Source organism: Strix uralensis, chromosome 2 (assembly GCF_047716275.1).
Source record: "Strix uralensis isolate ZFMK-TIS-50842 chromosome 2, bStrUra1, whole genome shotgun sequence".
Lineage (NCBI taxonomy): Eukaryota > Metazoa > Chordata > Aves > Strigiformes > Strigidae > Strix > Strix uralensis.
The window spans coordinates 126,602,615-126,746,114 of record NC_133973.1 but is presented as its reverse complement, the minus strand read 5'-3'; the positions used below and the strand labels follow the sequence as shown (position 1 = coordinate 126,746,114).

At 46.3% G+C, this 143,500-nt stretch overlaps 2 protein-coding genes across 5 annotated transcripts in view; one reads left to right on the top strand and one right to left on the bottom strand.

Moving 5' to 3' along the window:
- Window positions 1-28,527: 28,527 nt before the first annotated feature.
- Window positions 28,528-110,451, top strand: AMOTL1 (angiomotin like 1). Of its 4 annotated transcripts, XM_074860247.1 has the most exons (15): window positions 28,529-28,764; window positions 35,481-35,616; window positions 38,155-38,205; window positions 60,741-60,887; window positions 63,312-64,194; window positions 76,718-77,000; window positions 82,340-82,484; window positions 83,560-83,649; window positions 91,307-91,452; window positions 97,850-97,999; window positions 101,624-101,814; window positions 103,138-103,263; window positions 104,892-105,118; window positions 105,841-106,110; window positions 107,451-110,451. In XM_074860247.1, exons 2-15 carry the CDS (start codon window positions 35,532-35,534, stop codon window positions 107,552-107,554), a joined length of 2,898 nt encoding a protein of 965 aa, XP_074716348.1. In that variant the 5' UTR covers window positions 28,529-28,764; window positions 35,481-35,531; the 3' UTR covers window positions 107,555-110,451. The 4 variants fall into 4 exon arrangements, with proteins under 4 accessions (XP_074716350.1, XP_074716348.1, XP_074716349.1 ...); XM_074860249.1 differs by lacking the exon at window positions 103,138-103,263 and having other exon boundaries at window positions 28,528-28,764; XM_074860248.1 differs by lacking the exons at window positions 28,529-28,764; window positions 35,481-35,616; window positions 38,155-38,205 and adding an exon at window positions 49,115-49,211.
- A 24,525-nt stretch (window positions 110,452-134,976) lies between these two features.
- CWC15 (CWC15 spliceosome associated protein homolog) overlaps window positions 134,977-143,500 on the bottom strand; it is an 18,914-nt gene continuing 10,390 nt past the window's right edge. Inside the window, exons 6-7 of the mRNA XM_074860245.1 lie at window positions 136,663-136,781; window positions 134,977-135,927 (exon numbers count right to left, since the gene is read on the bottom strand). Of these exons, the coding sequence (XP_074716346.1) occupies window positions 135,798-135,927; window positions 136,663-136,781 (249 nt within the window). The 3' untranslated portion in view covers window positions 134,977-135,797. The remainder of the gene's footprint in view (window positions 135,928-136,662; window positions 136,782-143,500) is intronic.

The following is a 143,500-nucleotide window of genomic DNA, read 5'->3' as shown; positions in this document are numbered from 1 at the left end:
GTTTTGCTGAGGAGATGGTGAACTGAACTTCTGCTTCTGTCACATTGACAAGTACCTGTTAATACAGGGGAAGTGTGGACTGGCCACATGCTGACAGAGAAGACAGCTCATAGTCCTCCCAGTGCCTGGAAATGGGTAATTTTCTATCCTTTGGAGTTAAATATAGGAACAGTTAAGCAACTGTTGCCAACTGCCAGATCTTTTTCTGAGGAAGTACAGCATTGTCTGCAATGCAGCTGTGTAAAATACAGAAAAAATAATTTTTTTTTCTTGCTACCTTCAGCTTGCTTGTTGACCGTTAGCTGGATGGTTATCTGCCAACAGCTACAGAACTGCCTGCCAAGTGCTCAGAAATTGTCGTTGATAACAACATGGGGAAATCCCCATCTAGTACATGGCAATATCATATTGATACTTCTTTCTAACAGGCAGAAGTTAATTTTTATCTAAAACTTCATGAGGCACTGGTGTTGATGCTCCTCCAGCTTTGTGTTTGTGGTAAAACAGAAGGTGGCACTCCCCAGTTGTACATATACTTGGACTCATACACACGAAGCTTCCAAAACTATCATGCCTGTTGCCATAAGCCATGACAAACATAAAGCAGACAATTCTGTGTGCATCTTCTCTGGCTTATCCTCCCCAGTGCTAAAAGACCATGTTCCTAGAGACATATAGTGAGTGTCAGAAAAAGAAATAGGATATAGATTACACGATAAAAGTCCTCCTGAGGATTCAAGTGCAAATCTAAGCAAATGCACTGGAGTGAGAGCATGAAATGAATGCTTTGTATTATTCAGGAGTGGTCCCTTCCAGCTATAATGTCTATGAAACAGACGGGCTTCAGCCTGCAGACCCCTAAGAAGCTGCTATGCAGGGAGACAGGTGTAGGGCAGGAAACTCCGGTCCCTGCCTTACTGCCCGTGACCAAAGTCATGTCATGGTGTCTAAAAATGCGAATTTCTACGTGAATGAAAAATAGATGTATAAATTGAAACAGTCTCCTGTATGTTGTGTTTCAAGAGTAATTTTTTATTTATAACATTCAAATGGTAATAATACATATTAATTTGTATGCACATGATACTGGATTTCAGGCTGCAGAGCTACTATGTGACTCTTGGCACGTGCCTCTGTAGGATTCCCTGATGTTTTTCCAGTAAGGGTTTGGTGCCTGTCAGGGAGATCAACCTATTTGGTCAGGATGTGGCAGTCACATTTTCTTCTTCCACAGAGCTACTTAAATATCAATGAGCATGTTGCTGTCATTGTTTATGCTCGTAAGGTATAGGCTCTATCTTAGGGACTCAGAAAGTAGAAGATACTGTTAAACTGCTTACAGGAAAGTGAGCTGTTACCTGCAGTCTATATACAAACTATTAAACTTCTAAAAATGAACCTCATGAGGTTCTACAAGGCCAAGTGCAAGGTCCTGCACCTGGTTTGGGGCAACCCCTGGTATCATTACAGGCTGGGGGATGAAGGGATGGAGAGCAGCCCTGCAGAGAAGGACTAGGGGATATTGGTGGATGAAAAATTAGACATGAGACGGCAACATGCGCTCACAGCCCAGAAAGCCAACTGTATCCTGCACTGCATCAAAAGAAGCATGGCCAGCAGGTTGAGGGATGTGATTGTCCCCCTCTGCTCTGTTGAGACCCCACCTGGGGTACTGTAACCATCTCTGGAGCCTTCAGTACAAGAAAGACATGGATCTGTTACACCAGGTCCGGAGGAGGGTCATGAAAATGATCAGAGGGCTGGAACACCTCTCCCATGAAGAAAGGCTGAGAGAATTGTGATTGTTCAGCCTGAGAAGAGAAGGTTCCAGGGAGATTTTCAGTGTTTAAAGGAAGCTTACAGGAAAGATGGAGAGAGACTTTTTACCAAAGCCTGTAGTCACAGAAGAAGAGGCAGTGGAAGAAGAGGCTTGAAAGAACATCGATTTAGATTGGATGTAAGGAGGAATTTTTCCTTCCCATCACTGAGGGTGGTGAGACACTGGGACAGGTTGCCCAGAGAAGTTGTGGCTGCCCTCTCCCTGGAAGTGTTCAAGGCCAGGCTGGACGGGGCTTTGAGCAACCTAGTCTAGTGGAAGGTGTCCCTGCCCATGGCAGGGGATTGGAACTTGATGATCTTTAAGGTCCCTTCCAACTCAAACCATTCCATGATTCTACTCTTTTCAGAAAGAGTAAGACCCAGAGTACCCATGCATCATACGAACTAAGGACTTTGGCTGCAACTGCACTCAGTATTCTGGGATGAACAGGAAGAAGAGGGAGATGCACCGTGCTCCTCAGTGATAATCTCGATGTGAACAGAAACTGGATGGTCATTTTCCAAAGTCAGGTTTGATTTTGCTTTTTCTTGTTGTAGCAAATTGTTCTGCATTCATGGGTTTACCTGCTTTTTAAAATAATTTTTGTTTCAGTTGTATTTAACCAGTCTAGTTCCCCTTAAAGTATTTGATTGTGTATAGCACATACTTAGGTTTGTATATAATCAGTACTTATTGGTGGCAACAGGCAGGGAAAATGAAGACTAGAGTAGCACAATACACGGTAAAATTAAATGAAAACTGGAAAAAAGGGTGAGAGAGATGTAGTGCAGGTAAAAACAGAAGGGTTTAAGAGCTGTGTGACAAATTAGTCATATGGAAAATGCAGGGAAACTGGGGGTTTGGGGCTGGAACAGTGCTATGTTATTTAAAAACAGTGACCTTCTCACCTAGTGCTGGGCTGCCAGCTGCACATGCCTCTGTCATGAGCTGAGATGTGACTAAGTCCCCTAGATGGTGTTATAGCACTATAATTCTTGGTTACCTCTTATTGCTTGTTCTGCACTGTCAGGGACTAGGTGGTAAAATAAGCAATATCCTAAGAAAGTCTTGTCTTCAGAGGGGTCACATCATGTTGGCAAATGTCACCCAATCTAATCAGCTAGTACGGGGTTGTTTTTCTAGAGTGATAGTGTGAAATTCAATCAGATACTTTGCAAACTAAAGTTTCCTTATTTGATAACTCTTTCTCAATTTTGTTAGTGTGTACTTAAATTCCTGTCTTTTATGTCAAATGAAATGCTTCTGCAGAAACAGAGGCTTGTTTATATTGGAGATCTGGCCATGCAGCTTCTATGCCAAATTTCTTTGAGTGGACAAGTTCTCTCAGCTGAGAAATCTTAATAGAAGAGCAGAGAGTAAGTTCACAAACCTAACTTTCACCATAAATTGCATATTTCTTTGTGTCTCCACAGTTTGGGACTGCCCATCAAGTGTTCCTTGTGGTAACACATCTGGGCTTTCAAACCCCGGGGACAAAAGCCTGCTACTGGACAAAGGCCAGATATGTCCTTGCTCAGTTATAAAGAAAAGACAGTCTTTGAACAGCCATAGGGGATTGCTATTTAATGTTACACAATTTGTATTTGCAGCATAGATTCTTATGAATAGAAGTTCCTTGGCTACAGGAGGTGACCTTTCCATGCAGGTGTTTCTCTATCAGCATCGTGCCTAGGGAGTACATCACTTTTCAATGTGAAATGATTGAACCGTATTGGGAAATTTCACTGTAAACTGTTGATGTGAAGGGGTCAGCTGTGTGCCTTCATAAGAAGAAAGGAGGAAAGGCTTGAACCTAAATTTTTGTAGTAACAGGTATCAGAGCCATAGCTGCTGAAATGCCACACTGAGCTGGCACAGGCTGTCAAATTTGGGTCTGAGGAAATCTTGTGGTCCCTGCAGGTGGAGGAGCTGAATGAACACTTCAAGGGAGGGGCCATCCACAACTTCTCTGGGCAATCTGTTCAGTGTCTCATCATCCTCATAGTAAATAATTTCTTCCTTATATCTAATCTAAATCTACCCTCTTGCAGTTTAAAACCATTACCCCTTGTCCCATCACGACACTCCCCATCTTTCCTGTAGCCCCCTTTTAAATACTGGAAGGCCACTATAAGGTCTGCCCAGAGCCTTCTCTTTTCTGAACTGAACAACCCCAACTCTCTCAGCCTTTCTTCATAGGGGAGGTGCTCCAGCCTCCTGATCATCTTCGTGGCCTCCTCTGGACCCGCTTGAGCAGGTCCACATCTGAACAAGGTGTGTATGTCTGCAGAGCCTCAGTTTCCAGTGTTGGAGTGGCCAAAGTGACCACTGTCACTTCAAGAAGCTGCTGTTGAGCACTCTACAGCATGCAGGTATTATCGCAGCATCTTTTATAGAGTCATTCTGGAAACAATTTATTCCTTTTAAAAGCTAGTTAGCCCCAAAAAATCAGGTATGAACCCCCCCCCCCCCAACTGGTAGGTTTCTGAGTGTTATGTTTGATAGATGTGGTATCACACTGGTGACTTGTCCTCAACTCATCCCGGAGGATGAGCAGCAAACTAATATTTGCAAAGTCAGTGCACAGCTGGATGGGTTTACTGCACCTGTTTTTGTTCAGATTACAAGAGCCCAAGCGCCGGGTGGCATTCCCACGGGCAAAGCAGCAGCATGTGAACTTTGATGCACAGCTGGGGTTACTGCCTTTTATTTACTCAGGCACTCATTTGTACTGCATTTGAAGAAGATGCAGCCTGACTTCTGGCCCTTAGGGAGGGGAGACGGATAAGGAAGTGAGTGTTGACAGCTCAGAGATTGGAAACTTTAAAGCAGTTAAGTTTGGATACTGGTACAGACATGAGTGCAAGGGAGGGGGGCTGCATTCTGCCCTGCAACCTGCACTGGAGGCTTTGTGCCCATGGCTAGGCTGTGACTGGCATTTGTAGTAGCTGGTTGAAAGCTGTATAAGGCATATGTGTGCAAGGCACAGTCATTTCTTTATTTTTTTAGAGTAGACATGAAGAGGCTGTGGAGGGAGTGGAGTGGAAGTACAGTCAGTAGGTGCAGGGGTGGCAGCTACAGTAACACCCTGTCCTGATACACTTCTTTTAATGAAGTATATTTGCTTTATTTTCTCCCCAGAACAGGGCTAAAGTGAGCATGTTGTGTTTGCTCTGTGGCCTGAAAATGTTGCCATCATGGGGGTCTCACCCTCCAGTGCTTCAGCTTGCTTGATCCTGGCAGGATTTGGCCTGGAGCTGAGTCATCAGTTTATTCAGCACGGTCCATTTAGGCAGATATCTTCAGCCCTGTTATACAGATCTCATTTTCCATGTATCATCTTGTATGAAAAAGAAGTTTGCAGGACAAACAGGTCAGTCAGACTTCATAAATTCTTCCCGTTTCATGGGAAAAACTATGTTTGAAAAAGTGAAAAAAACCTCAAGCATGAGGAGATGTGTGGAAGTGGAACGCGGCACTACCACCTCCATGTCTCCTGGGGAGGAATGTGGGAGTTGTGAAATTTATATGTGGATCTAACTATAATATTGCTTGAATAATAAAACTGAAGGCATTGGAGACTATCAGTGTAAAGAGTAGGAAGGGGCATGTGTCAGGGGGCAGAGCAGAGAGCAGGGAGTGTTTACCCCCAGGACTACCTGGCCAGGGACACTGTCCTCCTGTGCAAGTAGGAAGACCAAGTCAGAAACAACCTCTTCCTCTGCAAAGTGGGTGTTGGAAATATTTTAGCCTTTTCTTCATGTAGGACCCAGAGGCGTGGTGATCTGCCAAGCGATGTAGGAGGTTTTAGCAGGTAGACCGGACCCTGGTGCAGTACCAGAGCCAGTGCCAGGTGCCTGTCCCCTGGGGTCACCCCGTGTCCTGCTGCCACTTTGGTACTGCAGGGCTTGAAGCTAGAAGGGACTGCATGTGGGGTGTTTCAGCCAGGTCACGTGAAGTACCTGACATGAGAGAATACTATAAAAATAATTAGCTTTTTCCATTCATCAATAGATCAGAAATTAATTCTATCTCCTTTTCTAATTGGTCACTTGAGGGTGAATTAGCCATACATTAAAATGTTTCTTGGTCTTCAAAAATAAGCAGATTCTTAGTTAGAAAATTAGACAATTATTTATACAATATTGTACATTTATCAATGTATTAGTAATATGAAAAGCTTGCCCCTATGTTATTGACACATCAACAGTAAATCTGGCTTTCTTTACTGTTTTTCTCCCTATCTTAATTATTAAAGAAAGGTTTGTCAACACTGTAGAAGTCCAAACACCAGTATAAACTGGATCACACCATTTGATTTGAAGTGACCCATCACTCTTTATTAGCCTCATTATTGGAATCTGCCCATTTGGTTTGACTTCTGTGCATGGGGATGTCAGAGGCCCACTCCAGTACAGGCCAAATTTCCACCTTGGTTATAGCCATAAACCCAATAATTTTCTTCAAAGCCTCTAACAGCATGAAGGGGATTGTGTGCAAGGTGCAGGAAGTGGCATCAGGCATTATAAAAATCATAGTGTATAAAATGTAATAATGCAGTAGCAGCTCATCAAAACCAAATTAGCACTAAATCACTCCAAATTTAAATATGTTATTTCATAGTTCACATCACTCTTGGTAACCGATGCCAGTAAAGACCCCATCAACACAGAAAGCTGGGTAATGGGATTGGTGGCCCACCCTAATTCCGGCATCATGAGGTAAGGCTTTGCTAACACTGCTGCTATTATCGCAGTGTCTGCCTTCCTTATTAGGGCAGTCTGAGGTTTAATTTCTACTTGGACTGCCTCAAACAAATCAGATCATCACTGAACTGGAAGATGGCAAAATCCTTACTGGTAACACTTGCAGCTGACCCAAACTTCAGGAAATGGGTAAAAGAGGAGGGAGGACAGCCTGTGGATGCTGGGCAGCCCAGATTACCTCTGACCATGGCCAAATTCTCACTGAAGAACAAGAGACAGTGACTCATCTGGTGAGCCTGGTTATGCAGCATGGGGCTTTGCACCTGCCCGAAAGCGTGTGGCTTTGGGGGAACCCGAGGGCAACCCCAAGGCCTACGGGGAGGGCATAGAGGAGCCGGAGCTGGGCTCTGCACGGCAGTGCAGGGCAGGAGGACGAGAGGCAATGGGCACAAGCTAAAATGTGAGAGGTTTGGATGGGCATAAGGAGAAACTTTTTCCCCATGACGACACTCACCCAGCTGCTGAGAGAGGCTCTGCAGCCTCTCTTCCTGGAGACTTTCAAGACCCAACTGAGTAAAGCTCTGAGCATCTGGGGCTGATCTTGGAGCCAACCTCCAGCCTGATTTTTCCTCTCATGCTATGGAAAAGCCTAATGCTACCAGGGGAAATGCAGGCAGGCAGGAAAATATCAAGTAGGAGTAGATGAGTTATTGTACCTCCTAATTTGGCATTGTTGTGATAATCCTTGGGCCATGAAGGTTTCAGTAACAATTTAACACTGGGACAGTTTAGGGGTGAGTCACAGATTTAATGAAGTATTGGGAAAAGTACCTTCATTGTGAGACCCTTAATGAGCTCATCTACTTAGCTTAACAAAGTTAAAATTGAGAGTCAGCTTTGATCCCTGTAGCTGTTTATTTGAGGAACAAATTTGATTATGAACTTTTCAGTGTATCAGATAAAGTCACAGCAAAATCCAGTGGATGAATGAAGTCAAAGCTAGATGGATTCAGGAGAGAGGTCATTATTAATAATTAATAAATAATTTTAATAACATATTTGACTTTTTGAAAAAATTTGCTATGGGTCATGATCAGTCCTCCACTATGAGCTATCTTTAAATCAAATATATTTGACAGATGTGGTCTACCTTAAAGGAGAATGCATTCAAGTGAGTCCCTTGCCCCACATGATGCAAGCTGAGGTGGTCGAATGGTTGAACCTGAGCAGCTAGTTCTGGCCTCGTCCCCTGGACTGGTGCAACTCAGGGCAGGCACACAAAGCTGCGCTCGGGAGCCTGGCACAAAGCCACAGCTTTGTTTCTGATGCTTTATTTAGTCACTTGGACAGAGATTCAGCAAAATACTTAGTCTTGCTGTAAGAGTGTAAATACTTCCATCATCAAGAAACGGCTTAAATTACACTTAGTTCCCATGACTTGGTTGCACAGACAGTCTAGCTTTCTGCTCTTCACTTTCTGTAACTGTCAGATACAGATAATGACTCACTAAAATGCAGCATTACGTAATTCATCTCTTTGTAATTCACAAAATGTGAAGCACTTTTGATGAAAGCCACATATGAACATTACTGTGTTGCAACTAATTGGCAGTCACAGTCTTAATCTATGTTTCAAATAATGCAAATTTAATGTTGATCTCACAGTAGAAAATATACACGTTGTCCTTTCTATATTTAACCGGCACTCATGACATACTCCACTTTATAGAGCAGTTTTCATCAAGAGGTTTAAACACACTTAAATGTTAACTAATTGACTGCCCAGCATTTTTATGAGAAGGATGAGCAATAGTAAGGCCATGATTTGATTTTAAGAGCATGTGCTGAAGACCAGCAGTACACTGAACATAATTCCTCATGCTAACACTGATCTCTGTAGCCCTGGGCATCTTCTTTTCAAGAGTTTTTTTATTTAGAAAAGTGTATTTGCATTTTAATTGACCTAGTGTTGGGTATTGTCACAATAATTGTCAGCTAGCAGTTGTCAGGGTGCTGCCAGCTGAGGTGTGAATGGGTATTGAGAAGCACAGATGGTTAAACAGAACGATGAGATATGACTCATCTGGAAGTTGTGGGATCCAGGATTAGAGCCCTAACCAGGAATCAGATCTCCCAGGCCTCCCGGTCTGTATGTTACGTGTCATCGCCTTCCGTGCTGATGGAGAAATGTGAAGACATTTTCTTCTTTTTGTCCACAAACAACTCCCATCATTGTTGCTGAGCATGGAGAAGCAATTTTTAATAAACTGAGAGCATGGCATCACCTTAAATGATGAGAATGTTTTAAATGTCATATGTAACAGTGGATAATCTCACACACTTTATACAATCATTCTATTCTTTATCCCGATGGTAAAATCAGCCAGAGATGGCCATGGGTGTTGAGGTTCCCCAGATGCTAAATATCACTGCAGGATTCAGCACAAGGACAGATATATGAGATTTCTTCTTTTTCTTTTCGCAGTCTAGGAGCCTAAGCAGGTTCAGCGCTTACCTGCTCTGTGAGTTGTTTTTTTTCCCCAGAAAATATATAGACAAAACCTAAAGTTTTAATGTTTCTTATTTCTATAAGGAAATTGGATGTAGAGAGGCACTGCTTAGTTATATATCAGTGGATGTCTTTCTCCTCCCATGCTCAACAAATTGCTTAGATGCAGAGGCTGCATTTGCAATGAAGAGTCATGGTGTCACACACATCGGGTGCCTCTGTCTCTGCTGTTAGCTTCATGTTTACCTCCCCATCTCCTGACACATAGCTCAGGTACTTACATGAGCTGTGTGACTGCTGCAGGCTCCACCATTAGACAGTGAAGAAGATGATGCAGCTCCAGGAAGGACACCAGATCTTACAAGGACTGAGCCCATCTTCAGTGATGCTCAGCTCATTCAGTGACTGCATGGAGATCCTAGGGCAGGACTTCAAGTGCATCCTTAGGTGAGATAAATCTGAGCTTAAATTCACTTATATTTAGGAAATATGATATATGTAAGTACCTGGATATGTGTGCTTTTGTTTTCTCCATTGTTTCAAGACCCAAAGTGTCACAGCTGTGGTCTGGGAGAAATGCATCCCCTGGTTCCTTCCATGTACCCTGAATGGTAAACAGAGATTTACATCGTGCTGAGCAAATGTTTGGCATCTGCATATAGCCCAGTGAAGACAGCCAAGCTAAGGGGAAGTAAGGTTGTTCAGAGGGTTTCTGCCATCACTCAGCATTTTGAGAAAATATTCAATTCAAACCCACGCCATATACCTGGACTGAATGAACAAGTACATGACTATATTTAGCATTTCTTCATCTAATAAAATTTGCCTTGCCCTAACTATTTTACAGAAATTCTCATAGTTCTAAAATTACAGATATATATTAAATTCCAATATGGAACTTGCTGACAGAGTCATTAGTTACATTGCAAAGGCTGCATAGCAATCCATGTTAACTTTTTTATTGCTTTAGAACGACCACAGTTCATTAAAAATAGAAGACATTGCATATAGACCAATTTCACCCATGTAGTCTTAGATTTTAAAGGTAATTCCTAATACATATCCCTCCTGGAAGAGAAAAATACAACTGTAGAACTTCTCTTAAAGTAATTCACATAAATCTGATTCCACAGTTTCTCACAGTGGTTCTGTGTTGCTGCCAACACAATTTTAGAGTGAAGTGTAGTAATAACTTTAATGGCCAAGAAACTATATTAAATAGGTATTGCAACAGATAATATACTCTGAAATCATACACAGAAAAAGTCTGCATTTGGATATTTCATAACACTTGAAATCAGAATTGAAGGAGTCCCTGAGAAGAAAGACTTTCCCAGAATATAAACAAGAGGGTTGCCACACATCTCATATAGGTATCTGAGCTAGGAGTCAAGAGACAGGGTAGGTGAATGTGGAGCTAACAGCAGAGACAGAGGCACTTGATGTGTGTGACACTGTGACCATTCTCTGCATATGCAGCCACTGCATCTAAGCAATTCCATGCTCATGTACACGAAATGCTCTTCCACCTGCCACTGCGAGGATTCAGCGGGCACGGGCAGTGCTGCCTGTGTAGAAGCTCCTTTCTGGTGCCCAAGGGGAGCCCTGGGGGAGCTGAGCAAAATGCAACTTTCTCCATGCAGTTCCTGGTGAATAGGAGGGTTCACCTGGGGTATGGGACAGGATGTTCTGCCCACGCTGGCATTGGGCACAGGGAAGTCTTTCCCTTGCTGGAGTTGCCTGGAGGTCCTCAGGGGCATAGGGGACATTGCCAGGCATTGCAAAGTCTTCCCAGAAAGTTTGCAGATGCTGAAAAACTGCTAAGAGTGCTTGTGGTCTGAACATGTTGTTAGTGTGCCTGTGTCAGGGCTGCTGGCTGTGAAGAGCATCGCTGGTGGTTGCAGAAGAGGGTCTAACAGCTGATAGCTGCTCTTTCTCTGTTAACATTCAGGGGAGACTGAAATCCTTGGTGAGGGCTGGCTGGAAGCATGGCTTTGGAGCCTGGGCCGTCTGGGACCATTTCTTCTGGAACAAGACAGACCCTGTAAAAACAAATATTTAACTATGTTTGCATATCTTCACACAACACACACACATGTGCACTCTGTGAAAGAAAAAAGTTACAAAGATTTAAATGCTTGGTCTTACTTGTCTTGAAAGATGACTAAATGTAGAAGGCATCCCACCACGGTGTCCCTGCGCATCACCGCAGGCATCCCACCAGGTATCACCCCAGCAGGTAGCACAGCAGGCATCACCGCAGGCATCCCACCAGTGCATCTCAGCAGGCATGAGAGCAGGCGTCTCACCAGACATCACTCCACATCGTCTCACCGGGACACCACGACAGGAACCACAACAGGGTGGTGCTTTGCTGCCAGCCCTGATTTGGGCCTGGTGGGGGCAGACAGACGAGGAAGGCAGGTTAGCCTGAGTGGGACAAGGAAGAGCTCAGGAAGGGAGAAGCAACAGCCTCCAAGAGCATCCAATTATTGTGTTAGTGGAAAGAAGAGCCCTGAAGGTGCAATCTGCTCCTCAGCTGACTTTTAAGGAACTTTATGCATGTTTAGTCCAAAAATGGTAAAAAATGGCTTTCCTTCCACCAATTATATATCATGTCACCAACAATATAGTTTTCATAGTGAAATCCAGCCTCTGGCTGAACATGCATAATGTGACCTTGGGTGGCCTGTGCAATGGGGAGAGCAATCCTGCTACAGCACTGTGTACAGGAATGGTATGTCCCTGGGGCTTGTCTCTCTCAGAACAAAGGAAAAAAATAAGCAGTCATGCAGATAAGAAATGACCATTTACTTTTCTTAAATGTTTCTTTCACAGAGTCTAGTTGGCTTGTGAGCACCCCATGCCCACTAACAGGGGGCAGAGCAGCCATGGGGAGCCAAATCTGGAGCTGCCTGACTGGCTTCTCTGTTTAGCAAAGGGAATAATCTCACACCGTAAAAATGATTTTCAGAAATTTCACTGGATTCTCAAGGCTATCAATACAGTCTTGCTCCAACTCTCTCTTTCATTAGAGAGGGGAAAATATTTGGGTTTATATCTAAAATGAGGAATAATTTGTTCTCTGAATTAAGACAGCTAAGGTCTTTGTGTGCCTGGTGTAGCACAGCATCAGGAATTATAATATTTAAATTCACATCCTGGTGTTCAGGGGCAAACCCCTCACTAATGCCCTAAGATGTGGGGCATAAATAGACAATGTCTTACTCTGAAGGCACACACATTTAACTTCTGGGTTCCTTTTCAAGGTTGATTCTCCATTTACAGAATCTTTTTACTGTCTGTTTACAAGAGATCTCAAATGGTTCTTTAAGAAATAAAGTTTCATTGCATCATAGGAGTATTTCTGATACATAATATTCATGTTGGATTACTAAAAATATATCACATTGAATCTTTTTCTGAGCTCATTCTGTTGTTAATATTGATATTGAGGTAATCATGGTAAGGAAACAGGCATTGGCACAAATGTTTTGGAAAATGAACTCTAATGTCGACATAGTGCAGCGTAGGAACAGATGAATACATTAAAACACACTGACACGTGGGCTGGTGAAGTGCTAAGGCTTGGACCAAGCCAGAGTTGACCTATAGATGACTCCTGTATATTTTATAACTGATAACCATTGTGCTAGTAGGTATTGTACTAAGTTATAACAACCCACTTATGCTGATGTAAAAAGTGCTGAAGTGTTGAAGTACTGAAGTCTGAACAACAGGCCCCAAGCCGAAGCTGCTCACTTAGCATGTAGTCAGTAACAAAGTATGTAAGCTCACCAGTGAAAGATGCAGCTTAGACAGAATATAATCAGTAGTGAGGATGAAATGCTGAGAGAATGTATCCAACTTTCCTTTCGCAGCCTTGTTCAAGGCTGAGAACCCAAGTATTTGGCCTTGTTAGAAACTCCCTTGGTCTCCCCCACCCCGAGCCCTGGCCAGGCTTTGGGTGGAATCCAACAGGAGAATGAAACCAGAAATTTTCCACTCAAAACAAAGGTGCCAGCTATTCTGGCTTGCTGATTTTTGGGTATATAAAGCTGGACCCGCTCACAGCGACTTTGGGTGGACGCACCGCGTAGGATTTCCCACTTGCCGGGACAGGCTCTCCAAATCCTCGCTGTAACCAGGGCTCCCCAGTGCCTGCGGGTCTGGATGATGGTAACGGGTGCAAGTGGTGATGGATCTTTCTTAATCACTATTCTCTCTCTCGTGTAGTAATGATTTGGTGCATTACCCTGTATTTTCCTATTTGTTGCTTTAGGTGCATTATTCTGCCTTTTCTTAGTGCATGTTTTCTGTATTACTCTGTTACATTATTTAGTTATCACTAGTAAAATACACCTGCTCTTTTCACTCTGGTGTCCGAGTTTAACTGGTATCCTTAATCAGCAAAACAGCTGGAAATGGAGGAAATGCTCCAGGCCTTGCTCTGGGCTCAGTTTTAACAACTCAGGAGAGTATTCTTGCTGTCTCCCCACCATGGTTACTTGAAGGACAACTATGCTCAGGCAGTGACTACAGTGCAGATTTGGCTCCCAAAAGACATAATTTGTAATGGTGAACTAGGACTAAGCCTTTTTTGCATGGAGTTTATATATTTCCAGTCCATCCTTGCTGGACACCAGTGAGTTTCTGTCCAAACTGTTTCCACATTGAAAGCACAGCATTTGGCCGTGCAAATATGGCACCAAATAACGCTCCTACTGTGGTTTGAATTTTCTGTACGCTAAGCATTGCTATTCAGGTGATGAGTCCAAGGAGCTAAAAAGATCATGTCACACATTTCAAATGACAGTATTTTGTGGATTTCCTGTTTATATTTGAAATATTAGGAAGCTAACAAGTTGGTCATTTTATTTATAGATTGGCAGATGCTGGCATCCAGTATTTGTCTACTTCTGCTGTTTTTGCAGTAGCTGTTTTTGTATTCAACAATCTCCCTGTGTTTTATCCACATGCTGGGCCAAGCTCTTTCCCCAGCTCTTATCCACAAGGTGGTTATAGAAGAACTGAGCCATATGTGACTGTGAGTTTAAATACTGGCACATGAACAGCCAACATGCTCTTAAACAGTAAGAAAACTTTCTGGAAATTACATTCAAGAAGAAGTGAAGGGAAAAGTATCATATGAGTTTATTTTTTTGAGAGCAGGAAGAACTGTCAAGGCCAGGGAATACTTGTCTTTATTAATATATAAGAGATCTCTCAATATCCAAATTTATTTCAGTTCTTAGTGTCTTGCCATACCCAGTTGGATCAGAAGTTCTTTAAATCAATGTGATGGGGCTATTAAACATGTATACTTTATATAAAGGTGATACTTGAACTTGTGTTCTTTCTTTTCAAATTATTTTCAAAAGAATTCCTTTCAAAATAAGTAAATTCATTTCAAAATAAGAGTGAGTGGGAGTTTTAACAGGATAAAACTGGGTTTGACTCAATGTTTTCATTCCCTGATAACATTGCAGCATAATAATTTATGGATCAAGGAAAGCTATGGGATCTTCAAGCATCAGTATGCAATACTTTGTATTTTTTTTGAAAGAACCTACTTTTACAGTAAAAAGCTAACTCGCAGAGGTGGTGAGGACCAGGAGATGAAGGTCACCTTGCAATATCTCACCTTGCATTTTATCCATGGCCTGAAGGCCCATGTGGGGCTCTGGGCTCAGCCCTGGCAGTCCCAGGCCAAGACCTGGGTCCAGCAACATCTGACTTCTAGGGACCCTCACTCCTGCTGGGATCGAGCCCTTGAACACTGCTGCTGTTGCAGTTGCGTGCGGGCACGGGCATGGCAGCCACTCTTCTTCTGACAACAGGTTTCCCCATGCAGTAAACTGGTTAATAACAGTAAAATTTCAAAAGCCTTTTTTTTTTTTTTAACCACAGAGAATAAATAAAGTAAAAAACAGACTGTGGGGATGGTTTTATTCAGGACAGGTTTGAATCCAGTGTCTAATTTAGCCAATATACTTTGAATTATATATAGATTTAACATTTACTCTTCAGAAGCCTAAGGTTCCTTAAAAGGTCATATTTCATTTTGTATTAGAACATGCTGTGTTGGCTTTCTGCTCGTGTTTTTTTTGCACGTATGAGCGCTTAAGGTAAAATGTTTTCTAATTCCAAAAGCAGCAAGTGTACAGACACTTAATAAAAATATCTTTTCTTCATTCCCATTTCTGGTCAGTAGGAATTTTTCCTCTCTCTATCAAACAGCAGGGTAGAGGAATTAAGGCCAATTTCTTCAGGTTTCTGTCTCAGATTCTCCAGAGAGCAATGAATATCATAATAATGCAAAATTATTCTTCACATTCAGCACCATTCCCAAATGATTTGCCTGTCTAACTCATCATGCTGATCTCAGCTGCCCACTTTGTTTTTATGAGTTCTGGGAAATCAAAACACAAACCAATTTTGCTTTAGCAATTGTATCTTCAACCAGACAAGAAACAAAGCGTGTGCAAGTCCTCCTCCCTTCCCCATCATGTTTAGAAGAAGCATGACTGGAGTCAATGGAGTAACGCCTGCATTATAACTACCAGAGTAAACCAGAAGAGAATGAGCCCCACGATATTTACTCTAAATTTTACAAGAGTGATCTGGTTTTGACTCTGTTAAACCAAGTTAAACCAAGTATGGACCCAGCTGTGTCATGTCAAAGGTTCAGTACTACACTGAAAGATGTACGTACTTAAACATACAGCATTGCGCTGGTTTAATTAAACTGGTGCAACCCTGAGTGTGCATACCTCTGACAAAAGTGGCTGTAATATAATCTGAGGGTCCACAATAATTTTTAGTTTATTTAGATTTAGGTGGGTTGAATAGTAGAACTTTGCCAATCTGACCTGTTTTGGTTCAAGTAGCCGAGGACATCTGCATGCAGGTCCCAGCCAGCAGATGTAGGAGGCTGTGCTCAAAGCAGGGCACTTGCCCATGTGGTCTCTTCAGAGGAGGTCACCTGTTTGCAGCCAAGCTACAGATCTGCAGCTCCTGTGTTTGAAGCAGCCCTTAATTACGCTCCAAAGTAAAGGGCAGGAAAAAATGGTATGGTCCCTGCAGTCATGGAGCTGTAAAGAAAGTCAACTCTGAAGCTGAGAAACAGTGAAGTGTTTCTGAACTGAAACTGGTATCACTGCAAAGTGCAAAGAAAAGAATTGGAGAATGGAGAAAGAGGGCAAAATGCATGTGTGTGTGTGTGTGTGAGACTAGACACAGCTATGATACAGAAAGAAATGCTGTCTTCCACCCAAAAAATCAGCAGCAGATTACTTCAGATTTACTAAAATCACCTGCTAACTGCAGTCCAGTGAATAGCCACAGTCTCCTACTTGGTTCTTTAGAGGTTTGTGGATGACTCAACTGAATATGTGATAGTTTGGTTTAATGGCAGGCAAAGGAACATAATTTTTCTCACACCAGTCTGTAGGGAAGCATTTCTCTCTGGAGCCAACTGCTGCCTGGTGCAGATGGCTCTACCGCATGGAGCATCCCTCTGCCATGCTCAACCAACACATCAGTCTGCCTGAACACACCAGCAGTAAAAACAGACTGAGGAAATACCCAAAGGGAAAACACAGAGCATCTAAAATGCCAGGAGCAAATGAAGTTTGTAGAACACCATCTCTTCCTGAGAAAACCCTTATAGCTCATCAGCAAGCTTCACCTAGCAGACATGAGAGAGTGATTTGCATGCTTAATTTAGCTTTGCAAATATGTCAGTGGGCATAGGATGGAAATCTGCCTAAAGTTTAAGAAACTGAAAGAATTTAGAAGATGCCAACGTTTAAACACAAGAAATATCAACCAAAGCTGACTGTAGGTGCCCCAGCTCCAGCCCTCCTGGAGCACGGGGACTGCCGGGAGTGGCCTTCTTCTACCAGCTATGGCTCAGCTAAACTGGTCATCTGAGTGCTGGTGTCAGTGAAGTGAGAGAGGGACGCAGCTTTTGAGAGTGAAACAGCCCATCCCGAGTCAGGAATTTGGTGTGATTCATCTCATCCTGAAAGTAGGCACCTCCGTTCATGTGGGGTGAATTTTACATCTTAAATCAGGTGAAACTAATCTCATCCATGCAACCCTTCCAGATTAGAAAGCTTTGAAAGTGGTTTGCAGTTGTAGATCCATTTTGGGTGGGAATCATCTGCCTTCTTTAGGACATTCAGACATCAGATATCCAGGTCTGAAGTAATTGCTTTAGGCTTTCTTTGTCATCAGTGGAGAAGAATGGGTACCTCTGGAGGGAGATTCATCTGTTTTAGGAAAGCTGGTAGGCTGGTTGTCTGACTCATCCTCTGGAAATGCTCACTGTATTCTGTTAAAGCAGGTCACTGTTAACAAAAACTACTTAAAAAGAAGGGAAAATAAGGCCTTTTGGGAATACAGAAACTATTTTATGGGCTAGAAATGCAGGGATTTGCTAGCAGGTCGAGAACCTGGGACTGTTTCCGTAGTTGCAGGTGCACTGCTGAAAGCATTGGACAGAAGTGCAGGGGAAGTTAGCTCAAAGCTGACTTACACATGTGCCAAACAAATAAAAACCCAGAAGTTCTCTGATCTTGGATAAAATAAGGAGCGTGACTCCCAGAGTAGACTCTGAGGATGGGACTTCAAACACTGTTTGATCAGACTATTCGTGCAGTGTTGGTGCAGCTTCACAGGGCTGACACCTGAACCAGGGTGACTAACTGGGAACTGGCTGTCTAGCCCTGCATATATATATATATATATATATCTGTATGTATATACATACACACACAGAGAATTCAAATGGACTGACATGGAAGGAGATGAAGCTCACTTTATTTTCCAGAATACTTGCTAAAAGAGCAAAGAACTCAGAATGGTTGCACCAGACAGACTAATTTTCTCCACTGAAACCACTGGGTGGTTGATGGGAGAAGCTGCTGTGCTGCGCCATGTGTAATTCATATTGCCAGTTACTACAGGCTGAGTCTGTGCTTGTGTACTCAGAGCTAGGAATTTATGTTGGTAAAAATAGCAAAGCACTTTTATCTGAAAAAGGTATTTCTGTATTGAAAGTTTATTGGCATGTGGCATAACAATTTAGTTTTGTGCCCAGGTACTGTGCCAGTGAAGCTGGTGGGAGGTGTTGGTTGCTCTATCACTCAATAAATGCATTTTTGTTAGCTACACACTAATCCATGTGTAGGTAAAAATGGTGTACACTCTACTTTTATGGGTGATGTTATGTTAACTTGGCTAAAGTTTTCCTAGCTTTTTTATTAATAAATTGCATGTAAAATCCATATCTAGTAATCAGAAATGACAGAGCACTACATACTGAGCAATAAGGAACTGTATCCTTGGCTTTCTTCTACATCTTGTTGGATGAAGGGTTTTGCTGGATGAAAGGCGTTGGGTTTGCTTTTGTATTACTCCTAAGACAAGATTATTAAGACAGCACTACAGCTTTAGATATGCTTGTAACATCTTTTAAACCTAAGTAATTTTATTAATTTTTCATAGAGCTCTGTAATTTCATAATGAAAGAAGACAAATTAAAGGGTATTTGTTTCTGTTGACAGAAAATACATATTATAATCCTTTTGAAAAGCAGCACAGACAGATGCAGAATACATATCGATGCAGTTAATTACACAACCAATTTTCCTGCAGTTATGCTTCATTTATTTCTGAGTAGTCCCTTCAATTTTAATAGGGCTACATGCTAGAATAAAATTAAGCAAATGAATGTTTGTATGTCACAGCCTTAGGGGGCCACTATATACCAGCCAAAATGTATAATACAGCTCAGTGCTGTATATATGGGTTGTGACTGCTCTTTTAAAAATAGATTCCTAGGTTAGAAAAAGGGATGGAACTGAACTATTTAAACTAAAGGAGGACATAGGCTTAAGAACAAATGGACATCAACTGGCCATGAATATATTTAGGTTGGAAATGAGAAGAACATCTTTAACCATCAAAAGGTGAGAACATCCTTCTAATGGGAAAAATGGATACAGAGGATGAAACTAGCTGTGAGATATACCTTGGTTGGTTTAGCACAGTCTCATAATGTGATTTCTTGTTGCAGACGGCAATGGAGTATAATGGCCCAGGAGCTCTGCTCCAGCCATCTTCTGGTTCTAGTATAACTTAATGAGTACTTTTTATGTAAATAACCTCCATTGTTCTTCACGAGTGCTTGGATCCACACTAATCACCATCAACCTCATTAAGTTCAAGCACTTCAACATAAAAGCTGTGAGGTAGAATCAGGTCCTCTTCTGCAGAGGTAATTGGGCAAGTGAAAATGGCTGATGACCTCCAGTGACTGCAGTAGGAGGTAGGAAGATGAAGACACTTGCAATGTGTCCCTGAGCGTGAGCGGCATCAAAGAGAATACATTAATCAAAGGAGGAACAAAAGAGTGCAGAAGAATGACTGATCTGAGAACAACACTGCATCTTGCTCATTAGCTGGAGAGTCAAATTGCAGCAAATGTCCTCAGCGGTCACAGACTGTGAAAACCTGGGGGATGATGCACAGTAAAAGGTGGTTGTGAAATAGGTAAATTAATGTCTATATGCACAAATAGCAATGTTGGAAATAAAATGAGAGTGATGGTACCTGATCCTTGAAGATGTCAGGTGTTTGTACCCCAAAAGTGAAACATGGGCTTTTCTGTGAAAGGTATTTGAATTTTGCAGTGAAAACTATTCCAGATTTTTGAGAAACCCATCATGCCCTGATGTAGTGATCTTATTATTCCTCTGCACAGTGGTGATAAGGGCCCATTTGGGCTTGGCTGTGGAGGGAATACCCTGAACTTGAGCCCCCCACATCCCATGGACATGGAGGAGCTTCACAGGCTGAAGCTATGATGATGATTTTCCTCAAGACAGAGAAATTTGGAAATGCTGTCAGCAGCCCTTCCACACATCCAATAAATTTGATTAAGATATGAAGAAAATTTCATTACACTAATAACAAGCTCTACAACTTGTTGGCCAGTTTACCTTTAGTGTACTTTTAGGCATCACTAACGTCAGAAACAAGAGGCTGGACTTGAGGGCCGTCAGCCTGCTCGGCTCCACTGCCTTTTGGTGTTAATACAAGCTAGGGACAAGTACTGAGAAAGCAATTAAGGGTTATTTTGTTTCTCACAGTCTGGTTTGGAATTAGTTGCTTCCCGTGGCTGCTGTTTCACCGACTGTTTGGTGGCTGCAGAGCTATTCCTTCAGGAAAGCAAGCAGATGGCTCTTTCTTCACACCCGAAATGTCCTAGTCTCCATTATTCAGGTGCCACACGGCTGCAGCAAAACAAGGCAGTTGCTCATGCAAGATGGTACACTCAGAAAAAGAGAGCTGCTGCTTCTGGTCATGTCAAACGTGGGTGTCCCACGATCTTCATACAGAAGGTACATGAAAATTCAAAGGTTTTATTGAAATAGTATGTTCTTCACACAAAGATTAGGGAGTGCTTTGCAAGAATAAACAAAGAATCAAGAGAAAAGAATAAAATGTCCATGAAAGACACCATAAAGTGTAGAAGCCATCTTCTGTAAGTACTGAGGTTGCACAAACCAACCTAAACTACAATTACACAGCTTCAGCTTCCACTCACCTCTACAAACAGCAGACAGAGTTGGGATTCAGAGAGTCTTCTTGGATTTTAGAGTTTCCTCTTCATCTTTTGTGGGGACCTGCCTCTTTAGTGACTGTTTCCCATTCCTTTTCTTTGGAGGTACACTCCTCTCGGGGCTGGGCTGGTCGGTGAGAGCTGCAACATCTCCTGGGGAGGGGAAACAGTGGCTGCAGGAGGCTGTTGGGGGAGTCCATGGGCTGGGACTTGCTCGGTATCACCTCCCCTCTCACATCACTGCCACCTGGGGAGCATCTCTATCACCCCACAACCTTCCACCCTGACCAGCAGAGCAGGACCAGTGGCTCCATGAGGCTGTGTGATTTCAGGAGGGGTCCCCTCGGCCCTGTCATGGGCAATCCCAGAGAGACTATCTGCTTTTGTGCTGCAGCAAAGCACAGCACACCTTGCTGGGGGGTTATTTTTGAAGGGGTGACGTGGCATAGAAGTGGGACTGGCGCAGAAACTCCTGGCTCCATCCCCTGTTCTGTGCTTGGGTGGGAGGTGGTTGCAGGGTGCTGTCTCTCTCCTGTCAGCCTTGCAGTAACTTTCCTCCAGACCATTTTAGGACTGTGCCAATCCCCTAAATTTAACCAGTGATGTCAAAGGCTCATGTTAGCTCCCTGCACCGAGCCCTGTGCCCACACACACCGACGTGAGCCAGGAATAACTCCACCACCACATAGATTTGAATCCTGTCCCAAGCAATGCCGCCCAGTGTCTGTTTTCATAATGCAGACCCCTGAGCCATTGCTGTGCAGGTGGAGCAGTGCCACAGCTCAGGGGGAAGGAGACACTGGGGCTGGGCAACCTCACATCAGTGGAGCTGGATGCAGTCGACAGGTTAAGGAGACACCTCTCAAGGTAAGCTGGAAATGGAGCGGTGTTATTTATTGATCCAGTGGTGACTGGACAGCAGGCGTAAGGATGGCTATGTTTGGTTTGGCTGTTGAACTGTCACATTGGAGGAGGAAAGAAAACCCACTCCAGTGTGGATTTGAATGGATGTTACTTTTCTTGTTGTTGGTTTTGTCATTAAAACAGCAAAGGAGAGAAGAGAAAGTTCTGTTCAAAACAGAATGTTGGATGGGACTGGAGATGACTGTTTCTACTTTGGGTGCCAGTAAAGGAAAACAAGGGAAACAAAGGGCTCATTTCACAAAAATGCGGGAATGGTGGCACCCTCCCCCCCCACCCCCCCCTTTCCTGTCCACCCCCCTCCTTCCCTTCCTGCCCCAGAGAGTCAGTGGTGCAGCACCCCACCAGGGTTTGGGACATGGACAAGCTCCCAGCCAGCTCCTCCCTGAGCTGCTGTCTGTTTTCAGACAGAATTTGCCAACCACAGGGGGGGTGGCCTTTCTCATCCCGTTGCCTGGTGTCACCCTGTCTCACCACACTCTTCTGGAGGAGTGCAGTGCTTGCAGCTGGGCACATGTTTAGCAGAAGATAGACCCTGGTGTGAAGACCCTTCCCCCACCAGTTCAGAAGAACAAGCGAACACAACCAGCTGAGAGGAATAGGAGTTTTGACATGAACATGTTTCAGTGGGGTATTGCTGTTTGTGAGGATAGACTTGTCTGGTGCTATCACAGTCACAGCCACACGTAGTGTTTTGCTGCCTGGGCAAGACATGAGTGAGCAGAAGGCTTGAGCCACATTAGCACAGGACAACCATCACCTCTGCATTTCAGTCTGGCCGCAGGCTGTTAAACACCTGCTGAAGCCTGTAGCAGTTCTTGTTTCCTGGAGCCGAGTGGCAGAGAGCAGCAGCAGCATGGATGGTGCAATCTTGGCTCAGGACATGCAGACATCGTGGGAAACATGTGGAGAACATTCCCTAGGAGTAAAACGGCCTGAGCTATGGCTGGGAAGAAACACTCTTCTAGCTTTATCCTTTTCCCCCAACTTTGCAGGAGAACCAAACCTCATCTTTATATTTTTTGATTTATTGATTCTGTTGGGGAAAGAGTTAGAGCCCAAGACCATAACCAAATGGTTAAGGATGTAGGAAGCTCAGGTCTGAGATCTGCATTTGAAATAGGCCATCTGAGGTGCCACAGTTGCCCTGCCCTAACTGCTGGCTGCTGGTGCCTCCAAGGTGGCTTTTCCACATGTGGACTAAGAAACTTTTCCTGGCAGAAGTTTTGTTGAAAGTGGTATATTCCCAAAATGAAAAAAAAAAAAAAAGGATTAATTGACATTTTTCAGGGAAATATCCATTTCCCTGGCAATTGAGAGGCAGCAGTGTGGGTGCAGGGGCTGCGGGAGCTGCTGCTGACCCTCTTGTGTGCAAGTGTTGGGTGGACGAGGCTCTTCCATGGGTGGGCAGCAGCCCTGCGACCTTCATGTATCATGGCCACTGCTGACACAAATGACAGCCCTTCAGAAAACTGTGGAGGCTGGTGTGCAGGCTCCAGTGCCTGGGAAAAAAACCAGCAGTGGAAACCCCACTGGCACAGCCCAAGTGGCAGACAGCCAAGAATGAGCTGTCACAACTTGCTCATAGGGGGAAAGAGGTAGATTTCGTCTCCTTCAGTTCCCATCCAGGACACATATGCAATGAAAAAACCTTGGAAGAAAAGCCTAATTCTTGGCTTCTCAGATAACCCAAGCTGTACATCCGATGTGGTTCACTGTCCCCATAGGGGAGTAGAAGGTGGGTTTGCAGGGCACCCTGCCTGCTTGGTGGGGAGAGAAGGGACTGAGATATGGAGGGAATCAAGGAGTGCCATCATTTTGCGGGGGGTGGAACTTGGGATAAGTGGCTACTGGAAGGAGGGAAAAGGGCAGCCTCTGTCACACCATCTTTTGGGGAAGAGCCATGGGATTGTTCCATGCCCTAGAAAAAGGTGCCGCCAACTTGCTCAGACCTACCAGGCACGCTTCCAGCATGTGGCTTGCAGCAAGAACAGAAAAAGGCTCGAGAGCAGTTGCTTTCTTCAGGGGAGAGGGAGTCAGACAAAAATTAATGCATTTAATAGAATTGAAAGCTTATTCTTTGTTTATGAGTGATAGCAAAAAAACCCTAAACAACCCTCTGAAAAGAGTTCATATCTATGATATCTCTGATTAGAGAATCATAGTGACAAACATGGGTAGGACTGACTGTTATGGTAGACTGCCTGGTTAAGCCGCAGAAAGGTTTTTTAGTTTATTGGCAGCATCACAAACATGTCAGTGTTAAAGCAGGTGTCATCTTGGCTTTTACAAAGTGTAGGGCAGTTCCTGTGTATCATACAGTAAAAAGATAGAGCTATCTCCATCCATTCACTTTGTTTCAACTGGGGGGTCTGGTCTGTCATCTCTTGATGTCAACAGGGAGAAAAGAACATCGCTGACCTGAGAAGGTCTCTCTTTGCCCCAGACACGGAGCTGCTTCTATTAGAGAAGTGCTACCCACCAATGTCAGATTGGTGATGAATTTTTCAGTAATGCGCATGTGAAAGTAGTAACCGGCTGTGTATTACCTCAAGAGATAATTAAATCACCTGGTGTCTCAGTCTCCAGGATGCATCTGGACACATCCTGTTAGATGCTGTTCTTCCATAATTGACCCGAGCAGATGTTCTTTATGGTTGTTCCTCACCGATAGCTCATACTAGTTACATGGCATCACTGTGTTCATCAGAGTCTCTCATGAATCACCAGACCGTGGGGTGGATAATTGTTACTTTGGTTCCTTGCTGAGATTTTCAATAACATGCACAAATCAAAAGCCCCTTAATGCTACAAAACACAAGTCTAAGGAATACTCAAGCAGTAATGTGAAAGGAGAAGAGGAGCTGGCGTGCTTTACATTTCAGCTGGAACAAATGCCACTGCAACGCTGGTATTTTTGTGGTGGAGACAGTTTTGTTTTCTTAAGCAGCAAGTAGACCTGGCTGGAAAATGGCATTTCTCTTTTATGAGATATTCAGAAGTTTCAGCTTTTGAGTTTGTTCTGATGTGAAGCAAAACCAAAGTCTTCTCTAGTTTTTTGCAAGAACTGAAGAGGGTGAGGCAGCGGTTTGGTGACAAGGACTCACCCTTTACCATGACACATCTGAGACTGGTGGATAAACCCTTGCTCAGCGTAATTAGTGGTGGGGGCTTATAATTGTGCCATTCTCATGCCCAGTGAGCAGCCCTGGCTTCCCCTGTGCCAGGGGGCAGAGGGGACCCTGTGTGAGGTGGGGCTGAGCCCTGGATGCATCCAGGTTGTCTTGCAATTAGAGGAGGGACCTGCAGAGGATGTGGGGTGTAGGGTGACTGCAGTGTCCCAGTTCACAGGGAAGGGTGGGCAGCCAGGAGAAAATCGGGAGAAAGTGGCTGATGGCTGCATTTCTTTGATCCCAGGAGCAAGACATTAGGTGTCTGTGCCACAACTGACCTTGGAGGCGGAGATCACACCCTCATAAATCGGCACCAGACTCTTGGGGGTAAGGAGACTTATTTCTCTTGGAGAAAGGAGGAGAGAGATTTGTGTCTCTTCTCCCCAACACCACAGCAGAGTTTTCACACTCCGTTTTACATAGTAGACATGAGCAAGCTTGCAGCTTACCTTATCTTGAGGCCCCTCTTGGTCTGCTTTTTAAATATCCCAGCCTACCCAAGCAAGACTTGAGTCTTCCCTCTTCCACCTGTGTGAAACCATCAATGAGCATCTGTCTGTGTGTCTGTCCAACTAGCATGCCACAAGGCCAGCTAGGTGGTTGGCTGGGACCTGGGGCCCCCGCACTGGCACCTCCTGAGTGCCATGGTCTTTCACTGATGGAGCTGGGGCTGGGGCACCTGGCAGCCCCACTCCCACCACCCAGGGAGAGGCACACTGGCTGTCAGCTGAGCTGGGAGCGAGCGCAGGCTTGTCCTTGCATGGCGAAATATGGGACTGGGGGAGGTCAGAGCCGTGCGTGGGTGAGCCGCAGGGAGCAAAGGTGCTGGGTTAACCCTGAACTGAAGGAGGACAGATTAGGAGCCAGACCAGGTGCAGGATGCCATATCCTCTATATGCAGCCAGATAAGGAGGGAAGGACAAGGCATCCTTCACATGAGCCACTGAGGTCTGGTTTTGCCATGTAACTCCTCCCCTAGTCGCCAACACCACCGCTGCCTTACCAACCCCTTTTCTGCTCTTGCTGATCCTGGGAAGGGCACGAGGGTGGGGGACAAACCAACACTCAGCCATGTGGTTCTGCTGCTGCTCAAGAGGCAGCAGCACAGCACCCCACCACTGTTTGGGACATGGACAAGCTCTGAGCTTCCCTGTGAGGTTGTGCCCAGAAAGGTTTTCTTAGGAAAAAGTGTCAATTCAGACAGAATTTGCCAGCCACACAGGGATGGCCTTTCTCATCCTGTTGACTGGTGTGACCCTCTTCTTCATTCACACCACTCTTTTGGGTGAGTACAGTGCTTGCACCTCAGCAGATGTTTAACAGAAGACAGGCCCTGGTGTGAAGACCATTCCCCCACCAGTTCAAACGAGCTTGTGAGCAGGATGAGCTGAGAGGGACAGGAGTTTGGACATGGGCACCCAGGTGCAAGACTCAGGCGATGTGGCTGAAGAAGGGACAGAGGCTGGTGGCATCCAGCACCAGCCCCTGCCCCCAGCACAGGGTAGGAAGAGATAAGAGACACCCTGTTTGTGGGTAAACCCTTCTGCAATGCTGTGCAATGACTGTTCATTGCTGCCTCGCCCCGTCTCACCCAGGAGCTTGACTTGGGCTGCAACTGTCCGCTCCATTTGTCTCCGAGGCAGATTGGTGCCGATGGCTGTATATCTGCCGTGGAACTCATGACTCACAGTGTGAGAGCTGTGGAGCACCGTGAATTACACAGCGCTGGCTGCTCACCTTTCTGAAGGCGGTTTTGGCTCCCCAGGATGTTTGTGCAGGAGCGAATGAGCCTGTGCTGCAGCAGGGCGACCGCAGTCCCGCATGGACATGCTGGGAGAAGGGTAAGAGCATGCCCCGTGTCAACAGGCCTGGAAAAGCCATCAGGACTCGGTGTTGCTGTAATTACAAGCCTGCTATGTAGGATTTTTTTTAAAAAAACAAGCTTACTCCAAATCCTCCATTGCACATATGTCCATCAGTTGACTTCTGTCCAAGCAAAGTGGTTTCTCAATTGTCTCCACTACACAGTCGATGTTTTGGGGCATCCTCATTCTCAGGGTGTATCCTGGTGCACCAGCACCTCAGGGGCTTGGTGGGAGAGCTTTGACACTGCCAGGGCTGCTCCTGCTGCTTTGCAGCTGTGGTGGGTGAGCCTGAAAGTGAGGATGGCTTGGGACATTCCAGCACAGCCAGGGCTCCTCTCAGCTCCTCACCTGTGCACAGACAGTGGCACAGCCTGAATCTTTCACCACCCCACACAGCAGCTGCCACCACAGCTGGCACCAGTTGGCATCATGCTGGCAGTCCCCAAAATGCCTCTTGCTAAGAGGTGCTTTGTGGTCAGAGCTGAGACATGCCTCTGGAGGAGGTGTGGGTATGGAGGGTCTTTGCGGGTCTTTGCTCCCCTGCTGATGTCTGCTGCTCCTGGACCAGCTGGCTTCCTAAATGCACAGGCAGCCTGCAACCCACCTCATGCCTGGCAGCATCCCAACCTGCTCACGCTGCACCAAGGCGCCAAGGACAGCCAGATACTGTCAGAGGCATTAGGCAATACTGGCCAAAGCTGGAATGGGGTGATAAAACTGAGCCCCAGCTGGAATGAGCAAAGGCTCAAAGGCTGCACAACATGTTTCTCTTTGTCATTCAGTGCACATGGGTGTTTGAAGCTCTCCTGGTCCTGGGAATGGGAGCTGTTTGCCTCCCAGGTATGAGGTTTTCTGTCTAACCTGGTGGCTGGAAGTCCTTCACAGCTGAGCTCATCATTTTGAAATCTCCTCCTGAGTACTCTAAGCTGTCAAGAGAGATGATGGATGGAGCTGGTCTTTTGGGAGATGGAGCAAAAACTAAGACCCGTTCACATCTGCCTCAAGTGCGTGGACTGCCTGTGCTCAAGTCAGCTTGCTGTTGTCATGCACAAATTAGAGCTTCACTTCTGAGATGTCCTTGTTATAAGTCATCTGGGAAAACTGGCAACTCTGAAATTCAAACATTGCAGGGTGTGAACATCTGCTGGAGCCATTTGCTCCATGGTAAACCCATATTCTTCCTTGCAAGAGGATGGTGTAATCAAGGCCCCCTTCACTATTTGATCTCCATTCTCAGCCTTGTCTCCTCCCTTATGCTTGGTACAAGGGGCTTTTCTGGGAAGCTCATGTACATGGTATCCCATTCTCTCATGGTATCTATTCCTCTTCTGAGACTGCCTGAGATGGCATTTGATCATGGCAGGAATCCCTTTCTGTCACCTTTCCCCAGGTGCTTCTGACTCAACGGAAAACCCAGGAAGACACCCACCATCCTTATCAAGATATAACTAGCCCAGACACTGCTGCATCATATCATTTTTTCAGCCTGTATCACTGATGACTCAGCCTTCATTAACAGAAGTTAACAGAGACTATTTCACCCTACCTTTCCTCCTGGCCAGATGTAACCCACTGAGCTTCAGATCAGCTCTTCCAGCGCTGTGGCTGCTTTTGAGACTGTGCTGCTCCTTCTCTTCAGCACTCCTCACACGTGCTGCTGCAAACTGCAGAGGAAGGCAGGACTGTAAGTGACAGCCCAGCATCTCTGCTAGCTTTGACGTTTGGGACACATGAATTAGCAAAGCCTCTGTTCAAGGTGATCTCCTTGCAGGGCTACTGCCAACCGTCGAGGGATTTACATGGCCAGTTGATTTCTTTTTTCTTCTGCTGTGCTTCTGCAGGTTACTTTCCCAAAGATAATTATATGACTCAGGAAGACAAACGCATACCTTGCATACTTGCGGGAACCATAATGCTGATAGGTGGTGTAGAGCATTTTGAAGCTCTTTGAACACACAAGAGCAGCTGAATTCCGGTGACTTACCTACCCAAACCGAAGCAAGTCCAGGCAACGGCTGCATAGTTTTCGTGGAGCCCTTACCCAACAGAGGACAAACGTCTCCACAAGAAAGCTTTGGTCTTGCAGCACTGAGGCACGAACGCTTTTTGTCACCAGAGAAATCACAGGTGTTTTGTCAGGTAAGATTTACCATTTCTATTTTACTGATTTTTGAAAGATCTTGTCCAAACTGAGGCTGTAATGGTTACATTTTCTACTATGAATGCAAAAAAAAAAAAAAAAAAGGCAGTTGTGTGCTTTCTGAGAGGTCACGGGAACAGCACAGAGAAATTATCCTCTCTTAATAGATAAGTGATTCTTGTGGCTAAAATAACGTGGCAGCTAATTGCCTGTGAAGATAACTGGCAGAAATGAGGTGTGGTGGTGTTTGGTATCGCTAGTTTAGCACAGACAGCTCTGCAAAAGACGCAAAGGGAGACACAGGCTCTGCTTCAAGAGCTTTAACATTTGAATCATTGAGTTGCTAATCAATTTGCTGATTTTGGAAGAAAACCAGAGAAAGTAAGAAAGAGAAATTTTATTCCACTTGGTAACTTGGAGAACCTTACAGGTCTTAAAAACCACCCCAGATCTGGGATGACACGCTCACCCAGCATCTCCTGTACCTTGTCATCAGGGTGGTGTTCCTGGAGCGTTGCGAGGTGGCTCCTGGTGTCCTGCCTTGCCTACGGGATGGCTGGGACAGTCTTGTGAGCTCCTTTGGGACTGTTTGTGGGGGCACCCTTGCTCAAGAGTGAGAGTAAGATCTTGGCTGAAACTGAAGCTAGTATTTTCAAAGCTTTTCAAGCTTTTGTTCTGGTTCCTGGTTATCTGCGTCAATGTGTGTCCCTAGCTAGGGATGAGCTTTTCAAATGAAATCATGACAAGTAAATAGGGATGTATTTATTGATTTGCCTCCTACCTTTATATCCAAAGGGATATAGAGGATATAGAGGAGCTTCTAGTGCCTGGGCCATCAGTGCGGGTGACCTGAAACTACCCACCTGTCAATATCTCCCCTGAGATCAGACCGGGACAGGTTGTCCAAAAGGGCTTTGTCATACAGAGGGCTTATCAGAAATGCCTGGGGGTCCCTAAGCAATGCTGGGAGCCTGTCCCTGAGTCCCTTTCTGCTCTGGCCATCCTCACAGCCCTGAACCAAAGCAGGGAGATGGAAGCTGCGCTTTTGGGAAGGCTCTCTTTGGAGGAGATCGTGTGTTTCCTGTCTCCTGAATGTTTTTGTTCACTGGGGCAAGGGGAGCAATACAACTTGCAGCTTGTCCTGACATGTACCTGCTGTGTGTAAACCCACAGCTTTTATAAAAAGGGCTCCTGTCCTGGGGACTGTGGAGCCTTCAAGTGCTTCTTGGCTCTGGGCTTTTCCTTCAGCTGTCGTAAGATCAGATTAATGATGTATTAGTTCAAGATAACTGCCATGAGATCATGTAATTAACTTGTGATCATGCTCTGTGCCAGCTGGCTGAAACTTGCCGCTTTTAAAAAAACCTTTTCCAGACCAGCTACAAATAGAGCTTTTTGAATGATCCATTAATAAATAGCTCATTTGTCACCTTTTGGGCTAATTAAGGGAGAGCACATCCAAGGCAGTAAAGAACAGCAGTGGGTGATTAAAGGCAGCCATCAGGCTGAGCTCTGCCGTATGGGGGAAGCAGTTTATTGCCTTGTGCCCTTCGCTGTGGCCATTGTGCTCCCAGTTACACAGGTTTGCAATGTCCCTCTCCAAGACCTGATCCTGCCCTGCTCAGCTCCATAAGGCTTGGTCAGACCTTCTCATTCCTGCTCGTGTTGCCCTTGGGCAGATGAATAGCTGCAGAGAGGTGGGTGCAGAAAGGCAACGCCTTCGCAGGGCAAAGATACCTGCCCAAGAGCAGCTGCTGCTTGCCCAAGCGATGTGACTTCACTTCAGCACTGCTCCCACATTTGGCATACGTGGCCTTTTTGACACATAAAAGTTTTGCTCCAAGCAAAACTGAGGGTCAGGGGATACTTTAACTTCTCTGTATTCATTAGGAGTGGGAAGAATCTGGGTTACTGTGTAGGCACCATAAGGATGTATATACCATTTTGCTGAACACTGTGCTGGAACAGGCACCATAAGGTTGTATATACCATTTTGGTGAGCGTGGGATGGACTTTTCCAGCCAATGCCTGACGAGAGGAAGGCTGTGCTGCTACCCCAGTATTTCTGCAGGACACTGGGAAACATCCCAGGGAAAGGGATCATCTGTCTTGTAGCATTTAATCCCATGTGTGGCTGCTGCAAGACTGCCACCCAAGACCTCCTACAGTCTGCCTGAGCTCTCTCCCTCTTCTCCAGCTGGACCAAGCTCCCTTCTTCAGTCCCTGCTTCTTGCCTCAGCTTCAGTCCTGCCTTGGCTGCCCACCTCATCCCTTTGGCATGGCGAATATCTGTCCCAAACCCCACAAATTGCTTGGAGGCACAGGTTAAGGTCAGTGCCCTCTCTTGCTGGAAAACACACTATCAACGGCCGGTCCCCACTGTAGGGTTTGCAATATGAGTGGAAACAGAGATTTCTCTCTCCTGTCCCACCCTCCCTCACCAAACTGATACCCAACTCCACTCTCCTCATTGTCCTCCCTGCTGCCCATCTAGCAGACCTCCCATGGCTGGTGGCCATGTTAACTGTTGTGTAGCCCTTCCTCTTGCCCCAGTCCCTGCTGATGCTCACTCCCCCTTTACACCGGGCTGTGACATGCTGGTGGTGACTCTGCAGTCACCTGCCCTGGCCTGGTCACCACGCCCTGTGATGGCGTGGCTTGGGGCTCCTCTACTGCCCAAGAACCAGCTGTGTGCACCTCACACTGCCTGACTTCCCCAGGCTAGATTCTGCTCAGAAGGGTTCACACATGAGCTCTTCTTAGGTGCTACAGGGGGTTGGAAAGGTTTTTCATCTAAACAAAGAAATCATAAGAGCAAATGTGCTGCTTTGGAGGCTCAGATCAGCAAGATGGTGTGTGGTTATCACCAGCTCCAGGTGATCACCATCCCTAGCAATGCCTGGCTCAGACTGGACTAAGCATCTCACAAAATTATGCCCTCCTTCATTCCTTGTGGAGGAGAGAAGTAGATGAGTCTGCGTCTTCTGGAAGATGCTACTGATTTTTACACCTGATCAAGTAGGTGGATGGAGCTAGAGCTCTGAAGTTGAATCGTATGCAAGGAGATATGATAGCTCAGAGAAATGGGACATCCTTCATACATGACTGCATCTCTGCTCAGCAGTGCATGGTTTTGGTGAGCCATGTGAATGGAGGCAATTTTGAGGGCAGTGCTAGGGCAAATGCTGCTGGCTTCTTCTTGTCCTCCAGATCAAGGCCCTGTGTGCTAGAGCATTTAGAGCTTGACGCTTTAATCTCTTGTCTGTCTGGGTTAGTCTCGGGTCATTAACTTTTATTTTCCTGATGTTCTGGCTGTGTCAATTCTGCAGTTTATGGTACTAAAAAAAACCCCTGTGCAGCTGCTGAGTGTCCAGAGAGGCTGCATGGCAGACTGTCTTAAACTGGAAATGCTCCAGAAGAGGAGCTTAACTGGGGCTTGTCCTCCGACAGTCACTTCTTACAGATTAAAGAGGTTGTAAAATATTGCTGAAATGGTCATTCCAATATTACCCTATTATATTCTGTAGTTTGGAAAAGATTTGCAGTTTAGGTTGAAAATGGACAGTGGTTTGTGATCCTTGTGGGTGTTAGGTATAGTGAAAGCTGTGAAGTGAAATGAGTCTTAATTCATTCATGCCCTACTATTTTTTAATGCTGTATCAGGGTATGTATGACATAGAGCAGGAATGTGAGTCAAGTCTTTTCTCATCTCATTTTTTCTTAGAGGACTGGTGGAAGCTGTAGGTGTGTAAAATGAGCTCCCCCTGACCTAAGTGAAGACTGGACACAGGATCTGAGTGCAGGCACTTTGGAAAATCGGACATTTGATTTGTTTCCTCCTTAAAAGGTGGAGGTAATAGGTGTTGACTATTGACTGCAACAAGGCTGAGTGCTTCAAGCAGCTGGAGCATAAATCCCAGCCTCGTGAGACACCAGGCTGAGCAGCAATGCCTCTTTCTTCAGCTTTGCATTTTAGTGAGAAGTCTATTGCATGAATGTTAATGCAGCCAGTGGGCCCTGGTCCGTGTTCGCACCCATCCCTTTCCCTCCTGTCCCATCCTGCTGGGTGGCAGCAGTGGAGAGTGGGCACAACGGATGCTCTGTGGTGAGACAGGGACCACAAACCCATCCCTGATCCTGTGATGCTGGCCATGAGGACCTGACACCACCAGCCTCTGCTGGCACCAGGCTCTGCTGTGAAGGGAATGGGTGGTTGCCCCAAAGCTACAGCAATGACTGAGGTTCATGATCTTTTAGGTGTTTCTCATTGCTGGTATTATTGTCCCCAATAAATTTTGTCCTCTGTTTTCTCTAATGTTGGTTGGACTTTCTGTATTGATAAAGTCAGAAGTTTTAAATTTGCAATTAAACTTCTGTGTGATGGGAGCTCAGGACTCGTGTCTATACGATTTCATGTGTATATGATTCTGAGCAGAGTGGGACAGTGGGCAAAGAGCTGAGGTCTGGAGGTTTGCTTTTTCCTTCTTTCAGAGAAATGAGTGAATATGGAAAAGCCATTTTATCTTCTACATTATATTGATAAATTGCCCTTTCGTTCTTTCTCTCGTATACTTTTATTGAACTCGCAGACAAACCTCTCCCTTGGCAGGTGGAAAGAAGAAATTGCCAGTAGTACACATTGACAAGATGCCTTTCAGTAGTGGAGCTGTACAAATAATAGGTTTTTCATTTCAGTGGCTGAACAGAAAAATTGAAAATACTTTTGTTTTGGGTCACCCCCTAAAGGAGAATGTTTTGTTTCTTCTTTGATTTCTTTTCATAAGCAGTGCATGAGACATTCTGGTTTAAGATTACTTAGTGCTTTTCATAACTTAAAAAAAGAAAATAAAAGAAAAAGCAAACTAGGTCACTTTCAAACCAAAAACATCATTTGAAAGAACAACAAAAAAAGTTTCTTTTTTAAATGTCAAAATGTAGCCTTTCAGCTTTTCTGAGAACTTTTTTCTTCTCTTTCAGCTAAAACTAATTACATATTCAACCCAAATTTGCCCAGAGTCTCAGTACCTCTTAATTGCACTTCAGGTGAATTTGCTACATCAGAAAAACTCCAGTCAAGCTCCATCTGCACATGGCAGTGACCTGTCCTGTTTGCTGCTCAGCAAACAGATGTGCATAAGTATTTAATTCTACTTAATTAAGGTGTTGAGCAAGAGACTGTGTGAAATGACCTCTCGCAAGTCTGTCCAGCCAGGGAAGCACCAGTGCAGCCATGATTCACCCTGGTGAGACCCAGCAGTGCACTGGGGAAGGGGCTTGGGCTGTGCTTTGCCAGGAGCCACTGGGGTGATATGGCAGTGTGAAGCTGCTGCCCCTTCCTGCAGCCCCCCCAGGTCCTGCATCTCCCCCGATGGGATGGTGGCTGGAAGGTACCAGTGCTTGCAAAGTGCAGTGGTGTGGCTTGGCCATGCTTCATTTTCCTGTGGAGACAGGGCCCATCCATCTCTTTCTTTGCCTGGTTTCCTAAGGAAATGTTGCTGGTGTGGTAGTGTCCCTCCATCACTACATGCCCATCCCTCCCAGAAGCATCCTGAATTAGGGTCCTGGTGGCATTAAATTACAACATATTCCTACAAACAATGATGATGAAAATCAGAGGCTGATAGAGATGCATAGCTGCCAGAGTGGTGGGTCTCAGGGGACTCACCTCTCCATGAAACCAGTTCCACTGATGCCATCTGGGGTCCGAGTTTGCCTCAAACAGTGTTAAGGAAAGTCCCTGTGGTCACCTCCTCTTCAGCATCTTCCCACAAAGGCAAAAAACCCTTCTGCAGTAACTTTTTGTTGCATCCCAACACTTTCATTAGTTTCCTTGATAAATTAGAGGTTGTTGATGCTGGAAGGACTTTATTCCCTCCCGAATCCATGTAATCCTGAAAATTTAGGCATGCATGAAATGTCGCTGTGTGCCTACCCCACCAGAGGTCAACAGGTCCAAGGGGTCAGGGAGGGAAAATATCTCCACATATCTCCATGGACTTCCAGCTGCAGCAAACATGTAGGTAGCACCAAATGGCTGATAGTCAGGAAAGTAATTCGGTGTCTACACCAGAAAGGGACTTTTTGGGGTCAAGAGCTCCAGCTTTAACTGTTCAGTAATCTCCATCCTTCCCTGGTGGCTCACAGCCATCGCTCCAGGGCCAGGACAGTTGTGAGAGCCAAGCGGCCAGTGGTAGCATCAGCTTGTAATGTGTAACTGATAACTCCCAGCCTGTAACCCCTGTCCATGGAGGGGCTGGGACATGGGAGCAAGGGCCAGCACCCCTGTCACTCCCCTCACCCACCAGGACCCCATAGCAGTCAGGCTGGGCAAGTAAAGCCAAGACATACATTCCTGATGGATGCACTCGTGGCACATCACCCCACTCAGAACTAAAAGCCCATCCCTGAAAATATTGTGAAGGATTAGGAATTTCTAAGCATTGCTCAGACTGACAACAGAAAATGGAAGAGGTCCAGGCTTTTTGACACAGCAGGGAGACTTGTAGATGTGATAAGTTGAGGTTTGGCAGAGTCAGCTACTCCTTGGTTCAATAGTCCCCTGTGAGCCATGCAATTTTTTTTCTCATTTTTTTTTAATTTTCCCTTTTTCCTGAAATACTGGCAGACATTTTCCTTTGCTGAGGTAAGCTTCTCAGCAGCTGGCCATGGTGCGGCCCATGACAGGCACTCAGAGTATCTTCTGGTTATTCCCCAGAGAGAGCGGCAGGAGTCATTGCAAGCAGATCTTTGATGCTGCTGATCAGAGATGGACCCTGGTGAAAACTGGAAGCTGGATGAAACCAACTGGTTGTCTCATGGTGGGATCCATCCCTTTGCCAGTGTGAAAGGAGGTAGGACATGATTGCTGGTTTTTAATCCACCCAGTGAACATGCTGGGAGCCTTCCCGATGTGCTGCTGCCCTTCACCGTGCTTGCAGTGGTCCCAGGGGTTTTGCTGGGCTACGTCCAGAGCAAGGCAGTACTCAGTATGAAGGTGGGAAAGGTCTGATCCAAGCTGCAGTGTCTTGTGAGGAGCTGGTACACTGACACAAGCACTAGATCTGTGGTTTTTCTTCCTTCTCTGGAGTGGCCTTTGGCTAAAAAAAACCCCCGACACCCACCTTTTGGCAAGTTAATATGCCACTTGTGCTAGATGTGACCACCCTCATTCTCCACAAGCAGGACTCCACAGATGACAGTGGTTGAGGAGGAGTGACGAGGAGGCCTAGTAAAATACTCCCTTCTCTCTTCATTCATATTTGCATGGGACAATTGAGGATGGCTCCAGGGAGACACGCTGTCCCAGCAGGGATAGGAGGGCCGAGGGCTGCCCCAGCTGGGGCTCCCTATGCAGAACCATTCAAGGTTTCAGCCCACCTTAGCATGACACTAGACCTGCCAGCCCAAGGCTGGGGTCCGTCACTCTGAAGAAATTGCCAGTCTCAGGAAAGCACCCAGGGCAGATGCAATGGGAAATAGCCAGCAGAACTATTTCCTCTATTGATTCATATCTACCTAATTGCCAGACAGCTGCTGTAATTTGCTTTTTCATCCCCATTCAAACACTTGGCAGAAGAAGCCACATGTGTTCCCTGCTCAGTCCCAGCTCATCTTTGTCACTGGAGCTTGCCCCTCCTTGGGCAAAGCTCCTTTGGCTGGGACGCACTGTGCTCCAGACTAAAACCAAAACAAACCCACAGCCTTCCAGATGACAACACCTTGGGAACGGAAACATTTTGCTTTGGTGAAATGCTTCGCTTATCTCCATCTGTTTCCCTCGGCTTCCCGCTGATAGCCCAGATGCCTGGGGAAGGGGAAAGGGACAGTCTGAGACACAGCATCGCCTCCTTTTCCGTGAGAGCTGAATTAGATAAGTGGGTTTGTGCTTTTGAACCCAGCAGCCCTGGGTTCAATCCTCCCAGCCAGGCACCACTGGGTGGCATCCTTATGATAGCACATCTGCTGCTTCTGCACGTACCCAGCCCCGGGTGGCTCCAAGGGACCAGCACAGGGATGTCTGCGGCAGTCCATCAGTTTTCCCCATTAGAACAATCTCTTCTTCTGTTATTTTTTAAAATCTTCACCATGTGCATGGTCTGTGCTACTGTTTATAGCTGTAGTAGTCAAATGCCTGTTGAGTTCAGGATCCCACTGTGCTTGGGTCTGTAAAGCAGAGGAGGGCAGAGCCACTGCCATCAGGAGTTTATAAAAATCCAAAACAGTTAAATGTAGATATGTACTGGCTTTTGGTTTTGTATGCAGCCCATCTCTATCCTAAACTAGTGGCTCACAGCTTTTTCTAACTGATGGGCCATTTTATAGTGGGGAGCAAGATCTCTTAGAAATGTCACAAGTATGGATTATGCTATAGTGTCATGCACCTGCCCTTCTTAAACATCCTCTTTGAACGCCCTAGGAACAGTCCACAGATTCCAGACCAAAATGTTTTTTAGTCTCACTCATGCATTGAACAAATGCCATGAACCTGAAAGAAAAAAAAAACAAACCACCAAAAAATGAGAGAAAAAAAGCCCACCTCTGCATTTTTTTTAATTGCACTGAGTTTTTGCAATTTAGCAGCATTTTGACATTGCAAGGAATGTTTGAAAATAATGAAATCCCCACCAACTCCAAGGCACAAATGGCATTTAATGCTTGGCCACATGCTCCTATGTGGCTGCAGGTCCTTCTGGCAGTGAGGGATCCCTGTGCACTGTGGTCTGCAGCTGGGAGCAGAAAGGATGGGTGGGCTTGTGGTGGGATTGGGCTTGGGATCCAAAATAATATCCCATGAGCTTTTGGTGAGAGATGCCACCAGCTCAGGAGTTTCCAGAGCTCACGGTCTAAGCTGCCACAGGCACTGAGTTACAGCAATATTATTATCAGATGACTCAAGGGTTTGCTCAGCCTCTGAAAAATCCCAGCTGGAGCATTTTCCTGCTCCCGCTGGTTAAACCTACCCCAGTTGTCATTGTTGGAGGAAACCGTAGCATGCACGAAAACTTTGCTGCAGGCAGGATACTCCTGGCCCTGCCCTGAGACCTGGCTGAGCCAGGGGAAGGGAGCAGAGAGACATGGCATGGCTGAAAAGGGAAGCACGGCCAGGGGATCCCAGTGTGGGCAGATACAGGGCGGCAGAGCTCTTGCTCTTCAGTGATGCTGGAGGGGGATAGGAGTTTATCCTGACAAGTCTCCATCTTGAGCTGACTCCAAGGTTTTTCAGTAACAGCTGGATTAAAAGAAACACACATATAAAGGCTGTCGGGGTGAACTGGAAGCAAGCTGAGCAGGGGCTTATCTGCAGTGTGATTAAAACAGTGTTGTCACCCCAGCTCTCCACACCTCCCTCTCCAGCTGACCTTTCCAAGCATTTCTTCTTCTTCCCTCAGACAATGAGCTCTCCGAAGGTGCCCCAGCCCTCTTTGCTCTGGATCAGCTGGGTAAGTCCATGCGTGATACATTTTCCTCTTCCTTTTTTCATATTTAGAGTAATTAGGAGATGACTTAAAACACAGGGCAGCTGCTGAATGCTTTCCACTGCATAAATTCATCATCACCCGTGCCTCCTTTCTGTGTTGCTTTTGAATGCCATTCATCAGAGGGTTGGTACAGCTCAATGCTAGATGTGTTTAGTACTTTCTGTGTTAAATTGATGCAGATTTTTTTTTCCCTTGGAGACAAGCTCTCACCTTTCTGGTGCAGAGCACTCTCAGATGCTGCTGCTTCTTGGCTGCAGGTTCGAGATTTAGCCACAGCTGGCACTGGACTTTCTGGTGCCTTGCAACTCAGTGAAGGGTTTTTTTCCCCCCAGGAGCAGAAGTAGAGGTGTAGAAAGTGAGAATGAAGAGTAAGACACCCAGGGAGAAAACAACCTCAAATGGGCATGGGAAGCTGAAGGCTTCATAGGCTGAATAGGAGAAGCCCTATCTGTCAGTGATCTCCCTTTAATCACAGGGCCAAAGTCAAAAAATATGTGTTGCTCAGGAGGAGTTAGAGGTGCGTAAGGTGAGGACCTGAACTGCAAGCTGGGAAGCTTCTGCTGGATGTCTGATATGCAGGGGAAGGGTGAAATCAAACCTCCAGCCCCACCTGAGAAAATGGGTGAAAGCTGGAGATGGAGCATGCTGGAAAGTGGAAATTAGATGTGTTGGGAGAGATGCCAGGCTCTGGTCTGTGCACCTTGTCTTGCTCTTCAGCAGCATGGTGGGACCACCCGCACACACTGTAATGCCCATCACCTTACATGACCAAGCACTGGCCCTTCCTCCCAAGGAAAAGACACCCTACTCTTCACTTTCAGGGCAATTAATTCTCCATCTTTGGAGATAACTCAAAAGTTGTCTGGACTTGGTTCTGGGTGACCAGCTCTAGGTGGCCTTGCTTGAGCAGAGGGATTGGACCAGATGACCTCCAGAGGTCCCTGCCAACCTCAAACAGTCTGTGGTTCTGCAACTTCCCCGCTGCTCTGGAAACCCACCTTATCCCCAGTAAAGATGCTCTGCATGCACACACCAGGCTGCTCACCACGTGAGGCACTGGTGGAAACTGCAGGAGCCAGAATGGTGATTTTTGTCATGTGTAATTATCTCTGCTTCTAAGAGCCAGGTTCTTGAAAAAATTCCTATAAATACAAAAATGTTTATAAACCGTATGGTCTCTCTGGTGCTAGAAGGGGTGGTGGGGCTGGCAGTTGTCCTCACTGGCAGTCTCATATGCTTGATGGTATTTTAAAGGAGCCCTTGTGAGCTCTCTCCACTTGGTGTCAGGATAGAGACTGCTCTGACATGCATTCAACCGGAGGAGTGTCTAACAGGGAATGGGAATAAGGCCAAAAGCCTTCCCTTGGCTGCCTCATTCATTACCCGATTGCGGTTAAAACAAGTCAAGTAACTTTAAAATGCATTTTCTGTGACACACAGCGTCCACCAGATCCTTTTCTTCTTGATCTTCCTCATTTATTCCTTGAGTGGTGCCTTCCCTCAGTGACACGTGCCCATTTCTCCTAACCTTGGCAAACCCTCCAAGCCTTAGCAAATGTATCCAGTGACAAAGAACAAGCTCCCTCTCACAAATAACAAGATTTGGTTGGTTTTAGTTGATTCACAAAGAAATGCATTAGCAGCTAGACAGATATTTTAGACATGCAAAATAAGGCTTGTAGTGACCCCTGGTCAAGAGGCAGGACCCTGGAAGGGCAGGGATCAGCATTGAAACATGGGACAAACATCTTCCTGGCATCATCCTCGTGTTAATGGGGAAATAGTTTGTGCCATCCAGTGCGATCCGTTGCCTCCTGAGGTAGTGATGGGCATCTCCCAGGGCTTCTGCACAGCCCTGCTCCCAGCTGAGGGGCAGCAGGAGCTTCTCAGACACTGCTTTCCTCTGCACAGCAATATTAGACATCCCTCAGTCTGGAAAAGATTATTCAAACCAGTGCTTGTATCACCTTACATTTCCACTCTGCTTTCCAAACACAGCACAAGACCTGATTGCTCCATCCAAGGTAGACAAGACAGACAAAAAATGTGAGATAGCAGAACAAGTAATGGAAAACTGATCTCTGCTCTTGCCTCCCTCGCAGCTGGTGAGTTTTTAGCTGGATCAGTCTCCTGACCTGAGTCATACGCAGCTGTGTGGTCTGCAGTGCCAGGCAAGTGAGGGGTTAAGAGCAAGCACATGTTGCAGGGGTAGAGGACAAGACCATCCCAGTAGCAGCTCGGATTTATGCTGTGTTTGTGTACCCAGGGTCTGAGAATACCAGGTCAACCCTGGTCAAACCAGCCACCTGGACAGCAGGAGTTATCAGTAAAGGAGCAGAGAATAAAGCAGCATTATAACAACAACATCCTGAGATAAAACATCAATATTATAACATAACATCATCACCATAAAAATCACACAAAGGCAGGTCTGAGCAGGACTTGAGAAGGTCAGCTATGTCTCCCTCCTGCCTGAAGGCAGGGCTAGCACCTCCTGCTCACCCATCACCCCACATGGAGGACCAGCCTGTCCTAGCAGCCTTCCCAGGTAATCCACCCCAGTGTTTCGCTGCACTGGAAGAATTTTCTTGGTGTCTAACTAAACTTCTGTAATTTAAGGCAATTACACATTGTGCTGCCAAAGGCAGGCATAAGCAGGGAAAAGGCCTTCCATGGGTCAGACTGAGAATTTCTTGTTCTCTGTGCTGGGACTGGAGGAGGATCCCAACAGAGGATCGCTGCATCGCATCCTTTCTTCCCTGCTCAAGTCTGCCTTGATCTCTAGTCCTGTGTCTAGCTTTCTGTCAGCTTGTCCCAGTCTGCTGTCAACTACAAATGTAAAAAGCCATGTTTGGATTTTGAGTCATTCGTGGAAATGCTGATCAGTACCAGATTTATGAGAGGCTTTTTGCGTTGTCTCATGCCATGAGTAACTAACCTCCAGGAAAGGTTTTGACCATCCATCTTTTCATACGTTCTTCTAGTCCAGTCCTCTCTTGCTTATAGTGATACCATATGACACAGTATCACAAGTCTTACTTATACACCAACACATACAACATCTGCACCTCCCCCCTCATCTACAAGGTTTATTACCTCATTGCAGAAGATTAGGTGAGTGTGACCAGCTCTGTTCTTGCTGAATCTGCACTAGCTATTACTCATATCCTCCTTTTCTACACATTTGCAAAGCCTTTAGTTGTTCCAGTGCTTCCAAGGATAGAATTAACAGTAACTGGGAAATCACTTCCTGGCTATTTTTTCTCTCCTCATCTTGAAGACTGGCATTCTGCTTGCCATGCCCATCCTTTGGAAACCTCTCTGTAGTCTGCTGCTGTGTAAGTCAGTGCATGGCTCACCTGTACCTTGAGCAGTGAGCACATTTCTGAGGTTCCTTGGAGAAGTACCAGGCAAGGGAAGCAACAGTGACCAAGGGGCACAGCAGCTTCTATGAAAGCAAACACTGCTTTCATAGATGATGTGGAAAAGAGATGCTTGAAGGAGGATATGGTAGAGTACAAGAATTATGAATGGCATAGAAGTGAATAAGTGCAAGAGAGACATGAACATACTGGAGATGTGAAGGGCCATAAGGATGATGAAGGGACTGGAACATTTCTCCTGTGAGGAAAGGTGGAGATAGCTGCGTCTCACGAGCCTGGTTAAGAGAAAGCTCTGGGGGATCTCATCAATGTATATAAATATCTGAAGGAAAGATGCAAAAAGGACAGAGACAGGCTCTTTTCAGTGATGTCCAGGGACAGGACCAGAGGCAGTGGACACAAATTGAAACACAGCAGGTTCCCTCTGAACATCAGGAAATACTTTTTTTACAGTGAGGGTCACTGAGTGCTGGCACAGGTTGCCCAGGGAGGTTGTGGATTCTCTATCCTTGGAGATATTCAAAAGTCATCTGGATGTGGTCCTGGGCAACTGGCTCTAGGAGGCCCTGCTTGAACAGTGGGGTTGGATTAGATGACCTCCAAAGGTCGCTTCCAACCTCAACCAGTCTGTGATTCTGTGAAATAAGGAAAGGCTTAAAACAACCCAAAGGAAGTATGTCTTCACAAAGCACACAATTACATTGTGCAACTTGCTGCCTGTTTTGCTGATTAAGGATACCAATTAAACTCGGACACCAGAATGAAAAGAGCAGGTGTATTTTACTGGTGATAACCAAATAATGTAACAGAGTAATACAGAAAACATGCACTAAGAAAAGGCAGAATAATGCATCTAAAGCAACAAATAGGAAAATACAGGGTAATGCATCAAATCATTACTACATGAGAGAGAGAATAGTGATTAAGAAAGATCCATCACCACTTGCACCCGTTACCATCATCCAGACCCGCAGGCACTGGGGAGCCCCGGTTACAGCGAGGATTTGGAGAGCCTGTCCCGGCAAGTGGGAAGCCCTACGTGGTGCGTCCACCCATAGGTGAGGCTTCCAAAGTTGCTGTGAGCGGGTCCAGCCTTATGTACTAGAGATCGGCAAGCCAGAATAGCTGGCACCTTTGTTTTGAGTGGAAAATTTCTGGTTTCATTCTCCTGTTGGATTCCACCCAAAGCCTGGCCAGGGCTCGGGGTGGGGGAGACCAAGGGAGTTTCTAACAAGGCCAAATACTTGGGTTCTCAGCCTTGAACAAGGCTGCGAAAGGAAAGTTGGATACATTCTCTCAGCATTTCATCCTCACTACTGATTATATTCTGTCTAAGCTGCATCTTTCACTGGTGAGCTTACATACTTTGTTACTGACTACATGCTAAGTGAGCAGCTTCGGCTTGGGGCCTGTTGTTCAGACTTCAGTACTTCAACACTTCAGCACTTTTTACATCAGCATAAGTGGGTTGTTATAACTTAGTACAATACCTACTAGCACAATGGTTATCAGTTATAAAATATACAGGAGTCATCTATAGGTCAACTCTGGCTTGGGCCTGTTGTCCAAGCCTTAGCACTTCACTGCCACAGGATGTCCAGGGTGCCAAAAGTATGAATGGGCTCAAAAAGTGATTAGAAAACATCATGGAAGAAAGGTCTATGAAGGGCTCTCAAATCTGATGATGCAGCTACAACATCTGGCTCAGGAAGGGAAATAGGATCCCATACTAGAGGAAACAGCATTTGTACTTGTACTGTTCCTTTTATTTTCTCTGCAGTCACCTACCAGAGGCCACATCAGAAAGAGGACACCAGGGGCTCTTAAACTTTGGTATACTCCAATGTGGTCCTTCTTGTCTTTCCTTAAGTCCACAGTGACTAACCAGAATTAAAAACCAAACCAAACCCACACCTCCTCTTCCTTTCCTTTCTTCATCTGTCTCTCCTCTCCCACAGCTTTGGCTGCTGGATTTCAGCAGATATGAATCAGACAGTGACTGTTGTGTTCCTTTTGTTCTGTAAATGATTAAAACAGAACATTTCACACTTGCTTTGTGGGCCAGTAGAGGAATGCTGCATTGTCTCCTTGGCAAGTCCTGAGGTGGAATTTCTGGCCGTGGAGAAAGTGAGGTCAGGGAGAGAGAAACTCTCCCAACCAGGGAACATGTGCAGACTGCTTTGCTGTCTCTCTCCCATGCTTGCCTGTCTTCTCCCTGTCTTCCATTCCCTCATCCCACCCCTCTTTTCCACCTCCTTCCTGCCCCACTGGCAATTTTTCTGCTTGCTGCTTTAAGATGATTTAGCTGAATATCAGAAAAAAGAAAGAAGACTGATTGAAAAATGCAAGGTGAAAGCCCCCAGCCCAGAAATCCTTGGGTAGACTAATGAGAATGTGATGAAATGGAAAAATAAAGTGGGAGTGGGGGGTATGAACCCCACCTTGCCAAAATCAAGATGAAAATACATGTGTAGGAGATGCAATATCTCAGTGGAAGCCCCTAGGATCTGTGCCTCACATTTCCTGACAGACGACCAGAGGAGGGATTAGCTGGCTGTGCTATTTATATGTGCACCCTGGGTATGGTCAGCAAGCTGGAGGAGACTTCCCACAATGGCAGCTTGCAGGAAACACTGCTTTTGTGATACCGTCTGCCCGGGGAATAAATATGCCCAGGAATGAAATCCCATTGGATAAATAAAAGGGGAAGGAAAGAAAAAGCCCTGGTCCCTGCCCTGTTTGTTCCCACTGCTTCATAGTCATCCAGCTGTTTCTTTTTCTTTGTTGTCCTGACCTCATCCCGTACTGGAGCGAATCCAGAGAGTGAGTGTTCTGCTTAGCCGTCTTCTGCCAGAAACCAAACAGGTCAAGTTATTAGAGAAAAATGAAAGCTCTTTGGCAGAACTGGAAAAACAGATGTGCGGAGATTTTTCTGCTGCCTCCAAATACAGTGCTGCCTGTTAAGTGCATATCAGAGGGGACCTGATAAATATGCACAGTTGTCATTGTGGAAATCTTAACAGTGGCTGTTAATGTAGCAGGATGGGTTTCTTCGGGGCTCCCTGAATCGCTGAGCTCACTGGCTGCCTGGTAGCGAGATTACTTAAAAACCTTCTGCAGATGTGGTTTAGAAAGCGCTGCTCCAGTGCTGCGAGAGGATTTGCCTCTGCTCAGAGATGCTTCGGGGATGCTGAGGATGGGTAGAAGGGTCTCTGCAGTGCAGGTGAAGCCTGTGACTATCAAGAAGAGGTAGGATTATCTCCACCTGAGACAATGGTAAGGGCATCTTTCATTCTTTCATTTCAAAGGCTTTGTGGCTTTTATTTACTAAACTTACCTGGGTGAAGCTTTCTACACATTGTATTCTGATTTCTTGATTCAGCTCTTGCTGTGGTCTCAACAGGCACAGCAATTATTTGTGCCATCCCCAGCAGAGGTGTTAACAGGGCTGTAACTCTCCAGCTGCCCTTCGGACATCGTTAAAAGCAGCAGCAACGGCAAGAAGTGAAGCTGCGTGCAGGCATTTGGGGTTGTCGCAGTGTCAGGCGGAGCAGGACAATTATTTGTTTGCTTGCAGCATTAGGAATCTGTGGGATTACACGCATGGGTGGGTGCAAATGCAACAATCGTCAATACCCGGTTGTGCTTGTGGGTTGGGATGGCCATGTCCCTTCTGCAGGGCCTCGGTGGTCCAGCCCTGGGTCTGGTGGTAGCAACTGCTCAGAGCTACCCAGCCGCTGGGGATTCGGGATGGCGCAGAGATGCTGAGTGATCCAAGCCAGGGAAGCACCTGGAAATGCTTCTCCCTTCCCACTCAGCTCCGAAATGCTTGGGAATTCCATGAGAGGTGTTTATTTTCCATGGCTGGGTATAACAGACATGGGCTTCCAGCCCATGTATGATGTGTGTCCTGGATCTGTAGTTACCAGGGAGCAATGGGAGGGAGGCAGTGAAATGAGATGGCACTGTCAACTCCACTCTGCTGACATGACAGCTGGAGTTGTGGTGGCATTTGGCCCTGGCTGACCAGTTTAGGACTAAAAAGGGGTGGAAGGATGAACTTTTTTCTTCCCCAGATTCATTGGAGGAACAACATCAAATAAATAAATAAATAAAATATAAACATAGTGGAGCTATTCCCAAGTTGGGGGAACAATGTTTTTTAAAATATAAATAAATAAATGGATAAATAAATGCACATAAAAATAGCGGAGCTGCAAAGGGGAGAAGTTTGAGTGGCAGTTGCCTTGCCCTCCTGGGCAGACACAGCTCCCTGTTGGTTATCACATGTATTAAACCACAGAGGGATTAGAGAACTCCCTCTCCAACCTGCCATCCTTTGCGGCCACTTAGTTTATCAAATCAAAATGGAGCTGAACAGGAAGAAAATTTTGAAAATCATGTGGAAACACATGCCAGAAAATGAATAATGTGGAGGAAAAGAGAAACGACACTTTTACTTCTTTTCCTCGGAAATGTAACAGCATGGTTCATGAGGTCCTTGCAATGCTACTGTAAGACAAGACAGCAGATAATGCTTTTTCTTGATATATATATTTTGGTTCCTCTAGCACTGAAATCATCAGTGATCATCATGTAGCAGTAGGTAAAAGGGAAGTATAGACTGTGGGGCCAGAATGAGAAATAAAACAAGACCTTGGACAGGCTGGATCTGCTTGGCTGAGGGCAGTACAGCCAGATTGCATCCAGTTTCCCATGACACAGACTATGAAGCAGAATAACCAAAATAATGTGTCCCATTTTGCCCAACCAAATGATAAAGTTGGAGCATGACAAAAAGTAGCACTTGAGTGGCCATTTTGAACTGGGCTTGGCGAGTGGTGCCCTCATCCAGCTTCATCCACCACTGTGAACAGGCACCTAACAAGTTGAGGGCAAAATTTCACCTTCATTTACAGCTGACCAAGTTCATGGTTCACCTGCATCTATAAGCAAATCCAACATTTACCTCTGGGGGAGGTAGGAGAGGGCAGCTATACAATCTGGAAAACCAAAAGCCAGTTCCTCCAGGGGACTGAGGTGTCTAACTCTATCTATTGTCAAGGTTCCCCAAGATTTTGCAGAGGATTTAGCATTTAAAAGCCTTAATTTGGGCCTGACTTGCTCTGAGATACTTAGGGCATCTTCAGGAGGCAAGGGAATTGAACATCCCTCTCTTGTCCAGGTCTGCTACCCTAACCACTAGCCTGTGTTTTCTCCCCTGAGGAGGCTAAATTGTGTGCCATGGTTCCCTTGCCTGCCTCTGGAACAGCAGAGTATTTGCAATTCTCTGTTCTCCTGCTTGAGCATAACCCCAGCCTGTATTAGGTGACCCCAGGGAGACAGCTAACAGCTGCCTCAGAGAGACACCCACAGGGACAGCACCCGACTGTCACCTCGCCTTGCCTTGCACACCACCACAGAGGGAAGGGCACCTCTGAGGATGCTCAGCTCACATGGGAAACGTAGCTCTGGGGTAACTGCTGCCATGGGAGATGCATGGATGTGGGAACTGAGGAACCCAATTTCACCATCAATAGCTTTTCCTCCTTTGCCCCTTTCCCATATCCTATAGTTTCCCCATGTCTTGCACATAAGCAAAACCCAAACTCCAAGCGAATCTCAGGTTTGCGATTCAAAAAAGCAGTGCCTCAGACTGCTGTGATTCAGAGACCACTCTCAGCGCCTGGAGCTGCCGGGAGTCCCTGCTGCATCCATCCAGCCCTGTGGCGATGGCCCCGGGACCAGCTCCCATTTTGCTGTGCCCCTTTATGGGGCTGGGGTGGCACTGGGTCCATTCCTCTTCAGCCTGTTGCTGCACTTCTACCTGCTTTTATCCCTTTGGTGCAGTATTTCAGAAGGTAGATCCACCTTTGGGGCCTGAAAATCTTGTCTGTGTGTTAAGAACCAGGAGAAATGAATGCAGATGGAAAGGATAATCCTGGATTCACCGGGCATCTTGCTGGACTGAAGGAGGCTGGAGCAATGAGATAGGGAATCGCAAGCAGCGTGCTGGCAGCACTAGTCATCCGAAAAGAGGTCTGCCCTGTGGGACAGTGCTGGGAAAAGGGTGCAGAGGAACTGCTGAACCCAGTTTGTGCCCACACGGCCCTGAGGAGGGGAATGAAGTGTGGTGCAAACACCTGAGGAGATCTCCCATGCTGTCCCCTGTGCCAGACCCTCGGCAGCAGGACTAGGGTCGGCTGGGGAGATGAAGCCGTGGCTGCAGCCCGAATGAAAACGCATCCCATGGAGCTGGTGTGCCGAACCGCAAAGAAACCCCAAGCTGCCAAATGTCCCCATTCCTGTTACTGCAGCGCTTGTGTCTGGCATCGGCCGTAAATCCCTTGACGTCAAGTGCATCTGCTGCTGGCGTGAAAAGGTGTGATGAAGTGGGTGGGCAGCAGGGATATCGAGGTGCTGGAGCGAGTGCAGAGGAGGGCAACGAAGCTGGTGAAGGGCCTGGAGAATAAATCCTGTGAGGAGCAATTGAAGGAGCTGGGACTGTTTAGTTTGAGGAAAAGAAGGCTGAGGGGAGACCTCATCACTCTCTACACCTACCTGAAAGGACATTGTAGAGAGGTTGGTGCTGGTCTCTTCTCACAGGTAATTAGTGACAGAACAAGAGGGAATGGTTTTCAACAGCAACAGGGGAGGTTTAGACTGGACATTAGAAAAAAAAATTTCACAGAAAGAGTGGAATAGACAGTTTTCACAGACAGTGGAACAGGCTGCCCAGGGAGGTGGTGGAGTCACCATCCCTGGATGTGTTTAAGGCTCGTTTGGATGAGATGCTGGGGGATATGGTGTAGGGGAGAACTTTGTAGAGGAGGGCTGATGGTTGGACTAAATGATCCCAAGGGTCTTTTCCAGTCTGATTCTATGAAAGGGGCTGCATTCAGGAACGGGGAGCTGCGTTTGAGAACGAGGGGCTGCCCCAGCTGCCACCGGCCTGATACAGCCCAGTCGCTCCCCAACAGCCCCAGGCACAGGGGAAGCAGCTGGAGGGAGCCCTGGGAGACGGGGAGGATGCCTGGGAATAACGCACGGGCTTGGGACTCGGCGTAACTCCTGTCAGCTGTCCTGCGAGGCTTGGGGTGGGATTCGGGGAGCCTGCGCTGGCACCTAGGATGGGATTCAGGCCCCAGGCATCCCACAGACGAGGTGGGGAGGCCGTGCTGCCACGCAGGCTCACCCCTGGGAGCACCCGGGTGTCGTCGGCGGCTCCGTTTGTGGCTGCGAAGCTGCGGCAGAGCCCGTGGCACAGCTGGGGGTGGCTGTGGGGGCATCGGGCGCCCCCACAGCTCGTCGGGCGCGTCCCTGGGCGGGAGGCACCGGCGGCGGCGTCACCCCCAGCGGCCCCGCCCCGCTCCCCGGGCCCGCCTGGCCCCGCCCCCCGCCCCGGCCACACCCCGCCCCGCCCACACCCCGCCCCGCCCCCAGCGCCCGGCCCCGCCCCCGCCGCGCGCCCGGCCCCGCCCCGCCCCGCCCCGCGGCGGTGCGCGCCTGGGGGCGGCGGGGAGCGGCGCGGAGCGGCGCGGATGGCCGCGGTGCTACCGGGGGCGGCGGGGCGCGGAGCCGGAGGTGAGGGCGGCGGACGTGAGCGTGCGAGGCGTGCGTGTGGCCGTGTGTCACCGCACAAGTGCGTGTCTGCGCGTGCCTGTGTGCGCGCACGTGTGGCCGTGTGCGCCCGTGTGCGTGGGGCTGTGTGTGCCTTTGTCCACGTGTGTACCGGGGAGCGCGCCGGGCTGCGTGCCGGGCTGCGTGCCGGGCTGCACGGGAGTGCCGCTGCGGGCTGTCTCTTCTCGTACCCGCCCGCGCGTGGAGCGGGCGCTGCGTGGGGTGCCGGGCTGGGCTCGCCGCTCCCCCCGCGACCTGCCCCGCCGCTCCCCCGGGGCTGTGCTCCGCCGCTCCCCGGGGAGGATGCGGGAGGCCCGGGCAGCCCTCGGCAGGCTCCTGCACCCAGCACACCCGGCTGCCCCCCGGCTGCGTGGGAACCCCACCCGGTGTGGGAGCGGGGACGAGTTTATGCTTCCCCCGCCCCGCTGCTCCGTGAGGGCCGAGCAGCCCAGCCTGGCCGGCCGCGGGCTGCTCCATGTTTCTCCACCCTGAGCCCTCCCCAAGTTACTTCGGCGAATTTTCTCCGCTCCGGAAAGGCAAAACCAGACGGGTGGTGCGAGCCCGGTGTGAGCCCCGGAGCCGGCACCGGTCAGGTTGGGATGTTTGCCGTTTATTTTGAGGGAGCGGAGTGCCGGGCATCTAGGGGAGCCGCCGCCGGCTTCCCAGGGTGAGCGCGGAGCGGGCGGCCGACACCGGCGGGGGAACGTTCCCAGCTGGACCCGACGCGGCCGCTCGAGTTTCCGCAGCAGCGATCGCAGCGTCCCTGCGGGTCCCTCGGCGCCAGGCGGTCACCGCAGCTCCCAGCCCCGCCGCCCGGCCGAGCGGGAGGGCTCGGAGGGTTCCCCCGGGAGCCCCCCGGGGGGTGGCGGCGGCGGCGCCCCCCCCACCCCGCGCGTCCGCGTCCCGCGGCCGGGTGCGTGGGGAGGGCAGGGCCGGCGGCAGGGTGAGATGCTGGAAGGGCCTCCCACGCCGGGAGAGCGTTTTCTCACGTTGTTGTTGTAGGGGGATGGTGAGAGGGAACTTTTATATTTAACCTTCCTAACCCTGCAGGGAGAACAAAGATAAACTCCTGTTTAAAGAAGAAAGCATTGAAAGGAGAGAGGAAAAAAAAAAAAAATAAAACCCTCGTGAATTTAACTCGAATCCTCCTGCCAGGTTTTGTGATTCATAATTTTAAATACAGGAAGGTCGCTGCTTGGTCTTTTTCCTCTTTCGATGGAAAGAGGGTTTTTTTCTCTTTCCTGGTGCTGGGCGAATGTCCCGGGAGCGGTGAGCAGCTGCCTGCAGAGCAGCGGGCTGTCCAGATCCCTCTGCTAAGGCATCTGCGAGGCCCTTGTCGGGCATCCACTGTGCTGAGGTTTTGTCTTTTTGGTATAAAAATAAGCCTAAAAAGCTCTCTGAGAGAGGGGCAGCTGTGAAGATGAGGAGTGCCCAGATTTTGCTGTGGACAGCTAACTGGCAGTGCCATTCCTGCTCACAGGTGTGCATGGAGATAATATTTATATATATATTTTAGATACATATATTTTTACATATATAGAGGGATATTTAAAAAGTAGATATATGTTTATGTATCTTATATATTTCTATGTAGATATATGACTACATATATATAAATAAAAATATACTGCATATATGTATTTATATTTTTATATGTGTCTGTATATATAATATATATATTTATATATACCTGTAGTCATTGCTAATGGCCAGAAAAGCTCTTGAAAGGGTCCTGTAAATACCTTACCAAGAAATGCCCGAGTGGTGAGGGCAGGGAATATCGAGTGATAAATAAGTAATAAAACCCTCTCTGGTGTTGTGCTGGGTGCATGCTGTGGCCCTGCGTGGAGGGGCCGCATCCTGCCCAGCCTTCTTCATCCCCAACCCCAACTGGAGCACTGGTGTGAGTGGATGAATTTGGGGGGCTGGTTTTAGGTTGTTAAATAGGGAGGGATGTGTCTCCCAGGCTGTGTGGGACCGGTGGGAGCCCCTGCATCACCTGCATGTCCATCCTTCTCCTTCTCTCTCCTGATGTCCATCGCTCCCCATTCCTCTCTGCTGGAATTTGGCAGAGGGACCTTTGCTTTCCCTTTTGTTTTGGAAAGCATTCAGCTGCTGGAACAGGGCAGCTTCAACCTGAGCAAGCACATGCTGCCTCTCCAAAGTCCCGATGCCCGCAGGATCGGTAGTAGTTCTCTCTGACTTTTCATTTCCATGGATGTGTGACGTTGTGGACAAGTGTAGGGGCAGTTCCCGGGGTCCTGGCCCCACATAGCAATCTGGACCAAAGAGCATTGCCCATCAGCATCCTGAATGGAGGGACTGATACATGGAGACAGCTCCGGTGCTTTGTGCAAGAGCTCCTCTGCGAGGAAACACCAGCTCAGCCTAAAGGCATTGCATTTCTCCAGCGAAGAGACACCGAAGGGGGTTTGTAGGGATCCTAGCAGCAGCCTGAGGGGTCTGTGTGTGGGGCTGCCCGCTGGGTCAGGCTCAGCCAGACTCTTGGGATGTATGTGGAGGTTTCAGGAGGATGTGGAGATGTTGCTGCTCACCGTTGCAGCTTTCCTTCAGGAAACGAACGCCTGATGGTCCCCAGTGCCATTTTCTTCAATGCTGATAGGCTTATAACTCACTTTAAAGGCCAGATCTGGTATAAATGTTACTCGGTGCTAAGGTGGGTGTACGTGCCTTGTGCAGCCTCCCTGTCCTGGAAACCATTAGGAGGATGGCTGCATACTTGGGTTTTCACACAGAGGCTATCTGCTAATGTCCCAGTGGAAACTTTAGTGCTCGGGAATATTTTGCGGATTTGGGAAAAATCCCAGGAGGATTTTTGGTTTCATACACCAATTGCTTTTTGGCAGCTTTGGGATAGATGTAATCTGGTTCCCATTTGTGACCTGAATTTTTAAATGGAACAGCCTGCATTTGGCTCGGGGCAGAAGTAGAAATAGATGGAATTAGGTAGAAAATAATAGTAATAACAAGAACAACATTACCTCTATAAAAAAAATTGTTAGGGCAACTTTTCTCTTGAAATGTTGCATTTAGCAAATGTGTCTGTTCTTTTTTGGTCCTTTTAAGTGAGTTTTTCAGTGGGTGGGATGCTGCTGTGGGTGTAAATCTGGAGTAAATCTTTAGAAGCTGGTGAAATCTCTCTGGATTTGGATCAGCAGGTGTGAGAGCAGAGTTTTGCCTTGCAGTAAGGTGTATCCCGTGTACGGCAGCAGGTCCTGCAGCATTTGCTGACTCTCAGTGGTCTTGCCCAGCCCCGGCATGTCCCACTGTGGTGTGGGCTGTGCCTTTCCCCACGTGCATCTCTACTGTGTCTTGAAGTTGTAGCAGGTCCTTCTTGTGCAAGCCAGGCGATGACAGCCAGCACGTGTCGAGGCAGTGCCTTTCAGGGAGTGGGGTGGTCTATAGGGGAATGTCACATCTCAGGAAAACATGGCATGGGATTAAATAATTGAGCAATACTTGGTATTATCTGCTCTGACCATAGTGGCTGGCACAAATATAAATGTGCTTTAGACAATAGTAATTCCAGTGATCAAGGTTCAGGCTGGAAAACAATGACATTATTAATTTAATTTAATAAATAATTTAGTGAATTAAAATGATTTTAGTGAAATTCAGTCTCCATTTAAGGCCTAAACCAACTGAAGCCATTAAAAAACTGTTATTCCTCTGCCCTCCCTCCTCAATGTATGTGTTGTGAGTGGATATTTCAGTGAAGTCCCTGCTTGGCTGGGGGAGGATGTGCAGGTCCCCTGAGGTGCCTGGAGGCCAGGAGGCACCTGGGTGCCCCCAGGGACCTGGTCTGGGCTCCTGGATCGACAGGGAGGCACTTCTTGGGGGGACTCCCCCTGGGATGGCTACCTGGGGTGGGCAGGGCGTCCCTGCCAGTGGCATGTCCCATCCCCCCTCCCCACGACCTGCCTTGTTTTGGCACCATTTTCACGGCGATGGCTACACGCCGTCTGCCGTTAACTGTTATTTTCTCTGTTCTAAATCTGAGCTCAGCCATCTGGGAGCAGGAACTGAAGGCAATTATCTTGTTAGCACTTCTGTGTATAATACCTTTATTAAATTTCTGCATTTTAGAAGTGGCTGAATATAAATTGCATGTAATGATTTAATAAGGGAAGGCGCATAATTTTAATATATATTCAGGTGGGAAGAAGGTTTAATTTCTTTTTCCTTTAGACATGAGACTTAAGAATAATGCAAAGGCTTCACTCAGTGTAGGGTTATCACGAGCAGTTCTTCACATGGATCAAATGAAGAACCATGGATCCTTAGCCTATGGTTAAAAAAAATGGAAAAGCTCTAGAAATCTGAAGATCCATATGATAGAGTTCAATGCCTGCATTTTCGGCTAGAGAGTACTGTACAGTCTTTGTACTATTTTTGTTCTGTCCTTATCCCAGGCTCCTTTGTATGCTGCAAGTTTGTGGAAATGACTCAGGGAGAAAACTATTTAACCTAAAGGACACCACTGGCAAAAAAAATAGATAAAGAGCAATGTCAGTGACTGCAAGTGGGAATCGAGAAGAGTATTTGTGTGTCTCTGAAGAGGAGGATACTGAAATCTCCTCCAATGGGGTAGAAAAAAAATCCTCTTCCTCAGATGCTGTTTGTTCAGTTCAAGAAGGGAGTTTTATAATATGGTTGGTCGAAGTAACAAGGAACTAGACTGAATGATCCACAGTCCTAGGTCCTATTTCGCTTCTGGTTAATTAATGGAAGGGCTTAAATATCCAAGTGACACAGATCATGGCGGTGCTTTTCTGTAACATGATCATTTTTAAAGGCAGTAAGTACAGTTAATCATAGCTTAAACTCCTGCTTTGCAAGTGTCTTGTCTGTATGTTGTAGCTGGTTGATTTATGGGGTTTTTTTTCCCCCCAGTGGAAAAGAAAAATTCCTTCCCTAAGAATGTGCGTGATGAATTTTTATCTTGGAGTTTTTTTATGGCTTGGAAATCAGAATTTATGGTGTAGTGAAAATGTCTGCAGACTCTTTGCTGTGCTGACAGGCAGCACGGCTGTAGCAGCAGCGTTGTCTCACTTGTGAACTCCATGTCAGCCTTTGTATTTCACTGTTTTATGGAGAGTTTCTTCCCTTACTTTCAGCTCTGAATACTTACCCTTTTATCTCAAAGCAGCAATGCTGACATGAGTTGTCATCGTGCCACTGGCACTTTGATCAAAGTAGAAATTTCAATTATTGATTCAATTCTTTGAATAAATTTAGGCTGCCCACGTATTGTAGACTCACTGTTATAGCCGCAGAGGCAAATGTATAGCTCATGATAAATAGGGGCCTTTAAAATACACATATTTCTGCAAAGCCTAGCGCAGCCACCTAAGAAACTTGCATCCCTTCCTCTGTCGGGTTGATGCCCGGGTAACTGCTCAGTGCCTGGAGCTGCAAAGAAAATACTCTGCCTGCATCCTGCCTCTTCTCTGAGGATGAGCCTGGGAAGGGCGAAAAAACCAGTAGATTATTCTAAAGTTATAAAACCTGTAACCATCAGAGATGAAAGAGCTGTGACGGGCACCATTTGCCCCCACACGCCTCTGTGCTTGATTTCCATTGGGAAGGCGGGGAGGTGCGGGCATCCGTGGGGGATCTCCTGGGCAGGCAGGCTTGGCTCTGCTCTTTTCAGTATCCTTCTGATCTCATGCCAGGTTCGGGAGCTGCTTTCAAGGCGCCTTTGCTTTGCTTTGCTCGTAGCGTTTTTGCTCGTCCGCTTTGTTGTTTGCTGAGGGGAAGCATATATGAAAATAAGCGTGTGAGGCAGAAGTTTCACAGAAAGTCTTCATCCTTATAGCAGTTAAATTTGGATGTGTTAGCCCGATTCCTTGGGAGAGATGGGATTTGGCTGCCTCCATCGTCTTTTCTCATTAGTCTTGCTAGTGCTTTCTTGGACAAGGCACTTTTTGGAGAGTGAAGTGACAGTGCCTGAGCCGGGAGATTCCAGGAGCTCTTCTCAAGCAAGGGGATAGCACAACATGGATCCCAGAGCTAATACTGGGATAAGCATTCGTTTCCCCAGAGCAGGGAGCGGTGGAGCGGGGGCTCAGTCTGGTGAGCCCTGCCAGGCACAGGGGTAAGGCTTCTCCCATCTCAGATGTGGTAGATCCCTGGCTTTTATGTGGGAAATAAGAGGTGCTGCTCGCTCACATCTGGTGTGCGTTATGCGCGTTAGATTTTTATCCTGCAAGATGTTGCTCTGCTCCTGTGAAAATAATATTAGTGATGCTTGTTCAGTCCTTATGGGGCTCAGGAGCCCTGGCAGCGGATACAAGGTTCCCAAGCAGAATTACGGGTTGCAGAAGTGATTCAGCCACCCCAGAAGTGACCTGGAAAACCCACACATCAACCAGGGAGCTGTGGATGGGAAACACTCACCGTGTGTCTGAGACCCTGCTCTTCGTTGGAGCTGGGGCTGCAAAGGAGTCCCAGTGCCATTGCAGAAGAGCTGCCAGTGGTACCGAGAGCATCCTTTGCAATGCTCTTGGAAGTGGTGTCTCCTTTTTGAAGGTCAGCCAAGAAATGGGACACACAAACTAATTTTTTCTGAGCTGAAGGAAACTCAAATCTGCCTCCCAGCCTTGGGAGAGCAGCATGGCTGTTGGCTGGGGTGTGGTGATCCCCTTTCAAAACTGGGCTGATGCTTAGGAGAGAAAGTAAGGTTCAGAGGCTGGGCCGCACATGGAGGGGTGTCCAGCCTCGACAGAGGGTCCCTGCAACCTGTTAGAGGTACTGATGGGTCCACCCTGGGGAATTCATGGCACAGCTTTGGGCAGGGCTCCTGGGACCCTGGAGTGCTTCAACCATCCTTTTGTTATTTCCCTTTATTTTCCTTTCTTGTTGGTCTGAGATTTTTATGCAGCAACAGGGCAGAGAAAATGTTTTAAATGTGGAATTAAGGTATTTATACTCCTTTCTGACTTGGCTATTAGACAGAAGGACAGATGTGGGCTTGGAAACGGTCATTTTTGTTCTGTCATTTTTGGACCTCCCTTACAAACCGCAGCAGAGTTTATAGGAAAGTGTAAAGCCCCCTTACTTACTTTTTAATTTCAGATGATTGCTTTGGATCGTTTTTGAAATGCCTTGGTCTCTTTTGAACTGCTCAGTCAGTAGGGTACAAATTGGAAGAGGATTTTTTGGAGGACAGCTCTGTGTTTTTGTTTGGCTGGGTGGCTCTTGGGTGGCAGAGGAGGAGCTGTGTGTGCTGGCAGAGTGGGGTATGCCTCGGGCAGCGCAGAGCAGTACCTGGGCAGGCAGTGGGCTTCGATGCAAGAACTCATCACCTGGGTGCTGCCTTGAGGTGTTACCTCTAAATAGCAGCAAACTCTCTTTGTACCATGGGTATTTTTTTTTTTGTGTTTTACTGAGAGTGAGAGTAGTAGTACAGTTTGGCTGTAAGAAAACCATCTTTTCCAACTATTTTTGTGAGGAGGAAATTTGCTTCTTGGGGATGCTGTTATTGCTCTAAAAACATGACTTCCATGTAAAGTCACAGCAATGAGCTTCCTATGAGGTTTTTCTTTAGATCCTTTTCAAAACCAGACTGAAACCACATCAGAAACAGGAAATATTTAAGTGTTGCTCCTCTGTCTCTGGGTCCTTGCTGACTGTCTGGTGTTAATCTTAGCAAATGATTCGCTGAAATAGTTCTGAATCTTCAAATGAATTGCACTGCTGTGTAGTAACCTTCCAGAATAATACATCTGCTTCTGTATGGTGTAACACATGTTTATCTTAAAAAAAAAAAAAAAAACCCAAACAAAAACAAAACCCCAAACCAAACAAATTAATTGGTGTCAGAAAATCACTTAGATGTGGGAGAGTCGGTAGAGATGAGATGCAGAAATGAAGGCCTGGAGCAGCTGCCCAATTCAGTAAGGACTGAACTGGGCCAGAAATGTTGTCATGTCTTACAGGGTTGGCTATAAGAGACAATGGATATATGGCCATTGGAGACGTGATGTCTATGGACTGGGCTGTATCCTGGCAAGCTGGGGCCGAGGGGGCTGGGCTGACTTTGGGAGGGGGGGAGGAGAGGGCACAGCACAGCTGGCAGCTGCCTGCAGGCACCTACAATGGTGATGGAGTCGGCTCTTCTTGGCAGCAGCAGTGACAAAACGTGGGGCAGCAGCCATGGTTTGTGGCTTAGGATGTTTGGGCTAGATGTGGGTAGAAAGCCCTTCACTGAGACATGTCCTTGGAGTGATGATGGTCTCCATCCTAGGTTGTCCTCAACTGGCTGCTTACCCGTGGCCCCTGGGCACCGCTGCTCTGGCACCAGGATTCAGTTATAGGGATGAAAATTGCTTTTTTGGTGAGCGTCGTAGAAAAATGGGGAGGTTTGGGGAAGGAGCAAGTGCCTGAGCATTGGACAGGCACCTTGCATCCCAGCAGAGTTGGGTGTAGCAAACACTTTCCCTCTGGAGAGGGGAGCTGGGGTTTGGGAGGCTCCAATGACAGCAAGGGGGGGAAAGAAAAAAGGCTTGTGCCTTGCTCCAAATGGCTCGTGAGGCTTCACTAAGCTTTCAAGTGGTGTGTTATTGTCCATGATCTGGATTGTGGCTGCATGCCAAGCACTGATCTTTCAGCAACTGTTATCTGTTTTACACATAAACTGGCTTTCTGTGCCAGTTACAGCTGACATTTTATTAAAACCTACTGTGAATGAACATAAAATATCATTACATCATTTTTAACATAAAGCTTCATTACATCATTTTAGGATGATAAAACATCAACATGGGTACAGCAAAGTACAGTGGTTTCTGCCCAGGTCGGAGCTACTTGGTTTGGACTCTGATATAACAGAGGTCAGAAACTGAGCAGTTTGGCAGATGCTGGCATTTACCAGTCCAGATTTTAGCAGAATATTGCTTTACCATGGCCACCAAAGACAAGTGGTTAGGTGAGAATTTCTGCTCTTATTACAGAAAACCCAAGTCTTTGTTCTCCTTTTTGCATCTCAGAAAATCTGAAACCACGACCCAAGGATGCCTACAGACTCAAAATGCAGAAGATAAGTGTACGGTTTTACTAACATTTTCTTTCTTTTAAATTCTGTTTGGGGAGTGGTGAGGCCAAGCCAGTAGTTAATGGCTATTCAGGTGGTCTGTAATGCTTGAAGCTGCTTGCCTTCCTTGGGTGTACAGATTTTCTTTGTTTCACCCCAGTCAACTTTTTATTCATAAAACAAGCCCAAGCTCAAAACTCCCTTGTTTCATAGGGGATTTCTGATTCTAAGGCAGGACTCTGTGTGTGGAGCAGTGGTGAACGGTCTTTAATACTATTCTGTACCAGAATAGGGTAATAATGTTGAAAATTAGGGTTCTTGAGATTTTTCCTTGGGTCTGTATCAGCATCAGCACAAATTTCAGACTGGTCTACCATGCTCATTTTCACAAACATATTTGGCTTAGATCTACTCAAGTGAGCAATCTTTCCCTCTTGCTCTCTAAATATAGATAACTGCCATTCACATTCATGCATAATATGAATGGTAAAGTGATGAATTCATTAACATTTCGCAGAAATGCCTATTTCCTCTGGGCACAGAAGAAAATAGTACCTTCATGCCCGTAGAGAAGATGGGCTCAATCCTGGCCCCCGCTCCCCCTCTGCTGCCCTGTTCTGTGCAGGGGTGTGGGATTAGCAGTGACCTTTATGTAAGGAAGAGAGCAAAGCAACTTCCCCATGTGATATATGTCAGTGAGCACACAGCTGAGCTCAGACCAAGCAGTTGAGATTAATAAGTCCAGGTCATCTGTGGATGATGGTTTTTCCTGCAGAGCAGGGTGCTGCAGGTCCCAGTGCTTGTGGGCTTCCTTCCCCACCAGGATGGATGGATGCCCTGCTGGGACGGTTGGATGCCCCACTGGTGCCACTTTGAGCCCTCTACCTCCTGCTCAGGCAAGTCCCGTGGCAGTGGCTGGTGCTGAAGGTCGATGGCCATTTCCATAGTCTAAAACCTATGGCAACTGGTGGTGTAAGTGGAGAGGGATTCTGCTGTGTCACTGCTGCACCAGGGTACTCGGGGCCAGGAGATGCTTGTCTCCAGGGTTTGGACCTCAAAGACCCTTCTGTTTACAAAAATGAGATAGTGCTCAGAAAATTAAGTAGGAAGTGGAAAGTCATAGAATCATAGAACAGCCTAGGTTGGAAGGGACCTCAAAAGGTCATCTGATGTAACATTTGGTGGGAAGGGGAGCCTAGATGAGATTATCTAGCACCCTGTCTGATGGCATCTGGAAAACCTCCAGTGATGGGGGCTCTACCACATCCCTGGGGATGTTGTTCCAGTGAATGATTGTTTTCACTGTAAAAAAGTTTCTTTCTTATGTCAAGATAAAACCTCTCTTAGTGCAACTTGTACCTGTTGCCCCTTGTCTTCTCCATGTAGCTCCTTGTGAAGAGAGAGCCTCTGTCCTCTTAGTAGCTGTCCTTTAAGTACTGGATCACTGTGATGAAGTCCCCCCCTCAGCCTTCTCTTCTCCAGGGATAAAAGACTTAACTCCTTCAGTCTTTCCTCATAGGGCAGGTTCTACAGCCCTTTGATCATCTTCATGGCCCTCCTTTGGACCCTGTCCAGTCTGTCTGTGTCTTTCTTGAATTGTGGGGTCAAGCCAATGTCATTCCTGACTTAACACTGCTGTGATGCGTTTCATGTGAGCTTGTTAAAACAAGCACCGCCGGAGAAAGCCACCCCTGAGAGCAGATTTAGGATGAGCCTTGTTGCTTTCCAGGAGAGTTTGTTCTTGCTCACTGATTGTGAAAGGGGCTGGGGGACTAGTCCAGCCATCAATGTCTGTGGGATGCTGGAGTTCGGGCACGTGGCTCCTGTGCAGTTGGTCTGCCAGACACATTCCCATGGCCCTCCAGTTACATCCTCTCCTTACCATATTAAGAACATCTGGACAAAGTGATTTATAAACTGATAGCGTTGGCTGTATTTTATGTCTCAGCAGTTTTCTGTATTGCTGAGCTATTGTTCATGAGCTGATTTTGTGGTAAAGCCTTTCCCAGACTTTAGCCTTGTTGAATGTGTGGCTGGGTCCTCACCTATCCTTCTTTTCTTCTTTTTACCCATGCCCTCTTTCAGTTTTACACTGGTTGTTAGCTTCATGTCCTGGGGCCATACCTTGATTTGTGAGCTTGTCACTGTTAGCTCTTATAAGCCTTGCTTTGTACCTGGACTGGGGATCTTGAAGGCCAGGCTGGGTTGGTTCATGAAACAGCACTGATGACTTGGTAGCTGCCTCTTGTTCCTCAGATCTAATGTGTTATTTGGGTGGTGAAGACAGAAGAGGTGATTTGCTCAGTGGCCTTAGCAGGGCTTCTCAGGCACCTAGCCATGCTCAAGAAAATTTTTTTGGACTTCTGTTATAAGTCATGGCTTTATATTTTGTCCCTCAAGCAGTTTCTTTACTGACATCCCATTCTTCTTTCTTACAGGCTCCACATCTGTTTGTTACAAGCCTACCAGCCCGGTCCAGGTACTGGAAGACACTGGCTTTATTTACCAGGATCACCAGTTGTTTGCTGGCAGGCATGAAGTTTCTCCGCTAACAGCTGAAGTGATCAGTGCCAAAGAAAAAGCTGGTAAGTGCCTGGCTACACTTCCATACAAACCCACTGCATTTACTTCCAGGTTTTTCCCAAAGCATAAATTGAGAGTTTAGACCCTTTACAAGTAGTATTTACAGAGTTGAAAGCCAGCTTCCCATCCTTGGTAGAGTTAAAGGTAAAGGGGAGTTACATTTGACTTGAATATTGTGACCCACCATCATTTGTCACCTGTGCTCGTGGAGGATGCAGCATTTCCACTTGTCCTTCAGGACATGGCTGCTCTTCTGACTGCACAGCTGGGCTGAGGTCCATAGCTTTTTGCTGATGGAGCAGGACCGCAGGCACCCTGTGGAAGGCTCACTGTGGTCAGTCCTTTTGCACCTCAAGAATAGGCCACTAAAGTACATCTCCCAAATATAAGGATGCTAACAGATGACTAGTGCAGGAGTGGAAATCCTGATGTATGATAAAGAGCTGCCTTGACCATGTGACCTTGGCTTTATCCACTTTCCTCAGGCTTATCTCAAGTATAGTCTAACAACCTGGACTGTGAGCTTCCTAGTATGTTAGGGAGACTTTTATTGCATGTCTGCAAAAATGTTCAGTATGGTGAGGCTTCTGTGCACTGTGATAACATGGATAAAGCAGTAAGAGTTTTCTGTAACTGCAGGGACATATAAAGTAGATGGATACTTGGCTGTTGTGCAGACAGGTAGATGGAGTTATGTGTGTCTGTGCATCTTTCTGGCTCAAACACCGGGAAGCTGACATTGCCTCAGGGAAAGCAGGAGAGGTGTATCTTGTAGGGCAGGCGTGGAGTGAAACAGCCTGGGAATCTTCTCTCCCCCTCAAGCCCCACAATCGTCTTTAAGGCTTTGCCACAAAAATGTTAGTGGAAATGACCTATTCTCATAGTTAAGAGTTGAAGGCTTTTCTTCCCCTCTGACATCCGGGTTGTATATAAGTTATCCCACAGCATGTGCAGTAACTGATGAAACCTCAGGGAAATACCAGACCTCAAGAGAAAGTTTGCTTTTTAACTACTTTCAAATGCCAAAAAACAAATGTAAGTCCTTCTGATGAACTCCTCTGAGAATTGGAAACAGCAGGAAAGAGAGAGAAAGTTTCCAAGAATGACCTCAAAAAACTGAACTGAAAACAGCACCTCCTTCTTGCCTAGGGACATGGGAGGACTCTATCCAGAGCTGCAGGCTTATTCTCACTTTTGTGCACACTGGGATCTTTCAGGAGCATTGCTCTGGGCTCAGACACTGTTCAGACAGATGTTTTGCACCACTTCTGGGATGAGTGTGGGAGGAGGGCTTCAGGAGGGAGGGGTTCCAACCTCTCAGCCATGGTTATATGCCATTAGATGCTTAGCTCCAGGCAAACTTCACAGCGTATATAGTGCAAAAATGATGCCATTGCGTCTGAATGACTTCAGTAGCCTGTGTTAGGGTTATGTAGCTAATCCGTCTGTGCTTTTTTTAAAATGCTGGCGTTACATCTGTGACCATAATGCCTTCCTTGTAGTCACCCAGCAAAATGGCAACAGTTAGTATTGACTCCCTTAGAAATAGTGTTACTGGCCAGAAGGAAATTTGCAGTTTTAGGAGAAGATGCCAGAGCACAGGTTATTCTTTAATTACACTTTTAGCACCCTTTTATTCAGTGTCATTTCACAGTTCCTCTGTGACACATTCTGTGTTTTATTTTGTTGTGGCAGGCAGTGCACTTAGGAGGGGATTTGACTCATCTGACTTTGGCCATCAAAAATGCGGCATCTTGTTTAGTATTGCCATACAGGCTGCTTCTGTAAGACGTGCAAGGCATCTCCAGGGAAGAGGTCAAACCCTAGGACAGGCTTCCCGGAGAGGTGGTCGATGCCCCAAGCCTGTCAGTGTTTGAGGCATTTGGACATAACATGCCTTAACTTTTGGCCAGCCCTGAAGTGGTCAGGCAGTTGGAGTAGATGATCATTATAGGTCCCTTCCAACTGAAATGTTCTGTTCTAGTCTAGTCTAGTCTATTCTTTCCTATTTCCTATTTCCATTCCTATTTTATTTGTGTTTTAGAAAAGACTGAGTTTCCCTGTGACATTGCCTGTCTGTCTGTTGAGTTGGGAGGGTGTTCAGAGCTGTGGGTATGGGGCGCATGGAGTATTATGGAGGGGAGGGCTGGGGAGGGGACAGGAATATGTTTTTAGGGGTCACTGCAAACAGAATTAGGGATGATCTGGGGGGGACACACACGAGTGAGGAGTGGTGCCCTGCCTCCTTTCATGGCTTCCAGCTATGTCCCCTCTGCTCCCAGGGGAACCCGGGCAGGGCACTGCCCCAGTGGTGCTTCCTGGGCACGGGGTCACAGCCATGGGGTGTAGGAGGGGAAGAAGTGGGGGGGAGGGGATCAGACCTCCCGGGCAGCAGAGCTAATGGCTGCCTCTTTCTCCCTGCCCAGCCGAGGAGGCCCTCTGCACCCTGCGCCCACCCAGCTTCCGCCGGGTCCCAGAGGCGGAGATGCGAGGGGCGGAGGAGGTGGCAGCCGGCACCGTCCTGCAGCGCCTGATCCAGGAGCGGCTGAGGTATGGCAACCCCAGCGAGAACATGAACCTGCTGGCCATACAGCACCAGGCGACGGGCAGCGCCGGCCCCTCCAACAGCACTGCCAGCACTCTCTCTTCCGCAGAAAACCTCGCGCCCGAAGAGCCGCCAATGGTCCAGCCGTCGGGGCGGCAGGAACCGCAGGGGCAGGAGCACCAGGGGGACGGTGCTGTGATGGAGAAGCAGCCCCGAGCCCCACAGCCCCCGCATGGCACCGAGGAGCTCCCCACCTACGAGGAGGCCAAAGCCCAGTCTCAGTTTTTCCGAGGCCAGCCACCGTCGGCCACTGCCGCCGCCCCAGGTTTTTATGGCGCGTCCGGCCAGAAGTCCAGGACAGAGGGGAGGCCAACGGTGAACCGGGCCAACAGCGGGCAGGCGCATAAGGACGAGGCACTGAAGGAGCTGAAGCAGGGCCACGTCCGCTCGCTGAGCGAGAGGATCATGCAGCTCTCGCTGGAGAGGAATGGGGCCAAGCAGCACCCCCCGGCCTCAGGGGGTGGGAAAGGCTTCAAGGCGGCCCCACCGCCCAGCAAGGCCACGGACCCACGGGGCCCGCCGCCTGAGTACCCCTACAAAGGCAAGGGGGCAGCCCCCGGCAACAAGGCGCAGGAGCATGGGCTCTTCTACAGCGAACAGCCAGCGCAGGATGTCCTCAAGGCCTCCTACGCCACCCCCCAGCCTGCCCGGGCAGATGTGGCCCTTGTCCGCTACCAGCCGCCCCCGGAGTATGGGGTCAGCAGGTAATGGCTGTCAAGGGGGGTGGGTCTGCCGGAGGGGCCTCATCCTGCCCTCGCTGGAGGAGCCAGCTTCTGTGGGGCTTGAGCCTTGTGTAGATGTGGCCCCTGCGAGCTTCAGCCATAGGTGTGCAGTGGGGACGTCACACTCCTGTGGCCAGGCTTGCACGGGATAGCTGGTGGAGGCACCTGCATCTGCAAGAGAGCTATATAAAGCATATACGCTGCTTATGCCCTACTTAAATCTTCCCAACAGAGCTCACGTGGGGCTTTCACAGTACCGGGCCCCTCGTTCTGGGCCTCCCCGTGAGCACAGGTTTATTCCAAGTGCATTAAAAGTAATCCGGAGCATTTGCTCATTGCGAGTTGATCCCTGCAAGCGGTGCGAGTCCTGCCCAGTGCCCAGGCACATTTGATGCCTTCAGAGGTGAGCCCATGTGTTGAGGGCTCCCTTTTCCTTGCTGTACCTAAATACAAGTGTTTCTCAGTCTCATCCCTGTCTCTCTGACTGCCTGGACAGTATTTTGCTGGATTTGGAAGGCTCGTGTTGTCTGATGTGATTGTGAGTGGTTTTCATGTTGCAAGCTGCCTCATTAGGTCTTTTCTGACCCCAAAATCCCCAAAGGTTTTGTGAGCATTGACTTAAATTGTGTGCACTTATTTTGCCACAGTGCAGGCACAGAGAAAAGATGGCCAAGCTGACCTGGCTCTTCCTTTCCGAAATGTGTAAGACATGAAATCAGGGGGCGAATGCTCTGCCTTTCTGTGTTTGCAAAAGTGATGGGTTTTGTGTCAAGATGGCGAGGAACTCGGAGCGTGGCTTTGATGAACGTTGCAAGGCAGTTGTGACAAGTGGAGGGCCCACGCTGAGTGCCGCTGGCCTTCCTCCAGCTACACATGTGTTTTGATTACTAGCCTACCACTGTGCAGAGTTTGTGCAATTTTTTCAGAGCAAGATGATATTTTTAAGAGCTCAGCGAAAATCTCTGTTTATGCTAAGAAACAGCTATATGAACTTGAGGGCAACGGGGTCGAGCTGGGGCCGTGCTCTGCCGCAGCCATTCGTGGTGCTAACAAACATCTCTGGCACCAAGCAGATTGATCTCCACAAAAAGGGAGCTGGTTTGGGGTTTTTTTATTACTCTTGGAAAACGCTGATTCAATACTCACGGAGTCTGTTCTGCTGAGTCCATGAAAGTGAGCGGACCTGGGTGCTGCATGCACTGCTACATGCACTGCTGCAGCTAACCGGGAACGGCACTGAGTGGGAAACCCTTTGGGACCAGTTTCAAAACCTTGTCCAGATGCCTGATCAGCAAGGTTAATGCTGAGAAACTCCTTGATTTCAGTGCAGCTTTTCCACACTGGCAGCGCAGGCCAGCCTCCAGCCTTATCCCAGTGTGCTGCTGTATCACCCCAGCAGCTGTGGGGCGAAACGCCCTGGCTTGTGATGGTGGTTACTGCTCATTCCCAGTAAGGCACCATGGTTTAACCCTCAAATCACACTGCAGAGGGGATGCCTGCTACCCCTGTGTGCCATTTCCTCTGCATGATGGTGGTGAAATGTCCCTTCTGGCAGGTTTGAGGGCAGCGGAGGGATGTGTTGTGCAGCAGAGGACTGGCAGCGTGGCAGAGCAGAGCTGCTGCGGTTTGCAGACTTACCAGAAATTCTTGGGTGGTGTCTTGCAGCTCAGCAAGGGCCTGAATACTTTTCGGTCTGCGTATATTCCTGCTGACTACTCCAGCATATGTTTCCAGGGGTAGGTTAGGAGGTTGGGCTGTTTGACCGAAGCTAGGTTTGGTCTAAGATGCATGGTCTCTCTTGTTCTTTCTTGAAGGCCATTCTGGGTCCTGTTGTGCAGATGGGGATTTTTGGGTCCTTCTTAGCTCCTTTCACAGGGTGCCTGGATCTCAGGAGATGTTTCCTGCCTACCTGTTCTGCCGGCTACATTTTAGATGGTAATTAGCACTAGCAGAACAGTTGCAGACTGTATCTCGTGCCGTTGCTTTGCACAGCACCAGAGGCTGGCGGGGACATCTGGCTACGTAGATTTCAGCAAGCAGTAGTCTTCATACTCATCTCGGGCTTTTTTCTGTGATATTTTTCTATACAGGAATGACAACCTTTGACTTTGCTTGGGCACACTGAAATATTTTCCCTGTTGACATTACCCAGACTTGCTCTTAATTGGTATGAATTGGTTTGGTTTAATCTTCTGTGCCATATCCCAGCTTATAACTGGCCCCATGGGCTGCGGGATCCCCTTATGGCCCTGTTATCTGGGAAGATTTGGGTGACAAAAGCCTTTGAGAAGTGGCAGTAATCCCAATGTGCTCATCGGTTGCCATTTCTCTGCCTGCAGCAGCTGTACTCCAGTGCATCCCTGCGTGGATCTTGGGCTGTGTTGCAGGATGGGCTTGTCCAGGTCTGAAATGAGTGTGGTTAAAATGCAATTTCACAAAAATGGCCTCTGCTACAAATATTCCTCTCTGTGGAGAGGGTTAAGGCAGGTTACCTGTCTGGGGATGTCAGCCCCATCCCTGCTAGAGGACTTGTCCAGTCGGCAGCCCCTGAGCACTGCTGGAAGAGAGCTGGGGGCTGTGTTACACTGCTGGGTTGCTCCCAAGTGCAAACCTTCCTGTGCCTCTGCTCTTGTTCGCTGCTTCTTCCCCCTACCTGGGCTCTGGGGAGGCTCACAGCCAGCCATCTGGCTGGGATGGAGGACCTTGATAAGAAAGGTCGAGGTAGGGGACTACCCGGTTTCATACAGTTAATGGATGAGTAGGATTTGGAGAGGCTGTTTTTTCTGTTAGAGGAGCAAGAAAGGTGAGAAATTCCAGCTTTCATCTTGTCAGGAGGGCCTGGGAAAGAAGCTAATGGAAACAGAGCTTTGCCTGTGGTCAGATGGGAATCTCATATATCCCAGCATCTCCTTCCCTCTGTCCTGGCCATATCTGTTCTCCACCCCATCCATCCTGGTGTCCTCTGGACAGGGACTGTGCAAAAGGCTTCTGTCTTCCAGAAAAGAGAGGAGAGAAGCACAGAACTGTACTGGTCCAGAGGAAGCACCCACAAATACCAGGGACGGAATAGACCTGCAGGGTCAACGGTCCCCCACTCCCCCCAGTCCTTCTGTGGTGAGGGAAATGTGGCTGGAAACCCACAAATGCTGGCAGGGAGCTGTTGAAGGAGATGGGATAACTGCAGCTGCTGTTTAACTTGCTTTTTTGGTTTGGCGCTTTTTTTTTTTTTTTGTACATGGCTGGTTTTAAAGGGAACATTGCCTTTATAATCACCGTGGTGAAATCTCACAACTTTACTGTAAATCTCAAGATATTTTGTATTGTCTTGAAGACCTAGAGTCATATGATTCTGCGGTAATCTCAGCATTTATATAAATTAGACTTAGTGACCTCTGCTTTATGGACATCACGATTGCAGAACAGAGCTTGAACCCTGAAGCTTAAAAGGCCAAAAAACCAAAAGGCAAATGAAAAGGAAACGATATTTGTTCCTGTTTTAAAATATCAGCATTTTTAAGCCAGTTACATGTTGCTTGGGGCCCTGACTCATGACTTCTGAATGCTTTAAGTTGGCCAAGTGTAATAATCTAGGAAACTTTTCCTTTCCTAGATGTGCAGCTATTCCTGAATGGTGTCTTTGCTGACATTCCTTAGGTGCATGTTCAGAGAGTCACAGCTTGTCAGGTAAAAGGGCTTGGAAATAATCTAATTTAGTCTTTTGCACAACACCATGAATTAATTCCAGTTTGCGAAACATTCAGTTCTGGTGATTATAACACTGTCTGTCTGGAGAATCCATCACTGCCTTTACAGACTTGTTCCACTAGCTAATTGCCATCCCTGGCACAGATCTGCATCTTAGTTTTAGCCTGTATTTTCTAGCTGCCAGTTGGGATTTTGCAATATCTTTGTCAGATACAGTGAGGAGCCCTGTGCTATCGGTCCTTTAATGCATGTAACAGATGGAGCCTAGAGCCCTGTAATTATTTCACTGTTGTCAAAACCCCTTTTTTTACTATGGAAGGTTGACCTGGACACCGTTGCAGTACCAGCTGAACCAGAGGCTAATCAGATATAATATCACCTCTGCAATGCAACTCAATGTTCCTCATTTACATAGCTCAATAACACTTGACATTTCAGATGTTGGCACCCTGGGAGCTCCCCATACAGCTTGTTACCCAGTCATGCATGTGAGGGTAGTCACAGCCCAGGATAGGATTTCCCACCCTTTTACTGTAGCTTGCTGTATTTATTCCTGGGTGGATGAACTTGGACCTGCTCAAGTCCACATTGTTTCTCTGTGCCCTGCTTAAGCAGTGATCCAAATCACTCAATGCAATGAATCCTCCTCATTGCTCCCAGTGGCCCTTGTCAGATCCTGGTGTCTTTTCTCCAGAATGATTTCTTTCTCTGCACCATTAATAAAAAGCGTGTATAATGCAAATGAAGCCTTGAACTGGAAACACCATTGCTTGTTGACGGGACTTTATTCGTGGCTACTTGCAGAAGTCAATCATACAGGCACCTTTTAATTCTGTTTTAATCCATACATTTTAAAAGATGGCATGCAATTGAAGAATAAACCTGAGCTGTTTTTTAAAGATATCCCAGCTTTTTATCTGCCTCGTAAAATTCCACCCTGCCTGGATATAGAAGCCTATATTTAACTGCTGGAATAGTCTGGCTTCTCTGGGTATTTGTGTATTAACCGCACCCCCTCCATTACCGCTGTTTTCAGACAACCTGTTGATATTTACTCATTCAACCACATGTCTGTGGCTGCTGAGGGGACTACAAGGAGCTCCTTTTCCTCCCTGAGACACCCCAGGCAGGCAGGCATGCTGGCAGCATGGCCGAGCCGAGGGATGTCACGCCCAAGTTGAGTTCTGCTGGCCTTTCTCTGCGAGGATAGCCCAAGCATGAGCGTGGGTTAGAGACTGCGCTTCCAGCTGATGTGGATGCTGGCAGCCCTGCAGAAAAGCTTTGTATCCTCTCATTCTGGTCTAATCTGCCTTTCATCAAAATAAGGAGAAATGGAGCCGTTCCCACAGCTTGGGTGATGCCCATGTCATTTCTCCTTACCATTCTGTGTTACTATCCCAGTTGATTCCTCTAGGAGTGCAGAGGTTGAGGAAGGCACCTTTTTCTTTGCTGAATATCAGCAGGGCTTTAGAAAGAGTATTTATTCTAAGTGTTGATCCCTGTGAAGAAATACGATATCCTGTCCCTCACTTAAGTATGGATGATATGTTTAATACAGTGTGTGCCTTTTCAGATGATAATTTTGCCCTGCAAATCTTGATGTAGTCACCCCCGAAAAAGCTGGGCCAAGGTCTGTCCAGCACTAACAAACAAAATAGTGAATTCTGGAGATGTGAGTCCAAGTCTGCAAAATGTTTTTTGAAATAAACCTTTGTGTTTACAAGGTGCTGCAACTGTTGCTGATTCTGTAAGTCAGAGGATACCACCAGGGCTACTTCTTGGCTATGGAAAGTCTTCTCCCATTTCTGTCTGTATCAGCATTTAATGATGGGTCTATAACTATGTTTCCTTGCACCATGACTGTCAGACTGGGCTTACTGACCTTCCCAGGATCCTGTCTCTTTTCCAAACAGTGACAACACTGATTCCTCTGTTACTCACAGCTACAAAGCATTTGAAGTCAGCTTCATGACTGCAGAAATCACAGTGGAAGTCAGGTAGACGCCTGGGTCTGAGGTTTGTATCCAGACTCAAGGCTCCTGGTCACTGGGCAGGAATAAGCACTTTTCACTCACTTTTTACTCTCATTGCAAGGTAAAAGCCTAAGGCACCTTCAATGATCCGCACCCCAGAAAAGCCGCCTCCTTTTTGCTGACTCAGCTGGAGCATCCACATTAGATGTGTGAAGTTGTGAGATGAAGTTCCTTGGGAGAGTCTTCAGGAGATGAAGTATGCCAGTCTGCCTCAGAGACAAAGGAAGGAAGAGCATTCAGAGAAAGATGAACTAAAAAGGTTACAGAAGGGCATTTTATTTATGAATATAAATCCCATGGTATATTGGAAACAAAGTCCTTCCTCCACTGGTCACTCTTACATCCTTACATAGAGGAGAGCTGCATTGTATCTGTAGCAGAGCAGTGGTGAAGTTTCCTTTCCAGAACATTTACAGGCATTTTCATTTCATTACTTCCTTATACTGCCCTGCTTTATTGGGCAATAGGTCTTTTTTATTCACGATTTCCTAGTGGTCAACAGCAGGTGTCCTTTCAGGGTTTCTTATTCCTACATAGAGCTACAAATTCCTCCCAAAATTCCTCTATGTTGGTCATTCTTGCTCCCAGGGGTTCAAGTGTAAAAGGTGTATTAAGACCATGCCAAAATTTGGGGGCTTGGGTGGCCTTGCTGAATTCTGAGGGGTTTCTAATGAAACTGAGGTCCATGGTCAAGTATTTTGCTGAAGACACTGTATTGCAAGCCGTATATAGCAATCTATTACCTATATTAAAAGCTATACATCACTTAAAAGAGAGTGTGTGGTCTGGTGACCCTAGCATGGTAGCCCTTAAAAGGCTCACTGCCTGTGTGGTGCTCCCTATTCTAAGCGCTGGTTTCCTTAGTTTTTTCTTTTTTTCTTCTTTGCATTGCATTGCAGAAGTATATAGGAGTCCTACTTCTACAATAATGTCAACAAAAAAATATGTTTTCAATAGAACTGTAGCTGCAGTGTTACAGAGATATCCAAAACTCATAAGGTTTCACAGTTTCATGCTTTTAGGAAGGACAATTTTTGATGAAAACATGTTTGGCTGGAAGATTTTAACCTGCTGTAATGCAGAGTAAGATCAACATTTAAAATACCGTAGAAGCATTTTGAGAATGTCATTCTTTACTAAGTCTGAAGGAGCTCAGGATAATCCCGATTGCTTTGTTTCTTTGGAGCTTTACATGAGTGGTTGGATGTGAACTAAGCTGATGTTATAATTCTCCTATTTCTACAAATGTTGATTTGTTAGTATGAATCGCTGTGTTGATTTTATTGCATATACACTTGGCGATTTTGCAGTAGGCTTAGTCAGAATTAAATTGGACAGATCAAGCAAGTAAAAGGAAAGTCAGAAATGTGTTCATTATATTGAACAGATGTGCTTCGAGAAATGTAACGTCAGTTTTGTCAGTTTAGTTTCCAAGCTGGAAGATGCTTCGTAGAATCTCTCCTGTGGCCCTGGCTATTGAGACTCTGGTGCCTGGCTGCTGCTACAGGGTGTAAATCTTTAGTAGCTCAACAAGTGGTTTGTAGTTCAAGAAAATGGAGATCCCAGGGAGCTCTTCTCCCTCTGTAGTGTAAAGCTAGACAGACTAAAGAGCATGTGAAAAGGTTAAATTGATGGGAGCTTGAGATTTCCTAGAAGTACGGTGTCAGGAGTTCCTGCAACTGTTTAAAGGGTGTATCTATGACCAAAGAATGTACTACTTCATTGTGAAAAACTGCTGTATCTCCACTGGTTTAGATTCAGAGATATCTTTAATTATATTATTCTAAGCTATTCCTGTAAAGAATCATAGAATGGTTTGGGTTGGAAGGGACCTTTAAAGATCATCCAGTTCCAACCCCCCTGCCATGGGCAGGGACACCTTCCACTAGATCAGGTTGCTCAAAGCCCCGTCCAACCTGGCCTTGAACACTTCCAGGGAGGGGGCAGCCACAGCCTCTCTGGGCAACCTGTTCCAGTGCCTCACCACCCTCACAGTGAAGAATTTCTTCCTTATGTCCAATGTAAATCTACCCTCTTTCAGTTTAAAACTGTTACCCCTCGTCCTATCCCTACACTCCCTGATAAAGAGTGTCTCCCCATCTTTCCTGTAGCCCCCTTTAAGTACTGGAAGGCTGCTATAAGGTCTCCCTGGAGAAGTGAGAAAATCTGTACCTGTAGCAAATCTGTGTCTTTGTACTGGTGTAACTATGTCCAGACAGCTGGGCTTTTACTTGCATAAAATCAGCTGTGGCCTTTGTTTTGGTAAAGACAAGCAAACTCACACACAGCTCAATTACTTGCTGTGGTAAAATATGCAAGTGCAGACTGGCTGTTGGCAGCACTGAGAAGGTGCCGTGTGCTTGGCTGGGTTTGCACATGCTTGTGAAGCACCTTTTGCATCAGGAGTGACATCAGTTGCTCCACTGCTCATGATGTTCTTTATTGTTGAGATTTTTAAGCAAAATAATATTCCAGTCCCACAATGGGCATGGGGTCCCTTGTTGGGGTTTACACACTGGGCCACCAAAAGAAAGGGGCACTGTAGGGATGGTGCGAGAGGTGTGCCCATGGCGTTGCGATTTGCCAAGCAACTTGACCCAGGGCTCGCTGCGCTCACTGGCTTGCACGGCCCTGGATCGCAAGGTACTGCTAGGAGCTTGGTTTTGGTCTCAGGAAGGTAAAACAAGCCCCCCAGGTCAGTGTGACCCCCCGCCCCAGGGCATCCTGCTGTGAGGTCCCAGCAGCAGGCAGAAGTGGTGAGGCTGGAGAGACAGTGAACTCCAAAGGGAGCTGAGCAGGGAGCAGCATCTTAACCCGGTGCCAGTGTCCAGGAGCTTTGGGGCTACTCAGACCCACAGCTTTAAGGGGATTTCAGGGGAAGTCATGACTGCTTCCTTTTGCAGCCCTGGGCTTTGCTGAGCACCATCTGAAGGCTGCAGTGCAAATACACCAGCTAGAAAGTCAGCTTGGGAGTGGGGGTGCATGCTCCTTTCCTTTCTGATGACAAATGCAAGAGGGCAAGGCAGCCTAACATCCTGAATTAAAATGATACAGTCCCTGTTGGAATGTCCCCCATCCTGATAAGGCAATGCTGAGCACCACAGCAAATTCCTGCAGTCAGCACAGAGGGAAGAGCTACAGTAGCATCTTCTCCTCTGGCAGAGTGGGATGGTTTTTGTCTCCAGCTAGTGTAGCGTTTGATGAGGGGTGTTTTTGTGTAGCTGCTGCAATTTCCTTTTTCCTGTTTCTCCGTGCTATCGCGTTTCTGCTGTGGTGTGTGCTGTGTGGGCACAGGGATGAGTGGGGCCAACGCAGGCAGAACCTTCACCAACCATGAGAGATAAAATTTTGCAATGTTTCTCTTGGGAGCTATGTCGAAACATAAGGAAAACAAAGGTGATTAGAGACAACCAACTTGGCTTCGCCAAGGGCAAATCAAGCCTGACTAATCTAGTGGCCTTCTACGATGGAGTGACTACATCAGTGGATAAAGAAAGACCTACGGATGTCATCTGGCTAGACTTCTGTAACACCTTTGATATGGTCCCTCACAACACCCTTGCCTCTAAATTGGAAAAATAGGGTTTGATGGATGGACTGTTAGATGGATAAGGACTTGGCTAGATAGCCATATCCAAAGAGTTAAAGTCAGTGTCTCAATGTCCCAGTGGAAACCAGTAATGAGTGGTGACCCTCAAGGGTCTTTACTGGGACCAGTACTGTTTCATATCTTCATCAATGACATAGGCAGTGGGATCAAGTGCACCCTCAGCAAGTTTGCAGATGACACCAAGCTGTGTGGTGCAGTTGATTTGCTTGAGGGAAGGGATGCCGTTCAGAGGGACCTAGACAGACTTGAGGAGTGAGCCCATGCGACCCTCATGAAGTTCAACTGATATTGGCAATCCCCAGTATCAGTACAGGCTGGGGGATGAATGGATTTCAGCAGCCCTGCGGAGAAGGACTTGGAGATACTGATGGACGTGAAATTGGACATGCTTCAGCAGTGTGTGCTTGTAGCCCAAAAAGCCAATTGTATCCTGGGCTGCATCAAAAGAAGTGTGGCCAGCGGGTTGAGGGAGGTGATTCTCCCCCTCTGCTCCACTCTGGTGAGACCCCACATGGAGTACTGTGTCCAGCTCTGGGGTCCCCAGCACAAGAGGACATGGACCTGTGGAACAGATCCAGAGGAGGGCCGCAGAGATGATCGGTGGGGAATGGAACACCTCTCCTATGAGCTGAGAGAGTTGGGGTTATTCAGCCTGGAGAAGAGAAGGCTCCGGGGAGACTTATAACGGCCTTCCAGTACTTCAGGGGAAATTACAAGAAAGTGCGAGAGACTTCTTACCAGAGTCTGTGGTGATAGGACAAGGGCCAACAGTTTTAAACTAAAGGACGGTAGATTTAGTTTGGATATATGGAATACATTTTTTTATGACAAGGGTGGTAAGACACTGAACAGGTTGCCCAGAGAAGCTGTGGCTGCCCCCTCCCTGAAGTGTTCAAGGCCAGGTTGGACGGGGCTTTGAGCAACCTGGTCTAAGTGGAAGGTGTCCCTGCCCATGGCAGGGGGTTGGAACTAGATGATTTTTAAGGTCCCTTCCAACCCAAACCATTCTATGATTCTAAGTGTTATGCAGCACCTCCCTTGACCTACTGTCCTTTGGAAAGTTTTATCCACTTTCAGTAGGCATTTACCTCCTAAGTCATTAGACTGCACCTCTGCCAGAGAAGTAAGGTGCCTGGGGCTGAGAGCAAATTCTCCTGGCCCTGGGAGCTGCCCAGGGGGAATAGCCCCTCTCCTATGCTGCCTCCATGGATGTTTAATTTACCAGGGGAGAGACAGCCTTAGGGAATGTCTATGCTGTGTGGGTAAAAGCCCTCTCCAGGCCAGGCCACTGGCTTTTCCAGTGCTGGCTGCACAAAGCTTGGCTGCGATCTTCTTCCCCAGGATGCTGAGCCTGGACCAGGGTCTGTGCTGCTGGGCAGGTGAGCAGTATGCTTGTGTTTGGGAACGGGCTCATCACTGGTCTTTGCTCTGTTTCAATACTTTTTTGTGCCATGGTGGATGCATTGTGCAAAGCACGAGAGCTGGAATGGGAGCGTGGTGTTGTGTGTGTGCTGTGTCTGGGGGGCTGCAGGGTCCCATTTACTTTCCCTCTAGTTTGGACAGAAGATATGACTGAATTGCTGTCTTTCCTCACTCTCATGTGGCTTGATGGGGACAAGCTTGTTAGAGCAGCCACTGCTCACTTTTAGGGCAGGGCTTTAAAATTGCCTTCGCTTTTCATCTTGTTCTGCTGCAGTTGAAGGCAGTGATGGGTTATTATCAGTAGAATTAAGCCAGTGCTGAGAGCTTTTGAAAACTCCGTTTTGAGAAGCCATGTAGGTGCTGAAGACAACAGTAATCATATTTATTATGTATTTATATAGCACAAAATTGTCTGTCTAAAAAATAGCATTCACAGATCTTTGAGGCCAAATGGGGTAAATACATCGGTTTGTTAGGTCTCCTGCCTCATGTAGGGTACAGAAATAAAGGCAACTATAGCTATAGCCAGCCTAACAGCTTGTGGTTAAGCTGAAATACAACTTTCAGAAGGTGCTTGATTGCGGACTTCAGGTGGGGTCCAGCAGTCAGCTTATTTTCCAAACAAACTGGGCTCTGACACAGATGTCCCACGTGGTCTGGGTTGAGTCTCTTAGACAAGCACGGTGTAGAAATTTCACAACTTTGGCATCTGGGCTGAGCAGTGGCTCAGCCTATGCACAGCGAGGCTCTGCGTGGGGCCGCTCACCCTGGCTGAGGCTGCAAGGCTGTCTGTGCAGTGGCTGGAGGGTTGGAGATGAGTCCAGTGCAGACAAGCTTTGAGCTGCTCCCTGCCTGAATTGCCCCCTTTTGAAACAGGGGCAGTCTCACTTCTTGAGCTCGCAGGGCTGAAAGCAGGACAGAAGTGAGGGACTCCTGTCTCACCTGGCCACCAGCGGCAGGGTTAACCTCACTGCTAAGATGTCCTCCTGGATTATCCTCCAGCCATTGCAAATTGTGACTCGGGTGAATTAAAGAGCCGCCTGCCATCAGAAAGCCCAGCCCAGAAGCAGGTCCACTGCCAGCTCGCTGCTTCTTATCCTTCCCCAACATGAGCCTGGTGGGTGATGGATGCCGTTGGTCAGGGAGTGACACAGTGAGGTCTCGCACTGGATGATGGCTTTTGTGGCTCGCTGTGATTGACCAGGGCTGTGCCTCCAGCAGCTCTGAAGCAGCCCTTCCCTTTACCGCTTGCTAAAGCCGCTCGGGGACGCTGCTTTGCTCACATCACTTCCTTTCGCCTCCCAATTCAGCCGATCAGCTGGTCTCACACCAGGCAGGGAGCGGTGTTCGAAGGGTGAGTAATGCATCCCTTGTGTTTCCTTCGAGCCCGTCGGCTTACACTTCTCAGCGGTGGGGTTTGTGGCAAGGGGGGGCAGGGGGAGGCTGGCTGGCTGCTGAAATATTAGCTGCGCACCTAGGCAAAAATGCTGGTTTTGAGTCAATGCTTCCTTTATCCATTCGTGCCAGAGGTATACATCACTGTCAAGAGCGGGCGAGGAGACAATTTACCCAGTCCCTGCTGTGATTGTTGGTATTTAGGAGTGACTAAGGACCAGAATCATGACCGTACAGTTATAACTCTATTAATAAACTGTGCAGTCATTAGGTGAAAGCTCCTGCGTGCATTTCGAGGGCGCATGTCTCTAACACCTCCTCCATGTGTGCTTCCCCACAGCCGACAATGCCAGGCGCCCTTCCCGCCACCGCCGGCCCAGCAGCACAGCCCCATGTCCTCGCAGGCCACTGCTGCCGCCGGCCCTCTGCTCCCGGGCACCTTGCCCCCGCTGCCAGCCCCTGCCGCTGCCCAGACTCCACCACCGCCAGGCCAGCAGCTGACGCCCGATGCCTTTGCCATCGTCGAGCGGGCACAGCAGATGGTAGAGATGCTCTCCGAGGAGAACCACGTGCTGCGGCAGGAGCTGGAGGGGTACTATGAGAAGGCAGACAAGCTGCAGAAGGTACGTGGAGAGGTGGGGATGAGGCCTGAGTAGGGCAACCATCTTGGTTCTTCTGTGTTTGAGTCCCCCAAGGTGTTCTTCACAGTCATGTCACCACAATGGGGGTGCACCAGTGGCATCTCTTAACCACTGTCTCTCCATGGTGGTCTCCCTGAAGTGTAATCCTGTGCCCCATGGCCTGTGGGCTCCCCTGCCTTTAGGGTGGAATGGGGCAACCCATCACATGTCTCACTTGGGGACTTTCCCCTTCCATCCTTCTGTTCTGGCCTCACCGGAGCTTTCCGTGGAAGTCTCCCATGGGCAGAGTCTGCTCCTGGTGCAGCTGAGTTCTGCACCGTTTTCACAGGCAGCAGAGTTTCAGATGAGAAGAATTTGAAGAGCATGGCCACATCTGTCCTGAGCGGTCTTGTCCACCTCAATATGCTCATGTGGCACTCCGTGCTCTGTGGAAGTGTAACAGCCGTTGGTGGGGTTGCCCGTTATTTGGTAATGTGTTAACTTTGTTGTCTCGGAGGGTTTCAGTGACTGCTCTGTGGGTTGCTAAGAGCTGATGTTAGACACCCACCTTTGAACATGTTGGTTCAAAAAGCACTACCCTCTTACCTGAAAGAACCATTTGGTAAAGGTTTTGCTTAAAAACCCTTTTTGCGAAGGGATCCTACACCCTTTTCTCTGTGGCATCTTTAGTGAAGGGCGATGTCTTGCGCACTGCCTGAGGTGACAAGATGAAGAGCCAAATCAAACAAAGATGTTGCTTAAAAATGAGAGTTCACTGAACGTGATGCAGAGATGCTCCCCAGATCTGCTGTCTTTGGGTCCCAGGGACCCAGACCAAATGATTTAGGATTATTTAGGATTCTACACTACTATTTCATTTATGTATTCCCACCGCTTATGCACAAATGGGCTTAGGCTGCAGGTCTTTTCTCTCTGAATTTAGGAGTCTAAATAGGAGCTCAGTTTTTTCTGTGCTGTGCGGAATCAGGGTGTTCTTGGAGACACCCCTCACAGGAGAAAAGGCAGCTCTGAGAGACCATGTCCCAGCCTCAGCTTTGGGAAAAATCTGTGACAATCTGTTCAAACAGGTTAGAAAAAAACCTGTTGTTTTGTAGTTGCTCTTGTCTTTTCAGCCTCCTCCTTGCAACCAGATGAGTTGAGCTTATTCACAGAATTTCCTAAACTTAGTTGAGAAATTTTTGCAGCAACATTAACTGAAGATTTTAATGCTGACTTCCCTGTGGCCTTCATGGGCAAAAAGAAATATTCCAGCTATTAATTTTACAAAAGCTGCATTGTTCGGTAAAAGGTATTTGAGTGTGATGCCCTAAAAATATTCTGATTTCCTTTTACACTCTTGGAAACGTCTCTCTCTTTATCTTGGATGCCCTGTGAGTCGATTGCATCAGACACCAACAGAAAGGTATTCAAGCATGGGCTGAAGTTTCACTTCAGTCAACAGAGCGTGGACTTGAGTCCCATTGACTTTGGGGGAATGTAAGCAGAGTACTAAAGCGAAACACATGCTCAAGTGCATACTTTCTTCAGGAAAATGTCCTGAACCAAAGCCTTAACACAGTATCCCTCCCATGCTGTTTTTAATGTGTTTGAACACAAGGACAGGGCAGGTCCTCCTCTGTTCCCACAGTTTCAGCTGAACATCACCTCTGAAAACGTGACAGTGAGTTAAATTACATACTTTGGGTGTGAGAACTCTTCCCTTTCCTTGGAAGTGGAAGGGTCACGAGGAGTACTGCTTGTTTGTCTGTGCATAACAAGTTTATTCTAAGTAGAGCCACCCTCCCATCACTTCTATTCATTACAAAGTAGGAGAAGAAATTAGAGAAAATCAGCCTGACGTGGAGGGCTCCCTGGTGTTCATACAAACAGATCAGCCCTGAGGGTTGTCAAATTCCCAGTCCTGTCTGAACAGACTTTTTGCAGAGAGGTACAAGGTGGTGATTAATCCGTGCTGTTTGATGAGTTGTCTGGTTTTCTTACCTAAAAACAGTTGGTGGGGAAGGGGGGTTGTACATGTTTTATTTTGAGCTTTTTTTGCAAAAGCAGAGCATTACTTTGTCTTTTTTTTTTTGCTTTTTTTTTTTTTGTTGGATGGTGTTACTTTGCTGAAGTTCAATTGCCAGGCTGGGCTGGCTCTTCCCCATGCTGTGTGTGTGGGTTGTTTGAGTGGGTTGACTCTAGGATCTACGAGACAGAGAAGGGACTGAACTGTTTTTTCCCCTCCATAGAAGAAGGCAAAGGAAATCGCAGAGCTGCTGAGAAACACTGACACAATTTATGGCTGTTCTTCTGTTCTTCTTTAATTTTGTTCAGTGCTGATGGAGTTTCTTGCTTTTCCTGCAGCAAGTCTTTGCTTCTGGGGCTAGAGGACACCTGTGTGGTGATGTGTTTTGGGAAATAACAGCAGATAACGGGAAGAGCAGAGTGCATGTGGTAACCAGCAGTGTTGGGTGGGACTCTTGGGCTGTGGAAACCCCCTGCCCTTTTGGCAAATCTGGTTTGCTGTGGTAGGAGCAATCTGGAGCAGGCACCTTCTCCTGCAGGTAGTGGCTCACCCAGAAGAGTGGAAGCGTGGGAACTGACAGGTGTCAAGGCATGTAACTGAGCACAGTGGTTGGGATCATGTAGTTAAGGATTCAGGAAAGTGCTTTAAAAATTATTTTTGCTAAGCCAAACCTTCCTTTCGAGGAGAGAGAAGCTCAATCTGCTTAAATGGTCAAAGAGAGCAATGTGAGGTAGTTTGGATATAGCCTCTAACTACTTATAGGAAGAGAAAACTTTTGTTAGTGGAGGTCACACTGATCTAAAGAAAAAGCTGTAGCTGAATCAAGTAGCTGAAACTATGCTGTTATTGGAGTAACTTATCAACATGTCATTTTGATTCTGGAAAATTCAGATGAAATAGATTTTTGATTGTAGATCATAGTCATAGAATAGAATAGACTATTTCAGTTGGAAGGGACCTACAAGAATCATCTAGTCCAACTGCCTGACCAATTCAGGGCTGGCCAAGCTAAAGCATGTTATTAAGGGCATTGTCCAAATGCCTCTTAAACACTGACGGGCCTGGGACATCAGCCACCTCTCTAGGAAGCCTGTTCCAGTGTTTGACCACCCTCTCGGTAAAGAAATGCTTCCTAACGTCCAGTCTAAACCTCCCCTGGTGCAGTTTTGAACCATTCCCGTGCATCCTATCACTGGTACCAGGGAGAAGAGGTCAGCACCTCCCTCTCCACTTCCCCTCCTCAGGAAGTTAGCCACTCCTCATAGGACATTCCTTCCAGCCCTTTCACCAGCTTTGTTGCCTTCCTCTGGATGCATTCAAGGACCTTCACATCCTTCTTAAATCGTGGAGCCCAGAACTGCACAGTGCTCTGGGTGATTTTCTCAAAAAAGTTTATACTTTTTTTTTGAGGCTTTGTACAAGCTTGCATTGCCATGCATATGAAGAAAAATAAAACTCTTTGACTTTTTTTGAACCACAGTATGGTTCGGTTTGAATTTCAAGCAGGTTTGGATTTATGCAGCGTTCCTCTGAGCGTTCTGTCCTCGTGGTGGGAACACACTAGGTGTCTGGCTGTGCATCAGCAAGGTGGGGAAGAAGGATCTGCTTTTCTAGATGTGGTTAGGGAAAATGTAGTGGGGCTTTCTGGAGCTCCTGCTTCAAGAAAACAAAACGGAAAGTCAGAATAACCTGAGTAAGTTTGTAGTTCCCCCAAGAAGGAGTGTCAGTGTGTGGGATATGACTGGCTCAACAGGTCATCCTCTTCTTGGAGCTGTGGAGAATTGTCAGCTAAGAACTAATCTACATATACTTTTTAATGTCATGCATGTGAGGGAGCAGCTTGTATGTGTTTGAAATACCTGCGAGCTGTTAAATCCCCACCGATGCAAGATAGGTGATGTGATACCCAGCAAGGTACTAACCCAAAACTGCTGGTGTCATGGGGGCCACTGTGGACTTTGCACATTGCCACTTGTTTCAGCTTTTGTGCCTGAGCAAGCTGAAAGCAGAAATCAGGGAAGGTAACCGGGTTTCCCCATGATGGCTCTGCTGGGCTTTCCTTGGTGCATGGTTCAGAGGTGCCACATGCCCATGGGCCATATTCAGATAGTGGCCCCTGCATTGTTGTAAGTGCAGGTCCAGGCTGCTGGAGCCTGGCTGCAAGTTCCCATGCAGACAGCTGGGTGACAGCTCCAGCATCCCCGGAACTTTTTATTTTGCAAGTGCTGCAGCTGGCAAATGACACCTAAAGCTTAACAGGCCCTGGAGAGGGACCTATCTCCACAGCAAGGGGAGATGGGCTTGCACCCTGGCTTCACAAATCACAAATCCGTCCCACCCACAATTCAAGAGGCTAAAAAAGCACCAGATTTAGAAAGGTATGCGGGAGGCTATATATATCTTGTGGTTTTCCAGCCTGTGCAAATTATCAAGCTTTTCTCCACAAACACAAGGGCCAGGCATGCAGGAGCAGATTCCCACATCAGCGTTGATCGTTCCTGCAACAACGATTTTAGCAAAGTTGTAACACTTAACACAACATCTGCCTATTAAAAGAGTTGGATGGGATTGACCTGAACAGCAAAACTCTGCTGGGGACTATCCTCCTTCCAGTCTTTTGGTCTTGGGTCTTAAGATGCAAGTTCACTGCTAAGGGCTTCCTCTGCATGCCCTGCTTGCAGTTTACCAGATTTCAAGATGAAGTTAAGAAGATTGAAAACCCCAGACAATTGATTTGGTGTGTTATAGAGAATTTCCTCTTGTATAGAGCAGGCTTCAGTCAAGGATAGAAAGGAGTGGACCACAGTAGTTTAAAACTGACATGAGGTCAGAGCTGAGCCTAAAACACTTCTGGTGACACGCAGAGCTCAGACCTGTTTTGGATCAGGGATCTGGCAGAATAATAAATCTTGCCTCATACAACCCTTTCTAGGAAAGAATACAGCCAACACAAATACACTGTTTCCTTCATTTCGTCCCTTGGATGATGTTAAAGCAGCCACCTCAGTTGTAGAGTGAAGGCAACTGAGCAGTTACATCAAGTCCACCCTACCCCAAGGTTTTTGGGGAGCTGCCAGCAGGGTGTCAGGGGGTGTTATGGCATGGCGAGCTGCCCCACAGGGCATTTGTGGGGGTCCCCACTGCAGGAGCCTCCAGTACTGCCGCTGAGGAGATGGGTCATTGCAGAGCTGGTGGCTGGCATGACACTCAGCACGAGCATTGCCCCGACTCCTGCGCCCCGCTGAAACGTGCTGGGCAAACACTGGGACGGGACACATTCCTGCTGGGCTTTAACAGGAGCTCTCTCTCCTTTCAGTTTGAAATAGAGATTCAGAGGATTTCAGAAGCTTATGAGGGCTTGGTCAAGACCACCACTAAGAGGGAGTCTCTGGACAAAGCGATGAGAAACAAACTTGAAGGAGAAATTAGGAGACTTCATGACTTCAACAGGGATCTCCGTGGTATGTTATGTGCTTGTGTCATTTTTTTTTTCCCCCAGTTGACATGGTGTTTCACTTCTCACAAGCTCCAGAGCAGCAGGCTTTAGAGGAGTAGCTTCACATGTTTTAGATGCACGTCTTGAGAAATCTGGCCCTGCTCATTGGCATAAGACAAAACTGCTGTCACCTCACCCCCCTGGTGGAAAGGAAACCTTCTGGCAAAATATGAGAGTCAGCTTCAGATGGTGCCTTTGCTTTTAGTACTTGCAAATATTGATTTGACAGCAAGGCCAACAGTCCCAAAGGCTCATCCAGCTCTAACAAGCTGAAGAGCAAGTTGCAACATAGAGCAGTGCTGTACAACCCATAAATCTCAGAGTTGAGTGCCTTCACAAACCGGTAGCAAGTATCAAAGGATATCTCTTTCTTGTATTGAGAACATAAAATTGAGCGTATATCCTTTTGAGAAAGCAAATCGAGGGTACGTTGGGTAGCTATTACCTGTCTAAGTTCCTGATGGGATACTTTGGTACCTCCTTGTGCTGTGAGATGCCTTCTGCAAGCTGGCTCATGCTTTTTGCAGTGGTGCAAGGGGGGTCGCATGGTCTTTTTGAAGGAGGGGGGCATCTGAAGGCCGGACCTTCCCAGGGGAAGCTGACCCTGGCTGCAGAAAACTGCTCCTTTCCCAGGGCATCACCAAAGATTGGTGTCACTGGGCTGGAGACTGCCTTCCCCAGGGCATCTCACTGCACTGGGGGCAGCACTCCACTGTGGGAAAGCAGCCGTCCCCTTGCAAAGCTGGGTAATTCAGACTGCAAATGCCTTGTGCATTTTGGACAGTGTGAGAGATGAAGTGCCTGGGCAGGTCAGCCATGAATGTCAGAGGCTCTTCCCCCAGTTTCTGTAAATCTGAATGACACAGTTTCATGGAAGAGGTCAAAGGCCTCATCTTTTATGTATGTGTCAGCCTCCATTTTAATGTCCTCCTTCAGAGAGTCTATTTATACTGCCCTGCTGGCATGCATCTTATTTTCTTGGTTGGCCTACAATTTTATATACATATATTTATACTTAAAGTATTTCCTGTTTTTTGCAGAACGACTGGAGACAGCCAATAGGCAGCTAGCCAGCAGAGACTTCGATGGGCATGAGGATAAGTCAACAGAGGGCCTTTATGTCACTCAGAGTGAGTACTGTGCTAATCTGTTTTGAAGGCGCATATATATATATGTGTGTACGCGCATATATATGTGCTGGAGTGGAGGTGAATACTTTGCTACTAATTGTTATTGTCTTTATGGCTTGGTTTTACTTAGCTAATTTGTCACACACTCTTATTTAAGCTGCAGACTGGATTGTTTAGGCTGATGTTTTTTTTTTCTCTCTGAGCACCAGAACTAGACAGTGGGTAAATGTTAATGGTAACACAGCTTAGTTTATTTTTGATAAATATTTATCTGAAATTGTGAAGTATTGCTTGTGGGGATCAACTCTGGAGATGCATGCTTTTTAGAGAAGTCAGATTCTTCTCTTGGCTGGGATAAGCCCGGAGCAACTTCTGCTGACTTCTTGTTAGTGACAGGGGTGGACTAACAGGAGGCAGAGCAGAGCTGGACCCTCCTTTGTGCAAAGGATGGAAGAGACAATATTTTACAACTTCTACTGCTGTGAAAAACATCCATTCCTGTCAAGTTTTAGGCTCCTGTAATGACTGAGCACAGTGCTGCTGCATTTCCCTGCCCTGTGTTGACGGCTCCATGTGACCAGCCAAACCCAAACCCAAGCAACTGAGTGCTGCATGACAGCGCGTGGCTTCTTGTGTATCATGAACATCTCCAGCACGCTTTCAGAAGGGCTTGACCACCTGGGAGCTGTGCAGTACCTTGCAGGCTTAAATTCCATTGAAGCTAAATGCTGTGTAACCGATCCTTCTGTTTTATCTATTGCATCAAGAGCTTCCTTGGAAGATGAGTTTCAACTGCAAATCCTTGGGTGGAGGACTGGCCACCTCCATAAGCAGTGTGGCGTTTGATGCCACTCAGCATGCCTCGCTGCCAGCCTTGCAATGTCCACCAGCTGCTTTAAATGCAGGAGAGCCTTCTTCTAGCTCCCACCTGCAGTGACGATGTCAGCGTGGCAACTTCACTGATAACTGAGCATGTGTGCACAAACCAGAAGAGAATCTAAAGATCTTTTCCATGACTCTGTTAGCTTTGCCATATTAGCAGATGCCACAAGGACGTGTAGATACTGTTGCGAATCCAAGGGGATGATCTGTTAAGAAAATAGCATTGCTATCTAAGTCTTGTCATTGGGAAGAGTTCAAATGGGGTAAGTTGCATAGTGCAAACTGCAGACTGGGGTCTGCTGTCTTTGTATAGAGACAGCCTGGCAGTGTTCCCATATACTGGTATCTACAAGGGGGAGTTAAATCCCCAGGACGGACTCAGTTTGAGTTATTTTCCAGTGCATAAACATGCTCTGTGCTTCTACTGACAAATATCTAGCAATAAAACTTTGCATTGTGCACTCAGCATATTACTGCTATCAATTCACAGCTTATGAACAAATATAGCTTTTTGGATCCTATCACATAAGATGGGCTGGATGCTTGGAGTGTCTCCTGGCTAGGCCAGAGAGCTAAATGTTACTAATGCAATGCAGAGTGCTTCCAAGAATAGAAAAATGGGCACATGTAAAGCAGGTCCTCTTCAGTCATGTTCTTTGGGCTGCTGGGGCACGCACAATAATGACCTCGATGTCAGGGTATCAGCCTAAAACACCCCTTTGAGAGCCCATAAAAGGTTTTGCTTGGACATCCTCTGTTGCTGCCTGCATTTATATGCTGATGTTTGTGAGTCTTCCCCAGGGGAGACCATGACCAGGATTGCACCTCACTGCCAACCTGGGGATTTTGCAAGTATGATCTGCATTCTCTTCACATCTTTTGATGGGATGCTCAGGTAGAAAACTTGAGAGAAGAAGGGGTGCAGCTTGTTTTAGCTGCCATGTGTACACTTGTCTACTGAGACTGAAATAGTCATTTTTAGAAGAAGAGAAGAAATGGTGCCCATGTGCACTCCCATTAGCTGTGGCAATTTTGTCTTGAAACTTGCGTTTGTTTTTTTCCTGAGGGTGGTAGCTTATTAAGCCAGATTAGTAAATGCAAATCTTAGTTTTCATTAGGAAAACAAAAGCAGATTTCCAGTCCCTATGTTTATGGAAAACAGCCTGAAAACATGACCCTTAGCATCCCTAACCCAAGTTATATAAAAAGACTCCATCAGCACTTTCCTAAAATTTACCATTTTTAGGTCAGTCTCATGATGAGGTGAAGGAGGAAAGATAAAACTTTTGAGGTTTTTTTAACACTTGTCCTTGGTAATACTGCAAATGCAGAATTAATGCTGTAGTAAAACGCCAGTAATAGGAAAAACTCCCTGCAAAAGAAGTCTGGCAAGGCAAGACGTGCAGGGATCATTTTTCAGTTCCTCGCAGCACTCTCCATTAGCAGTGCAACAGTGTAGAGCGGTTGTGCGCTCTGAGGTGGAGGCCGGAGGTGACAAAAACTCTTATTCTTTGTAATAATAATAGGCAAAGCCAGGCTGCATGCGTCAAAGTATTAAGTGCTAGACATTTGTGCCTAAGAAAAATGCTACTGTTGTATTGAGGGTAGGAGAGAACTCACAGCCCATTAGTTTCATGGTAATTATGTGATGTTTTGTCAGTGAAAAATGTTCTTTTAAGGAAAGACTTGAAGCAGCGACCGATGAAGGCATATGGGTCCATACAGGCTAGAGAAGAGCCAGGCAGGAGGAGGCTGAGAGATGCTGTGGAAACGGAGAGACGGGAAGACTGAGGATTGTTTCAAGGGCATAGGGCAGAGAGAAAGATTATGATACAGCATATCACGGGAAAAAATTGTTTTGGTGGAGTCTGAGAAAGTTGTGTGTTTTTCTGGGATTTTTCGACTTAGAGACACTCTGTCAGAGAAGGGGTTCCTCCAAAGGGCTGTTTTTTCAGGTGTCTGAGGCAGATCGGGGTCTGTGCCCATCCACGTGGCTCTGCACCCATTAGTGGGGATGTGTAGACGGTTTTGGCAGTGTGTTGGTAGAGCCTCATGCTTCATGGGAGTGTGCAGTGGATGTGCCACGTACTTGTGCATATATCTCTGTCCCAAATATCCCAGGCAAAGAAATATTCCCATCGAATGAATCCAACCAAAGAAAATGCTCACAGTAGATGTTTTTGAGAGTGGGGTTTTGGGCAGACTAAGAGCCATTCAGTATTAAGACAGGAAATAATCAGGGCAGAGGCAGAAGTTTCAGGGGCGAGTAAAAGGGAGCTCCTTACCCTCTCGTTTCACAGCCATGAGCTGCATGTGGGGAGGCTGCTGCCACTCTGCATCCAGAGCCAGGGGCACCTGTGCAGAGAGCAGCATCCTGAAGAAATGATGTCGTATAGAAAAATGGGTCTATTTTGCAGAACTTCCCCTTGCCCTCTGAAGGAAAGGGGAGTGGGAAGTTCAATTTCAGTTTTTAATGCATGAAGGTCAAATTCTTGCCTGACTTGTACTTCATGACGTGTGAATGGAAATGCCCAAGCTGTAAATCAGACCAAGTTTAAGATACCCATGATACTTCGTAGGGTAAGGAAAGCTATCACGAGTTTTGATGGAGATTCCATGACTTCCTCTGACAACAGAGCACCAAACCTTCCTGCATTCCTGCTGAAATCAATGACCACAAGTGATCCTGTACCAAACCATTTATTAAGTACGTTACAATTGATCATAATTACTAATTCCAGTGCAGAACCCATGTTAATCACCACATGAGAAAATGGTCTCAAGGACTCAAGCACGACCTCATGCAGCTTCTCAGCCTTCCCTTGGTGCTGGCATGGCCCAGCCTCCAGGGAGCTGTCAGGAATGTGCCGTTTGTGAGCGAAACTGCAGGAGGAGAAGATTGCAGTGAGCTCTCTTGGCGTTTGTATCTTTTTTCTGTTTTTTTTCTCACGGAGATCTGCCAGTGTGGATGGAAAGAAATGCTTCATTTCCCAGTTCTGCGTTGCTGCTCCAGTCCTGCCTTGGCCCAGCCTAGTCAGCAACAAATCACAGCTGCGGGGGGCTGCAGTGAGGCTTGGGCAGAGGGACAGATGGATGGATGGTGGCTTTGCTGGTCCTCTGGAGGGAAATGTCAATGTCTAGACCTGACAACCTGGCCCTGTTTAATGTGCAAAGAATTTAGTAAAGGTGTGGGAAACCTCCTTCTGTCTGCCTGCATGGAGTGAATGGGCTCTATTTATTATTCTGCTTATTCTTATGGAGTGGGAACCAGCTGCTGAAAGGTCTTTGGAGCAGGCAACAAGGTCCTGTCCTCATTTCAGATTCCTCCTGCCAGTCACTCTGAGCAGAGTGGCAAGGTAGGAGGGGCCCATCCCACTCTTCAGCCCCCTGCCTCACCGCCCTGGCATCCTCTTGGGAAGGTTGGGCCACTGGAGTTGGCCAAGTCCCAGCTTGAGCTGGATGAGCAGAAGAGGTGACTCTGGTGTCCTGTTCTGGTGAATCAGCTGGTCTGAGGGTGACCAGCAGCAGCTGCCACAACCTACACCCCGGCCTGTGGAAGGCAGATGACAGAGCTCCTCCATACACTTGCCATGTCAGGAGTTGCAAGACTGATGAGAAGCTAAATAAGTCCCGCAGGTTTCACTCAAGAAAGGCACGGTCATCAAAGAGCATCTGTGGAATTAGCAGCTGTGAGCAAAGAGCCACCATCAGGAAATGCAAACATAAGAGAAAGTGTTGAAAATGCCACAAGGAACATGGTATGGGATCCAGTCTTGTTTTCAGCAAATCTCCTGCAGTGAAGTTAGGCTCTTGCTGCCATAATTTGATATACTTTTCTTCTGCCAGCAGTGGTCATTCTGTAGGAACAAGTGTCTTTAAGGTATGTCTGTGTTACCACTCTGCAGTATCACGGCAAGAAGAAATGCAGCTTGGGATGTTTTGAGATGGTCATTAAATTGGTCAATTAAGTTGATACTCAGCTATAATGTATGAAAAACATCTGAGTGTGGAGAACAGGAGCCACGGATTGTGTATCTTTCTGTTTAAGCTTCTGCTTCAAAGCAGGGTCAAGACTAGTGTGCTCTTGGAGTACCTACCCATCTTGACAACTCAAAAATCCTGTTTGTGAAGCACTGAAGCAGGCTCTTTGCTTTATCTCCTTTTTCTTCTACCCAGCCAGAGTGTGATGTCCTCCATGTGTTGAAGTACAACAGTCAGAGGCAGTGGGTGGAAAGCTGTGAGATTACAACTGTAAACTGCAGCAGAGAAGCCTGGGGACTGTTCAGTAATGGGTTGTGGCAGTGACCCACCAGAAGATAGAAATAGTTATTAGCTGGAGTCTGTTAGGTAAAAAGCACGTGCCTGGGCAGAAGGTGTGTGCAAGAGTAGCACAGTAAAACTATTTTTAGACCTTAAGGATACCTTGTATGTACTTGAAGAGAATTTAAGGTATGTTCAAGAAAGCCCTTCTTTACTAAAAATGAGTGCAATGTAGGAAAGTACTTATAAAATGTGCCTCCAGCATTTTGCAGGGAGAAGCTGACATGGGGAAGTGTTGAGAGCTGTGAAGTAAATTTTTCTTGCCAGCTTTCTAGTGGGTTCAGCAGTTATTTTGTGTACAGCATAATATTTGGCAGGGGGTAGAAAATGTAATGCAGCAGGGCAAGCCGAGCACTTAGAGTTCCCTGGATGAAAGTTGAAAGTGAAGGTCCCAAGTCCTGTTTTCCTATGTGCTGTCCTCATGTGTAACATGAAACATGGGTTTCAAATCTGGAGCAAAGCAAGTGTGGTCCCAGCATGAGATGGTGGAGTGCCACAGGGCTGAAATAGCATCCATCTTCCAGCTTCTTCGCCCTCTAATGAAATTAGCTGCTTGATAATTTGCCCAGATTTACACTTCTGTACAATAGATATTAATGTTCTTTCCGGTCAGTCTGATTGAATTAAATGTATTTACGTTGAAGGAAGAGGTCTGCATGTCCAATATACAATTTCTTGCTGACAAGGGAAGATTAAGGCCACGTCATACCGAGATGGCTTGTGGTGGCAGTCAGTGGCACACTGCGCAGCACTCATTGGGCTTTGCTTGTGGGCTTTGCAGAGGCCAATGTGCTGGTGTTGCTGCCAGGGTTTCTTTTTGTGAAGTGCTGAATTCCTCCTTTTAGGATAAATGGGAAGATGGCTGAGTGGGTTTGGGCTACCTCATCTACTTGTGCCTTGTTCCACACGGATCAGCTTGTATGCATCTCACTTCAGGCATCTACCACTAGTGTGTAAATTAAACCTGTTCTCATCCCACCTGTAATTAAGGAAGAATAAGGCCCTTCTTGGGGTACTTCAGGTCTGAAATGGGCTGGCTTGGGCCATGTGAAGTTTCCTGACCCTCCTTGCGGGGAGGTGGATGGTGGGGCTTCCAGCTTGAGTGGTCACACTTGAGTGGGACGGGCTGGATGTTAGGGGCAGATTTTCCATGTTTCAGTGTTTTTGGAGCAACTTTTCACTTCAGTTAAAAAATAATAAATTCTGTAATGCTGTGTTTAAACAGTCAAAAATCAAAACAACGTTTAATTGATGCCAAATTAATTTTTGGAGGAAATTTTCCTTCCTGGAGGCTTTCCAAGTGCTCTATTTTTGTTATCATTCAGAATGAACGCCAGATTTTGAAATCTCAGATTTCACTGAATGAAACTTCCATCCCCTGCTCACTCCAATCATTAACCGTTTGCGGTCCGACGTCGGGGATCCAGTGATTGGCCCATCATGCTCGTGTTCCAAGAAACGGCTTCTCAGCACTGTCAGGGCAGAAGTAGATGGAGCCAAGTATTTCCCCAGGCAGCTTGCCAGCAAAGTCAATGGTGGGCCTGAAATTTGTTGCTGAAGGAAAAGATGTGAGCAAAGCTGACTGACTTTAGCCAGGGGTTTTTTTTAACATTGTTTTAAATTTATCCAAAAAAGGGATGATTTTTCAGCACAGAGGTTATCTACATGTTTTAGTCTCTCCCCTGATGTGTTAAGGTGCTTAACAGGAGTGGAGCACCGGTCGCTGGACCCTTAGGTCATGCAGGACTGGGGAGTCAGTCACGGTCCCCACAGTGTTGAAATGCCTCCCACGGCCTCCTTTTCTCTGCATGGCCAGGGAAAGCCTATTCAGATGCCTCCTATGTTATTCTTCCTTATTGCTTTCCCCTCTTTCAGTTTTCAGGCTGTTCAGCACAGATGTGTGTGTATTATTTGGCTTCTTCACATATTCTGTATCTCATGATCTCTATCCTTGCAAATAAAATGGGCCAGGCACAGCACAGCCCACATCCATGGGGCTGAGGTTTCTTGCACATTAGGGAAGGGCAGCAGCATTCAAACTGGCAGCTTTAAACAGTCCTTGACATAGGCTGTTCTCAAGCAGAGCCTAGGCATTGTATGGGAAGGGAGTAGCTGCTGCACGCCAAAATTTTTCAGGAGAATGTGCTAGTAGTTCAGCAGAATGGACAATTATGAGGCAGTGCTCAGGTCCCCAAGCTCTGCTAGTTCAGATGCAGCCCAAGCTGCCACTCGTTTCTGGTGCTGGTACTCGCATAAGGCTGGGCATTGAGGGGCTGAGCCATGGCAGTGCAAACTTCTTTCCTGCTGTGTCTCAGCACTGTGTCGTAATGGCCCTACCACTGCTGCTTTGCATAACTTTTGCTTTTCTAGTTAGGCAACAGCTTACCTCTGGTGCGTGGCCCAGGACCTGTGAGCTGTCCTCCTGGAGTGGCTCTTGTTCTTGTCTCTTTTCCAGACAAAGAGCACTTGAAGGAGAAGGAGAAGTTGGAGATGGAGCTAGCAGCTGTGCGCTCTGCCAACGAGGACCAGCGGAGGCACATCGAAATCCTCGACCAGGCCCTAAACAATGCGCAAGCCAAGGTCATCAAACTGGAAGAGGAGGTGAGGCATGGGCAACATTTCTGTGCTCTGAGGATAGTGGTGGCTCATGATTAGGGTTTTCTCCATCCAAATCCTGAATCTCTTCTAGCCATGGTGTGGTAGGTCTTCCTGCTTCCCTTGTACAGGCCCTCTTATAGAGAAAATGCATAGTTATACAAGACTGAGCCAAACAAGCAAGCAAAGGAGACCACAACAATAGATGTTTTCAGAGCAGAGCCTTCAACATGTAACCAGGAGCAACACCAATTTCAACTAGCTGGTGGCTGAGGTAATGGTAGGACTTAACAGAAATATCAAATAAAAAGCATACTACTCACAGACTTGGGACTGCAATACAAACATGGGATGTTGGTGCATCCTATTTCTCCCCAAATAATGCCAGGAGGCTTTTGAGATGTGCTCAACAGCACAGGGCTCAGTAATTTCACATCTAAATGGTGGTCTTAAAAGATCTGGCTGATCTGGCTGGAGGCAGACTGTCCAGGATTTAGAGGTACAAAGAGCTGCAGGTTTTGTTTGAGAGCTGAAAAAAACCTATCGTACCATGAGACCCAAGAAGTGCCATCTGTGCAAAACTCCCCAGCGGTCTTTAAACAATGATCCTATAAGCGTGATAGTGAAAATTTGGATAGGAAGAGAAATCCCAGGAACAGAGGGCTCTTCAAACTGACAGGCAAATACAGGACAATATCGAGTAGCTGGAAGCTGAAGCTAGACAAATTCAAAGTGGAAATAATGCTCAGTTTTAACTATAACAAAGAGTGATGTTGTCAGTTCTCCATTAATGGAGGTCTCTAAGTCTCAATGTATTGTGTTCCTCAAGGACCTTTAGTCAGCAGGTGTGGGTTTAATAACTAGCTGAAAGTCTATGCATTCTGGCAGATCAGGCAAGACTGTCAAAACAGACCTTTTTGGCCCTAAAGTCTCTGTCCATGGGACCAACAAAGAGGAGGGATGTTTTATGGGGAATAAAAGAAACATAATCTTTACAATTTGAGTGAGCAGGTCATTGGTGAGGGGAAGGCCATTGGTGAACCTCTACTCTAGCAGACTTGGTAGAGGTTCAGGCTCTGGCACAGACTGCTGGCATGATCTTGGGCAGGTCTGTTCCCTTTCAGTGCCTCATTTCCCACCGGCACCCTCCCAGGGCTGACCTGGTGGTGAATCCACAGGAGCCCACTGGGTGCACGGATGCAAGGGGTCTTGTGAGGAACAGGGAAAGGTCTTATCTCAAATACCTGCAAGTAACTTAAGTGCAGGTTACTGTCTTGGAAAGATGAAGGGTGAACTGACCTCAGTGATATTGGAATGTTTTTTTACCAGGGTATGCAGCATGACAGACCCCCTGTTAGGCTAACTAATGGTATTTAGAGTCTGGAAGATGTAAGGTACTGAAGTGCTGAAGGCATTGCTGTTTTGTTCCTGACCATTAGACCATTCTAACTTCTTGTTTAGAAACGTTTTAAAAACTCCATTCCCTCCGGTGAATATACCTAGCAGCAAGAAGAGAATCACATTAAGTTTAACCGCTGCTTTGTTAGTTAGACTAAAGCCTGCTCACTGTCCCAGTTTATTTGGGGCAGTCCCTTTGGAGTAGCTGCAGGAGCTAGCATACCTTTAATCTGTACATAATTCACTTGGAGCTGTTTGCCTTCTGTTTGCATTTCATCACAAAGTGGCTGAATAAAGGAGTGTTTTAGATGGCAACACCTGCTCCTACAGTTACTGCATCACACAGGGGGTGGGAAGAAATACATTTAGCTCCTGGCTTCTCCACCAACTGTCAGTGTGGTATTGGCAGGTAACATTGGCTTGCTGAATACACACCACTGAAGGCAGCAGAAGCATAAATGCAGATTTCCAGGCAGGTGGTGTAAGAAGCTACCCTGTGCCTGCTGGGTTGTAGTAAATATGTTTGCAGCCTTAGGGCTCTGTCTCTAAGAGCTTTGCAGTTGCCAGTTTCTAGTCTAGTCATCCAACAGAAATGTGTTTCTGCTGGGGATGGGAGCTAGGATCCTGGATTGTGTACTGGTGGAGTTGAGGAGAGGGCAAACATTCCCCTCTAGGGAGCTGCTAACCTCCTGCCTGGGGTGTGGTAGATGTTACAGAGGTGGTAACCTCCTGCCTGGGGCATGGTAGATCTCAGAGGTGACAACATATGAAGGTGATGCAACGGTATCTGCCAGAGTTTGTCTGTCAGAGCCCTCAGTCTGAGAAAACCCATGTGACCTGGTAGTGCTTAACTGTTTTTTTCATTCTAGGGGGAGTTTGAATGAATTTTTTCCATTTTTTCCCAGCTGCCATGTTTCAGTTGTTCAAGGCAGTGTCATGCAGCTCAGGTGAAGTGCAGTTAATCTGTGGCTGCCAGCATGTGCCTGGGCTCCTGTGCTCCCTTTCCCTTGCTTTTGGCTTGTTTCATCACTAAATCAGAGCACCTTTTCAACAGGTCTCCAGTGTTTCTGGAGCTCAGTTTGACACACATGCAGCAGATATTGTTGAGGTTATGACCCTTCATCTTAAACCAGGGATTTTTACTGTAATTTGGAATATATTCAAGGAAACACAGAACCACTCAAATGAAAACGACTGTTATTATTAATAGAGCTCTACCTCATGCACTGCTTTGTAAATCCACCCAGATTTCTTCTACCACCAGAACGCAATTAAGTTTAAAATGTTTTTAAATCAAGACTTGAAAAATAGGCAGTAGCTACTCAGTTGAATTAACATAAGATAGTGTGCTATGTAAATCTGCATTATCCTGAGTACCTGCTAGTAGAAGGATTTAATTCAAAAACATGTAGGTGGTATTATCACCACATGTCATTTAGGAGACTGCTGCTGGAATTGTGTGTCTGATCCATGCTTTGGATAGAAGACTGAATAATTAGAGAGGGTTCAGAAAACAGCTTATTTATTTGGGGCCCAGAAGCTGTTCTTTGCTGTGAACAATTAAAGTGAAGAGGTGGCTGAGCTCCAGTCCATGCTCATGAACATGAAGAAGGGATTGCTGTCAGCCAGATTAAACGTTGCTCTTTAACATAAGAAGAAATAATGAGATGCAGTGTTTAGGGGCTGAAGCTGAGCAAATCAGGCCGGAAATAAAGAGTTAGAGTAATTAACACTGAAACAACCTACTTAGGGTGAAGTGGATTCTCCATCTCTTACCGTCTTTAACTCAAATCTCATATCTATAGAGTCAATACAAACTCTATTATCTCAAACTGGAGTTATGTTCCTAGTGCAGATATTTTTCCAAGACCCACTCATCTTTACACAGATTTATTTGCTTGGATCATATCCTTTTAGCCTTAGCTCGTCTTCATCTTTATTTTCCTAATCCCTGGGACAAGGGCAGTGTTCAGGCAAGTCTGCTGATCTTGTGAATATGTGAATTGTTTCATTAAATGCTTCTTGCTCTAGTAGATCACAATTTGGAAACAGAACAAGAAGTAATTTGCTTAAATTGCATAAGAGAAAGCCAGATTAGGCATTAGGGTAAAAGTTTTCTGGCAGTAAAGGAAAATAAGCCGTGAAGTAGTTTGCAGGGGGAGGTTGTGGAGTCCCTACCACTGGAGGGTTTTGTAAACAGATTATACAGACAGGCGCCAGGTTTTAGGTAGAGTTGATCCTACCTTGCAGCAGGAGCATGGACTGGTACCTCTCCAGGTGCCATCCATCTTTTTTTCAAGTCTATGTGCCTGTGAGGTAGGGGAGCTTAGTATCATGTATTTCTGATTGCAGTACCCCTCCCTTACAGATGCATACTGCACTGACAAGCCCATTAGTGTAAATGACAACATTTTGTACTTCATTTTTTAAATGTGTGGGTGAATTTTTTCTTTATGAATCTACAGGCAGGATAGAAAAGTCAGAATTGGCTCAAGAACCTCCCTATAAATTTATGAATGTGGGAACTGTCTTGTTGCATATATCCAATAAAATTGTTTTCTAAGGCGGTGGACACGTGTGCATCGCCTCACCCACATGGGCAAAGGTGCACTCATGTGTGAGCAGGTGAACCCTGGGCTTTAGAAGGCTTCTGCAAAGCCAAAATATGACTGCTGTGGTACGGATGGACCCTCCAGCATCTGGCAGGACGTGGGGGTGCAGTTGAGGTCTGCTGTCAAGGAGGGACCCCGGGGGAGCCCTTTCCCGTCTCCAGTTGACACTGGTGTGGCTGGGGGGTGGCACAGGCACCTTCCTACTGCCAAAATAGCACATTCAGCAAGAAGGCACCGCTGTGTCTGTCTTGCCAAGTCCTGCACTCCCCAGGAATGCACTCTTCGTGCTGCTGCCAGAGACTAGTGGGGATTATAATCTCATTAATTTTCATGGAAAGCCCCGGCAGCCGTAAGCGTTGGCCTGTATTATGGCAGGGCTAGGGAGGTCATGCTGCCAGTTATTGGCTCTGTCTGGGAAGGTTTGTTTAGGCCAAGCTTTGCTTTTGCTGTGAGCAAGCCTGTATTTCACTTCACCCATGACATGGATGGATTTAGGGTAGCAGAAGAGGAATTTCAAGAAAAAGTTATTTTATTATCATTGTAATCAGTGGGAGGGAACCTAGGTGAATCCAGCATCGCACAAGTGAAAAAACAAACTTATTCACAGCGTGGGAGTCCTGGCCTAAGCAGAGGTCTCTGGGCAAAGGGGACTCCCACGTAGCTGGGGGGACCCAGCACTGGTGTTTATTTGCTCCACACGACCAGGAACAAGGCAGCAAACTTCTCACTACATCCCCTAGATATTTAGACACAGGTATTTTGTGGCTATAGCTCCTATATCATAGCTCACATTGCAGTTAATTTCAATAGTGATTTAAGTACTTAAAAAAGAGGTAGGCACTAGGATATCGTTTTGGCCTTGGTCTTGCCAGCTCACAGCACCTCTCCAGCCTCTCTTACTTATCTAGTTCCCCAATGTTGACTGGGGTTAATGTGTTTTACTGCCTCCTGTTTTGCTTCTGAAAAATTTCAGGTCTCAAACAAGTGTACAAATAAATGACGGAGACTGGAAGTCCTAAAGAGGATCTTAGTGATCATGGCAATGACCTCGATCATCCCCCATTAACCCCCAGGCTGCAGATGGGGTCCAACTGAGATTTGGCAAAGTCTGCGTGATCCAACATTCAAACCAATTCACCCTTTCTGAGTCAGAGGGTTAAGTCGAGAGTGTTTTGGGGTCTTTTGGAGTTCATTGAGGTATTTTGGGGTTTGAAGCTTCAGTTTGCGTACACTGTTGCTCTCTCTGCTACAAGGCAGATATCTTTAGAAAGGTAAGTTTATTCATGCTTGTGAAGAGAAAATTCATGACAAAAGGTTGGGGGAGAAGAGGAGAACTAGGTTTCCTGAGGTTGGGACTGCAGCCCATAGGTGAGCAGGCAGACCCTGCTGCTGCAGCCCCATCAGCGAGTTTTCGGGTCAGCTTCCATACTCCCTGGGGATGAGGACAGCTCATGGACACCCAGATGTGCCTGTTCCCCATGAGCTCACCCCTTCTCGGTGCTAGATTTTGGCTGGGAGTCAGGTTTCAGCACAGGCTTTGCTGCCCATCCCAGTGCCCAGTGCAGCTGATGCCTAGCGTGTCTGTCGTCTGAAGCCTCCTCTCCCCGAGGGCTCTCAAGCCTGCCAGGTCCTACCATGAGCCCTGATCGTGATACCCTGTGGTGTCACTGAGAGCTTGGTGGCCAGAAGAAGTGGGAATAGCCACTAAGCACCCTGAACATCTGCAGTCCACTTGCAAATTCCTTTTGGTGTATGCTGCTTGAGCAACCTCTGGCCTTAAAACCCTGTATTGCAAAATCCTTGTGTTATGTTTAGCCTTTCAATATTTGCATTATATACATAAGGAGGGCCTGGCTTTAGCTGCCAGCACATCTATAGATTGGCACGGCCAAGCCTGTGAGCTGGATAGAGCAGTTGGAGGGCTTCTGACTGCTAGTACTTCACTTATTCCACCTGCATTGAATAGATACGCAGGGTTGAAAAAAAGACTCTGTTTGGGTGCAGACAATGTGTCAAGCGTCACCAGTCGATAAGACCCACCATGATTCCTCTTAGCTGAGGCCAGCCTGTGTGCTTGCCCGAAGAGTATCCCCCAACATGATGGCTCTTGCTTAGAAATGGCCAAGGGAATTCATGGCTAGCAGATCCCCAATGGGTGGAAGATCTGGGCAGCATTCCCTCTGAAAGGGGTAGTAGAGCTGCCCCAGCAATGCCTGCTGTGCCCTTTCCTTGCCCGTCAAAGGGGCACCATCCTTCCCCTGGAGAGACTCTTCAAAGCAAATGCCCAAAGCCATGTTTGAGCCCAGGGCGTGCCTGCAAGTGCGTGGGGGTCCTGGTGGCCCAGGGTGGGAGTACGGTGCCCCCCAGCACTGCTGAGCCCCTGTCCCCCACAGCTGCGCAGGAAGCAGGCCTATGTGGAGAAGGTGGAGAAGCTGCAGCAGGCGCTGACGCAGCTGCAGGCGGCCTGCGAGAAGAGGGAGCAGATGGAGCGGCGGCTGCGCACGCGCCTGGAGCGGGAGCTGGACTCATTGAGGATGCAGCAGGTGAGGATGGGGTGGTCTGTGTGGGACCCCAGCATGAGGCCTTTGGCGTTGCTTTTAAAGAGGGACGGCTGCTTGCAGCCCTGTCAGGTGCCACCTTGCTTTTGGGGTCAGGTCGTTGGACCTAAGCCTTTCCTTTGGATGGGGTCGTGGATGTCCTGTCATTGGAAGTGTTCAAGGCCAGGTTGGATGGGGCTTTGAGCCACCTGATCTAGTGGAAGCTGTCCCTGCTCATGACAGAGGGGTTGGACTTAGGTAATCTTTGAAGGTCCCTTCCAACCCAAACCACTCTGTGATTCTAACTCCTGATCTTCAGTGGAGGATGGGGGAGCTCCACAGTGGGGCTGCTGGACCCAGCCAAGCCCTGCCTGCTGTGGGGCTGGGAGGTCCTGGCTCCCCTGCCCAAGGACAGGCAGGGCCCCCATGTGTCCCCCAACACCTGTTAGGGGAAAACATCCTACCAGGTTTTTCTCCAGCAATCACAGATTATGCAAGATCAGCTCCACACTGGTGGAGGAGAGGAAAGGTGCGGTACACATGGGCGTGAGATTTAGCCCACAGATTTTGGCTGATCTTTCATTGGAAAAGCAACGTGGGATGATGCAGGATTTGGTGGGAGCAAGAGCTTGGTCTGTATTTGTTCTGGGCAAAGCTGATGTACACAGTTCACAGAAACCTCTACCCATAACAGATCTGGAGACAAATGGTGTCATCTTCAGACAATAAATTAATTATCAGTCCAGTCCAGAATGGGCTAGAAGTGTAGATTTGCATTTCTGTGTACATCCCCTTGTTTTTTGGCAGCCCTGTGTCCTTGGAGAGATAGTGTTATGCTTGTATTTTATGCACAGTTATTCCTTTGTTATTCCTCCTCCATCCCCAAGTCCCGTAGGCCAGTCACCTGTGAAAATGAGAAAAAAAAAAAAAAGCACAAGGAGGTTACAGGGAAAATTTCTAGGCTATAGCCAGCACCAAGTGCCAAATATATGGGCATTGGCTCCAGAGGAGAGTGTGCAGATGTACTAAGCATATCAAACCATCACTTGGGGAAAAACCAGCAGCATAAGCAAAGCATGATGCGCTTGTAAGTCTTGAAGGGCTCACTCATATCTCTGTCAATGTATGAGGCGTTAGTGTAGACCAAAGCAGCTGTTACACAGGGCTTGTGCTGCCAGAAAGCAGAGGGGTTGATCCTGCTGGCAGCATGCGATTGGGAAGTAGCTCTACAGGCAGTATCAGCAGTTTGCAGTCATGAAGTGGCCAGACCTGAGAGCATCCCCTTCTTGCCGGCAGCCCCAGGGCAGGGCAGGGCAGATCCCCCAGCACCCCTCCGACAGCATCACTCTCACTGCTGCTCTCTGGAGACCCTTCCCAGGCATCTTGGCTATTTCTTGGTGCCATGTAAGTGCGTTAAGTCTTTCTTGCCCTGTCCACCATGGGCTTGCTGTTCCTGTCTTCTTCCAGTAGCTCTTCTCAGTTGCCCCTTAGCCTTCTCTCATCAGTTTAACAAAGAAATTACATGGGGTATGACACGCTAATGCTGGTGTAAATGAAAGAACATTTGAGAAAAATACTATTAAAGTTCAAGTGAAGATAAATCTAGAACTATGAAAGGTTTTGTTCTCTGGGCTGGAATACAGGGACAAATTGATATATTAAGTAACTGGGATGGACTGTCGCTGAAGTCCTTGTCTTGGGAGTTCAGGGTACATCTGCTCATTTTGGCAGAAAATTCCTTTGTGACTTACAGATTGCTTCATTATAATTTTTTTTTTTTTTGGCACTGTAATTAGCAATTGGATTTTGGGCTGCTATAGTTCTCAAATGCCTGCACCAGTTCCCTCTAGTAAGTTTTAAGAAGAAAGATATTCTAACTTCATGTCTCACCTATTATCTTTGAGAGCAGACTTTGGGATATTTTTTACTATTGTTATTTATACTTTTTGTTTTATGAGCCACAATGCTGCAATGAATCATGTTGCATCAATATGCCTCATTTTTTTTAATTTAGAGCTGTCTTCTCTGGGTTATCAAAGTTGTATCTACTGAAACATTTTCTTGTCGCGAGAAAAAGAGCTTTTTTCTCCATTTTTCTGGAGTCAGCAGAAGAGACGCAGCTCACAAGGAGACCGTGAGCCAGAATCTGTTCTGTTCCTGGCTTGTTGGTAACCGAGTCCAAATGGCAGATCTTCATTATTGCTGACGCATGAGCTGGGACCAAAAAAAAATCCCTTTGACTTAGCGTTGTAGGCTGAGCGTGCAGGGCTGGCAGAGGCTTTGACTCAGAAGACAGGCACCCGTGATGTCCCAAGATTCTGTTTACAGACCAGGACCATGCTTCCAGACTACTACCTTCCTGCCAGAGATTTGATAATATTTGAAGTGTAAGTGCTATTTTTTGCAGAAGCAGAGTCACAGCCATTGCTCCTAAGGACTGCTCCATATTACATTTCCAGAAAGCAGCTTCCAAACACATTGTTACTGCACCAAAGGCAAAGCCTGCAGCCCTCCCCTGGTATCTCTAGTTTCCCCTAAGCAGGAGATAAGTGCTAGAGGAGGAAATGTGGTTTGGAAAATGGAAACGTTTGCTGCAGCCCTTCTTTGCAGTGTGATGGTACAGCTTTGCTGGTGGAAGTTCGTGGTATAGCACAGATGAGAAACCGCTGCTCCCGAGACACGGTTTCCCCTTTAACACAGTACTGTGCACCATGGAGTGTAACAAATCTCTTGCATTTTTTATTGAAAAAAATATGTACTTCTACTGAGTTCTCCCAGAGCTTCATGCCTTTCCCCTCGGTGTGAGTTCATTCCACCCAAGCTCTGCTGAGCTGAGGACTGGATCTCCATCCTCCTCTGCCCACCACCAGCAGTGAGAAGAGCTTGGGGCAGCTACCCGTGCTGCTTAGGTACTTTAATTAAGTGCCTGTAACTGGGTGGAATAAATCCTGCCTGGGTAAGTGCCTTCCTTGCAGCATAGATGCAAAGGGTTATGCACCCATTGCTGCTTGTCAGCATCCCATGGGAACCACCTCACAGTGCCTGGGGATCTTACCTGCCGGTCAAAAAGTTACTTGCTGCACCACAGAAAGCATCTCCTGAGGACGCGTGAGAACTAATGTGCTAGAAGAGACAGGCGTAAATCCATGTCCAGGGTATTTTCCCAGCTGCTGTTTTAAATAGGTTACATGTAGCTAGGTTATATACCACTTTTTTCCCTGCTTTTATATATAAACTCTCTGGTAATAAGTGTCTGTGTGTACCGAGCACTGCCCAGCCATGTGATGAAGTCCCAGCAAGGAGAATATCTTTTAAAGCTTCATTGCTTCTTTTTCCTACCACCTTTTTTTCCTACTTTTTCCCTTGGCTTGAGGTAGCCCATGAAATGCCTGCACATCCAGGGAGCAGCCAGATCCCTACTTCTCTCAGCATGGTCCGGAGAAGTGTGTGCTGGGGTTGCACATATGGTCAACCTGCCTTGTCCTCCTGCAACCTTAGGGGTTTAGCCTGGGGTTTTCACCTGCCTCTGTCAAAAGACATGGGGATGTCTTTGCATGCTCCAGGTGAAAAAGGGCCATCAGATCCCATACTTGGCAGACGGTGAATATCTGTTGCTGTTTCCACCGGCAGAGGCAGGGCAGCTACCAGGCAAGCAGCCTCCCAGAGCACAATGCCCCAGCCCTGATGGAGCTGGTGCGGGAGAAGGAGGAGAGAATCCTGGCCCTGGAAGCTGACATGACCAAGTGGGAGCAGAAGTACCTGGAGGAGAGTACGATCAGGCACTTTGCCATGAATGCTGCAGCCACAGCTGCAACGGAGAGGTAAGATGTTGCTGCAAGCAGGCAGCTCTCTTCACTGTGGAAAGCATGGGGAATAATAAAGAATGGATATTTTCTTAAGGCTGGATTTTGCTTGCCTTTCCCTGCTGAGTCGTGCGACCAGGATTAATGCTCCTTTCTGTGGTGTCGTGCCAGTGAGATACAATAGTCGGTTAAGACAGGATTTACCCTTCTGACCAAGTCCAAAATGTTATCAAATCCAGGCACTAGACTCAAGCAATACCCTTAACAGCAAAGTCTCAGGCTGCCAAACTGCACAGCATATGTAAGACAACTCCTCCCCATTGCACCAGTGGAGCAAGCAGGGACTGTTGGTCTATGGCTGCATCCATCCCACAGTCTGCAATATGGTTGTTTAACCTAGTTTTAAAAACCTGTAACAAGGAAAATTTTGTGACCTAAGCCCCCTGTTTCACTGCTTCGTTACGCTTCAACTTAAAAAGTTTCTCCTGATAGCTAAAGCTAAATGTCTTTACTGCAAATTACCTCAATCAGTTCTTGTCCTTCCCAGGTGTACATGATGAACAACAGATCACTGTTGACCTTGTAACAGCCTTGTAAATACTGGAAGACAGATATCCCCTGATGTATCTTCCCTGGCCTGAACTAACTTACTTCCTTAATCCATTCCTCACATGTCCTAGTGTAAATTCCTTCCCATTCCCATTACATTTGCCTAGACTGCCTCCAGTTTGTCTGTGTCAAAGTATGGAGTCCAAAAACACACAGGACACTGCAGCGAGGCTTTCCAGCAATGAGGACGACAGATAATTAACTTCTCGCCCCAGTTTCTTAGAAGCCAAATTCCATGGAAACGTCCGAAAATTAGATTTCCCTTTGAAATGTGGTTAAGTGCACGACTTAGAATGATCCTTTTCTTTTGCACTCTAGTCTAGGTAGCAATTCCTGTGCTATTTTTCACCTTTGAAAGGGTACAATTTTGTTCTTGTTTGTGATGTAGTCTTGTTGACTTGGGACCATTTCCACAGGGAGTGAGTCCCTCTGATGTCTGACCCTATCCTTCAGGATCCTTGTTAGCCCCATGGGTGTCGCCCATGATTTCAGCATGCTCTCAGCTGTTCCATCAGCCCAATTAATTAATGGTGTTAATGACTAAACCCAAGCCAAGAGTAGCCCCCAGCAAGATGACCCAGTGCCAGATGGCCATCCACTTGACAGGCAACCATTGCTGGCTTGCACTTCAAACACGGGTTTGGGGTTTTCTTTGCGAGTGCCAATCTCACTTGCAAAAGCCACCCTTGTGGTCTCAGGAGCCCGACTCACTGTGTTGAACTGCTTTGCCAGGGATGCCTCGGCCCCGAGCCACTCACGCAATGGCAGCTACGGCGAGAGCGCGTTGGAGGTGCGGGGCTGGCAGGAGGAGGAGGAGATCGTGCAAGCCAACCGGCGCTGCCAGGACATGGAGTACACGTAAGGGGCCGTACCTGCTTGTCATGGTGTTTGGGCTGGGTTCAGATAAACCAGGCTGCCCTTCTGTTCCTTCATGCAGGCCTGGAAAGGATGGGCTTAGCTTCGCTTTGACTTAGTTTTGTTCTTCAGCATTAAAACAGGGATTAAAGAGTTGCTGTCATTACATAACTTCATCCCTACTTCCTGTAAAACCTTCTCTGTGCCAAAAGCGACCTTCTTACAAAATAGAGGCCGTTCCACTATTAAAAGTAGGTTGGCATGTGAGGAAGCCGAGTGCTTGTTTAATCTCGGTGAAAATCCCACTCTGGAAGCAGGAGTATCTGGTCATAAATAAACTTTTTTGGATACAAGAGTAATGTTCACTGTTGCAGATACTTCCCATTTTCAGCACACAAGTGGACATGTGGCTGTGTAGTTCAATGAACATTAGACCTGGGCAGTGCAATCCAGACTTTTTCCCCGGTGAAAAGTGGCCTTTTGATGAGTAAAAATCCCTTGAGAAAGTTTGTGTATTCTGTTTTTACTGAAAAACTATTTAAAATCTGTTTTTCAGTGTTGGCTTCCCCACAAGAACACCAGTCTGCAGACACTTCTATAAAAAGGTGTATTTGTTACTTGTGGAAAATACCAGTGATTGTTTTTGCTGAGTTTGGTTTTTGTTTTCTACTCACAGATGCAAGCTAATCCTGCTTCCAGTGAAGTAATGGAGTTTTGCCATTGGCTTCATTAAAGATAGATTAGGATCTTGTGTTTTCATTGCAAATTAGACATCTGATTGTGAAAACTAATGCCAACATGAAGTTACTAGCTATCTCTCTTGTACGTATAGGTTTTCCAGATGCAGCATTTTTAGCTTTCATTGCTTCACAAAATGCAGCTGCATTGGACTATATGTCGTACATCACATTCAAGCTACAGTCATCTGGCTGTCATATTGTACATGTGCAATTATTTTTTTTAAAATGTGGTTTTGTAGACTTTCAGTATGATTTGGTGTTAATCATTCTTGGAGAAAAGTCTCAGATAATCCTGTTTTTTTGTGATTTGAGAGTCTTTGGGGTCTGTATGAGAGAAGTAGTGAGCTTTGCTTGGCTCTGTACACCATGTGCTGATCATTTCTGCATCAGTGAGGAAGAAAGAAGAGCCCAACCCAGCTGTTAGAGAAACCGAAGGGAACCTTTCTGCTCGCTTCAGCAGGTCTTTACTCCAACTGACGACAGACCTGAATCATGGGGTTAACTCAGCCTGCCAAAGTAGGGTTTCCACATTTGGCCCAGATATATTACGAAGGTGGAAATTGCCTGTGTGTTTGTATTCTGGTGAAGGTAGCAGTCTGCAGCCTGGTCAGGACACTGCCCTTATTGCTCCTGCTGGGTTGGTAAAGCCACAGCAATCAATGGGTTCAGTTAACCTTGAAGAAAAGACTTCTCAGTTTTGGCTTAATAGCTAGAAACACTGCCTGTTTCAAAGTGTGTGGTTATCTTCAGAGGAACTGGTAGGAGCTGTGTTGTCCAAGTCGCTCAAAACCAGAGGGGATAGAGCAGCAGGGCACGTACCTGGGTACCCATCCTGCTGTCCATATAAATGTTTTTTACACTCCTGTAAGCAGAGCATTCATATTTTGGCAGAATAAAGAATCTCCATGCCAAAATAATTGAGAAGGATGCCATGATCAAGGTCCTTCAGCAACGGTCACGGAAGGACCCTGGGAAAGTCGACAGCTCCAGCCTGCGACCGGCTCGGTCCGTCCCCTCCATTGCTGCTGCCACGGGTGTGCATTCACGCCAGACCTCGCTCACCAGCAACCAGATAGCTGAGGAGAAGAAGGAAGAGAAGATCTGGAAGGGAAGCATTGGTGAGCTCAGTTTTTGGTTAAGCTTTGGCTCATCCGTCACATTGTCCTAATCCTTCTGCTTGAGCTTAGCAGAAGTGCCTCAGCCACAGCACGCATTGCCCCGACGGCTCATTTCCAGAGCACTTTCCATGGGCAGAACATGTTTCCTTGTGCTGAAGTCAAGAATTAATCATTTTTTAACCTTGCCTTGTATCTTAATTATATTTATAATCATATTAAATCGTTCTGCACTGATTATGGAAAGCCATAGTTGGGGGAAACCCTCCCAGACACAAGCAGATGATTGCAACTTTGTGGGGGTAGATAACAAATTTGAGCTAGAAAAAAACCTGTTTAATCAAGAGCATGAGCATCCCTTTGGGTAGGAGTGCATGATGTGATGTGGCAGTTAAAGGGGAACACGAGTGCAGGACTGCCTGTGATTTGGGGCCACATAGGACGAGGGTGTGAAGGTGTGCAGGGCTGTGCCAGGGGTAGGTACCACTGGGAGGTGCATGCAGAAGGGGATGCAGAAAGGGGCAGCTGCTTTCAGAAGGCTGTTTTGTAGGGAAGTACCATATGGATGTCAGGGGAAGAGCCAACAGGCAACATCAAGGGGAAAAGCTAAGCCAAGCTAAAGGGCTGGAGACATATCTAGACCAGCGCCTTGTAGCTCTGGGGTGGGATGTGGGGACAGCATTTACACTCGAGTCAGGATGTAACTGACCTCCGTGTGTTTGCAGGGCTGCTCTTGGGGAAGGAGCACCACGACCACCCATCGGGCCCCTCGCTGCCTCCTCCGCTGCCCTCCTTGTCCTGCATGCCCGTCGCAGTGCCAGCAGCCTCCCACGCCAAGACGGGCAGCAAAGACAGCAGCACCCAGACGGACAAAAGCGCTGAGCTCTTCTGGCCTGCTGCTGCCTCCTTCCCCGGCCGTGGGCGGCTGGGCACCACCCCATCACACAGCCCAGCCCCACGGCCCCCGGCGACACGAGTGGCCGGCGAGAAACTGGGTGAGCTCTGCCAGATCCCCGCGTCAGGGTGAAATGCCAGCACCTCCAGGGCTGTCAGTGGATCCCCAGAGACACCCCAGTATTGATGGAGTAGGGGGTGTTGCCTTCACAGTTTGTAAGGTGGTTGGGAGTTTTCTTCAGGTAAACTAAACTCAAGGGAGAAAACTTTCCAAGGCTGCCTGGTCCAGCTTTGCAGAGCTTCTTGTTCAGCAGCTTCTGTAAAGCTCCACTTGCCTGTGGTGGGCAGAGTTCCCAACAAATGCAATTATTCATGCTGCCAAAGATAAAATTACAGAGTTTCACACCTTGAAAACACTCTACACCTGCTCACATACTCAGAACCTTCTCTTTTTTTCAATTTGAGCCATGGGTAGTGAAAGCACCATTTTCTCCTTAATTTTTAAAGAAAACCTGGGGGGAAATAAAGAAACCAAAGAAAGTGGAGATTGTGGGGGGAGGGGAGGGTAAAGAAATACAATTTTAATTATTTTTGAAAGGTGGAAACTGCTGATTTGCAGCCCTAGCAAGGAAGACATTTATTTTACATGCATTATTTGGAAAAAGCCTGTTTACTACACATTCATCTCGTCTCAAAAGCAAGCCTTCCGTCTAAAAACATGCCATGTATCATTAATAGGGCTGAATATCACCAATTCCTTGCAGTTCTGGAATACTGTGTTTTGGGCAATCCAGATTAGACTTTATTTGCAGATACTCTTAAAATAGCCTTTCAAGCTTTTCCTGCTTGTAGGAAATCGGAGTCCTCCTTCTCCCTGAATGTGACTGTTGAGAACTATGGTGACCAACACCTAACAAGCGCTATCATACATTATGATAACTGGCCATATACATTCTCTTAGTCCATCCCACTGGCAAAGTAATATATTTTAGATTAAACCACCTGCCTGATTGTTTGTGTACTGCCATCACGATGTTTTGAACTCCTGAATTTTGTTCCTGAAGCAGAATAAGAATATACATGTGGAGAGCTACTGTGGATCAGATGGCAAGCAGTAATTTGGTAAAGTGATGCAGACCTTTCACAAATGCCTGTTTCTCTCTAGGGCCACAGCTAAAGAGGTCCTTTGGTCTGTATCTCTTAAATACTGTCTTTGTGCCTGCTCTTAGAGTCTGTGCACACCGACACACCAGCTGGCATTGTGTAGGGAGTTCAGCATTACAGGTTCCCAGCCTCCTGATCAAATCTTGCTTTCAGTATGTAGGACATACAATTAAGGTGTGCCCCACCATCACCCCCAAAAAAATGGTTTTATATTTCCTTCAAACAATTTGCTGTTGAATTTGAGCTGAAGACCAATTTTCCCTTCTTTCCATTGCAGAGAACTCCAGCCATGGGAAGCCACCCGACAGCAAAGGCAGAGTGAGCAGCTTGCTCCACAAGCCTGAGTTTCCAGATACAGACATGATGGAAGTCCTCATCTGAGCAGAGGACGGCAACTCTGGGGTTTTGTGTGCATACAGCCAGGTCCAAGATGGTCCTCGGTGTGCCAACTTTAAAAACTAACCCTGAGAGTTTGAAGAAAGATGAAGTTTGTGCCCAAAATGAAGCTTGAGTCTGATATGTTGAGACTTTGGACTAGGCGAGAAGTCGAGTGCTGAAGAGGAGCAATGAAATGAACGTCTGGGGTTTTCTGAGCAGAAAGGGACGTTGAAAATGGAAGGTGGCATGAGAAGGGGATCGTCGAGGGAAAAGGAAACTGCATTTTCTGGTGTAAAGAGAAAGTAGCAAAGTTACAGACTGGGTGCACGCTGCTGCTCTGTTTTCCTGCCTCCCTGCAGCCGAGACAGGGAGCTAAATCCCAGCTCTTTGGAGGCCAGAGGGAGTTTCTGAATAACCCAGGAGAAACTTGCATCTTCCTCAGTATCAATTCATTTCTCAAAAGTATTCACTGCTTAACTTCAGTGAATAATTGGTCCGTAGGTGTACACGGCAGGTTCTTGTAAGTATTTGTTTGAAGTGGTGTGGTGTGGTTTTCCTGGGCAGGCAGGTCAGGTGCCTCTTTCCTGGCTGGACAAGTGTTGCTCTTGGAGCTGGATTTACAGTGCAAATATTCGTGTCCTGCAACCTCAGAGCTTGCTGAGACTTCTTTTTTTGGTAGGAACAGTTGTTGGCTGGAATTCCCATGGAGGATGAACGTATAGAGGGGGGAAGACGCTGAAGCAATCCCTTTTGTAACGGTGGGAAAGTTTCAGGAGGGAAAGTTGGGGGAGGCTCCTGGCAGCTCCCCGAAGGGCTGTGCACTACAGAGCTTGTTCAGAGGGGGGTTGTGTGGGTGCGTTTTTAGTGGAGTTAAGCTGGGTTTGCATGTGAGAGCAGAAGATGCCTCTTACCGTGCACTGGTTCACAGTAGTGGAAGAATCAGTGTGTTTGTGGTAAGAACAGGATTTTTCCTTATTTTCAATACCTGCAGCCAAATCCTACCTTCCTTGAGCATACAAACCTGCAGTTCAAGCTGACGTGGGACTGGGCATTAAGATGTGTAGGATCAGGCTGGGAAGGGTTTAACTGCAAACTGGTACATGAGCATCATCTGTTTTCTGTGCTGAGCTACAGCTTCTTTTCACCTTGTTTTACCCAGGATGGAACATTTCTAATTTTCAGCTTAGTCCCCGATTTCTGTAAGAGGTGGTGACTACCTGTAAGACAGCCAACTCACCAGCTGTGTTAATCGTGGCATACCATTTGCTTCGTGCATTGCACATGCTGATAGGGAAATTTTCCTCTGTGAGGTATTTTTGTATTGGCTTTGCAGTTCCTGAACCTTGTGGTGCACCGTAATGACATTAAGAAGAACTTGGCTTTGGGAAAAAGGGTGATGGGATTTTATGTGAAGCTGCCTAGAGCGGAGAAGTGATGATGGGTGCTGGAAGGAATTGTGGGCTGGCTCAAGGCCACCCCTTCCTGTAGGTATTGAATTGGAGCCTTTGATTGTGAAAACACCAGCCACTTTAAACTTCGCTTTTGCTGAAAACTGAAGTCCTTGCAACCTCAAAGCCTTCAGGGGCCAGAGCCTTGTGCTCAATACTGCCTGATGGATACCTTTTTTTAAAAAAACAGAATTGCTATGTTAAATCTATGCACTTATTTTTGCGTGTACATAGAATTAGACATACGTCAGTGTTGCCCTCTTTCTGATTTTTGCACTTGTTAAACGAAGTAGTGGTAGGTAGGTTGTGCGGGCAAGCAAACTGTGTGTTTTGAGTATTAGCAGCTTTGCATTGTGAAACCAAATGTGTAAAACCCTTGGAAGATGTTACACAGCTTAATATATGCCTTGTAAAATATTTTTTTTTCTCTAAAGTTAATTTAAACGTTGTAAGTGTTTGCATAAAAGCTGGGCCCATGTGTGGCATCCGTGCTGACCCACCTATGTGGCCCTTCCTCAAGTGTCTGTGGTAGGAATGGGCCAGCATGAAGACACAGCAAGGGAATACAAGTAAAACAATGGTGAATATTTCATTTCATCATTTTTCTCCAAGAAATAAGGATACACAGGTGCTTGGAAGTCCCTAAACATTTTATTACCAACTGTATTATTTCTTTTGATGAAACTGTGTAAGTTGTGTACAGACAGACAGCTAGACGTCCAGCAGAAACAGTGTTGGATCAGTGTGCGTGATGTGGCTTTCAGTTATGGTTGGTAGTGGTTCAGCTAAGCTTTTCCAAGTCAGCTAGAGTACAGCCCTCCTCCTCCTCCTCATGGAGACTGCAGCCCCTCTGGTTTCTGGTATCCAAAAGTGTGTTTACAATTGATTCTGCCACAGATTCATGGTCACATATAGGAAACTGTTCGTTAGAGATTTACAGTGTAGGCAACTCTTGCTGTAAGCGACAGCTCAAATAAACCCAAAGGTTCATTTTCCTCAATTGTGTTGAACTCTAAGAGATGTTGGTTTTCCTGGAGGGAAGGTCTGGAGGACCAGTGGGTCTCCCCCCAGCCTGAGCACTAGCAGGACTTGCGTGGAGTACTACTGCCAGATATCAGCCCCTCTCAGCAGAGCGGCGTGACTCCATTTGTGCTGGTTTTCCCAGTTCTTTGAACTGTTTTGTGTTTTGGGAATCTAAACTGTGCTGTAGCCATTCCAGGTGACGTTGGTAACTAGTTGTAAAATACTGTCGTTTTTTATTGTTGTTGGTTGTATAGAGAAGTTGGTGTACAGTGTTGTACAGCTGGAGGGTTATTTGTACATAGGGGTGAAAATGAAGAACATTATGTGTCACCCACAGCAAATATTGATATTGTTGGTCAGCCAAAGATTTCTTATTCTTTGCTGTTAAAATTGTGCCTTAATATTGTATATAATAAATGCATAAACATGTTTATTTTCTCACTCTTCCAGTGTGAATATATTCAGTCCCCAAGAAGAAAGGACTTTTTAGACAATTCTCTAAGCTTTGTACACAACTAAGAAGTGATACCTCAGGGACCTTAAGGTTGCATCTTCTCTGTTTTTCATAGGTGTTAATGAAAGGCCCCACAGCAGGTGCCACTGGTAGGTGTATGTGGGCATGAAATCAGTGGGTCTGCAAAGCAGAGGATCGAACTGAGAGCTTTACCAAGCAAGAAGAGCAGGATTTTTAGCGAGATCATCTTCATCTGAAGGAAGTGAGGGTGGAAACTTAGTGAGACACTTTGGTGAAGATCTGAAGATCCTTTAGCCCTACGTTCCTGCATAGCACTTCCATTGGCTGGGGTTTTTCTTGTTCTTGAGGGTCTGGGGCTTCTTTATTTGACAAGTGTTGGATCAGTGTGAGTGAGATAGCTAAATACCTTTTAGATCTAGATATTCTTGAATTACTATAATGTCCTCAGTAAGGAATAAAGATCAGATCCCATTTCAAGCTGCTGTGCATCAAGGGGAATGCTCAGGCCTGGTGGAAATATTGTCTGTATGTTTGCTTATGCAACTGAAATAAATGGGGGGAGGGGAGCAAAAGTTACCCAAGTGTCTGGCTTTGCGTAAGGGAGGTTTGCTCACATGCTCTTGAAAGTGTCTGTTAGAAAATTCCTGAATCAGGTCCCAGGGAGCTGCAGGCATGAAAGGCATGAAAGCCACTAAGGGCATCTCTGTCCTATGGGTTCTCTTCCTCCTGTCCCAACCTCCTTTTCCCAAATCCTCACACACATTTAAAAAAACAACCTGCCCTGGGCAGGAGTGTGTCAGCAAAGATCCAGGAGTTTTGCAGAAACTTGAGCAGTGGTTTGCTTCACCCACATCCCAGCACCTCGTGTTCCCTGTGCGAGCACAGGTCAGCCTGACCTGTCTGATTACTCCATCTTCACGACATGGCAGCTGGAAGTATTTGTAGTGCCCTGGTGCTTTACCACCAAGAAGAAAAGATTTAGTGATTGTTGAGATTGTGGCTTTTCAACTTTCTTCAAGTCAAGATTTGACAGTAAAATTTGGGGCTTAGCTCGGTTTTTCAAGGCCATGGGAAAAAAGAAACAGAGGCCAAAGCAGTAATAGGGTGGGAAAAGCGTCATGGCCAGCTGTGTTCAGGTACAACAAGGAGGGGGTTTATCCCATTTTTGGGTTAAGTCTTCACCACAGATGCTCCAGCCAAAAAACGAGAACATCACTGTAACACTGTCTCCAGGTTAAGTACATGTTGCATATTAACATCAGGAAAAAACATGCAAAGAAGCAAACTTCAGAGTTAATTTGTTTAAATGTTAAAAGCCCTGATTACTGCATGGTCCCAAAAGTAAGTGCTGGGCAGTGGTCTCCTTACTTGCCCCGTACAGGGAGAGACCTCAGAAGAGCTAAAAATATTAACAAAATTGCCATTTAGAAGCATTCAGAAATCACGAGTCCCCCCAAAATGATGAGACCTTTTCCGGATTCATTTGGATTCAGCACACTATACAGCTGTGACGTCTCTTCTGCTCTGGTTTGTTACCATATTCAGGGCTCTCTCCTCCCTATGTTGCAGACGAGCAAATGTACAAACAGCAGTGAGGTGCATTCTTGGGGAAAAGCTGTGATTTCTCATATCATTAAATTCCTCTTGGGTCTGGACTAACGGCACGCTGCAGTGAAACACACGCAAAGTGAAGGATGCTGCCAGGTGTCTGCTTGTCATCGGGATCCCCGGTCTGGGCTCTGGATGCAACTCAACAAGCCGGGCTAGGTCTGAGCATCCTGCTGTTTTTCTGGACCACCCTTAGTTAGGTTTTGGGGTACCCTGTGGCAAATGAGCTGTGGGACAGCATGGGGCTGGGAGAGCCCCCCTGGGTCAGTGGTACCTGGTGGGGTCTGTGCTGGGCTGCTCTTCCCGGCTGTCAGTCTGCAGTGGTGGAGGCTTGAGACACCAACTGCACATGGACCCCAAACCCCATCATCTTACAGGTCTGTAACTCTTATTACAGAGACCATGGAAATTTGGGAAATGCTCCTCCTCGCCCCCATGGTGCAAGAGTGCTGTTCAAACAGCAGCCTGGGGGGAGAAAGCTGACACTTTCTCATGCTGGCACTGCACAAATGTGCTGGGCATAGACCGACCCCCTGAATCCCAGTACTAAAATTGGTGGACTCGGTGGTCCCACAAGCCTGAGGGTAGTAACCCCCCTGCTCTGCAGACCAAAGCAAATGGGGAAAACAGGGTGCAATGTGCAGAAGTGCAATACCTGCCTGAAAGCCGGGTAAAACACGAGCAGCTGTCATCGTCCGCCCTGTGATTAATGTTCATCCAGACCTTAAGCCACAGCTTCACAGCCTTGTAAAACCAACCGAGAGTGCCCAGCATTCCTGAGCTATAAAAGGCCCAGGAATTCATTGACTCGAGGTATGAAAGACCACAAGCTATTTTCTTTCATACCGACCACTTCAGCTTTAGATGAATAAAATATCAGCGCACATACTTTCCGGAGTAACCCCGCGTGGCCCTGCAGCAGCCTGGACCTCGCTCCTTTGCCAGCGCCCTCCGCTTTGACACAAAGCAGGGCAGCAATGAGATGAGACCCAGGTTCACACTGTCTCCCCATCTTGTGGGGCCTGAGGACCCGTGGAAGAGCTCAGTGCTGGATGGGAGCTTGTGTTTTCTTGAGTATCACTGGGAGAGGCAGAGATGGAGCTATCAGCAAGCTAAAAGTTGGAAAATGACAGTGCCACCACCTCTCCTAGGAGGTCATACCATACCTGGCCATCATGATGACTTCTCTAGCTGCTTGGTTCCTGAGAGTTCTGAGTCACTGTTCATGTCTCCCGTGATGCCTGTGTGCCCTGGGAGCGCCCTTGGGCCCCTGCAGAATCCGGGTGGGCAGCCGGTGACCCTCCAGGCATGCAAAGCTTCCCATGGGACAGCTGGGCTCGGGGCGAGGACAGGGGACCGTGATAGCAGCCAACATCCCCCTCCCAGTTCCCAGTCTGGGACTTCATCAATCCAGGCAGAAGAAATCCTTCTGGGAGGAAGCACTCAGAGCACTCGTCCCACCCTGTTGTTCTGCTCCATCCCTCTCACCCTGCTGCCTTCCATGTCTTTTTCTGACTCAACCCTGCTGGAAACAGGTGAGGAAAGCCCAGGCGCTCAGGTCCTCATGTGCCACCATTTCCCCATTCTTCCCTGTTTAGTTTTAAGACTGAAGAGCTGGGAGGAAGGGGCTGACCTCATTTAGGTGTTTGTACAGTGCCTTGCACAGTGGGGCCATGCGTGGTGGCCCAAAAGCACTGCCTCAAGCTGTAAATATTAGTATTATTATTAGAATCATAATTATTATGATTATCTGTGTACCAACCTAGTGCACCTCTGCAGTTAAAATGAAATTGTGCAATTTCCCCAAGCCTTAATCTGGCACAGAAGTAAGAGCCCTTTCACTTAGGTGTTAAATAATGCCTCACCCCCACCACAGGGCTTTTTTTAGATGGATGAGCCTTTATTTTCAGATGCCATGAGCTCCTTATCGTGTTACCCAGATGGCTGTGAGCGCTGGCTCTTCTCCTGCTCATGGGGCCCTGCAGCCTCACCTGACCCTGGCTGAGGCTGTACCACCAGCCTCCCTTGTCCCTGTCCCCATCCACCATCAACAGGTCCCCAATGCTGGTCTCCAGTGGCCACATGCTGAGTCCTGGGCAAAGCCAGCTGGCAGCAAGGGGTCTGCCTGCGTGCCAGAGCAGCACGGGAGCCACCCGCCCCTGCTGCCCTGTCCTGCCTGCTCTTCCCTGGCTCTTAAACTGGGAAGGCTCTGGCATGGGGATCGCAGACATTTTGTGTTTGTGCAGCACACAGCATGGTTGAATATTGGTGCGAAGGATGGCTCCAGCCTGTAATGGTGATCATGATGTAATAATAATATGGTAATGGTAGTAATAGTAGTAATAGCAGTAATAGAGGAAGAGAAATAAGAATATGAACAAGAAAATAAGAAAAACAATAAGAATAGGAATAAGAATAAAAGACTAATACAGTCTTTTATAAGAATAAAGAAATTTAGTTCAACCCAGGGAAAAAGGAAATGAGTAAGAATAAAAATAAGAAATCCAATCATCACAGGGAAAAAGAATAAGAAATTTTTTTCACCACAGGTGGCAACCACAGGTTTGAAGGTGAAGCATTTGATTCCAGAATGTGCTGTGTGTCCATGCCTTGTCTGTTTTGCCCCTGTGACCACTGGCTGTGGCCAAGCCAGCTCAAACTTAGGTCTTTTCAGGTAAAAATTTCGACTTGAGTGCAGGGTTTGACTCTGCATGAAGAAAACAGGATGATGCACTCACAAGAACTGGGCTGCATCTGAAAACTTTTAATATTACATAGCCTCTGGGTGTGTGAGTCCTGCTTGCCTCATCACCCAGTCGACCTGTTCAGACCTAAAAAAGCTACTGCAGCCCAGGTTAATTTCACTTTTAGAGAGGAATTTCATACACCTCTTTAGAGCAAACATTTCCCAGCACTTGGCATCCTTCATGCAGCACACATCGGCTTTCTCCTTGGATCCTTCACCAGCAACAAGATTTTTCCCATGTGAAAAATGCACTTGAAGTCCTAAGTAGAAGAGATGGTTTTGGACGCACAGACTCACCCCCAGGTCACCTGGGAGGGGAATGCCACTTTGGGACCTGCCCTGGGAGCAGCTCCAGCGCCATCCTGCAGTGGGCATCTGTCGGTGGGATCTGCCCTGGGGTCCCAGAGCCTCTCGTCAGAGCTGTGTTATCGTCATGTGCAAAAATCATGACCCATGGCTTGACCCTTCAGATCCCAGCAGAGGTGACAGGGAAGGGCACAACAGTCCCAGGGTTGCTCCGGCACCAACCAGCAGCCAGGAATCCCCTTGGCAATCTCCTCCTCACCCCACCAGCTCCGTGTGTCCCCTGGGCCAGCCTGTGTGACCATCACGGAAGCACCATGACGTCTCCACCCATCACCAAATGCATTTGTGGGGACTATCCCATTGGATGCTGTATGCATCAAAGGTTTCCCTTAGCAGACCATCACAGAAAGAGGGAGAATTGGAAGGGACACGTATGACCACGCATCATTTGCTGGGCAGTGTGGGACATTGCTGGGGTGAGCATTCCCCCTTGTGCTGGTGAAACCTGTCCTGTCGGACCCCTCCAGTCTCTTCTAAACACTTCCTTCCAGACTGATGAAGCAAATTGTTCTCAGTCATAGTAATGTTTGTTTGGGCCCCAAGTTAGTGGTGTGCCACTTAGCTGTAAAGAGAACCATTTGTTTGGGAAAAAAAGTCAGAGGAGTCAGCCCTGGTGCAGTGGAGGCAGAACACGTTCTTGAAGGTTTTAAGACACAGGACAGAGATGGTCTAAGGACCTGAACTTATCTCCAGAAAGCGAACAGAAAAGGAGCAGGGCTAGGTCCTTGGACAGTACTAAAGCAACATACAGAAAAGAGGATGAAATGGTTCAGGATACTTCTGTCATTTATCAAGCTTTGCAGCCATGGTGCTGAAAACCACTGGAGAGAGTCTGATAACATGTAGAGTTTCTCCTAAATTACCAGCAGATACTAACTTGTTGCAGCAGTGGAGCAGCTATCTGACATCCCATTTCACAGAATCACAGAATCATCTAGGCTGGAAAAGACCTTGAAGATCATCTAGTCCAATCACAAACCTAACACTGACTGTTCTCAATTTGTACCAAAGTCCCAAAGAATTCAGCCTTCCAAGACCTACAAGTCTCAAAGCTCCTAAAACATGACTGTTCCTGTGGTTTAGGAGGATTACAAAGCTTCACAAGGTGACAGCAATGAAGAGGAGAAGGAATCCAGAAGATGAGTGGGGAGAGAATCTAGATCAGAGTCACCCTTGCCCTTGAGGTTGATGATGGGGCCTAATTTCCAACCAAGTACCTACAGGCACTTCCAAGTGACACCTTAATTAGGGGCCTAAGGTAAAGCAAAGTCTAATGAGCTTAGATTTGACTGAGACTGGGTGAAGGAAAGTTAATAGAATAATTTTCAAAGGGCTTGACTTTATATCAAGCAAACCAACTGTTTCTCATGGCAGCTCCCAGGGTGAGTCTGCAGAAGATCAGGCAAATAATTGGGTCAGGCTGGGAAAGTGTGTGGGAACCAATGAATGGGACCCAGACTCAGCAGCAGGGATGGAGAAGAGTAAGCAGACCTCGTAGTGGTCCACAGAAACATGGTCTAATGAGAGCACTAACCTGGGAGAGGGGAATCACATCCTTTGGAACTTTGGCTAGGAAGTATTTAGGAGGTGTCAGCAGTGACTGGAAGGAGACAGAAGCATCAAAAGGCCATATGAGGGTAGTGCTCACAATTTCCTCTAGATCATTAGGGTCAGATGTGGATATGGACAGGGATTTCTGTGCTGTTGTCACAGGGCTGATACTGTCAAGCATGGGAGTGGTGTCTTTAATGAAGACCTTAACTTTCCATCATGCTGCTTATTAATGATGAGATGCAGCTACTCCTGGATGCAAAAGTCTGGTCTCTTCACTGAAGTGTCATTAATCACTTTGGCTTTGATAAGAAGTAAGAACATTATAAAGGAGTTTGTCACAGAAAATATCTTGGATTGAATGCTCTTATGGTATTTCAACGTAGATTAAAAAGAAGTTATCTTGCTGCTAACTTTTTCAGAGGGGAAATTTTGAGAAATTAAGGAAATTAATCAGGGAAATCAACTGAACTTACAATCATTTGGAATGCAGTCCCAGGCAAAAGAGGAAACTTCTCAGGGGAAAGGCCAAAGCCTTAACTGGGTGAAGAACTACCACAAAAAGAATATTAGGAATAACCACAAGCCTGCAATGGATGGAAAAAGGGATTAACCAGCAAAGAGAGTTTTATGTTAAAGGTCAGGCAGTGCAGGAGTAACGTGAGAATTGCCAAAGTCAAGCTGTGTTAGATCTTTCAAAGGAAATTAAAACAACTAGCAAAATGTTCGTGAGTCATAAATGAGAAAAGAAGAAAGAAATGTGGCTTCTGCATACCCAGGGTGTGGCAGAGTCTAAAGATACAAACTACGTCCCTCAAACGGGGTGGCTGTTTGGTGTCAGGCTTTGGGAAGAAAGAGGATCCTGAATCTCAGGCCAAACTGAAGATGGATGATGGACATCAGGATATGGAAATGACCACATCTAGAGGGGATGGGTATCTCAAAGAGCTGGGTACATGCAAATTGGAGGTACTGGACCAGCTCCATCCCAGAGTCAGGGAAAAAACGGCCATGAAATTGCAAGCTCAGCAGCAAGTATTTGAAATTAATCTATGACAGTTCAGAAGTGGTGCTGGAAAATAGTAATTTAAGAAAGGCAAGAAAGATGCCCTGCACAACTACAGCTTGGCTTGTCTATGGTATGCTTGCCAACCAAAATCCTTGCCAGAGAATTCTGTAAGCTTTCCCGAATAACTGATTTTCTAGGTAAAGGAGAGGCATTCAGTCACATTTTGCCAGACTTTAGCACTTTTTTTTTGGTGTCCCATGAGAAATTATTAGTTAAAATGGAGAAGAAAATACCTGGTGGGAGGAAACTCTAAGACAGGTAGCAAACAGACTAAGGGAGTTCCCAGTGCTCTATCTCAGTAAGGGTTTTCTCAGGCTACAAGGGAGATAACTCCTGGAGATACTTAAATTTCAGTCTTGGGGCTCATTTAGTATTTCTGGCAATGCCAGTGGCACAAAAAATAATATGTGGTAATGTAAATATGTCATAGTTTTCACCCCCCAAAAAAGGATGTGCATAGCATTTTCGGGGAACTGAACAACCCTGTGGAGTGGAATAGGAGAAATGGGATGAAATTAAATAGGGCAAAAAGCCTAAATTTATGGATGATGGCAATGTCCCCCAGCAGACAGACAGAGAAATATATAGAGATATATACATACACACATACCAGTTTCAAATGCTAGAGAGAGATGATGCTGCTGAGCCATCGGCATGATGGTGCCCTGGAAAACCCAAGTATCCTCACACAAGTGTCAAGCACTTAATAATAGCAGCCTCCTGCTTTCAGAGGAGACAGCACGGAAGGGGGAAAACACAGCACATCCACGTTTGAGGAACAGGTCCCGGGCCAAGAGAAGCAATGCAGAGAGGTGGCTCGGCATCTATCACTTGCAGGACATGGGCTGGGTGGATGGTCTTGCCTTCTATCAGAGTATGACTGGGGGAGGATGGAGAGATGCTGAATTACCAGATCGCCCTTGGGATGGGGCCCTGCAGCTGCGGTTTCATTTTTTTGGCATCTCATTTCCCACCCCAGCCTGCTCCAGGAGGGTCAGAACTAATTTCCTTCAGGGATGGATCTGTCCCCATCAGCAGAACATCTGCATGTCTCCCAGTTCATTCTGCCCTCTGTATGTTACATAGCAGGAACCAAAGCCTAGACATGCTGAATGACTTCCTCCAAGTTGTGCATGAAATCTGAGATCACAAGGGCTTGATCACAAGCAGCTACCACCTCGCACTGCACCAGTACCCAAGGTTTCTGCTGTGCTTCCCGTGTGGCTGAGCTGCCCAAGCTGTCACGGTGACACTAGGGGATGCACCACACTTGGACCATGCAGTGCTCAGTTCAGCTCAGCCCAGGGAAGGCCTGGTAACAGGACCTGCCTCCCTGATGCAACTGCCCAGTGTGAAGCCCTTGGAGAAGCTGTCAGGAGCATCCCCTGCTGGGATTTCATTTAAGTGTCTCTTTTCATTTCATTTCTAGGAGAAAGGGTCAGGAGAAACCTCTGGGATTTCCTACTCTTTTAGATAAAACACCATGGGAGCATGTTTTCTCCCCATGTTTCCAAATGTAAATACCCTGGTTCCCTCCTGGGACCATCCTGGCCAGTACATCCCTATGCTCAGGAGGGGACCTGGCAATGAATGACCCAGCACCAATCCACAGCGGGGAGCCGGCACGATGAAAACCAGCCCCAAATGGATGGAAACCACCAAAAGGCTGTTTAAATGTTTCCTCCCTACCTTGAAGTGAGAATGTGTTGAAAAACCACACCTCGGGCATCGGGGTGCCCGCTTCCATCCTCCTTGGGTGGACACTGCTGCAGCAGTCAACAGATCCCAGAGTGATGGAGTAGGAGATGGTGCCCTGAGGATTTGGTTGCTTTCCCAGACTCCTTCCAGAAGGCTCTGAGGGGATTTGGGCAAAATGTGCTGCAAACCAGAAATCCCAGGAAAACTGTGGATTAATGCAACGATTTCTGACCCCACCTTGGGAAGCCTAAGCCTGCTGAGCATTTGGGAGGGGAGAGGGACAGACAAGTGTGAGCCACATCCTTCTTTTCATCATGAGTAGCCTCAGCCTCAGAAAGCAAAATAAATTGCTTAAAGGTCAGCAAGAAAAATGATCAAAAATGAATGTTTATGAGGTGAAAGTCCACCCTGCCAATCACTGAGTACTCTTCCTCAAAAAATAACTTCTTCTGAAACAAATTATTAATTGTTAATTATTATTTACCAGCTCACCACAGCCTGGTGGCAGAACCCACAAGAAGGCACCTCTCCCACCACAGACTTGGAGCACTGAGCCACAGGCTTTGACAAGCTCCCTGAAACACAAAATAGCAATGAAAACCAAGAGTATAGTGAAATAAATCAAATGGGATCACCCGGAAAGCAAGGCCTCCAAAGCCATGAGTCACTTCTGCACAGCTCAGCCCACCCAAAGGCACTTTCTGCCAAAAACCTCTGACTTGCACATCGTGCAGCAATGGTCATGAGCTGGCGAGCAGGAACCTCACTGAGCAGCACCATCCCCAGAGACCAGCAGCACATCACACAGCCTGAGCACTGGTGACACGCTGCACTATCCAACTGCCCCGGACACCCTGACACATATATAGTTTTTCCCAGGAAAAAGGATTCCATACTGATGCTGTGGGCCTCTTCCCACCAGATTCCTGCCAAGAAAAGCAGTTGTTTAAGCAAGAGAAGACAATCAGATCTGCTGTGACCTCAGTTCCTTTGCCCCAGGCTGCTGTGCCCTGATGCTTGTGGAGGTGCCGTCCGGGTGATGCTGCTTCTGAATCGCACACCGCTGCATCCCTAACCAAAAATAGTTGCTGCAAGGCCCCCCAAGCTACAAATAGTAGTGCTAGTAATAATAGTAATAGCAATAATAATAATAATAATAATAATGGTAATAATATCAACCATTCTTACATATCCACCAGCAAACCTATCCATTTGTCACAGCTCGTGTATTTTCAGCCAGGAGATGTTGCTATAGGCAACATGGCAATGCAATCTGCTGTCTGGCAGAGCAGAATTGAAAAGGGAGCTGTAAATGTGTCACGATACGTAACATTTCCACAGCAAAAATCCACCCAAGGATCACTGAGCACTTCCCAAAGGCAAAGGGACCTACCTCAGCACCCTGAAGGGGCAGCTGCCTGCCATCTCCAGAGAGGGAGGTGCTCAGAGCCCAACCCTTAAATCCATGCTGTCCCCTTGGAGGTGCAAAATGGGTCCTGGCTCCTGCTAGCACACCTACACACCTCAGGGCAGCCAACAAGGCTGGAACCAAGCTCACCGCTAAAGTCAATTTACTTGCTGTCCTTGAGACAGGCCCAAAGCACCTCCCGAGCTCACCAGGGAGCTGGAGTGGGGAATCAGTCCTTGAGCCTGTCTTAGGCTGTGGATAAATCACAAACCTTTTATTTTTCATCCACAGAGCAATAAAAATAATCCATGCAGAGGAACTGGAGGGCCCTGGAGAGGTCCCAGGTTTGGGACCCTCCTTTTTCCTCTCAGCCACAACACCCCTTGGTGTCTCCCCACTACTGCATGCTAGGCACAGCCTGGGGGACCTTGTCCCACCAAGACCTCCACGCCAGATGCAGCAGGAACCTCTGCACCGAAGGAGCAGGCAGACACCTAACCACCTGCTGGGTGCAAACACTAAAGCAGCCCCACCTGGGATGTTACACCCCTCACAAAAAGTGGGTCAGGAGGCAAGCTCAAATGCTGAACCCCCCAGTTGCCCACAACACAGAATTATTTGCTTGTTGTCTCTCTGTGGTGCAGTGAGCTCCAGCCAGCTCTGCCCAGGGTGAAACCACAGCCCAGCTCGGGGCATGCTCCAGGGACTGTGTACAGAAGGCATGGGGCCAGATCAGCACAGCCTGGCTCCTTATGCCCTGCGTGCTCCTCCAGCGCTATCCCAGCAGACTTCATCCTCTGTGATGGGTTGGCCCTGGATGGATGCCTGGTGCCCACCAAAGCCGCTCTGTCACTTCCCTGCTCAGCTGGACAGGGGAGATTAAAATGCATTGAAAGGTTTGTGGGTTGAGATAAGGACAGGGAGAGATCACCCATCAATTACTGTCACAGGCAAATCAGACTCAACTTGGGGAAAAATTAATTACCAATCCAACCAAAGTAGGATAATGAGAAATAAAAACTACTCTTAAAATACTTTCCCCCACCCCTCCCTTCTTCCCAGGCTCATACTCCTGATTTCTCTATCTCCTGCCCCCGAGCGGCACAGGGGGACAGGGAATGCCGGTTGCAGTCAGTTCATCACACATCTCTGCCACCCCTTCCTCCTTAAGGGGAGGACTCCTCACACTCTTCCCCTGCTCCAGCGTGTGCTCCCTCCCACAGGAGACAGTCCTCCATGAACTTCTCCAACACGAGTCCTTTCTGCAGGCTGCAGCTCTTCACGAACTGCTCCAGCATGGGTCCCTCCCACGGGGTGCAGCCCTTCAGGAACAGGTTGCTCCAGCGTGGGTCCCCCACGGGGTCACAAGTCCTGCCAGCAAACCTGCTCCAGTGTGGGCTCCTCTCTCCACTGGGCCACAGGTCCTGCCAGGAGCCTGCTCCAGTGTGGGCTTCCCCACAGGCTGCAGGTGGGTCTCTGCTCCACCATGGACCTCCATGGGTGCGGGGCACAGCTGCCTCACCATGGGCTGCACCACGGGCTGCAGGGGAATCTCTGCTCTGGCTCCTGGAGCACCTCCTCCCCCTCCTTCTTCACTGACCTGGGTGGCTGCAGAGTTCTTTCTATCATATATTCTCACTCGTCTCTTCCAGCTGCTGTTCCACAGCGGTTGTTTCCCCCTTCTTAAATATGTTATCCCAAAGGTGCTACCACCGTCATTGATGGTCTTGGCCTTGGCCAGTGGTGGGTCCATCTTGGAGACGGCTGGCACTGGCTCTTGTCAGACATGGCAGAAGCTTCTAGCACCTTCTCACAGAAGCCACCCCAGTAGCCCCCTCTGCTACCAAAACCTTGCCACACAAACCCAATACACTCTCAAACACCCACATGTGCTTGTGAGCCACCACCCAGACACCCAACCTCCTTAGCCTTGTGCTAGGAAAACCCCAGCCCAGCCAACTAAGGCACAGTCCTCACTTTATGGTGGAAACTTGAATAAAAATTAAAAAAAATCATGTCAAACTAATGATAATGCCTGTGAGCCCCAAGAGCACTGTGGAGGAGAGCTGGCCCAAGCACTAGGTGGTGGGGACATGGCTGTATGGGAGGGAGGGAGCAGTGCCGGGAGCAGGGGCATTCACAGAACCTGCCCCTCTCCTGCTGGGTCACACAGGCACCCCCCTGTGTCCCAGACACAAGTCTTCACCTGGCACAACCACAGGGGATGAATCCTCTCCCGCTAAGCTGGGCTGGCATGATCCATCCATCCCATAGCACTGGTCCAGCCTTACTATCTCAGCTGGGAAATACGGTGGGAAGCAGGTGCTGAACACTACCTGGGAGGTGCATACTCAAGACACATCTCCCCAGGTCCAGGAGCACCAGCACATACTGGCATTTGCCCAAGCTATTAAAATGGGCCAGCAAAATGTGCTCTGGAGGAGCAGGAGGTGGGGACTGCAGCAGGACCAGTGCAAAGCGACTGGCCATGGGGGCTGTGGGAGGTGAAGGGAGGTTGGGATTTTGGGAGAAGTCAAGATCCCAGCCCACTCAGGGGGCACCAGGGGAGGAGGGGAAGGAAGATGCAGCAGGAGCAGTGCTGTGGGGCCTTTGGTTTAATGGTGGCAAGCCATTAGTTTACCACCTCGTAAGTGTGAGAGGGCTTTCCTGCTCACTGGCTGCTGTGATGCTGCTAATGACTTTTGCTAAACATTTTTCAATGCTTTAAATGCACAAAAATAGGAGTGGTGGATGCTCCTGAAGTCAGCAAAGACTGAGTCAAGGTCCTCAAGACTGGACCCAGACATGGAATATGGCCACTGCTGCGTGGGAGGAAGAGCATGCCTTCCCATCAGTGATGCTGAGCCAGAGCATCCCAGCACACGGGGACAGAGACCACAGAGCTGGGATAGAGTTGTCCCCTATGGGCAGGGAGGGACTTTGGCATGGGATGGGGTCTGAGGGGGGAGAGAGCTGCCTCTGGCAGAAATGCAGTGATTCCTGGGTGAGATGCCAGGGCTGCCAGTAGTACCTTCAGCTCCAAACACAGCTCATTGTTTCCAAAAACCAACAAAGCCTCCAGTTTAGCTGGTCTGGGGTGGGATGCTCAGCTTCAGAGCATGATCAAAGGGAAGCAAAGAGAGGAAATGAGCTGGGAAAAGAGCATTTCTTTGGCATGGGGAGGTAATGAGAAGGTTTAGCACGGGGGAAGGGTTGCCCTGCTCACTGCCCCTCCAGCCCTCAGTCATCCCAGGGCTGAGAAGAGTACTAGAACTAGTCAGTCTTCTGTAAATAACAGCTTTTGCACTTTTTTTCTGGTTTTCCAAGGAGGGTTCTATTCCTGGAAAAAGACACTGACTTAATAGAACTGACCTTCATGTAACACACAACTTCTGTGTAAACAGAGATTATTCTAAATATTATTAAAATATTAGTTTGTGTTACCATGATCCAACATTTTTCATAAATGCCAGCCAGCAGTTGCAATAGAAGCTGAAAGCGTACTTCTTTTTTGTCTCCTGGCGATGGATTTTCTTTGACTCTTCTGAATCAGTGAGTTGAAATGTTTTACTTGACTGTTTTATTTTCCCTCAAACTTTTAAAATAGTTGGGAGGCACGTGGAAAGGGAGCAGGGTGCTGTAACCTTGCCTCAGTCACTTTTGAGCCATTTGCTCAACCATTTTAAAAGGAAAACATGAGCAAAAAATACTATTTAAACAAGGCACAGAAAAATCTGATGCTGCCCTTTGTTGCTAATTAGAGTTGTCCCCTGCCAGATAAACACCGCTCATCAGAGAGGAGTCAAAAATGCAGTGTGTAGATTAGGCATAGACAAGAAGACATATAGTTTATATTAAAGGAGCTTGTTTTCATTTCTTTCTCTTGGGATCTCTGGCCTTGCCTTGACCCGTCGCACTGTGTCTTATAGCCTGTAACGTGGAAGAGGCCCCTGGGCCGGAACAACAAAGAGGCCGTTGCAATAGATATCCCTGCGAGGTTGTTTTGTCTTCACTGTGATCTCCATGTCATACTGGGGTAGCATTGAAGGATTGCGAAGATGCAGCCGAGTGAGCCCAAGGCTTGGGGATCTGAATGCTTCAAAGCAAGGAAAAAAGTTTTGAGGCGTTTTCATGAGCACTGGGCTCCTTCCATGTGCCTGGTACTGAGAAGAAGGGGCAAATCTGTGTTTTCACACAGGTTTTCACCTTCCCAGCTGCCCCCCCCAGTGCATTCCACTCATGGTAGGAGCCTTGTGAGGACCAGCTTTTGGCTAATGGAAACCCCGTGGGTACCCCTGGGTGAAAATGGCTGGAGAAGAAACAAGGTATTGACTTGTAATGAACACATGGACTTGGGGGGATTCAAACACTGCAGCTCAAAACTTGTTAAAATATCGTAAATAAGCAGCAAGGAGAAAACAAATGAGAAGGCTTCAAGGCAGCTTCTTGAAAATGAGTTTTCCCAATGGGTGGGGAGCCAGGGTCTGCGGGGCTGGTTGCAGTGCGCTGGGTTTCCCTGCCATGACTGTACTTGTGCCAGAGCGCTTCGGCGTGTGTCCCCCAGGGAACAGCACTGTCCCGTGGTACAGGGTGTCCTGGAAAGCGGCTTGGTTGGCCTCTCCTCTCGATGCTGAAGTGATGACTCGAAGGTCTCAGGGGAGAGGAGCACAGCTGCACTTTCTCTTCTCCTTCCACATCCCCCTTTTTGGGTGTGGTCTTCAGCTCTCCAGACCTGTGAGAGCTGCTCAGCTTCCCTAAAAGAAACTCAGCGAAGCAGAGGAGAGCATAAGCAGCATGTTTGAGGGGGGGTCTCCTCCTTCCCCAGAGGTGCAGTATTTGAAACTCTCATTTTGCACCCAAATCACAACTGCTGCCCCTTTTGGTGCCTCCAAGGACAACTGCAAAGACGTTTTTCAGAGCTGTGAGTGCCTTCCATCACTCTTCAGCACCACTGTCCTGGTAGCCAGGAAGAGAGAGTGAAAGCAACCACGCAGGCCTCCAGAGCCACCCCAGCCCACAGCGACTACCTGTCCAGCGCGCTCTAACCCCATACATCAGTTATCACGAGGGATGAACATCTGACCTGACTCAATCAACATCACTGCAATCAAACTGTACCCGTTTTGCAGGCTTACCGGCACGGAGGGGTACCTGCTCTTGCTCCTCAGGCAGAGCAAATACCTGCCAACCAACAAGACCCCCAAGCTCCCCTTTCTGCTGTACTAGACAAAGCCAGCACGATCCCTTCACAATACAGCCATCACACAGCCCTTGCTTTTGAGGGCAACCAAGAAGTTTTACTGTTAGCCTCAACCTTTTTTCAGAGACAGGAGGAGCCGATTTCAGCTTCTCTGGCCATTTACCTTTTGGGAAAAGCTATCTCTTGGGACTGGGTTTTAGTGCTGCATTAACATAAACCTCCAAGGAGGTGTGAAACCAACAGTGCTGCCCTACCAGTGCTGCCCAACGAGCGCCCCAGTGGTTCCCAGAGACTCTGTTAGGACCAGGCCCACATTTTATAGATATTCCTCCAAGACTTAAGCTCATATGATAAAGCAGCTACCTTGTCCTGATGCTCACTCATGTACGCCAGTGATGCACTCATGCTCCTGCAGAGCTACAGAGGTCCTGGTCAGGGACGTGTCCCAGGCTCCATCTGTGAGCTTCCTCATGATGGAAAGGAGAGCGCACTTGTAAAATTCCACATTGCATTCATGGGGTTGAGTGAGGAGGTGCTCACAAGTGGTTTAGAGGATTGGATTAGATTTCAGCACAATCCTGGTAAACAGGGAAGTCTCCTCTACCCCAGCCAAACTGACGACAGCCTTAAAAGACAACTACAGTGTTGGAGAGGCTCATCCAAAGGCAGAAACTCCACCAAGGAGCGGCCCATGATGGGGCTGTGGCTACTTGGCAGCATGGGATAGCAGTAACCAAATTGTGATGCAAGAAGGCAACTGTTGCTCCAAGTCACATCTGAGATGCACTGCTCTACTGCACCAGCTATGTTCTGTCCTACTGAATGCTGGATGAAAAAAAAAAAAAAAAAATCTCTACTGCTTTGCCTTTCTTTAAAACTTGGGTAGTACAGAGGAAAGAAGAAAATTAAAAACCAGGAGTAGAAAACAAGCCCTGGACTCACTCCTCTGCTGCCAGAAGTTGGCTTAGCTGAAGACCCAGAGCTGGTCCCACTGAGTCCTTCACACCCCCATGTCTCCTATTTCTGCTGCACTGGCAAAGAAAACTTGCAGGGAGTTTTCAACTTGCTGACAAATCTCTTTCCTTATGCAGAGCAGCTGCTGAGTTAGTCCCGAAATGATGCCATTCAGCATCAACCCATTCCTCTTGAGCCCAGCTTGCCACCTCTGATTTGCAGCTGGTGCTCTCAGACACTCAGCTATTCCCTGTCCCTGTGGCTGGCAGGGGCAACTCATCGCATGAGACTCCCTGCACTCTGCAGGAAAGGACGCAGCTGACTCTTAGGATGTTCAGGATATTTCAAAAAAGCCTTTGGTTTATTGCTATTTCCACTTAGAAAACACATTTCACTAAAAAAAGAATTCCAAGTATTTAGAAACATCTTGGTCTTGCTCTCCTATTTACAGCAACGAGACCAAGAATAACTCCGCCACAGCCAGCTGTGTTAACGGTGGGATAAAACCAGAGCCATGCTAGTCACAGGATTAATGTCTCAGGGCACTGGTTTTCAAGCATCCTGAGACAGAAATTAGATCTTCAAAAGCTCCCAGCTCCCTCTCAGACACTTCTTAACTGACTGCAACTTCAGACGTTGCTCAGCATTTTCCCACAGATGTTGAGTGCTTTGGAAAGCCTGTTGACAGGCCCCTGAACTGGTTGTCAAAAGAGCAACGATCTGTGCTGAGACTCTGAAACTCATCCTTTGTGGCAGTTGCAACAAGTTGTGCTGAGCTGTCAAGAGCAGACAAACGAGTCCATCTGGTCCTAGTTAGTGAGTTATCACCTCTTTGGCTAAGGCACATTACAGGGGTGGGAAGAGCTTCTCTCTATGTTACTCTGCTCATCTGTCACACTCCTTCCAATATCCTGATCTCTTAATTTCACCGTTTTATCATTGTTTTTTCTTTAACTTTCAGCATCTACAGGTGCTGCACTGTGCCTGTCTCCAGTTGAACATGGTCCAAACGCCCTCCAGGTCTCCTGTGAAGTCCCTCCTCGCATTCCCTTGTACCAAGGCGTCTCATGGCATCTCTCCGTTTTCTTTCAGCACGCTCACCCTAGTTCTCAGATTTGATATTCTTGGCAAGGAGTAACTATTGAGGAAAAAAATGGATGAAATTAAATAACACACCCACTCCAAACCAACAAACACCGAAGAGGAGCCAGTCAGCCAGGCTGCAGCAGTATGAAAAGGAAAGGCTTTATTCATAAACGCTCCCATCTGCAATCAGCAGTTGCTAGTAGCTTTCTATTAAAAGGAAGAGTAAAGTTAAAAATATGTTTCTGAGAAAGATCACGGCTAATTGACCAAAAATGTTGCCTTTGACAACATGCAATTTTAATAAAATCTTAGTGCCAAAGGCCCTAACTCCCCATTCTCAGTCTAGATCCAGCCACACTCTCATGCTCTGCAGCTACGGCTGAGCTAACCGGCAGTTCAGCAGACAAAGGTATGTCCTAAGCTCTGTCCTCCTGCAGAAGTTTGACCTGGAAAGCAGAAGTCCAGATGGGCTACTGCTACCCCAGGCACGTCCCAGAGGGTGGCTGCATCCCCCCACTGTGACCACTGCCCACCACAGAAGTGCAGCGCAGCCGCTGCCTACGCCAACACGCACCTTTCTGCAGCAGGGATTGTATTTCACAGAAGCACAGAATCATCTAGGTTGGAAAAGACCTTGAATATCATCTAGTCCAACCATTAACCTAACACTGACCATATTTGCTTCATCTCACTTCAATGCTCCACTCACAGTGGCAGAAGACATCACTGCCCAGGTCCTGCCACAGGACCACGGGTGACCAATAGCCTCCGGACTGAGGGAACCCACGGGAGCACAAATCATGAACGTACCCAAGGGACCAATGCTGAGCACTTCTCCCTCTATTCCCTGCCTCAAGCAATATTAATTCAGACCTCCTGCATCTCTGTTGTGACCACCAAGGCTATCGGATGCTCTAAGGTGGGTCCTTGCCTTGTTCCCCACGGTTCAGTGCTGCAGGGGTAAAGGTGCACCCCCTTCAGCAGGAACGGAGCTGGGCAGCACTGGGGTGCCAGCACCCTGCTCTCTGCTCGGATCCAGGGACTGGACTGGACGGGTTTACAGGCCTGAGCCACTCCTGCAAATTCACACAAACTGCAGCAGAGCCAAGAACCGAACCCGGTTTTCTTCACATCTCAGAGTAGGGCTGAAATCATCACTTCACCCCTTAGCTTCACGCCTGACTCCACAAATATAACAAGTAATGCAGCATTAAGTCCATCAAGGAGAATGAAAACCAGGCCACCATCCCAGACTAGTGGCTGGAAATAGACTCCATGGTAATCATACCATTCCCCTCCTCTAACGCCTACATAACACCATCTTGCTTTTATTCTTTATTGGAACAAAGGGCAGAAAGGGGTATTACATAGTGGGACTTTAATTTGCCTTTTTTTTTTTTTTTTTTAATTCTTTGGCTCTGGACTCTTCTAAAATTATTCCTTCCTTCTCTCACTGTCTGCACTGAAAGAGAGAATATACATTTTTTAAAAGCTGGTTTTAGAAAAGAAAGCATAAATTAAGAGAGGAGGTGGGCATAAAACAGCTACACATTTCAACATCTATGAATAACTTCTAAAGCTCTCAGAAAACATGATTCATTGTCGTTACCATCGGTTTACCTGTGCCTCCAACTGAAATGAATTCAGCCCTAAAAGTTTTAAACCAGAAAGATGTTCCAGCGAAGTATCATTTTCCAAAATAAATAACAATGTTCACTGTCTTTGCTGCACTGCCCAAAACCAGTCTTGCAGTAAGAAATGTGATGAATCCATATACTGCTAGCAGGAGCAGGTTTTACTGGAGAAAGTTGGTTTAACATAGTCCTTTAAGAGGTGCAGGTGACAGTTCATCAGAAGAAAGAAGGCCAATAGGACCACAACTTTTTCCACTCTTCTCTCTGGTGTTGACAACCCCTGCCTGCTGCCTGGCTTGAGAGCAGCCTCCAGCTGCAGTACCTCTCCAGAGCAAGGAAGGAAACTGAGACTATCACACACTGAGCTTGGGGGCTGGTAAACAGCACACAAGGAGTACCAGACTTTGCAAACTAGGTCACGAATTAGGCTACGTGACCAGTTTTGTTCAAGCCCGTTGTCATCCTGTCCTCAAAGGGACCATGACATCTTCGTCACATTGGTCTGCACCAGAAGGACAAATTCAGCAAGAACATTCACAGAATCGTGCTGGTGTCACCATGATGGTACATCTGGGGCTCCTACCTGGGGCACACAAACACACGATGTCTAGAATGCATCCGAAGCGTTCATGGGGATTTCAGTCAGAACCCTTTTTTCTCAGAAAGTTAATTTATCCTACAACAAGAATATCCAAATGTTTAGTGCCAGGATTCAACCATCCCCCCAGGTGGTGGTTCAGCATATGCTGCTTCAGCAGAGCATTCCATCCATGCACCCCACCAAACCCAACAACTCATGTGCCACTGAGTCCAACTGGGCTACCCCAAAGTACAGAGATTAGCCCCAGGGGACTCCATTTGATAACAAGCAGATGACTGGCAGATCTATCCTCCACCCTTATCCAGCTTGTATTTACAACTTGTTCTCCCAGTGCAGTAAAAACAAACCTTTTCCACTGGAGAAAGACCAGCTGCTTGAAACCCCATTCACTGGAAACAACTCAGTTAAAAATTAGAGAAACAGCCCAACTTCTTAACAAGAGTATTTCTAAGAAAAGAGCGGGGAGGAAAGGCAGATCTGTAGGTAAGGCACTGGGCAGATACCGAGGGGAGAGCTCCCAAATACAATTTTTTGTGGGACTGAACAGTCTGTCTCCATCCTGCTGTTCACCCCAACTTCTGAGCATTTCGGCTCTTCAGAATACAGCCCGCTTTACAGCCTCCGTTTCCATAACACCTACCATAATTGATCCCCATTGTAATCTATAAAATTATATTATAGTACAAATTAGAAATCATCTTCTTTCCTATACAGATGCTACTGATTTCAACAGAGAGCAATCAAACTTACCAATTTTATCTGTTTCATTTTTTTACCTCCTGTACAGTGCCGCTTCCCTCTACTTCAGAGATCATTTCTTTGGCTTGGTGGCAAATTGGGATTTGGATTAGGAGACATAATTTGTTTAGATTTACATGACTCTTCCTTCTCATTAGAGGTGCACCAGGCACATTAGAATTCCAAGCAATTCTGTGGTTCCTTTTAAAATCACCAAGCTGCGGTTTCCCACTTGAAAGATCAAATTTTGTTAAGATCAGTGACGTTATGCTTCTGCTCCTGAACTGCTGGTCAGACACAACGAAGGGGAAAAAATCTCCATACTATACACAGACACTTTTATCCCATTCCTTAGATATATTCCAGCTCTCTGAACCAAAGCAATTTAAAAACTAGCCATAGTCACTATTACATGTTCAGTCTTATTTCACTGCCAGTCACAGTATCATGGTCATTCTTCTTCAGTTACATCCCATGATATGCCCACTTATGTCAAGAAAACAAAGTCAAACCTGGAATTCATAAAAGCCAACCTGTATGATCTCAAAGGAGAAAGCAGCACAACAGTAAAATGTATCTGTGACTGAACAACATAAGAATTCAGTACTGGTTTTTTTTTAATTTATTTAAAAGGACTGACTTGGACACCTACAGAAACATTCTTCTTCTTTCTGCTTATCCCCAATTCAAAAAGAGAGCTCAGAGAAGCCTTTCTTCGGAAACGTGACTTTTCCAAACGTGCCTATTTACACTCTACTTGAACCATATCTTGGGGGACATAAGTATGGTAATGAGGCTGTATTTGCTTTTATTGCTAAATATGACAATATGTCAGTCTGCCTAGGGAAAAAGTAGTTGAACTTACAATACAACATAGACTATTTATTTGGAAAAAGCATCCCAAAATTTTTCTCCCAAATAAGCAAGACAATCTGACAGAAAGTTTTTTTCTTGACCAACAACTAACTAAATTTCATTCTGAAAGTTGACAGGAGATAGAAGGAGGACTTCCACGGATGGAAACACTTCTGTGGGCATTTTCCTTCCCTCCCCCTGAATCTGTACGGCAGAGCACTAGGCACTGAGAAAGAAATAAAATCAGAGAAGCCCCTACTCGTGATTCTGACTCTCCTTAGATGAGAATTAAGGATTCAGGCTCCAACTAGCCGTGACTGCAGATATGAATAAACACTTGAGTCTGAAGCACCTTCTGAGCATTAGCACATCCCTCCAAGGCTTGAATCCTACATATCTTCCTTTGAAGTGAAGCGCTTCAAGGCAACATCCCCATGCATTTGGTGGTTTGACCCTGTGCTCAGATCTCACCTCCAGCATGAAAGACTTTAAGGTATTTGTAGTTGTAGAAAAAAGCAGAGAGAAATTTCAGCAGCTTGATTGGAATCGATACATGCATGGGTGAAAGGAGACACCAGGCTGTCACCTCACCAGGCACCAGCTGGGCTGCCCATGAGGCACTCAAAGGTAAACAGAGCAAGTACCAGATCACCTCTGCCCCAGGCTTTTATTTCAAACACCAAAAGGTTTTTTTTTTAAATTTAGAAAAAAAAATTAGAAAAAAACCCTCCTTCCAGGCATTCATGGGATGCCTACATGGTACCTATGACCACATGAAATCTTGAAAAATGCAGATAATTTTGCTGGTTGCAATATGAATCCTTTAATATTCAGTCATCTACTCGAGGAAAATAGATGCTAAACATTCTAGAACCTTGTATACACACAGCACAATTATTTCCAGCTGCAGGACTATCATTAAGCATTATTCCTCATACTATTAATCCCTTTTTCCAAGAAAAATTTTGAAAGACAAAGCTCTTTAAAAAAAAGCCTTAGAAGTTTAACTGTTAGTCCCTATGGAAAATAGATCCTGGATTTCAGTTCCAATGCTATGCTGAAGATAAGCATAAACAAGGGGTAAACTGTTTTACAAAAGCAAGTGGCTTTGTTTCAAACTCCCAGTTACAGTGAGTTCAGGTGTTGCTTACAAAAACACAGGATTAAACAATCCTGATTGCTAGGAACTGTAAAATACTTCATTCCTTGAAGTGCCAAATGTTAACTTTCTTCCACTTCACCTCCTGGAACTGCTGCCTTGCCAGCTCCGCTGCCTTAGTTGAAAGTTATTTGTCATATTGAACAGAGGTTCCTGGAAAAAATAAATGCTGGAAGCAGAGGTGTAGCACATCACAGTCCGATTTTCTTTTTTTTTTTTTTTTTTTTTTTAAGAATTCAGTCACACTGCAGTTTTACAAAAACAAATGATCTGCTTGTCTTTTCCTAGTTAAGTACAAGAAGCACAGTAGAAAATTAAACATCAATACAGCATCAATACTGAAAGCACATGGCTCTTCCCCAACTAAGAGCACAGAGGGCTTTAGTTTTACGGTACTGGTGGAGAAAACTCAGCAGTTAGTGATGCAAAACCCACCCAGCGATAAGGCTTGAGATTCCTTGATTATCATATTGTGTTTGTGTATTGCTGAGTCCTCAGACTGTGGGTCAGCTTACACTGCAGAAGGTGAAAATACAAAAGCTTTGAGGGGGAGGTTAGAGATAGGATCTGCAAATTCTGTGGTTGAGCTGAACAACAATGCCAACACAAAACCTCAAGTAGAGCTGCAGCCCGGAGCTATACAGTCCCCACAGCTCCTTCTCCAGAACCAGGGGAGAGCCCCGCTGGAAAAAATGACTGAGTACACCTATGCATTATGCAAAAGTTTAACAAAGCGATGTTCCTGCAGGTGTGGAGAACAACTGCCAGCATATCTGACCACGACCTCATCCAACCCCAGCCATCTGACTTAAAAGTATTATTTTCTCTAAGAAAAGAGCTACATTACTTCAAGAACACAAATGATGGTGTTACGTGCTTATGAATTCCATGAAGGCATTGAACTGGCCTTTCAACCCCCTCTACAATAAAACTGTATGCTCACTTGCTCACTTTGGCACAGTGATTGTATCTCGTAATACTGAGAGACCAACGTATTTTTTGTTGTTGCCATGACAACTATGCTGGTTAGGTCAGACCTAAAGGAGCAGCTGGTCTCTCCACTGCCAGACCCTGACAAGCACAGCTCTTAACATTTTTTCCTCTTCTAAATATGTTGCCTGTATACCACAATTTTAGTAGCTTTAAAGAGAGAGAATTACAAACTACACCCATTTTTCTGCTTCCCAAGAATTATTACTATCATGAGGCAGGTAGCAGAAGTAACACAAACACATATTCCTCCAGCAGCTGTAGGAGCTCACATGACCTTAAGCATGCTGAAAATCTCACTTCCAAGTAAATACAGGTATTAGCTGCTGGCATTAGTACGCTGCATAGCTTAATGAAAGGGTGGAAAATACAGCTAAAGCTAATGAAACCTTTTACAGGATACCCACACAGTCATGCCCAACAAAAAATCTAGAACACTGTGCTCTACATTCACTCTCTTTAAATCAGATGTATTTTCAAATTAAGAGCTTGAAAATAATAATAATATTACTATGAAACAGTGTCTGTAAGAATGAACTAGACTGAGCATAATACAGGCAAGGAAAAGGGCAACAATTTTACATAAACACATCTGAGTTCTGCCACTGTAGCCATCTAGGTAAAGGTAACTACTACATTTTGCAGATATTATGTTCATATCCTGTGCATCACTTAGCCAAGATTTCAAATGCACCCAAGATGACAGAAGGAAAAAGAAAATATTTTTTTCACAAATGAGATTTTTTTCAGTCATTCCTATTTTATACTGTCCTATTAAGTGTTAAAATGGACATTTAAGAAGTAAACAAAGTATACTATGGTATCTTGAAGAGATCACTCGTTTAATAAAAACTCACGTGCAAGTTTGACAACACTTACTAATGAACCACGCACACAGACTGAACCTCACAGCCACATGGCTGTGGCTGAGGGACCGAGCACTGCAATGGTTTTTTAATGAGGAAAATATCCCAGTTCCACAGGGCACTCCCCACTCAAGGCTCCCCCAAGCATTACATGGTATTGCTGCAGAAGTGCTCAGCCAAGAGAGCCCAGAAAGCAGGTCTGCTAAGAACTTGGAGCAACCCCACCAAAGTATAACTTGATTGACAGTAAGAAACAACTAAAAAGGAAGATTATTAGCTAAGTTTCTAACTAGCTATTAAGAGGAAGTCCAGTTTGCTACAGAAAGTACAGATCTTTTCAGTTCGCACTGCTTATCATACTCAGCTATTCCCCACCTTTGATAATACTGACATTTACATAAGTTGCATAAGTTACAAACCACCATCACTACAAACACTGGCTGTTTTTGAACGCAATTTAAACAATTAGAAGTATTTAATGCAAACCAGCTTCTCTCTTCTACCATTTACAAGGCAGCCAGTAAAAGTATACGTGCGTGAACAGAAAAACATTCATGAAACACAGACTGATTTAATTAAAACTGAAAAGGAAAACATACTGAAGGAATAAAAACTCCAGATACATAGTAATTATTAATTATGAAGCTGTTGATGATCTTGGAAAAGCATTTTGGAATTCATAACCAAATATTCAGTCTTGAATTCTGAGGGAGAGGGAGGGAGCAACCATGACCTTCTAAGTCCTTCAGCACCACTGCACATAAAACTGTACTACTTGATATATTTTTCCATGAACTTTTTGTGAAATTCTGATCGCAGAGTATCATTCACGAATCTTTTGTCCTTTTTTGATTCATCTATCCCCTTGGCACAATTCTTGAAGACAACATCATCATCCCACCTGAAAACAAAAGTTTTTAACTTCAGTAAGTTTGTATGAAAATTAGGTGCAATTTTCATAAATATATAAATGAAGTTTGGCTGTCCTATTTAAATGTATTAAGGACAACTAGTCATTAGGATTAGATTTTAATCTTTAAGAAAAAAAGATCTATTTTTTTAATCCAAGCTATCTCCTACATGCTCCTGAGTTTGAAGCGATGAGTATCAGTAGGTTAAAGATTATTTTACCTTTAAAGAAAACAATGACCATTTGAACAGAGCAGAAGAAAAACCTTTACTCTAATGGTCCTAATTTTGATAAATGCAACAGTAACTGGAATATTTGCAAACAAGTTTTATATTGAGAAAAAGGCTGTTATTTACTGATTCTAGTTACACCAAAAAAACCCCAAATAAACAAAAACCCCAAACCATCTAGATTTTAAAGGGGAGCATAACATCAAATTTCTTGAGGAACTTTGGTCCTGTTACTTTTTGTGCCATTATGCATAATGTCAGACAAACACAGCTCTCAATCTCTCTTTCTCTTTTTAAAACACAAAGTAGCAGGATGATTTGTTCAGAGAAATGCTCAAAGACAATCACTACATGCATCAGTATCCCAATTCTACATTACACTGCTTGTGACAGGATCTGAGGAAGGAAATGAAAACCAATGGCAGTGCTAACATTTTCTGACTGAGGATCAAGAGCGAGCAAGGGGATGGATATCACAGGACAGACTGCACAGTACCTCCTCTTCACTTTGAAGTTTGCTTGAGGCTGTGCTGGGCCGGTAAGGTTCAGCAGTGGATTACCACTCAGAATGTTTTCCATCCGAATTCTTTCTTCTTCAGCCTTTTGCTCTTGTTCCTGAGAACCAATAATGGATATATTACTTTTCTAGGCCACTTTTCTCATCTACTTGGTATCAATAAACATTATTTAGCTGTGAACACTCACACAGATAGAGCTTTAATTCCCAGCTCAGACTTTTCAGTGTTTGACACATGTATAAGTAGACTAAGGATAGAAGCAGAGATACTCTAAAGAGCTTAACATTGCTAATAAACTGTCAATCTAGCAACCCGCATATCTGCTCTACTTACCTCTGATGTTCCATGAAATATTCAGTTAAATTCTAGCTTTACCATTTACATATTTACTATAATAAAAACTGTATACAGATTAAAAGATTTTCTTTACCCTTACGAGAAAAGAGTATGTTATACAATATTCATTAGGTGGAAGAAACCTACAGCACATTCAAACTTCTCTATCTTCAGTAATCTGCTTGGGTTTGACAACAACAACTTCCCTAGGGACCAATTAAAAAGAATATTGAGAAAGCTAAGGTGAAACTGAGCAGTGGATGTCATAAGACTATTTAAGAGTTCCAATATTAAATAGCAGAAAAATTTTCTTCTCCTTGTACTGTCAAAAGCATGTAACTCAAGCCTAAGTGAAGCAATGCACTACAGGCAACACAAAGTAGATTTCACTGCCCACGCTTCCAAGCTGTATTAATATATTTAGCAACTTAAATGTTCACAGACTTCAAAATGAATGTGCAATATTTAATTTACATCAACGTATTTTTCCACGACTTTTCAAATGTATTACAAGGATTGCTCTTTCATCAAAGTACCAGAAGTGGGGCGGGGGGGGGAATCAAATCTTTGAATTTGGATGACTAACTAGGTCTCCTGCTCCTTGTATGGTGAATTATGGTCTGAAGACATTCTAGTTAAAAAATGCACTGAAGTCTCATTATCATTGTGGGAGGCTCAAACCATGGCTTTTAAAAATGATATAAACCAAAGACAAAAAGATCACAAGGTGGTGGTTGTTATTTTTTTCCCAAACTGCAGAAAATTCATGGCTGAGGGCTGCTACGGATCCCAAAAGAGGAAACATTTTTCTTTATGATAGTGTTTACAAGGTTTAAGTGCCAAACTTGAACATTGATGCTAGCCAGAGTTCTCTAGCTTCAAACATTCAATCAATACTGATATATTACTAAAACTGTCCTTAATTTACAGTGTTTTCAATTGGATTGATCAGACATGTGAACTATTCCTATAAAACACCCCAACCCTCCTAAGAAAATATTTTAACATACAATATGAATACCAGATGATGCAGGATCACTGGAAAAGATTTTACCTTTCAAAAATCTACCCGAGTTTTAGTTATGAAAAAGCACCTACCATTACACTGCTTCTCACAAATAAAATTTAGAACCAGCTGCAATTAATTGCCAGTGAGATGGGAAAAGCTCCTCAAAAGGGCACGTTGCTTAAAAGCATGGCACAGCATGACAAGCCCTGTAATGCCCTTATTAAAACATCTGGGTAAGCAAAACTTGCCCTTGCTGCTCTTATCAATGGAGCTTTAACACAAACTGCAGCAGTTAAAAGTTAACACAAATAAACTGAAGTTTTGCATTTTCAAACATAGCTCTAAATCCAACATCTGCATTCCAACTTCAGTTGTTATTAACACCCCAGTAAATAAGGAAACAGAAAGCAAAAATATTTGATATGAACAGCAATTTCCCCCCATATCAGAAATACAAATTCAAATTATACATTTCTTTGTGGATCACAGACAAGAAATATATGCAGTTTCTTCTGCACAGTATGCCAACCTTTGATTTAGCATCTTCTTTCCCCATAACACAGAGGAGCCAACAGCAGTGAAATCCAATTTACTGCAGTCTGTGTCATGCTCCCACCAGAAGTCAAGCAGCCCTCAGACTACCGTACAGCACGTGCATGCAAAGCACTAATCTGAAATCAAGCAAAATCTAGGACACTGGTACACACAAAAAAAAAAAAAAAAAAAAAAATCAGTATTGATTTTCAGGTACCTCCCTGGAGACAATTACATTCTGTTTAAGACCATTAGGCAAATTTACAACAGGGTGCAAGCATGTGAAGTGTTCTCTGTGTTGTCCAAAATGAGGGGGGGCTCTGCATCATTAAATTTAATCTCCAATCCTCCATTAAAACTGAGGCTTCAAAAAAACCTAGAGGTCTGGGACAAATCTTAAAAGCAAGTAAGAATGCTACAAACCAAAAATTCATACTGGGCTATACTCAAGAGAAGGTAGCACTAATAAGAGTGCTGTAAGACTCTCAACACTCTCCTGTTGAAAAATGCTTCTGTAGAAAGAACTTCTTCCAAGTCCTATATATGCAAACAGGTGCAGCAGTTTTCCATTTCAGAGCTGAACTCCGGGGGAACTCTTCTCAAAGTGGCATGTGGAGCATGGCACAGTCTCGCCTTCTAATTTCTAAGACATTAACCTTGATCGTGATCCAAAGCTACTGAACCTGTGCATCATGCATCACTTTATCAGGGGCACACAGAACTATTTTATGCTGTTTTTTTATGATGCATGAAAACGCACCCACACACCACTGACAAACACAGAAATACAATGCATTCCACACACAGTGTTTCTTCTACGGTCAAAAGTCCACTGCAGTCAGTCACCATCTTTTGGGGGGGAATTACAATTGTTCTTCCCTCCCTTCCCCCATTTCGGATTTAATCTCAACAGTTCCTGCAAAGCTGATGGTTCCAGCATTATCCACCATGCATGAAGAGAAGTGAAAAGCACTCAGTCATTTAAATGAATTGTGAACGTTCAGAATCACTAGAGGAAGATAAAGCCAATATTAAGAATCTTAAAAAAAATATGCATACAGTACTCCAGTGTTATTACACACAGATGCACATTTAATTTTTAAGAAGATTTTAAAAAAGCATGTTAGGCATCATCCTAACTTTTATCTGCTTTACATAACCCATATAATATCCTTCAGCCTCAATTAGCCTGACATATTTCCCTTTCTGATAATGAAAAAAGCGTTATCAGACTGAAGGGATGAAATGTGGTGAAAGAAAAAAAAAATCAAAATTGAAGTAACACTTTTTAAGAAGTGTTACACTACAAGCAGTAATATAAAACTAAGGGTAGGATTTAGCTCCAGAATAAGACACCTACATCTAGACATCTGCTTGAAGGCACACGAGCTCACATCTCAGAAGAGATCTGAGGAATACAGTAAGGAGTCAAGATGGCTATTCTGCTCACACTAAAGTACACACACAGGAGACCAACCACGCTCCAGGCTCTACTGACTGCACCATCGTGGAAGCTGGGATACATAACTTGTACACTGACCCCAACAACCTGGCATTTCAAGCTCAACTAAATTCTGTCTAAAACTGCTAATTGCTAGCAAAAGACCTACACTGACTCAAGTCAACTACAATTCCAGAGGAGTGGAGGGTAGCAAAAAATTGCACTATAATTAAACAAAGCGGTAGGGGCAATCTTGGGAATTTAAAATTATTACATTTTACTTTTGCACCTATTAAATTATTAAAAACAATTATGAACTTAACCCTAACAGAAGCTGTCAAATGTTCTTTTCTAGTGACAACAGTTACAGAAAACATCCGTGGATCTTATTCTGAAATGCTGATTTTCTGTATTCACAGTAAGAGATGCTGCAGAACCCCTGGGCACTCTGTACGATCCTTCGCTCTGCTCACAAACAGAACTCTGCTTTTACACCCACAGAGGCAGAACAACTAGAAGTAGTAACAAACTGCATAAGTTTATCTTTGTCATTAAAGATTAACAGATTAGAGTCTGAAAGCAAACAGGGAACAGATCTGTTGAGTAAGGCATTGCCAGTTTTAGTCACTTTTCAAAGAAGACCTGGTGCACATGGTAATTTATTTATGGAATTCAGTTGTTCAAAGCTCTTCTAGGTTGGATGACATTTGAACATATTTGCTAGAAATTTTAGGAAGGAAGCTAATTCTGAATATACGTCTTGAAGATTTTTTGTATTATTTAGCTTCATCAAAACCTCCCGAAGAAGGTATTCCAAGATTTTTAAAAAAAGGTGATCTGTTAAGTTTTGTATCTTAGAGACATGACATGGAGTAAATACTAGGTGTAACTTACAGTGGTGTAAAGTTGACATTTACACTTAAGCTAAGTTACACATTTTGGCCAGAGCTGCAGAATCCCTAAACTCCAGCCAAAAGAGGTTTTCATTATGTTTCAGAATTTTCCACACAGATCTTCCACTGCCCACTCCTCCACTGAAAGCCGGGACGCTCCAGGCGATGGAGCACGGGCTGTATCAAATCAAACAGACCAGACATAGCCTTCATAGCTGCCTGAGCTTCACACCTCTGAGGCACGATCAAGCACAGCTGTTCACAAAACAAGCTGCTCTGGTTGCTCCAAAGCCTACATTGTTCTTTTGTGTGGTGGAACAAAGGATTATTAAGCTAAAACACTATGGATACAACAAACCCACAACAGAAGAAAAGCCTAAGGGAGAAAATAATACATCTGTATTCATTCCACCCTTTCTAAAATAATGCCTCTTTGCCTGCCTTTCCATTCAGCAAGATGAGGCATTCAACTCTTGGCCTAAGCCATTTTAAGCAAAATATGCTACAGATTGTTCCATCACTACAGACAGCAGCGCTGCACTTTTCAGTGGCAGCGTGTTGCAACAACTATAGGCAGAGATGAATCAGACATCAACCATGTTGTAACACCATGTTAGAGGCAGGGAAAACAGAACAGGAATATTATGGTGTGCGGAATAAGTCTGGACTGGCAGAGGGAGTCCCACGCCCCGAGAAAGCAGATGGAGACGCTATGTGCATTGGATCTCACAGCAAGCCCTCACAGTACGACTGAGCTCACCATGTGGCATCACAGCTGGGGGGAAAAAAGCGGACAAAACTGTATTAACCTTAACTAAACAATTATTTCTTATCTCGCTGTAAGAATAACAGTCCCTTGGCATATTTGTTTCTCACCGCAAAGGAAAGAAAAACATTATTGTTACCATGTTTTTTTTTTTTAGTGTAGTTCCTACCCTTAGCACAGAGCAAGATGACTTTTACAGAAAGTGCTGAAATTCCTGAAATGACTCCATCGTATTAAAGTAAGTTATCCTACTCAGTTTTTACAGACGTTGAGTAGCTGAAAGAAAACCTGAAATACCCACACTTCATTGAAGACTGAAAAAAAAAAAAAAAAAAATCACATAACCTTATTTAAATGCTAATTTTTGAATGACAAACTATGACAGCACTGCCTTTAGCAGCAGGGAACGAAACTTAATAATGCAAAGATCCACCCCAGTTATTTGATCCTACGCAAATTACTAACTCTATGCAATACAGCGATTCAAATAACCGATTGAAACTTCAAAAAATAAGAGCACAGAGTAATCACAACTGCAGTGCCTATGCTGATTTGTTGTCATTTTGCCCACAAGGGAGGGGACATTATCATTAGTTCTTGGCAAGTATTGCTAGCATGTCTCAAACATGTAATGAAGAAACATACTTTGCCATCTGCTTTGGCCTCTTTACTGAAATTATTTCTTAATCACTGATTTGATATTTTTTGATAGATTTTTCTATCAAAATAGATAGATAGTTGGACCCTTAAATTTTAAGTGAAAAGATTAGCATCCACCAAGATTCATTTTCTAATGTTTTATTTGAAAGTCATGGCTAAAACACAGGACAGAGCTAAGATCTATTTTGACCATTGGTAAAGTAATATAATCAGTTATAGAGAAACACTTGGTGAAATAAAATTGTTAAGAAAACAAACCAAAAACTTTAAGTCTGTTCTCAGATAAGCATAAAATGACTAGCTATTAAAATAGCTTTGCTGGAACTGCACACGTACATTCAGCTGCTCACTGGTTTGAGGTTTGTTTTTAATTATTTCAATTTACCTTTTAAGGAAATGCTTGAAAATTGAAAATCAAGAGCATTGTAATGCTGAACTTGGAATATTGAAATGTTTCCATGAAACCTATCCATGGATAGTTCACATACACAGCAGACCTAGTGTTTGTACAGTTTTAGACCAAATTATTCCACAGAACTGCTTTTCAAAACTAAAATTTTCTGGTCAGTTTAGCGTCTACTAGAAACAACCTGAGAGATTAAAACTGTGGAGGGCATGAGAAAAGTCAGGAGGACTTCCAAGCTCAATCAGTTTTTAAAAACATTTGTAGTATTTATTTAATGTTTCTACAGAACTCAAGGTAATTTAAGCTTTTTGAGAAGTTAACAAGCTCTGACAAGAATTGCTTATTTGGATAACAAAGTATTTGCTTCACAGATAACAGGGAAATATTGGTGTGAAGGAAGTTAAAACCTCTTAATACTAATATTTGTCAAAATTAGATTTAGATTTCTATGGAAATTGGTATTATCACATAAGGGAAGTTAACAGAGACCATGACGATCTGAAAAAAAGCGGATTCTCATCTTTTGTTTTTAACTGCTGCCTCACCAGAGATGCATTTTAAAAGGAGCAGTCCTCCTTTCATGTCAATTTAAATACTGGACACTAAAGCAATGAGTGAAAACAGTTAATACAGTTCACTCTAAATGAAGTCTCGGAAATAACTGACTAGCATTTTAATAAATCAGAATAACTGAAGTATCGGGAAAAAAATTACATATGGCACAAATCTGGAATATATTACTGCATTTTACACACTTCATCTTGTTAAGAC

What these genes read in the sequence shown, in the direction of transcription:
- AMOTL1 (XM_074860247.1), top strand. Translation starts at nt 35,532, where the DNA reads ATGGACCCTGGTGAAAACTGGAAGCTGGATGAAACCAACTGGTTGTCT. An exon ending in AGGCAGACAAGCTGCAGAAG is followed by an intron (nt 77,001 to 82,339) that starts GTACGTGGAGAG and finishes CTCTCCTTTCAG; the next exon opens with TTTGAAATAGAGATTCAGAG. An exon ending in TCATCAAACTGGAAGAGGAG is followed by an intron (nt 91,453 to 97,849) that starts GTGAGGCATGGG and finishes TGTCCCCCACAG; the next exon opens with CTGCGCAGGAAGCAGGCCTA.